Source organism: Macrosteles quadrilineatus, unplaced genomic scaffold (assembly GCF_028750875.1).
Source record: "Macrosteles quadrilineatus isolate MER2022 unplaced genomic scaffold, UCM_ALF_1.0 Scaffold_7__1_contigs__length_78375512, whole genome shotgun sequence".
Classification (NCBI taxonomy): domain Eukaryota; kingdom Metazoa; phylum Arthropoda; class Insecta; order Hemiptera; family Cicadellidae; genus Macrosteles; species Macrosteles quadrilineatus.
The window spans coordinates 44,867,088-44,981,755 of record NW_026542600.1 but is presented as its reverse complement, the minus strand read 5'-3'; the positions used below and the strand labels follow the sequence as shown (position 1 = coordinate 44,981,755).

Below are 114,668 nucleotides of genomic sequence, written 5' to 3'. Positions count from 1 at the left end.
ACAATGGATTCTCCTGATCCTGCTGTTGCTGCACCGTACCTGAAACTCCTATGCGCAGCATAGGATAAATGCCAGGGCTCTTCTCTGGCAGGGCTAGGAGTTTCCACCGACCTTTTCCTCTTAGGCCTGTTGATAAACCCCTTAATTTTTCTATTTGCGGCTTTAGTAAGTCACGTTCCCCAGTCTCCTTCCTCTCTTTCTTCTCACACTGGTGGGTAGGGATGGCCGTGGTGGTCCATTTTCCTTCTCTGAAACTGATACAATCTCTTGGGTCTTCATATTCAGTTCCCCTGTTTCCACCTCCGAGACAGAGCCCACGATACACACCCTCAAGTCACAGTCACACTAGCTGTCACAGTCTTGTGCCCTTCTCGTATGTACAGCTCACTTTGTTTTATTGGAGATCTAGCTGTGAGTGAGCTCCTAGTAAAAGCCTCCACATTCTCCTGTTTTACAGCTTTTCCTGAAGGATTGTTTTGTCTGCTTCGCAAATTACGCAGGACTTGGAAAGTTAGGGCCAAATTGTATTCCATTTTATTACTTTATAATTTTAGCTGATCTAATACAAATACACTATTATATATTAATGTATAACAAAAAGCTAAAATATTATTTAACCACAAAACAGCTAGGCCTAACCGTACAAACACATGGGTATTTACAGTGTAGAAATAAAATTAACTAAATAAAAACTAACTATGAATAACTGTTTGGATATATCTATAAAATAGAACGTAATATATGATATTGACACAGACATGTAATGACGGGGGGAGAGCGCCTAGATGAGGATCCTTCTGGAGCAACCTGTCTCACAGACTCTGACTGTCACAGATATGCTCTGTGTCAGCTAGCCCATGGCTGCCGTTGTCAGGTAAATCATCAATTAAATCAATCAAATCCGCACAAAAATAGCTTTCTTGATTCTTTCATACATCCATTTAAATTAATTTTCAAAAGATCTTATGTAATTTATGTTTTAACTTCCAACTTCTTACAAGAAATAAAAGTTATCACAGGCCCTGTGGCATATCTTGGGTAGATCTTCAAGTTCAGCCCTTTAATGTAAGAGATCTACTTTTATCCACTTAATTGGGTGTTTTGTTGTTGCTAGCCTAGTATGTCCATCTTGGACTTTGGTGCAAGAGAGGTACAGGTTTGGTCCCCTCCCCAGTATATCCATAATGCTACGAAGGGTAAAGACTGCTTTCCCTTAAAACCGATTTTGATTATTTCATTCTAAATGACACTGGTGTGGACAGTAAATAACAGTAGTAGTACATGTATATGGATTTATATACTGTTTATAGCCTCAACCTAAAGCTTACAGTGGGTTTCAAACCGAGTGCGAGATTTGACTGTGTGTTTTCAGGCCTACATTTTTAAGCTCAAACACTCGCTCCCCTTTCTCCCAATAACAAAAGCTTCTCTATGAAGAATTTAATTGACATTCTTTGGTAGGGCATAGATAGAAGTAGGCTCTTAATAGTACTCGTAAAGTCAAACAGTCAAAATAGCTGAATGCAAGATGAAATTAAATTACCAGTTAGTTAAGTTGATTTAAATTCTGTGTAGTGTGGCCCTCGCCCCACAGTTTGTCCATAGCGTTTCTTTCCTTCCTTTCTATATCCCATCCACTTCCTTTCTGGTCTAGTGTAACCGAAAATGATACTTAACAGCTTCTCTGATTGAATGTACTCACTGTTATCTCTGCAGGTGTGGGGAGAGTGTGTGTTGGTCCGTGTGGCAGGACAGCCATGCCACAGTAGTAGTCAGTGTGCCGTGGGACTCGTATGCGGCGACGGGTCTAGCCGAGCTCGCAGCCGATGTGTTCCCAGCACTCATCTCGAAGACCTTCCAAGGTTTGCAGACCTACCAGAGCCTGATGTCGGAACCCATCCTGACATTCCAGCAACCTATGGAGGTAAAATAACCATGAGCAGGCATTTACTATCAAAACCTATTTATTTGGGAGGAATTGAATAAACTTAAGTAGTAAATTGCATGAAAATACATAGATTTTTAAAATTCCAGAAATTTATAGAATAAACTAATAAAATTTTCGTAACCAACAAACTAATACAATGGTGACTGGAAAAAAATTAAATTTATTTAAATCTGGTTAAAAGAGAATTTTATTATTAACTGTTATACAGGGTGGAAAAAAAATCCCAGGACGATTAAATGTTTAAAAGTAATAAATGTAGAGCTTCATAGCTTGGTACACAGTTACTGGGTATTGGAATCATTTTAACACATTATTCAGTGATGTGCTACTTCTTCTGGGATACGGCCCGCAATGAGTCAGAAGAAATTTAAGCATAGGTCGATATGCACATCAAATTAAAGGTCTTTGTTAGTAAAATACAATGCTGCAAACCCGAACTCAAACAGAAAATCGAGTCCAAAATGGCAGTTATTCAAAGATGATATACGCAATATGATATACGCTATCTACTCAGGGCGCACGCTAGACGTCGGAAGAAAATCAAAAACGTTTGCATAGGTTGATATGCACATCAAAAGGGCTTTTTATTAGTAGAATATGATGCCACATATTTGAGCTAAAAAAAACTGATAAAAAATGGCAGTCTTTCAAATATTTAAAATGGCAGATTAAAGAAATCTTTGAATGGCTGCCATTTTGACTCCGTTGTCCGGTTGAGTTCAAATTTGCAGCATTGCATTCTACTAGTAAAGGCCTTTAGTTTGATGTGCATATAAACCTATGCTTACATCTAAGATTATCTTCTGACTTCTAGCGGTCCGTCCCCCGGAGGAGGAAGCGCATCACTGAATAATGTGTAAAATTATTTTAATGCCCAGTAAATGTGCACCGAGTTTTGAAGCTCTAAATTTATTACTTTTTGGAATATTTAACCGCCCCGGGACTTTTTTCCACCCTGTATTGATTTAAACATTAGTTTTCCCTTTTGATAAAATTAATAAACTAAAGAAAAGTCAATACCCCCGCCGCAGCAAACCTGCCGACTAAGCGAATTTCCATTTGTCTGAATTGATTTTCAGTTAAATATATTTTAATAACATTAGGTTTAACGAGTACCTAGGTTTGCTGCTACAACGAAACTAATAAAGTGTGTTTTTGAGTAAAATATTGATAGCTTAGTACAAAATAAATAAATTTGCCAAGTTTGATCAAAATATATTCATAAACAAGCAAACTACAACATTTGACAATATTCTCCATAAGAATAACATGGGAATTTTAAATTTACAATTTTTTAAATTTTCTCCGTTACTAATAATCGAACAAAAATACTTTTATATACTAAATTATTTGTTTTTTTAAGCTCTTTAAAAAGGTCTAAAGAGAAATTGGGAAATTTTGTGTTTTGAGGGTCAAAAGTGAGAAAAACCAATTTTTACCCCATAAAACCCCCCGTAAAGCCCCGTTCCCATGGTCCGATCGTGCTGGTTCGCGAACTCATTCAAGTTTATCCCGCTTTACACCTTTAAACCAAATTTCATCAAAATCGGACAAAAATTACTCAAGTTATCGCGTTCACGGACGTATATATATATATATATATATATATATAAGTCTATACAGGGTGAGTTTTAATTGTCCCCCCCCCCAACTTTTTTCTACATTTTTTCAAATATCAATCCCAGACCACTTCCAAACATTGTTGGGTAGTAAGTACTTCATTTTGACAAGGTGGCCATTTCCGGCCGCCATCTTGGATCCGCCATATTGGATGCAAAATTTTTTTTTCAAATGTAAAGGTGGGGTTGTGACCCATTATTGCGAACTACATTTTTACCCTGATTACAATGCCGCAAACCGTTTAAAAAAATCTTGATTCATTCTAAAGTTATGAGGGCTTTTTAAAACTTTATTTTTAGCCCATTTTAACATTGTGCATTTACAAACTAAGACCATAATCTCAAAATAGTGCTAGATAAAGATAAGTATACACTACCAGTAATTGTCGACCTATTTTCACTTGGTTATGACTGATGTATTTTTTCCGGCCGCCATCTTGGATCCGCCATTTTGAAATGTGATAAATTATTTTAAAAATGAAGGGGGTGTTGTGACCCATCATTTCGAATTACTTTTTTAAGCTGAAGACAATGCCGCAACCCATTTTTTGTTATCAAGTTTTATTTATGAAATATTGAAATTTTTTTGTTAAAAATGTCAATATTTCAAAATCAAAAAATGAAAATGAAAAACGGATCATGGAATTAAGTTCAGCTTAAAAAAGTAGTTCGAAATGATGGGTCACAATGCCCCCTTCATATTTAAAATAATTTATCACATTTCAAAATGGCGGATCCAAGATGGCGGCCGAAAAAAAATACATCAGTCATAACCAAGTGAAAATAGGTCGACAATTACTGGTAGTGTATACTTATCTTTATCTAGCACTATTTTGAGATTATGGTCTTAGTTTGTAAATGCACAATGTTAAAATGGGCTAAAAATAAAGTTTTAAAAAGCCCTCATAACTTTAGAATGAATCAAGATTTTTTTAAACGGTTTGCGGCATTGTAATCAGGGTAAAAATGTAGTTCGAAATAATGGGTCACAACCCCACCTTTACATTTGAAAAAAAAATTTTGCATCCAATATGGCGGATCCAAGATGGCGGCCGGAAATGGCCACCTTGTCAAAATGAAGTACTTACTACCCAACAATGTTTGGAAGTGGTCTGGGATTGATATTTGAAAAAATGTAGAAAAAAGTTGGGGGGGGGGACAATTAAAACTCACCCTGTATATATATATATATATATATATATACATATATAAAAATTTGAACGAATAGTGTTTTTGGCCTCTGGGGACATCAAAATGAAAAAGTAAATCGGTCCCGGGTCTAGGTCTTACCGTGCCACCTACGGTAATAGCTACTTCCCTATAGGGAAATTCGCTAATAAGGGTGCATTTAAGTCATATACAGTTCTGTATCATTTAAAGTCTGTGGAAAACAATAATAAAGGGTTTTCAAACTGAGTAATGTGTTATGGCTTATAAAATAATTTTGCTAAAAATTTCAGAGTTTTGAAATGTTTATCAGGTAAAAACTTGGTATTTCCTGGATTTAGTATGGATTGGATACCAAAACAAAAAATGTTCACAAAGCTTGTAGCTAAAACTTGCATACTATGCATGATTATATTTTCCAATTTTAAGTGTCCTATCACAAGGTTCTATCTCACCAGCCATCTCTATGAGCTACAGGTTATCATTCAGAAAATTCCTTTTTCCTTACATGCTTATTGCAACAAAAACACAAATATGCATATTTGTATACATTATTAATCTTAAAAAGTGTTCTTTTTTGGTGACATGATTTTTAAAACACAAGGATGATATTACTGTTTGTGGCAGGACCGCTGTTGGTAGCCTCCATAAGCATCTCTCTGGTGATCCTCTGTTTGATACTGGCGGCGTGGTGTCGTCTCACTGCCCCAACTAACCTCCATCAGTTCCAACCTCGCTCAGATGCAGATCTCAACTCATCCTCAAGTGTCCTTATTGGCATGAATCACATACAGCCTTGTTACTCATCAACACACATGTTTGTCCAGCCTCACCACTCTAAGGAGCACCAGTAGTCAACTTCAGCTTTCAAATTATTTATAATTTTAGTTAGATTATTTCCCAACTCCCCCAGCTTTAAATGTTTTGTATGGTGAAATGATAACAATAAATTAGTTAAAATAATGTTTACCGATTAACAAAAAAAAGTTAAATACAGCTTGAGAAAAGTACCAATAAAGAGATATAAATTCAAAACAGTATTATTAAATGCGACTCTTGATAGAAAATCTGTTCTAATGAGAGTGTGCTATTGCATTTCCGATAGCAGATTAAAAACAAAAATATTCATAAGTCATTTTATAGCCCCAGGATTGTATGATCTGACAAATAAAGACTAAAACTTATCTTGTCAGACAATCCTTGACATGTTGTGTGTGATAAAAAACTCGCTACTTATGTTTCGGCAATTGTTTAAAACTGCCACTATCATTTAAACCCAAACACGTTAATGTAATAAAAAAAGAATATCACATACTGTACATGTATATTGCCATGAATTTGTCTTCATGTCAAGCATAGTTAGACGTGGTGTGTTTCGGCCATTATTGAAAAATGCATATTGAGGGTAGAGTGGTAAACATAGTCAGAGTAAGCTGAACAAAAACTACATCAGCTTAGCTAAATCATTTTAAGTAATCCAACAAAGAGATATTTAGGTTCTTTACTAGGAATTTGTGATTAATTTGTAAAAAGCTCTAAATATGAGAAGTTGGTTTACATTGATGTTTAACTATTTTTTAGGTGATACACAACTGTTATGAATCAATGAATTGTGTCTGATTTACTTTGCACTTTCTTCTATAGTCCTCGCCACCCTAACTTGAGGCAGCCCAAGGCCGCAGCCATATCTATTGTGGCCTTGGGCTGCCTCAAGTTAGGGTGGCGAGGACTATAATGTGTGAATAAGCTAGGTACCAATTTCTTACAAATTTATTTACTAGAAATTAGCTATCTCCTTAACAATCATGCAATAAAATAGTTAATTGCCTTTGAATGCACCATTTATGATAGATGCACAGCTTTATGAAAAGAAAAAGAATATAAGTTACATCTAAAACACATAACCTTTGTGGAGAAACACTTGGTTTTGTGGGGTAAACACACAGCTGTTAAACAAATGATGGGTCTTTCTATCAAAATGTTGGATGTTTTTAATCATCAGGGGTTAAGGGAATAAATCAATTAGATAATTATTACGCGTTTGTTTGTTAAATAGTTTATTTATACATTGGGTATACTCAATTAAATCTTTCATATCTTATAATACTGTTGTATAAAGGAGTTTTAGTTTTAGTTTGATAACTATACAATGTTTTACATTATACAGTATAAAGTGTAATTAATTAATAGTATAATTTAAAACTATTGATGGTTGTGCCTAGCATTTATATAATAAACATACAGTAGACTCCTTCTAGTCCAACCAACTAGGAACAGGACTAACTAAACCTAATCTTTTTGTGAATCTTGAAATTTGTAAAATGGTATAGTTGATCCCCAATAAACGCAGAGCTAACAGTAGACCAATCTTAATAAAGCTGTACTGTGCCTTCAATTGGAGTCATATTTACCCTGTGCCAGTATGGCATTACTCCAATCAGAACCGTTAGTGGTGAAAGTGTGAAAGAAAGCAATTCTTGTCATATGCAACACACTTGTGCCTAAATTACATATTTTTGGTTGACTGGACCATCCAGTTTCCGAACAGATCGAAGCCGTACTAGAGCGAGTCTACTGAAAATACCAATTTTATTCACTGGCTTTTAGAGCTGTCACTTAATATGTAAAAAAATATAATGTTAGATCTAGGACACAAATAAATAAGGGTTATTTTCTCTGTGAATCTATGAAAATTAAAATAAGCACAAAGAGTCGGCCTGTGGTAGAGCAAAGATTTTGAAGTATGTGATGGTAGGCCGACTACGTAATGGATAAAGTGGAATTATTCATCCACAATCCAGTTCAGAGCTCTAGAAGCTAGAAGCAAATGAACCATTTTCACAACTTACTTTTACTTGGATGATTTTGAGAAGAAATATATTTATAAGTTACAGTATAGACATGTTAAAGGTAACTTAACTTTTAGTGAGTGCTCAAACTTTCAAGAATAAGTTTTTGACATTGTTTATCTTATCACTTGGTTGATCGATAGTCTGCCAGAAACATATCTCCGAGAGTTGGCTTTGATAAATTAAGGTTATTTTTATTTTGTAGTTACATTATGATCTGTGTTTTGCTCAAAACTACACTCCTAGTAAACAGTTTAGTGAATTTTGCTCACACGGATGAAAAAATAAATTTATAAAAGAATATAGAATTGTGTAAGCTCTGTAATTATTTACAATTCATCATGCCGTACTTATCATGCAAACTAATGTCGATTGAAGTTTACTTTTGGTGATGGTAACAGACATTCTTAAGGCATTATTAAATAATAAATAATCCAAAGAAAATGCAATAGGCCTATAGGGTTCTTATATGGGAGGTAAATAAGGAACATATGTAATGAGTAGATGAATAAGGCAGTAAATTACTTTGCAGTCAGGAAGCTTAAGATAGTAAAGTTAGAAGGAAGGAGACCATAGTGGCAGACCCTATTTTGAGTCGTCAGACTTTTTGAACAAAGATAACTTTTTGACATAGAGTATTAGAATAGTGTTAGATTGGTTTTTTTATACTGAATATTTTCAAAGCTATGGGGCTTATTTGTACTGTGTCTTAACAACTGTCTTCCATTGGAAGAATAAACCTTTAAGCGCTACTGAAACCTAATCCTTGAGAAAGATCATTTGGAAGAGTTGCACAAGAAAATTTCACTTTCAGCAAATTTTCCAGTAATAGGCTATTCTATTACCATAGGTCTCATGGTAAGACTGGACAAGGGATCAATTACTTTTTTGTTTTGATGTCCCCAGAGGCCAAAAACACCATCTGTTCACACAGAGTAACTCATTAGCACAATAACTCGAGTAAAAATCATTTGATTTTTTATTAAATTAGTAAATATAAAAGACCCATGTTTATTCTACTGTAACAAGTTTGCAAACCAGCATGATTCGAGCATGGGAACAGGGTTTAGTGGGAAGGTATATATGGGGTGAAAATTGGTACTTCTCATTTTTGACTCTCAACACATAAAATTTCATAATTTATCTCTAAACAATTTGATGAGCTTAAAGAACAAATAATTTAGTACTGTACCTATATTGAAGTGTTTTTTGTACTATGGCTATGGAGAAAATTCAAGAAATTGTAAATTTAAAATTATGGAGGATAAGTTAACTGTTATTATTTGCTTGTTTTTGGATATATTTTGATCAAACTTAGCAAATTTATTTATTTTATACTAAGCTATTATTATTTTACTAAATACACACTTTACTGTATTATTACCCTCCCTTTAACCGCAAAACTAGGTTTTCAATAAAACTAATGTTATTCTAATAAATGTATGTAAATGAAAATCTAACCAAGCAAATGGAAATTCGCTTCGTCTGCAGGTTTGCTGCGGCGGGGGTATTATTTTAGTTTTATAATTTGTTTTACCTTGAAAATATTCCATGCCTAAAAATCTGGGAGCTTTTTCATATTCTAAATGACTGGACTATTTAGCAGTAGGTCTATATACGAGGCAAGTTCGGAAAGTAAGTTCCGTTCTGAAATAAAAGAATAACGAATACATATACAGGAAAGAAATTTATTGTCAAAAACGTCCCAGCCAAAGCCCTGAAGAAGTGTCTTCGACCCATTTGCGGTGTGTGGTCGAGCATTGTCATGAATGAAAACCGCTCTTTCATGACCATTCCTTTGGCGCTTATTCTGTATTGCGCGACGTAATTTCCTGAGTGTCTCGCAATAAACATCTTTATTGATTGTTTGGCCTCACAGCAAAAAATCAATTACAAAATGCCTTTTCAGTCCCAGAAAACTGTGCAAATGACCTTTCGAAGTGTAAAAATTTGATTTGGTTTGATTTTTGCCATGGACGTAGCGTGCCTCCATTCCATTGATTGACGCTTGGTTTTAGGGATATCAAAAGCAACCCAAGTTTCGTCTACTATCTAGTTTCGTGACTATCTGCGATAAAAATGTATTGCCATTCTTGTCATAACAAGTCAAGAAATCAAGTGCACTGCCCATTCGGCAGTTTTTTTCCTGTTCAGAAAGGGTTTAAGGCACTTAACGTGTGCAAAATTTACGAAAGTCAAGTTTTTCAGTAACAATCTCGTAAATTACTGTTCGTGCAACTTGTGGAAATTCACGTGCAAGAGCACTTATCGTAAGCTTAGGGTTTTCTGTAACCTTTCTCATCGTCTGCACTAATCAGTTCATCGTTTACCACAGATTAACCTCATACCACTTTGTTCCTCATCATGCACTGTATCTCGCCCTTCCTTGAACAGTCGAACTCATCTTCTCACCATTGAACCACTCATTACATTGTCCCCATTACCTCACAGATTTGTCTGTGAATGTCAATTGGTTCAACATTTTTTGCATTAAGAAAACGAATACCTAACCTATCGAAATTCACAATCGGTGGGATTCTTAATTAACACAGCCATTACGAAAAAGCGCTACGAAGTGTACAACAATAGCGAGTTCAAAATGGCGTCATTACCTTTCGGTTGACACAGAGTAACTACTGTGCATGTGCTAAACTGCGATCGCAGCGCTACCCCGGAGATTAGGGGAAACGGAACTTACTTTCTGAACGTACCTCGTAGATGTATCTGTTTCTTGCTATTCTTACTGGCACAGCTCTGTAAATATTTAAATTTTTTAATTGTTTCAAACAAGTTTTGAAATTATAGAAAATAAATATGGTTGATTATTTTACATGGTGTATTTAATGAAAAACCAACAAACTCATTTTTTTTTTTTTTTTTTTTTATAAGGGAGAGGAGGTAAAAATGCTTTTACGCACACAGGTAGCCAGCCTGTAGTGTGAGACTCCTGAGCTTGTCAGACTACTCACTAAAAAACCCCCTCAACTCTGTTGGACACAGACCTGGGATTGTTTGTCACATTACTTCAGGTCAGGTCAACGTGTGACCTAAGCCCTCAGGGCTCGCGCCGTTTCTGGCATTCAATTTCTTTATGACCTAGACCGCATCTCGGTCAAGCTCTAGCTTCTTTGTGCGGAGAATATCCTGGACGAAATGTGACATACAGGTCCAATTGTCCTCACCCTCCGTCATCATCGGAATGACCGTGTCCACCAACAACTGCCCTACATGTTGTTCAGCCTCCAGGCGGGAACCTTCCCAACGCTGGCAGCGGAAGAAGGTGTGCTCCGCGTCGTCGGGAGTGCCTGGGCAGTAGATGCAATCGGGTGACACGGCTTTGCCCATCCTGAACAGGTACGACCGAAAAAACCCGTGACCTGTCAGAAACTGGGTAAGGTAATAGTCCACCTCACCATACCGTCGGTCAACCCATGGTTGGACTTGCTGAATCAGTCTCCTGGTCCAGCGTCCCCGCGACTCCTGTTCCCAGCTCTCCTGCCAGAGCTGGTAGGTGCGGTTGCGCTCCTCCATTTTTGCATGGTCCTCTCCACGCCGCTGATAAATCGCTTTCCTCTCCGCCGCCAAAAGTTTGACGGGGATTACTCCAGCAACCACCAAGATGGCAGGTTCAGACACTGTTCGGTAGGCGGATGTTACCCTGAGTGCTGCCTGACGCTGCACTCTGGCAAGCCGCATCCTATACACCTCCTTATTGAGCGCGTCTGCCCACACCTCCGCACCATACAGGAGCACAGACTGAACTGTAGACATCAACAGCCTTCTGCGACTGGAACGAGGACCTCCGACATTGGCCATTAACCGGCTAAGAGAAGAGATCACCTTAGCGGCCTTGTCCGCCGTTCGGAATATCTGGTCCCGCCAGCTAAGCTTAGAGTCCACCATGACACCAAGATACTTGGCGGCACGAACGGACTGGACTTCGACGTCCCCCACCCTCAACGGCACAATGGTGTCAATCCGCTTTTTGGTCAGAATCACGATCTCAGTTTTGTTCAGCGCGAGTGAGAGACCGTGATCTGCCATCCATGCGTTTATAGTTCGCATGACTCGGTTTAATTTTAGCTGGGCCAGCTCAACACTACGAGCAGCTATTAAAGCTGCAATGTCATCTGCGTACCCAACTAAAACGGTTTCTTCAGGCATTTCAGACCTAAGGAGGCTGTCGTAGGCAACGTTCCAGAGGTCCGGGCCGAGTATGGAACCTTGGGCAGCACCAGAAGTGACACTCATCGTCCGCGGGCCTTCTGTAGTATCATAAATGAGGAGGCGGAACCGGAGGTAATCCTCTATAATGCGCATGAGGTATGCCGGGACGTGGAAGTTGTTCTCCAGAGCGTCCAGCATATCGCACCATCTTGCAGAATTAAATGTGTTTCGCACATCGAGTGTAACAAGCAGCACAACCCTACGAGAGTAGTGATTAAAATCCTCAGCTCTCATCACGGCTTGCTTCACCTCCTCAATAGCGTCGACCGTTGATCGCCCCTTCCTGAAGCCGTATTGGCGAGGGCTCAGGTCCCCCGCAGCAACCACGGCTGAATTCAGTCGGGAACGGATCAACTTCTCTAGAACTTTCCCAGCCGTATCCAACATGCAAAGGGGTCTGTAAGAGGACGGCAATTCTGGGTCTCCTTTCCCCTTCCCTACGAGCACGAGCCTAGCTTTTTTCCAGCACAACGGAAATACCCCCTCTGCTAGGCAGGCGTTGTACATGCTCAGAAGAATCAGGGGATTGATTGAAAAAACCTTCTTAAGAGCCTCGCCAGGTACCCCATCAGGTCCAGGAGCCTTGTTGTTTTTTAGGGATAAAACGGCAGTCTCCAGCTCCTCATGAGTGAAGAGTGGGACATCGTCCATCATCTCAAACTCACGCAGTGGGCGCAGAATATGATCCGGAAAAAGGGATTTGACGACCCTCTCCATAGCGGCCCCCTCCATGACGGAAGGTGGAGAGCGAGTGGTGAGTTTTTGGGTTACTAGTTTGTAACCCAGGCCCCACGGGTCGGAATCGACATCATCCCTTAGTGTTTTCCAGCAATTGTGTTTGCTCCGGTTGATGGCCCGGCGGAGAGACTTCCTCGCCACCTTGTAGCTCTCCAGCTTACGGCGTCTATCCAAGGGTGCCCTGGCCCTGGTAGCGAGTCGTCTAGCTCTCAAAGCAGCTCGGCGCAAATCCGCGATCTCTGCAGTCCACCAGTATACGGGTCTCCTATCGCAACGGAGTCTCTTGCGGGGCATTGACTCATCACAAGCCGAGGCAATCAGCCCCATCATCGATGTAACTATAGCCTCTGCATGAGCCATGCCAGGTGCGGCAGGCACCGCTGGCACTCCCCGCAGGATGGCCTCGGTGAATTTAGCCACACCCAGTTTTTTGGTGTTCCACCGAACGGGCACTTCCCGAGATGCAGCAACTTGTCTCGGGATGCGATCTAAGACATTGAAAATAATGTATTGATGGTCGCTGGCCGTATAATCCTCCAAGACTCTCCAGGCTGTGATCCTTGGCAGAAGAGACTCAGATGCGAGGGTTATGTCTGGGATCGTTCCCCTCATCCCGGGTCGCCGGAACGTTGGCGTGTTGCCCTCGTTGATTACAACGAGTCCGGCCCTGGCAGCAAAGTCCAGGATGTACTTCCCCCGGGAATTAGTGAGGGTCAGTCCCCACTCGACGGCCCTAGCATTGAAATCACCAGCCACGACTACATGCCCTGTGGTGTCCTGCACGCTCTCTTCCAAGCGGTCTATCTTCTCGCGGAAGTCATGGATAGCCTCGTTAGGGGTGAGGTAGACACTGTAATAGGTGACGTCCTTGCACCGAACCCAAACAAATCCACGGCCCTTTCCATGACCCCGCACTTGCACTTGAGCTGTATTACGCACCCAGAAAGCAGCAGTACCAAGACTATCGGGGAACCAAAAGGTTGGGACCCTATTCCGGTACTGGTACTGCTCGCTGACCAAGAGCGCGTCGACACCGTGTTCGAGGGCAAGCTGACTGAGAAGCGCGTCAGCTGTCTTGGATCACCCAAGATTACATTGGAGTATTCTTATTTTCGTGGGTGGGCTTTTGCTTGCTGAAGCGCAGTTTTAAAAGCGCTGCACTGCCCAGACCCAGCTATATGTTTGGTGTTTTTGTCCGCGAGCCCATTTTCCTTACAAAGAAAGCAAGATTCGACTTGGCAGTCCCTACGAGCGTGACCCACCCTTCCGCACCGGAGGCAGTGCTTGCCTCGGTCGGGCCCCTTGCAATTTCGGGAGGAATGACCGAAACCGAGGCACCTAAAACACCTGGTTACTTCCACCCTCTGTCTGAGCCTGCAGTTGACCCAACCGACCCTCAAATGCTGGAGTGCCAACACCTTACTAGCGTGTGCGTCTGCCATTTCGGCGACCGCCATCCGCTGCTGGTTTCTATTTGGTTTTGTGAGCCACACCCTAAGAACAGCCGATGTTCCGGCAAGCTCGGGGACTGCTTCCTTTAGGGCCTCAACCACCTCACTCTCTGTCGACACACCATCTATGCCTCGAACCTCAACTGACGTTTTAGGCTCGAGTGCACGGACGATGCCCTGGCCTTCCACGGCTGCCTTTAGTTCAGCAGCAAAAGCGGATTTGTCCTTTGACTTACCCAGTTCAAGGAGGACGTCCCTGCCCCGGGTTTGCCTAATCGACCGCACAACCGTATCGGTCTGCTCCGGCTTAGCTTTAGCCTTTATTATACCCAAGACTTCAGCGAATGATCTCCCCCCTGAGGGCTTAACCAAGATTTCCTCCGTCCTGGGCTTTTTTGGCCGCGACCTTTTAAGAGCGGGGGCCAAACCGGGCCCAATTTGGGCAACGTTTGTCGTTTGTGCCTTTACCGCCACATTTTTCTTGGAGGTGACCTCCGCCCGCCTCTGCTGCCTCTTCTCCTTTCGGGTAAGACGCTTTTCCCATGCAGCCCCAGATGGTGTCTCAACAACTGATCCCTTACGGGAGCTTCCCCTAAGAGGGGTCACGGGTTGCTGAGGTTTTAGACGCTTACCAACAAACTCATAAAAATGTTGTACATGACATAGGTAAAACTTTTATCAATTATTCCCTCCATTGAAACTGTTAATTATACTAACTGTTTTAACTGTAAATGTGCCTTTTGGCTAATGTTATCATTTATCTAGATTGCCAGAAAAACAAGGAAAAGGAACCTTAAATAATTTATAAAAAAAATAAGATGCCTAGAAAAGTGTTCTTTAAAGCGGGATCTAAATTAATATTTACCAAACAGTTATTTTATGTGCAGTTATTTAAGTAAAACGTTTAAATAACAGTTATTTAAGTAACGGTTATTTAATTTAATGTGCAGTTTTAAAGATGAGTCATGGTAAGACAATTTTAGAGAACCGTATGATCAATGCAATATGTTTGCTCTCAGAATGCAAGGAATAAGTGATTTGTTAAGATTTGAAATTGCCAATTAATGCCAGAATCTGCTTTATACTAGAACTAGTGTACATGTTGCTCGATTCGCAAAGAAGTAAAGGAGTTATTTAAATACAAATAACTTATTTAAGAACAAATATAAGTCATAAATTCCGATGAGTTTAAAAGAGTCAACTCAAAGATCACGTAACTAATGATAATACTCACAATGTAGTTAACAGTTCAATATAATTTACATTTCTTGTAAATATTTTATCATTTTTCAAAAGCTGATCTGGCTTTTAGTGTATTCTAGAAATGTTTCCCACTTATAGCCGTAATAGGTTGTCCATGTTGGTCTTTGTCAATGATAATGTAGTCTGATTTTCTGCAAAACCTCTCCGTCACAATTTTACAATTAACATATGTTCTTCTTCTCACTTTTAATTTCTGCTGGAGTTTCATAACAATGTTTGTTTCCCATGTTAATATTATGGAGAAATAAGAAACTTTAAAGGGCCCCAGGGTCTCTAACTCTCTAATTATTTCCCTGAAAAGAAAGTTTTCTGCACAACTTCACGTTACGCAATTTCCAATGACACCAAAAACATGTCAATCGGTTCAGTAGTTTCGGAGGAGTAACTGTCACAAAATACCTGCTTGCGTATTAAATAAGTATAGATAGATGTTCACATACAATTATGCTGCATAAAGTAAAAATAATGTAAAAAAAATATTTTTAAATATTAAAATATTCATCTGGTTTATGACTAGCATGGGTTGAGAAAACTATGTTAAAAGACAATTCTAGGGGACTTGGGATCATGGCAGATTTTATTATCCATATAGAGTTCCGATATTGCAAACCATGTTACAGTAGATTCTCGCTCATCAGGACTAATGTGGCGGACGTCCGGTCCGGATTATGAAAAATCCGGACTATCGAGAGTCGAGCAAATACAGTGCTGTATATAGCCGTTTTTTTAATTTTTTTTTTTTATTCCAGGTCCACAGTATTGATAGCCGGGCAAATGAAGTTCAACTGGTAATAATTTTTATAGCCATGTTTTCTGAGTTTTTGATTATCCGAGGTAGTCTTGGTCCTGTTTAGCTCGGATAATCCGACTTCTACTGTACTGTGCCGCTAAAAAAATCACGATTGCCAATCCGGACTAGTGGGAGTCCAGACAAGGCCGATCCAGATGAGCGAGAGTCTACTGTTTTAAAAAAATCTGCCCAAAAATTTACTGTATTTTCAATAACTTTTCTTGGAATTGGAAGGAGATGGCCACAGTAGGTCAAGGAGTACATTTGAGAGCAATCAATAACTTCTTTATTTCACCTTTTTCAAAACTTAAATTTCTTATGTACGAGGCATGTTTTTTAAGTAAGTACTGTTTTTAAATTTCTCCGTTTCAGCGCTGCGATTGGCATTTTCGACATTTGCGTTGTATATGGGCATCTATTGGTAAGCCCTAGCCGGAAATTCGAGAAAAATCGGCCATGTTTACATCCGGTTTTTGAGCATTCAAAATGGTGCCGCCAATTGAGACTGCCGCCAACTGTGAAATGCGCGCTGTAATTAGATTTTTAAGTGCTAAAGGTGTGAAAGACATTGAAAATCATCAACAGATTAGTGACATGTATGGTGAGAACATCATGAGTGACATAATGGTACGCATGTGGGTAAGGTCATTTAAATATGGCCCCACCAACGTTCATGATGAGTAACGCACTTGGCGGCGTCATTACTGTCTTGTACCCAGTGCGTTGCTCATCATGAATGTTGGTGGGGCCGCTTTTAAATGCCCTTACCTACTTGCGTACCATTCCGTTACTGATAATGTTCTCGCCATATATTTCACTAATCTTTCGATGATTTTCAGTGGCTTTCACGCCTTTAGCACTTAAAAATCTAATTTCAGCGCACACTTCACAGTCGGCGGCAGTCTCAATTGGCGGCACTGTTTTGAATGCTCAAAACCAGATCTAAACACGGCCTATTGTTGTCGAATTTCCTGCTAGGGCTTGCCAATAGATGCACATATACAGCGCAAATGTCTAAAAAGCCAATCGCAGCGCTGGAACGGAGAAATTTAAAAACGGTACTTACTTAAAAAAACATGCCTCGTATACAAGCTACTTCTTGCTACTTGCTAAATTTGATGTTTAGTCTCAGTCTTTGATTAAAAATAAAATAAAACTGCAAGCTTGGTGAAATAAACCCATTGCCAAACTCTCAAAACTGACATACAGTAAAGTGCACAGTGAATGTGTGTGTGAAACACAGGTAGTATTGAGTAAACTTGGTTGGCTGGGAAGGGCAAAAGTAAACTGTGGAGTAAAAATATACAGTACCTGTAATATATATATCATTGACAAATATATGATATTACTGTATCTGAGCTGAAGGTAGGTTAATAATAATGTTTTGGTACCTAAATTAATTCCCTATCCAGATTTTAATGAATCACCACAACGAGAACTTATGTTACAATGTTATTACTGATGCTTCGGTACCAACAGTGTAATCTGACAGTGATGGTTACGTCTGAGGCATTTGACAAAATGCGGGTGCAGCGACCGGGCAGAAATAAGAAGTGGCATATTCCTATTCTCCTACAAAGTTTATGTAGAGGGAAGACTGTAAAAGTAGTGCCTAGGGGTTAAGTGGTAGATATGTAAATTTGTCTCTGGGTGATGAATGGTTTTTTAATAACTTACCCTTTTTAAACAACTTTTTACTAATACTTATATTATAAAATCATCTGAACTGCCATGTGGTAGAGGCATGATTCAGCGATTCAGGGAAGCAATTTTAGATCTCAGTGACATCATAATCAACCTAATTTGCACCAACAACTTTGATCTTTTCCCAGTAAAATTAGATGGTTACTTTTATGTAACCAACATTTTTTTACAAAATGAATATGTAATAGCCTATAATCAAATTTCTATGTTTGCAACTTACTGTAAAGAGTTGTCTTAAGCTATTTACGAACAGGCCAATACTAGACTGAGTAGAAATGCAAGTTGAGATAGCTCTGCTCTGCAATCAATTGACACTGTAACAAGTCAATAAGCATGCATTATTAACGACATATGTCTATTCTGAATTCCGCTTTAAGAAACTGTGTTGGGGCCCTATTTACAGCAGGACTCAAATATGAAACAGTTTTTTACGTCAAACAAAATCATGAGCAATTTTAAGCCTGGTCAACCAATTTACCATTCCTATACATGGAACAACAGGAAAAGAATTTTAAATATCAAACATAAAATTTTAAATTAAGGGGGTGCCTGCAAAATATTTCAAGTTTACAATATGATAGTGAAACATACTGTAACAGCCATTTATGGCACAATTAATTAAATTGATTGTACATATCAATTCTTCTGTTCTAGCTCTGACTCGTTGGTTGTAGTGGATGACCCAGGTATCCGCTTCAGTCAAGTCCTAATCATATCCATCAGGGCTTAAAAACTATCCATCTTTTGATTTTGTCAAACTATTTGCACACATAGAACACGAAACACTACAAACCGACAATTAGGCCTAGATTTAATACTGAAAATGGGTTACAGGAATGATTGGCGACGGTCAGTGACAGTACACTGTCATCCACTACAAATTATGAGTCAGAGCATGGAAAATTGGATATGTTTAATATATTAATCAGTTTTAGTGGGCAAAGCCCAACTGTTACTGCTGTGCCCAACTGTTTTTGTTGTGTTTTGCAATGAACAAAAATATAATTGTAAAATGTTAAACCTTGAAAAGAATGGTAATCATATAATGAATCTGCAGAAGAGATAGCTGACTAAGAGCTACAACTATAGTATGAATAGAACACTTCCTCCTTTGACATGAATAGCCACAGGTTAGAAACTTTTAACAGATTAATAACATTGTAGATACTAGATAGTGATTGAAATAAAGCTCAAATATTCTGCAACAATGCTTTATATACAAATCTGACAAAATCAACAAGAGCACTGTAAAAGTTTACAGAAATATACAGACAGCACTAGTATTTAAACTAGTGGTGTTATGGCCATCTTATAAGTAGAAATGCAAGATTGCAGAGGTAACTTAGTAGAAAAATTATGTTATATTCTGCAGAAAACATTGTGAATTACCAGGAATTAAAGCTTTAATTGTGGAATGCTATTTTCAGAAACAAAACGTACCGTAACAAACTGAAATAATTAAATTTCAAAAATAATTCCACTGGGATTTTTTCTCACACAGTAAATACAGTATTATTATAACTTTATGATAGTGAATACTGCCGGAGAGCTTTCACAAAAACAAAATGAAGTTCATACAAATTAATGAGGTAAGCAGTTAATTTCGAACCATGTCCTCTAAAAAAAACAATCTTAGGCACTTCTAAAAACCAGAAAAGTTATCAAAATTTTCAGGAAAGAAATTATGTACAACTGTTTATTCCCAAAAGTTGTTGAAGAAAAAGAGGGTTTTAAGTTAAGAAATTAACTTATTTAAGTAAAAAAAAATAAATGATAGCTTATCGGAAAATGTATTACCTATACTAAAGACAATTTCATTATCATAAGCAGCGGCAACAATCTGAGCTTACAAATTGGTTTTAAAATAGCATTTAGGCAACAAAATATTATGTAGCACTTACAAGAACTCAATTAAGAAATGTCATATGTTTAACATTAACTAACACTTTTAAAGCATCCTTTTTCTAACTTACATTACACTAAGAGGGCAGTAACATGAGCACTTTATACTATTACACTTTGTAAAGTTGGTAACTACACCGCAATATCAACTCACACCACAACTACACAATATATACAGTTGACAGTATTATGTTACATCTGGTGTGAGGCCCTGAGTTTAAACATCAATGAATAAAAGAAAATCTAACACACTATGGGATCGTTGAAAACAGTAAAAAATTGATTGAAAATTGTAACTACTGTTGGAAAATTATTTGCAGCAATGGGTATATTTTCTAGTAGATAAAAAATTTTTGACATATAATTAAACTGTGTAATCGTGGTATAACTAGTCACATGAAATAAAATTCTTAAATCTATTTTTAAAAGGGTTTTAAAGACTATTTAAAGGGTTTAGCCTATTTAACTATTTCAGAAACATACGGGAATTCATACATCAAAAGAAAGAATCTTTCCTACAGTTACCTTACAAAGTGGGCTTCCTTGCACTGATTAGCTGCATTTACTTACTTTTGCCGCACTCATTTTCTTTTGCCTCATTAATTTTATTTTGCCGCACTTGAGTATTTCAGCCAAACAACACAAAACAGTGTGCTTTTATTAGGTTAGGAGCTTTATTATTTTAATATGTGAATGCTTGAAAATAAGTTGGCAACACTTAAAGATACTACAACTACAATCAACTGGTGCAGGGATCCCATTTTGTTGAACAATTGGATTTAACCTAACCTAAAAACGTGTTGTATAGTGTTTGAAAGACTAATTATTTCTATGATTTATAGTAACTGTAGGAAAAATATTATGTGTAACACGAGTGCAAAGTGCCTTTGCTGCACTCGAGAAACTTTCAACACTAACGTGCGTAAACATTTCTCTAATGTGCAGCAAAGTGCCATTTTGCACACTAGTTACACAAATAACTATTGATGCCATACAAGTATTCAACAGTTTGAACTGGTTAGTCATAAGTGCTTTTATACAAGTCTAAATTTTGGAAATACAAACCATATAACTGAAAAAACTAACTGAAAAAATCTCAACACATCTCAATATGATATGTGATATCAATAAATGTGTGTATATATGTGTTGTATAATAATTACATGTTATTGTGTTGTTAATATTTTTACTAACCATTCCAAAATGACAGATACATAAAAGTTATTTTGGTAAACCAGACAATACTGCAGAAATTTAGAGAGCATAATTGACATTTAAATATCAACAGTAATAGACATTGACAGAAATTACTTTCATAGTTGATAGGATAATGATAATGTATATTTTTTTCATGGGGAGTTCTCCAAATAAGTGTGAAATATTATCTGTCCAACAAATAATGATATTGGGCTTTAGAAGCTTATAAACCATACTATTTTTCAACCACCCAGAATATAAGTGACCGCAAGAATAAACATAGTGCTCAGGCATTAAATAAAGATGCACATAACATAAAGTAAAGCTATTATGCAGCTAGGCTGCAAAGGAATTCATTTGACATGCTATGCTAAGCAATATTCAATTCTTACAAAATTATGTTTAACAATTACTTTACAACCACATTGATAATCCAATCAAATATTCTCAAGCTCTGGTTTCATTAAAATAAAAAAAGCTAAGGAGGCTCATTGTATCAATTTTTACATCAATGTGTGTACATTTTAGTAATACAACTTCTTATAAGCTATTTCAATTTTAACTGGGACGGTTAATGAACCAAATGATTAGTAAAATAGTTTTTTTGTTCTCACACTTACAGATAAAAAGTACAATAATGTTTTTTGACTAAAATTTATTTTCCAAATAATTTATAGGCTACAATATCTATCAAATTCCTGATGAAACCTTTTGACATTTTATTGTTTCTATTGTCCTGGAAACGCTATCTGTGAAAGATTTACCCTACAGATTGGAGATTCGTGTATCATTTGACACCAAGCACTTTTTTCGTAGCGGCTACAATATCAGCGGGTTGGGGAAGGGCAGCAATTTCAAGGCTTTTTGTGTATGGCATGGGGATATCAGCCCCCGTCACTCGAATCACCGGGGAGTCTAAATGGTAGAACACTTCACCTGCAATTAATAAACACATTAGCGAAGTCTTCAACACCAATGTTAGGCACGCAACAGTTAAAAAAACACCATTCTGTTTCATTATCCTGGAACCTTTAACGCATCTTATAAATTTCGCTTTAATTGAAGACAAGTTGCCTGATTATGTTTAAAAACCTCCAGAGTAACGCTAATTTACAAGAAAGGTGACAAGAATGTCCCATCAAATTATTGCACAATAGCTTTGGTTCCAATTTTAAGAAAAATAATTGAATCATGTATGCTTGAACAGCATTTACAAAACACTATTTTACTGTGAATAACCTATTACTTAAAGGTCAATACGGCTTTTAGAGTCAACTGTTCAGAGGCGATCCCCGGATTTAATTTGGAAATTGTGGTATAAAATCAATAATTTGGCTATCAATGAAGACAAAACAGAATTAATTTACTTTTCACTAAAAAAATATCAACCCACTGATGCTTATAAACAGCCAAACTCTTAGGTATCCATCCTGACAAGTGACAACAGATTAAGCTGGGATAAACAAATAACAAACAACACAACTTTGTAAAAGATTGGCTAGAATTACCTGTCTCTTGAGAAAACTTAGATCATGTGTAAGTTTTAATACTTTGGTAATGACTTACTACGGTTTGTTTCACTGACAGCTGCTTTATGGTTTGCGTCTGTGGGGTGGTTCACACTTAGCTCAGAAAGCATTTGTCTGACAAAAGAAAGCGCTTAGAGCCAGGATTGCAAGATCAAGAATCCTGTATGAATCACTTTTCCAATTTAAATTTGCTTACCCTGCCATATTTGTACTTTCTTTGTGATTAAATCCATTTGAAAAACAACCCCTTAAAATGTCCCAGCTATTCTCATCCATACAACATGAAGTACAAAAATAACCTAGTCACACCTCAAATCCGACTTTCAAAATCTTTAAATAGCCATTTTTACATCCAACATATTTTCTTCAACAACTTTTTTTCAACCCACTTGTAAACAGCCTTTAAACCAATTTAAAAGAAAAATCACAGAGTTTTTAAAATCTAAAGCATTCTACACTCAGGAAGAATGTTTAAATAATGACATATAATGTTTAGAATCAAAATAGGATATTGTATATATTGAAATTTACAATTGATGTATGATACTATTTTTAAGTACTATTGTAACAATGCCTATTAAAAAATGTTATGTTTAATTGCTGCAATAAATCTTATTGAATCTTAGTTGAACCCTGAAATTAGTTTGTAGACAATGCTTGGAACCATCACAGTGTCAGTTCAGGAACGATGTTGGTATTCAGACTCATAATTCTGGCCAAGGATTAAATTACTTACACTAGGCCTATTAGTGAATAAATAGTTTTAGCTGCCATTACCTTTTTTGAGAAATGTAATTTTGAAAATGTTGATTATGACAACATCAGATTATGCAAATTGGATTACAGCAAAATTAATTTTTCACAACACAATGTAATTTTGTGATAATTGGTATATAAATACCAACACAGTGTTAATTGATAAAAGGAATTTTCTTTGTGTATACACTGGTGATTATCACATCTTTCACTAAAATCAAGTACAAAAGTAAATAAAGTGTATCTTAAGTTACAGGAGGATTTGCTGATATTAAATTTATATCCTAATTCCTAACAACCTAAATTGTAAAGCCCGACCTACAATCATTATTGTTAATAAACAAGTCAAATCCTTAAACTTACTTTCCATAATTCTAGCACAGATCTCAGATCCAATGCCAGACTGTGGCCATCCTTGTTCCACTGATATTAAATGGTTGGTCTTCATGACAGACTTGCCAACAGTCTCAATATCCAGTGGTCGCAGACTTCGTAGGTTGATCACTTCCGCTTCAATACCCTGACCCGCCAGCTCCTTGGCTGCGTCTAGTGACGTTTCCACAGCTTTGGAGTGGGCGACAATGGTAATGTGCTTTCCTACAAAATAGGGTACAACCACAATATAGTTTCACTTGCATATGTTATTTGTGGAAGTATAACTGCTTTGTGTAGTGTTTCAATTTTGTTGCTATTGATAGGCATTTTTTGTTGTATGTGTTTTTAGTAATATGTTGCATTCTGATCAATTTATTAATTCTATTTTGCCATGATGGATTTTCTTTAAGATTGTATGTTATAACTTCACCTAAGTATTTGAAATTTTCTACAATTTTGATGCAATGTTCTCCAATTTTGATTTTGTTAGCCAATGGTGGTTTTGTTAACATTATTTCAGTTTTCTCAAAAGAAATTTTTAGACCTATGCTCTGGGCTATTTCCTGAAGTGATTTTATTTGTTGCTTGGTTTCTTGGATGTTATTAGCTAGAAGAGCCAGATCGTCAGCAAATCCTAAACAGTTTAACTTTATGTCATCTTTTTTTGTTCCAACAGTAATATTTTTTGGGTTTGTTTTAAGCCATTACTATCAATTAATGATCCCAAACCATTTTATTTTTGTTTTATTTTTGGATTTTTATTTTATACTACACCAACCCCTGTCTTATTGTTCTTACACTAAGTAATTTTGGGATAACGGTGTGTTGAAGAAAAGAAAATTAAACCAGCAATGAAAAATTCTAATTAGCCATTTAAAAATTCAAACTGTTCCAAACACATTAAATAAATACAATATTGAAGGTAAATGAAGGAGTTATGAACCAATACCAAATAGAAACTTTTATTATAACTAGAGATGTGCCAGGCTGAAATTGATGATCAACCTGGATCGAGGTATTATTGTGATCATGTCCATGCGGCTATGGAGACATCTCTTTTGTTTTCTGCGATCTCTGCAAAATTCTAAATATCTTCCTTGGTCACAGATACATCATCACTGTCTTCCACGGTTGCGGCAAAAACCTGAATTTTGCTCTGCAGTAACAGACAAATCCTAAATATCACCGGCGGTCACTGGATCATCAACATAGTCTTCCATTGGATTTGTTTCTTACCCAGGAACAATACCCTAAAATATCCGACACGAATTCTGAAACACCCTGTATATTACATTGAAGCCCATAATTTTCCAAACAAAATGATATATAAAACAGTATACTTTAGAGTGTTTTTAAGTTTCTAAGATACATTTCAATAAAACCCTGTGATTGCGCAATAAATGGGCCGACATTAATGCCATTACTATGGACACTTGGAGGGCTAAGGGTTCCCACCCACACTGGAAAATGTATGACTACACCATCAGAAAAAGGTGATGGACATAAATGGCATTTTTTTAAAGAGGTTTACGGCTTCTTTTAACCTTGCATTTGACCGTCCACATAGACTACAGATCTGTGCGTGGAACGTATCCAGTAAAGCAAGGGGTGAGCAGGTACAGTACGAAGGTTGCGGCAGTGACCAGGATCCAAACCCACGACATCGCTGCCTTGGGCCCGAAGTCCGTGACGCTACCAACTGAGCCACCGACTCACCAAACATACAATACAATACATTAGAACATTAGTACAAGAGCTTTGATTTACCTGACCGTTCGATTTTCGCTTTGCCAATTGGAAGTACAAAGTCCTTGGAAAGAGCTTCATCTGACATGGGGTACTGAGCCCCATACAGAATTTCATTCTCTAGGAACACAACTGGGTCGGGATCTCTGATGGCAGCTTTCAAAAGACCCTTGCAGTCTTCAGAATTGTATGGGGAAATCACCTGTCAACAAAATGGATCCTTGTTTTATTATAAAAAAAATATCTTTAATGTCCCCATAAAAAATATTTAATCAAACCTGTGAAGGTTCTTATACCTTTGTTTTAAAGTTTATTTGTAGTGATAATAAGTTTACTTCATTTAAAAGGTGGTGCACAAACTCGACCATAAAAGTCAGCAACTTTATCCAAGTTAGTCTGAGGTGGGACGGTTACAAAGTACACTATACAGGGTAGGAAAAAAGTCCTGGGACAGTTAAATATTTCAAATACCCCTGCCGCAGCAAACCTGCAGACTAAGCGAATTTTGATTTTACTTGGGAAAATATTAAAGAGGGGGGTCTTGAATTTAATTCACCCTGTATAATTTTAAAGTAACTCATCACTTTTTAAATTAGCCTAATGGGTTGCCATGATGGTTACTAAATAACAACGTAAATTTAAACAAAACTATAATATGATTTGAATCATATTATAGCATAATAATGTTAAAAATTCAAGCCACAAACTGAACATAGTACAAAGGGGAAAAAAATTAGATGAAGACAACTGATCAAATAATACAGAGAAAGTCTTAGATTTACGTTTAAGTAGCAATTTGGAAACGACCACTGATCGAATAGGTACCGTCATAAATAAAACATACTTTCTTAACAGTATTTAACAGATTTGATTAACGTAGCTAAATAAGGTCATAAAAAATAACATTTTATCTTAAACAATTCGTCGTTGAATCACATTCATGGATCCACCTAAAAAATGGCAAACTTAAACAGGTCAACGATATAGGAAGTGATGAAGGAAGTAGTAAAGGCGAGAAGTGCGGAGTGTGTGAAACGTTTGTGGCAGTTAGATAATTGCATCTAAAATACTAAAATGCTATGGGAAGGGGACAAACAAGTCCACGACGTAGGAAGTTGTGAAGGATCCTCCTTCCAGCGTCGCTCCCAGCCGACACTTTTCGCCTACCTCAGCGGTCTGTCCAGATTGCATCGACTAGGGAGTCAAATTGCCACACACATCGACTTCTTCTCTGGATCAACTGCCTCCTTCAGAAGTCGGGTCGGCTCTGTGCTGAGCCAGATTATGTGAAAGTGAATTTACCTTGGTGGTGCCATTAATGGGCCACAAAAAGTGCAAGATTAAACAAGTGTCCTGTTTCTGCTATTGTTACTTTACATTTCTTACTGCTTATTATCTGTTTAGGCTGGTTATTGATGTTTCATATTTTTATTCACTGTTATTCATTATTGTTGTTGTTTTCTATTTATTGTTGGTTGTTATTTCCCATTTTTATCATCTCTGTTTTACACTGCCTCTCTATTCTTAATCTCCTTTCTTGTTACACATTGTGATTTCTTGTTTGTTATATCCTTTTTGTTATAAATTTCTAGTCCTATTCTGCTTGTTATTATTGTTACTCATAAGACTGATTTATTGCCTGTTTCATAATGTATTTATTATTATTGTATAAATGGTGTTTGTTTACCGTTGAAATAAATGAAATGAAAGGAAGTAGTAAAGGCTGGCAGTGCTGTGTGTGGGAACCGTTTGTGGCAGATTAATTAATGTATCTGCAATACTAAAATGCTATGGGAAGGGAGGGAAAATGGTCCACGACGTAGGAAGTGGTGAAGGAAGTAGTAAAGGCTAGCAGTGCAGAGTGTGTATTTTGTATTATATCTATACAATTTTTTTTCATTTATTGCTTTTTTAAAAACCATGAAACATGATTGCTCCGCTCAACTGGCTTTCTCTAGTTTTAATGCCAAGTAACTTTGTACCAAATTTTGTAGCTCTATCTTGATTAGTTTTTTTAAATATTTAACCGTCCTGACACTTTTTTTCCACCCTGTATTGATTGATTACTATAACCGATTTGCCGATTCAAAGCTCAGTTGCACATCTTCTTCTCTCCACACATAACAAGCAGAGGAGGGGGATGTTGCATGTCTCAATTCCAACATTTTGCTACATCTTTAACACGTTCGCTACCGCAATTGTACAACATTTTTCATTCATATAGACCAGCGACGCACAGATGCGACGGCTAGTCACATTAAAATGGACTGACGATGCATATTTGCGTCGGTGTTCCAATGTTATCAAAATACTTATATATTTGTAACCGTCTATTTGAAGGCACTGAATTCTCTGCAGTGGTCTACAGGGATGTCTGATGCACAACTGCGTCGCTTGGTCTGTGGATATGATGATTGGTGACGTCATATGATAATTGGGAACACTGTTCTTTACTTTGCTGCATCACTGTATGTATGTATGCAGTATGTATGCTGCATTATCCTATGTAGCTTGATATTTATATAAACTGTTCTTGAATAATCTGTTTTTTTTTTTACTTTCTTTCACCTCAAAACATAAACAAAAATTAACTGTCCCATATATGCGGTGTTTGGGCTATTTCAAGAAAAATATAATAATTTTCACTATTGTCTTCGCTATGGACCGGGCGTTGCAAATATGCAACATGACAAAAGGTTATCAAAAATAAAAAAATAAAAATATACACAATTGTGGCATATTAAAAAGTAAATTATCACTGTTTAACAGGTTTTCACCTGTGGTCTGTGTGTACTGTTAACCAAGTGACAGCTGGTCTATGTGAAAGACTAAATTGGATACCTCGGTCCGTGGCAATGATTGTGGCGTCGCATATATTGGTGACGTATTTAGGGAAATACTTACGTTACTTTCTGCCACAATGTGAATGGACTCCTGTGGCTGAATGGACAGGAATCCCCTCTAATTTTGAGTTTTTTGCTCATCCAAGCTTGCCATGGTGGGTTCAGTTCGGGTAATCAAGACTCTACTGTAGTAACATTTTAAATGTGCACATTTTTACTCTCTTGTTATTTTCACCAGATAGTTTATTGCTGAAGCAACCTACCTTGAGCCCTGGGCAGTGACTGTACCAGGCTCCAAAACATTGAGAATGCTGTGCACCTACCCCTGAAGCAGCACCATTAGGTCCTCGGAACACGATTGGTACGTTTACCTGTAACATTAAATTTAACCTTTAACATTACAGTACCCACAACAAAACAAACAGCAGACGTCAACTTCCCAGTTACAGCAGACAGCAAGATAGTGTTAGCTAGCCATGTGCCATAGAGCACGAAACAGAGATGACAAGCCCAAAAATAGCAGCTACGTACTTCAGAGGAAAAAATGCATAGAGTAATACTCCATAGCTCTATCTAACAAATATGTCAAAATGTTAGCACGTTTGGATTATTTATAGTGTCAGTACGATCGATTTGACTGATATTCGGACGTCAGAGTTTTTGGAACATTTTGTGAATCAAGAATCAAGAGTTTTATTGCCATTGACCTTTATTTGTAAAAGGAATATACATAGTAAAAACACATACAAAACATTCCAAAATAACAAATAAAATACAAGGTTTACAAAATACTTAGTTATAATTCAAATATGACAAGTAATATGGATCATGTAGATACACATCAAAATTCAATATCAACTTTTGTTTTAAGAAATTCATGGATACCATAGAAAGGATTGCTTATCAACCATTCACATAATTTGGATTTGAATATCTTGAAGGATACAGTTCTGGCTGATTTATTTAAAAAATGAATGCAGTTTAGTCTATGACTATTGCTACTCTTTTTAAGTCTATGAGACATCATGTCCAACTGTAGTTTATTCCTTGTATTATGAGAATGAAAATCTTGTCTTATATTAAATTCATGTCGGTTAATTTTTGTGTACTGCATAATTTTATAAATGTATAGATTAATTATTGTCATCATAGTTCTAAGCCTAATGAAAAGAGGTCTGCAGTGATCCACAGGACCCGTTCCACAAATGGTCTGAATAACTTTTTTCTGTAAAATAAGAATTTCATCTGAATAAGACGAATGCCCCCACAGCATTAGTCCATGGATATATGTGACTAAAAAAAACCAAAGTACTCCATTCTCAAATAATTAAAAGTAAAAAAAAATTTGATGTTCCAGATTAGGCAATTGGCGCGGGAAATTTTTTACATATGTTTCCTATTTGTTCTTTCCAATTTAATTTTGAATCCATACAAAAAACCAGCAATTTGACTGATTGTTTTTTAATTTCATTAGAGAGGCCTATTAAAATATTATGCGTTTTATCCTGATTACATTTAAGCTTATTCGCTGAGAACCAAACAGAAGGTAGGTTTATGGCTTCATTGGTCATTGTATTTAGAGTATGAATGCCTTTATGAGTGGCGATTAGGGTAGTATCATCTGCCTATATTACAGAGTCAATCCAAAGATTTCGAGGCAAATCATTAATACATATTAGAAATAGAAATGGTCCAAGGACTGAGCCCTGTGGAACGACAGAGACCACCTCTCTAAAGCCCGATTGCATCCTACCAACTGAAACATACTGCTTTCAATAGAATTACTTAGGAATTACTTTTAAGTAAGAATGAACAAAACCTAACTGTGCATCCTTAGTGCCATAAAATTTGAGTTTACTAAGCAAACTTTTATGAGGAACACAATCAAAAGCTTTTGTAAGGTCAAACAATGTCCGATATATCGGACGTCGGAATGGAAAGGATTAAGGTATATTTCCATCGTTCTTTTAGAAGCTGTTACTTCAATTATTCTAGTTCAAAACCTTTGTGTTTTGATCTAGTATCAATAGCTCAGACTAGCATACTGGATTTTAGCAGTTTCATTTAGCAGGGAGTGAGCTGGTCTAGAGGTATAGAGCGAATGAGGGACTTTGGTCCCTGAGGCCTTTGGTTCAAAATCCTGCCAAATCAACATTGGATTTACCTAAGTGATAATGCCGCAACTAGGGATGGACGGGTCCTTAAATTTCGGGAAATTTTCGGGAAAGAAATATTCCCGATTTTCAGGACGGGATTACATTTGATTCGGGAATTTTTCGGTACGGGATTTGATTCGATCGTCGACGATCCCGCCGACACCCCGAGTCATACCGACGATCGCGCCGTAACTGCGGAGTCACACCGACGATCATGTCGTGACCGCAAGGTCATAACGCCTAACGACGATTGGGCCGTAACCGCAGAGTCATACCGACGATCACGGCGTGACCACGAGGTCATAACGACTAAAGACGATCGCGCCGTAACCGCGAGTCATACCGACGATCGCGCCGTGACTGCAGAGTCATACCGGTGATCATGTTGTGACCGCAAGTCATACCGGTGATCATGTTGTGACCGCAAGTCATAGTGACCGCGGAGTCATACCGACGATCACGCCGTGACCGCGGAGTCATACTGAGGATCGCGCTGTGACCGCGAGTTATTTTGACAATCGCACGGTGACCACGAGTTACAAGTTTCCATACCTGTAAATTTTTACCCATTTTTAAATTTTTGTTTATAGATCAGTGTCACAAATGGTAAAAATTGATTTTGTTTGTCTTTATTGGTAACTGCAATATTCAAGACTTTCATTTAATGCACAGGAAATAATCCTGTCCCAAACTAAAAATTCAATCCCGTGTGAAAAAACAATCCCGGACTATAGCCTAGCGCTTTAGGACTGACACATAGTAGCTTGTAAAACTACTTTGTGAATTGGCTTAACATTCCCAATTTCTATAGGTTTTGTGCAAAAGCCAAATGCTAGTGGTGCATCTAGTATACACAAAAGTTTAAGTTTTCCAACAGATAATGTAGCCTACACAAAAGTAACATTTCTAATTTAAACTAGGCACACAACTGTTAACTATCAATGAAATTTATAAATTTCAGATCTTTGTTCTACTTTAAAGCATTCACATTGTTCACTTTTCCTGTTTTCTTTTATATAAATTCTCTCTCACCTACGGTAACTTAATGAAAAGGCAACAATATAGTAAATTGTTGATAAATACAAAAAATAAATTGGGTTAAAATTTAATTACTAACCTACAATTAGGATACAACGTTAATTCAAGCAAATGTTAATAAATGTTACTGTATGGGTTATCAATGCTAAAGATATCGTACAGTACAAACTCACTTTAATAATTTAAAGACTAAATTAAACTTTTTACAGCATTTTTTACACTAATTATAAAGTATAACATTAAAAGGTGACATGCAGATAATTTTCAAAATGATAAGTTTTAAGTAAAAATTTTTAAAATAAAAGGCCTAACTAAAAATTTTTAATTGGATGCCAATGACAAAATGGTTAGGCTATGTTGTTATCAAAGGGCATTCAAGGCCATGGGGTCAAGGACATAATCATATCCCCAGCCTAGCTAAATATATCTAAATATTGATAAGAATGGTTAATAAACAGGGTTCATTCCAATATTCCCTAAAAAGCTAATAGTTATTATTTTCTTTATTAATGTATTTATTTTAAATTAACCATACAATTAATGAACAAGTGCATACATATTGTTAAGGAACACAATTCTATTCAATTTAAATAAAAAAAACACTGTCATTAGTATGGCAATGTTACATGTTCAGCATCACTTATATAAATTATGAATAGTTAAATAAAGGTCAATAATGGCAGCTGTACAACTAACAAAAACTAGAGAGATCATAAAATAAACAAAGGGCTAAATGTTAATACTTTTCATGCAACAAGATTCTATTTTTACTGATTTAGCAGATAGTGGGGGGGAGTTAAAATATCTTACATTGGGCACATAAACCAACTTTATTTAACAAAATTTTCAGTTATGAAATTTCTTATTGCATTGTGAAAATAAGAAGGAAAATAAACTTACCAGTCCAGCAGACATGTAAAATGTTTTTGCTGCAGAGTTAATAACTTGATCTATGGCCTGCATCGAGAAATTGAAGGTCATGAATTCACAAATCGGTCTGAGTCCAGCCTAAAAGAATATTGATAGATTAGTTATAAAAACAAAACATGTATTTATGAAATTAATTGTAGGCAATCACATAACTCGGTGGTTAAGTAATCTATAAAATGGTATTATTAACTTCTTCCAAGTGATATGTTCTTTATATATTTTTATGTTCAGGAGTATTTTGAACAATTAAAACTTAATATCAAGTTAAGAATTTAAACGTCTTACTCAAAAAACTCATTACCATGGCAGCTCCCACAGCGATTCCTGCAAATCCAATTTCAGTGATCGGAGTATCGATGACTCGCTTGTCTCCATACTTCTTCCACAGCCCTCTTGACACCTTGTAGGCTCCGTCATACTGAGCGACCTCTTCTCCGAGTATGAAAACTCGCTCATCTCGTTCCATCTCTTCATCTAATGCCGAATTGAGGGCATCTCTCACAGTCATCTGCAAGCACAATATACAAAAATAATAGTTTACTTCACGTTCTAATTTGAAAATAGAAAGCAACCTAAAAACTGCTTGTTAAACATATTTTTTTTTAACTCTACGTCAAACTACATTACGCAATCTCTAGTGCTCAGTAGCAGTTAGTTGTTAATGCAATCAGCACAGAATTGTTCAACATCAGCTGTCTCTGCTGCTCGCAAGGCCAGTACCATCAACACCCTTTCACCGTGTATCAGCCAGCGGCCAGCGGCCATCATAGCGGTTTCTTCCCAATTAGCTTAGGATTATATTACAATACTGTTCAAAGTTGCTCAATATTTATCACCCATCCAGCAGACAACACGTTTTGTGCATTAACACATGTGTTGTTCAGGAAGTTTCTCTAAGAGTTCAGTTGGATAAATGTAGGACAGTAGCCTACCATTTGGCCATCATAGCAGCAGGGACAACCGATGTAAAATATATACAAGGGACTGTCAGCTTATATTTAGTATATTTTTAATGTTTAGGTTATGGATATAGATTAACCACATTATAATAACTATTTATGACACAAACAGCGGGTCGACCAAACGACTGAGACAACCTAATAATAGTGTTCAGATCACAAAGGGTAAACTAATCTCTTATTTCAATCCCTTAAAGGTAATGGGATGAGGGTATTAATTAAAAACTTTCTCCTGGTTCGGAAGACATCTTATTTGTCTTAAGATGGATTTCCAGGATTCTAAATCATCACACTACTTGATCTCGCTGAGAAAAGACATTAGTGAATGGCTGACTTAAATCCAGGCAGTAAAGACCAAAGATCTACCGCCTAATCATACGATATGGCAAGTACTCATTTTACTTTTTATTTCAGACCTATTATTGCCTTGCTAATGTAACATTTTTATTTTTTTGTTTCTGCCATACATAAAACTTTTGCTGGATTAATTTTTCGGCATGAGTAAACCAACCCGCAACATTAATTCAGGGGTTTTCATGCATTCTCTAGAGCTATTGTGGAGGAATTTTCACCCACAGATATTGAATTGTGATGACCAATTGACAAGCTGTTAATCTCTCTTTTAGTATAAACAACAAAATTCTTTATATGCCGTAACTTTCTAAACTTGTAAGCTAGTTAGCTTGTTAGCTAGCTAGGGGTACTGACATTTTTCAATAAAAAATCCAATGCAGTTACAAAATTGGCTTTTTTGATATCTCTTATAACTTTCAAATAAAACAGCTAGAACGCTTACATTGAAACTTTTCTCCTGCTGACATTTCCCAACTTTAACCATTATTATCTTTAAAATGGTTAGGTTTGTGAAAAAAAGAAAAAAAAAACACACGAGTAAAGGTGTCTTAACATGTTCACTGCTGAAAACCTTTACACAGGCGCTCCTAAACTGCGCGGCACGCTAACTTAATCAGCGATCGCTATTGGCATGGAAATATTTCAGTAAGTCGAATCACAAAAGAGCAGTGGTGATTGTTCTGTGTTACCCCGAAAGTGGACGTAGTTCACTAAAACACCCAAAGGTAGCAGCACTGCCTCGATCAATAACCAGAGTCTTTATGGCTCGAATAGAGAAAATCCCCGAAAACGGGTCAAAAGCATTGCCAGACGGGATTTTACGGGAATGTTTAGTACCAACCTACACCAAAATAAAGCTCGCATTCTATGCTACAGGTTGGCAACAATTATAACGTTCCCCGGCAATGGCTGAGCTCACATTGAAGCAAAGTTTATGGCATTGGTGAAGGACGTGATTTCCCGCCCCGCACCAGTGGCGCCGGTCCCGCGGGGCGAGAATTCCCACCCCTCGCACATAACGTGTTAATATTACATTTTCTACCAGAATATATAGTAAAAAAATTTTATTCTATTTTATTTTTCTTATCTGTATTAAAATACAGGGTTCTATAAGAAAAATAAAATTTTGCAGCCATATTGTAAAAATGGCAGCTAAAATAATCTTTTAAACTCAACCAAAATGTTCCAAGTAAAATAAAAAATCCAAGGCAGTTACAATTTAAAATTTGTTGATATCTCTTATAATTTTTGAATAAAAAAGCCGGTACACTTATATAAATCACCCCGTATAGAAATAGATTGTGAATGTTTTTATTTAAAGTGAAATATTTACTTTTATCATGTTTAAACAACCATCACTACCGACAGCGCCTCAAAGCCCAAAAACTGTATGCTGTTTTAATTAAATCTCTGTAATGTTTGACGCCTATTCTATACTCTATGTTCAAGAATAAAGTATTCTGATTCTGATTCTTTAAAGTCTGTTTTGAAATCTCCATGAGCTTAACATGTAGAATTGTTTTGTTAATTGATTTTTTGACTATTCTCATTCTTAAATGTTTTTTTGATGGTTTCACAATTTAAATAAGGGAAGACTAAATTCTGTTACATTGTTATAAGAAAAGCACAAGAATGATGTTGGTTGAAACTAAGTTAACCTATTTTTTAATGATCTAACAGACGAAAGTGAGTTGATAACATTGATAAGAAAGGTTGTAGAATTGCCTTGGTCCAAGGTCAATAATGTCTGCATCCACACACCCTGGGATGAGAAATAAGATTTAATGACATTTATTTAAATACCTCATAAAAATTGTATATAATGAATTAAGAATTTATTAAATATACTATATATGCCTAATAATACTAACTTAATATAGTCATTTAATATATGTTAGGTTGTCACTTTCAGAAGAGAAATTAGAATAAACATAACATATTTCAAGTAAAATTTGCTCAATTAGATTACTTTTTTTAAATAGCCTAGTTAAAATGTCAAATGCGACCCAGGCAACTATGTTTTTGTGTGGTTTTAGTAGCAATTATGAGTATTGCTTTGTTAAGCCTATGTACAGTTATTTTTTAAACAACTTAATAATAAAATACAAAAACTCAACTTTTAAAAATAATAAGTGTTGGTACATTTAATTGTGAATAACATAAAAAAAGTATCATATCAAGATTTCGACCCAGTAGTGCCACCATGTGTAATGTAGGCTGTGAAAATAGATTAACTATAGGGGTGAGCATCAGTAACCGATCCTATCAACACATCAATGTTTTTATATCGAAGTTCAGTGTTTTTTACATTGATATTAGGTTACCGATGTTTTTGGCCTACTATCGAAATATCTATGTGTTTTTACGTGACTAAATTGTATTGGTTTTACTGTAATTCAAATTGCAACGCTGGTCAATAGAATGTTTGTATAATTTTAGCTGATGAAAGCTTATTGAATCCAAAAACATCACAAACTGGACTAGATTTAGACTAGAATGAGAGTGAAATAACTCATTCTAGCTCGGAGGCATTGCTGAGGTGCTAGTTCTAAATGCTGCAAAAACAGGGTTGCCACCATAGTGGGACCAAAAAAATTCAAGCAGAATTCATGGTTTTCATTGGTAAATAAAAAAAGTCATGGTTGATGCGCTCCTATAATTTCAACACAAATATAAGTTGGGACCGCGTCTCGTTGTCCCTCCGTCTCGTTGTCCCTCCGTCTACTTGTACCTCGAGGCCTAGGGACAACTAGTCGTAGGTACAACTAGACGGAGGGACAAGTAGACGGTGGCTCACCCGACTAGTTGTACCTGCAGATTTTTAGGAGGTACAACTAGACGTAGGTACAAGTAGACGTAGGTACAACTAGACGTGTATCCCACCGACAAGTAGTATCACCTAGCTTGTACGGATGCGACCAGTTGTCCCTACGACTAGTAGTCCCTACGACTAGTAGTCTCTACGACTAGTGGTCCCTCCGTCTAGTAGTCCCTACGTCTAGTTGTACCTACGCGTATTTTGCGTCCTTATAGTCTAGTTGTATCTATCCTTCAATTCGTTACCCTGTTTAATTGATTACTGCACGAGTACTTTTTAATAATACCCTTAATTAAATCAGGAACTGCAGTGTTCCGAGTCGATTGAGTATGATTGGCAAATATTTTTCACCGCAATACGTTGTTTTAGTAGTTTTACAGACGTTAATTGGAGGCTGAAAGCTACGCATTGCTGTCCAGGGTCGAAATGGCAGCTATAGTTGTGATTAAAATTTCCCAGCCCTAGTACCGAAAATCGCTTATTTAATTAAAACATTTATATATATCATTACATATACAAGCAGTATATCCCTAATGAATTGCAATAGACCGCTGCCCAGCAATTATGTATTACTATTTTTGCTGATTCCTTTAAATATTTTTTCACATAACCTTAAAGTATTTGCATTGATTAGTGTGCATATCTTATAGTTTACAATGGATTTCCCAGTGATCAATGAACAATGAAGTGTACAATGAAGTTGAGGTCCAGCGGTTGAAAACTCGACAAAAACTATGCAATGTACTACACATACTTCTCCATTTAACATACACTGTAAATAATAAATGTGATTGGAATATGTTCCATTTGTTTTGATTTTACTTTCATAATTAGTTGTTATTTCGTCACCAGCATAGCAACCCGTTAAACCCATGTTAGTTTTAAACATTTGTAATTCTTTTTTTATGTCTTTTTAGCCTATTTTAATTTATAAAGGCATTCTGTAGATCGACAGGAAAATACATTTCCACCGATATGCGGATATTTTCTGTGTGATGTTCACGAGCTGATAAAAAGGTTGTAAAGAAACATGCTTGCCTACATTATTGATATATTTTCTCAGTTTTGTATAGTTTGGTGAAAAACAGCAATCGTACCACGGACCGATTTCATCTTCGTCTCGAACTTAAAAATGATCCCGAGCTGAAAAAAGTCATTTTCGGCCCCAGGTACGAAATATACTCTTAAACTATCGTAGGATCGGTGAATACTAAACTCTATCTTGGAATTGCATACACTCGCTCCTATCTTTAAGTTTACGTTGTTGCCATACAATAAATGTATAAATAAACACAAAAATTCACAAGTTTTGTTGTAAGTACCTATATCATGTATAAATAAAAACATACAATAGCATCATGTGTAAGTGTATTCTGTAAAACTTTAAACAAATATTAGTAAAATAGTTTTCAGGTAAACTATTGTTGAATGAATTAGTTTTAAGTTGTTAAATTAACCTCGACCCGTGCTATATTTTTAATGGAGTTTGTCCGGAAAAATACCATGGTAAAATTAAATCAAATAAATAAAATCAAAAGCAATTCATAACAAAAGAATAATAGATACAGAATGAACGTAATTTCTGAAAATCGACAGAGCCTACATATGCGAAGCCTGTGCGTGGGGACCAAGTTGACTCAATAATTGGCAATTTGTCATAGTCTTGTAACATAATTAACTACCACTACTATAATTATCAATACATTTTCAAAGGAGAAACAAACGTCCGATTATTTCTAGGCAGCCACAACAGATAACTTTAGAAAACTACGTTATAAGAATTAGAACAACTCAAAAATTAAATTGTTAACATGATTTGTTTAGCCTAACGAAGAAAATCATGAAAACCAAATTTAACTCCCATAAGAAAAACATGGGGAGCAATTTCGTTTACGTATAAGCCGAGTGAGATAATAGAAAAATATACGCCGATGCTTGATGGCAAATCTGTGCGTGCATACCTTTAATTTGAGACCTCAATAATAAAAATGGTCGGGTAGCAGAGCCAAACGAATAACCCATTTTCTTAAATTTATAAGATTATTTAATTATTTATTTATTTTAATTATTTATTTATTTTACTTGACTGTTAATACCAAAGCAAAAGCTTCAACTTCGTATGCGTCCGGATTACGAATAAACCTAAAACAATCTTACACCAATTTACCAATAAGTTTAATAAACCAAAATTGCACATACTCCGGACAGATTTCTTATAAAGAGATGCTATGACAATATGATCAAATCTCTATTTAATATAGTTTAGGTTGTGTATTGATTAGTCAGGACATTGATTGAATAAATAAATATTTAAACAGTATATATATATACTAAAACATAAATACAGCTTAAAACAAACATATAAAACATAAATGTAAAACATAAAACATAAATGTACAGTACATAAATAGCCTAATTGTTACAATAAATTAACAATGATCATTTGTTAAATTAATCAGTTCAATGTTATTTATATAATTCGACCATAAAGATAGGCGAATGTCTCTCGTGTTTATTAGGACAATAACACGATATACCTTATTGTTGATTCAGGAACACGCCATGAACAGCTATTTCTGAGAAAGGTGAACGAAATACCTGTTGTAAAATGCAGCTAAAGACATCTGCTACAACGTATTTGACGTATTGTTTAATATAAGCAAAACCATATAGATTCAGTACTTGGAAAGGCAAAGGAAATATTTTGTAAACAGCGTACAGAATGTCCCGTTAATCCCCACACGTTACTCAGAATGGACTTCATTTGCAAATTCTTAGAGTTTCCTTTCACAACAATCCATTCCAGTTATTGGGGTGTTGGGTCAGCGGGGACGCGGAAAGGTCGCCCCCGGAAACATCACCCCCCTACGTCATATTGACGTCAGAGACCGGGGGGTGATGTTTCCGGCCGCGGACACTCAATTTCATGCACTCGTCGATATGACGAGTTATTTTAGAGTTTGCGTATTAATTAGATAAATATATTCACTTATCATATACAATTACCAGATTTTCTAATTAGAATTGATGTTAACCGGATATGTTAACCCCGATCGTTTTCAAAATGCACACCCCGGAAAAATCCCCCCCTGCCATGATCTCCCCCGGTATACCTGCTGTAGGGCTTGGGCTCGTGACTCGAGCCAGCTATTGTTCACAAGGGTAGAGACTGTCCCATATTACCACCGCTCGACTGAACTCGCAAGAATGGGAAGGATTTGGCATTATTACGCAAATGTTGTGGATGTTAAGATAAATACAAATTAACACTTTGATATTGTGCTTTCTCTAGACATTTCCCCTTAATTTTATACATCAAATGATGTATAAATTACTTATAGTTTTTTCCGTCAACGTATAAAATGTATTTGAAACACGTGGAAATGAAATAAAATGTTTATAGTAATAGTGACAATTAAGTAAGGAATCAACTCGTATTAATATGACCATGCTTCAACCACTCAACATCATAATACAGTCAGTACACACTTGACAAACATATTTTCACATTTCCTATTTCTTAAATTGTAAACATTGAGCAATAAATGCTGTATATAATTTTATACATTTAAATAATTGTCTGGATTTTATGGTAAAAAATAAATGCATTGAGAATATTCCTGATTTGATATTGGTGAAGGACTCTTTCCCGTAAAAAGAATTTAGAAAGTAAATATTGGTTAGTTTCTTCGGTAATAAACAGGAAAAAGCTCACACTGTTTACGTTTGCGTTGACAGAGAAGCAAGCAACAGTGTCACATTCACTTTATTTTATGATTTCTCACTGCTGATATTAAATAACTAAATTGACATTGAAGTAGTACAGTTATTCCATGAACGGTCGCCCATTGTTTTGAAAGTTACACATTTAAGTCTACCTGTAGTTCGCAGAATATTAATACGTATAACTTAAAAATTTGCAAGAGAACATAATCCTAAGTATAGTACGGTATCCACTATTCTCAGAGTATTAATTTATGGAATTCGTCTGTAATTTGCAGACTATTAATTCGTGGAGTACAACTGTATTTATAGCGGGAAGTATTTTTTGTAAAATAGCTTAGACTTCCCCACTTCAGGTATCCCTCCCAAGGATACCTGAGCCAAATACGTTTGTTTAACATGGTCAAGGAAAAGTTTAGTTAGTTATTTACTAAAGTAAGTTTCATCTTTTTAACATAATTCATAATTATCAGTGTTATCTAGCCTATGTACTTAATTAATTTGGAAGGGGTTAATTTGTGAACAGAACGCCTCATTGAGTTTTAAACAGATTTTGAAAATGTTAATGTAATTTGTAAAAAAGTATACTCTGAAGTTGCACTAACAATAAAATCATCTCAAAATATGGTAGGGGATTTTCCTCAGTGTTTTCTAGAGACCTGCTACACCGGTTCACATTTTTATAACCCTCGAAATTTTGGTATATCGATATAGACTACACACATTCTACAAACATGACATAACTTTCATGGCATAAACTTATAGGCCTACTTACACAGATTTGATTTCAGACAAATCTTGAAGTATTAAGAGAATGTATAGTTCAAATCTACAGATTTCCTGAATACGAAGATCCGTTACGGTAGGAAAAAACAACATTTAAAATTGAAACAGTATGCGGGCAAACACCGACGATCAATATTTAAGTAACTACTTGTAACATAAAAACGTCAATGACAGTTTGAAACCAGCTGTTAGTTAAAACAGCACTGGAACGACTTTAAATTATTAACGTCGGCTGCTAGACTAAAAAAAATTAAACTAAAAAATGAAATCATGGCATTGACATTCCCTTCCTTAGAAAATTATATTTATTTCAACACAAAAATCACGAAATCGCAAAAGTGGTTGATTCAGAATCCTGAAATAAAAAAAAAACTCTGTCACGTTTAAAAATATAATATATCACAATTAATTGCACACTCTAGTGGAAATCGATGAAACCCACCCATATGAATTCTTGCTTATCCGTTTACTTTTCCACTCTTTGCGTTTTTGTACATGCCAAGTCAAGTCTTAAAACATTACATTTAAAATAATTGTATTAAATCTTCCATAAATTACAAGAAACAGTGACTCATCCATTTTCCCCGATTCCGAATATTTGTGCGCAATCTTGGCGACTTATGTTCAGTCTCCAGCATTTTGGAGGTGTTCGCAATTCAGACACACCCGTTCCCATAGTCCGATTATGCTGGTTCAGGAACTCGTTCTAATAAACTTAGGCTTACACGTTTGTAACAAATCTCATCAAACTCGCAGCGTTGTTGCCCGAGTTACCGCGCTCACGGTCACATATACAGGGTGTATTTATAAAGTCCCGCATGGGCTTAATATTTTCAAAACGGCAATAAATAAATCAATAAGATTTGGTACATAAACACCACACCTAGAAACAACGTTTTAAAGACTGTCAATTTTCTGTCATATAATGGGGACATCCCGCAAGGAGTCAGAAGGAAATCTAAATAAGAGCCTAGGTTGATATTTACAGATAACCGTAGGCATATTCTACAACTTAGTAAAACGTTATTTTTTGTATTAAATCCATTTTTCATTTAGGACACAAATGATTTTTCTTTATGCATTCTTTATTTGTTGTGCTCTTGGTCTTTAATGTTTACCAGGTTTTTAATGACTTTTTTGTTGCCAAAAACAATTTAAAGAAAATATATTTAATTATTTACTTACATTATTTTTTACGTAGTTAAAATGACTAAGTATTTGATTTGATAATTCGAAATATTATCAACATATTTTTCAACCTTTTCCCATATAAGAAGGTGTCCAAACACTACCAAATAGGTAAAGGTACTACAGTAGCAAAATGTGTATTTATAAGAAGAAATAAAAATAAGAATAAGAAACGAAACACACAAATTTAAAGTGCGTAACACAAAAAAAATTATCCTTATGCTTTTTTCTTCTTTTTGTGCTCTTGATTTTGAATTCGATATATTTTATTGTTTTAAATTATATTGTAAATGAAGTTTGTACCGGTACTGTATAAATTCCTTGACACTTTGTAGAATATTAAATTGTTATTCAGTTATATTTTTGTATTTTCTTTCCATAATTAAAATGTATAGGCCTAATAGACGATTTAGTACTCATTGTGTGTATTTATTTCTCAATTTAAGTACCTGTCTTCCAAACTTTGTTACAAAATCCTAAATTTGTGTTAGCGAATTTCCCCTATAGGGAATAAGCTATTACCGTAGTACTCATGGTAAGACCTGGACCCGGGACCGATTTACTTTTTCGTTTTGAGGTCCCTAGATGCCAAAAACAACATCCGTTCAAATTCATAAATTTGATGAAATTTGGTACAAGCGTGTAAACCTACGTTTATTCGAGCGAGTTCGCGAACCAGCATGATCGAACCAAGGGAACGGGGGTTTATGGGGGGTTTTATGGGGTAAAAATTGGGTTTTCCCATTTTTGACACTAAAAACTTAAAATTTAGCAATTTCTTTATAAAACATTTTGTAGAGCTTAAAAACAAATAATTTAGTATATTGAAGCGTTAATTATGCGCCTAATGGTTACGGAGAAAATTCCAAAATTCTGTAAATTTAAAATTTTCATGTTATACTTAGAATAAGTAAACTGTTGTAGTTTACTTGTTTATACACATATTTTAATAAAATTTGGAAAATGCATTCATTTCATAGGCCTACTAAACTATTATCATTTTATAAAAAAAAAACACCTTTTTACCCTCCCTGTTGCAGCAAACCTAAGTACTCGTTAAACTTTGATGGTTTAAAACTGGACCCAGCTGTTCCTGATCATTGGGCTTTAAATAAATGGTCCTGGCTAATGAAACAGCTAATCTTAGTCAGTAACAAAGCTACACAGATCATCTCACACCATTCTACACTCACATTTGGGTTAAAATACGCACCTAGGTGGCGTCCCCATATCAATTGATATTGATATTGATATATATTGAACTAATGTTATTTAAATAGGGAATAAATGTGATATTTTTACAGAGACATTTTAGCGTAAATCCAATCAGGCAAGTGGAAATTCGCTTAGTCTGCAGGTTTGCTGTGTCGGGGGTATTTTTAATTATAATTGGCACTTTGTGATACATTAATTGGAGTATATACGAATGTTACTATCGTTTAAGCGATGTAATACAAGTTTACAGCTCAACATTTCAAATTTTGATTACATATTAAAAAATTGAACTCACGTATATTTTCCCCTTAGTAATTATGAAACATAATTTTGCAAACTTCAGTAGCAAAAAGGTTTTCTAAACATATACATCTTATAACAAAACTAATTTATTGGTATATCAACACTGATTGCAAGTCCTCTTCTCGATTTAAAGTGATTTTGATATTTTATTATACTTTCATTATATTTTGACTCTATTCCAGTGATATGAAACTAGCCTAGGCTGTTTCTGAATTAAGGCACTTTTTGGCATAACCTTTAGAATAGTAACATTTACATATTTGTAATTACTAACAGTTAGTTATTTCGATAAGTTTAAGGAATTAATCCCCTAAAAGATATTATTATGTTTATTCTTATTTAATAATCTGTTTCTAATTTTCAAATTATTAATTAAATCGGGGCCAAACCTAAAGCAATGCGATTCATTTTTAATACATTTAGAAATTATTCTATTTTTAACAAATGTGTTGCTTAACAATTACCATAGGGTGTAAGGTAAGTTTACTGATGTTGATAAGTATAACTACCATTTAATGCAACAGAAAAAATGTATACTTTACGGATTATCGTTGGTTATGAATTAAGTATAAAAGAATCATTTTTTAAAGTCAATCTTTGCTCGCATTATTTAGTTGTCTTAGAAGTTCATACACATCTAAATCTACTGATTGATATTCCACCACAGCGTCTGCAATTTTCTTCTGTGGAAAAGCTGTTGTCCAAGCGACAATAATAATAAACGAGCGGCCGACCCTCAGAAAAATGGACTGAGGAGGACGGGCAGCAGGTAGGCTGCCGAGCAGCCCAGCCCTACTAGGGGTAGCGTTTCAGGGGGGGACGATTCCGGGGTGTACATAGGGGATGCCTTGCCGGGGAAGACCTTTCCGTTTCTACTTGTTTGAATTAAAATTAATAACATAATTAGTTCATATCAACTAGATTTTGATAAATTACTTGTCAAGCCCTTGGGGGGGGGACGATTCCGGTCGTGGACATAGATTTTATACCGGCTGGTTGTCTGGTTTCGTGACGTCACGTTTAGCCTGGGGGGTGATGTTTCCGGGGGCGACCATTCCGGCGACCCGGGTCAGCCCTCTATCGCGTAGTTGCGAGAAAGTGATTGGCCTCCAATCAACCTAAATATTGTTTTGATTTTACGTAGTACTGTTGTAGTTGCTAAAAAAAAACTCTTTCACTCACAGTATTAAACATTTTCAAAAAAATGTTGATTATATCAAACTGTTATGAACAGTGTGATTTTTTTATTAATAACATAAGCTTTTAGTTGAGTATTTTAAACTCCTTGAATGACAAAAGTTTTAATGTAAAACAGATCTATAATCTGATGTACGCTGCCCAACAAAGACGTTATTTATTTATTAGTTTTGAAATAATTCCTGGTAATACACATAGCTTAAAAATTAGTCGATTTCGAGAAACAGGTACACTACATTATAGTGCAAACAAAACGTAAATAACACTTAGATTTTCAATCCATTACTGATTTTATACTGATTTTAAGTCTAAATCTACACAGGCAACGTAACTTATGAAATACTCTTAGTTTATGAAGGCTTGGTATAAAAAGTCTTGTAAAGTGCCATTCTTGTGTGTTCTCTGGTTAGGAAACTAGCCTTAATATTTAGTTGTTTATGATATAAGCGGTCTGATTCATACCTACAGTGTATTCAGGTTTTGGACTGGCTAGGCCTATATACAAATATGCATGAGTGTTCGATGTCATCATGAGCGTTGGAATGTTTACCTAAAAAAAATGTCGTAGTAGAGGGTGATAGTGTAAATCATAGCTGTTCCCTGGTCCATCGGCCGGTGCCTCGAGGGATAATGACCGACGGACTAGGGATAGAGCTGATAACTCATCCGGTCATGTGAACATCGATATATTAACTAATACTATTTAATAGTAACTAGGTGAAACTGGTCGAAATCGACGGTTACTTTCAAGGATTACGTTAATTCACCTAACTGCGTTAAATTGGATAAAATATAGGCTACATATTTTGAGCATTTAGCATTGTTTAAAGAATAATAAGTGTAAAAACAATATTGATATTAATTGCGTTAGTCGCCAAACTCGGTTGATCATTCAATGAATAAAATATTCCCCTTACCGTACGTCATCGGAGTTATTATTAGTATGTCATCTGGTATCTCTTCCTTTTGAAGAACCTTTAAATAGTATTAAAATCGTATTGGTGGATCTTTTGTAGTTAAACACTTCCGTGATTTCATCAGTGTAATATGATTTTATTTGAAAAGAAAACTTTTTTTGGGAAGACATATTCAAAGGGAGGTATATCCGTTACAGTGTAAGTTTGATTTTTCCTTCGTCACGTCGCGTCAGTTCATATCTTACTTCTGTGCCAACGAATGCACCCTCTAGCTTACTTTTGAGAAATTTATTTTGAGGTTACTGTTGAAGCTGGAATTTCTTGACATGGAGGATGTCAGTTAGTTGTCTCAGCCTTATCAATAACATAAAGTTGTCAATATAATCTCTCTACGGAATGTTAGGTGTAGTGTAATACTTGAAGTGAAGTTGGATTTTATTTTTGAACTGTTAGGGGCCTCCTATTTCATACGGCCTTTTGACTTTATTGGCAGCAAATAATGCAAATGACATAGCAATGGGACATTTCCAAAAACAAAAAATACTGTAGATTGGCTGTTACGTATACATTGACGTTTAAATATTGTTTATCAACGTATTTTATAAAGAATTATGTGATCTAGTTTAAATGGAATATGACCTTTCTGTCATGACAGTAGCTGCATAAATAGTATTTTCTCTCTGTACCATATCTTACAGCCAACATGTCGTGTTATTTTCAATAATGTTACCAACCCAGTGCGCCAAAGTTCGTAATATAGGCAGGTGCAAATAATTTGTCAAGATAGGTACCATTTTAGGCAATGTTTCTATGTTTGGATTTTATTGGACATGATAAGAGCAGATATTTGTACATAAATATTCGATATGTGTAGAATAATATGATAAAATGTAGGCAAAAGTGGTGAAAAAGGCGGACACCATCCAGTACAATAGATATAAGATAGTTCAATAAGAAATAATTTATGAATTGCTGTGATAAAAGGATTTTGCACTGATTTCGTAATGGAATGTTGCATTGCAAAACATGGCTGAAAAATAAGAAAATCAATTTTAAAATAAGAAAATAACATTAACTCCGTTGTTTGAAATACAATTTAAAAATAAACAGCTGTTTCATTAAAAAGTATGATTCACATGGCCAAAATGTAAACATTTCTGTGGAGGGATCTTTAAAGGCTTCTAGGGCAGAGTCCTAAGGGATTTTGCTTAGTTTTTCTTTTTATAACTCATCTACAGACCAATACATACCTTTCTTTGGACACCTCTACCAAGTGGTGTCGCGAAGTTTGCGTACAGCGAAATTTGCGTACAGCTGGAATTTAGCGAAGACTGCGTACGACCCGCCAGGTTGATGTTTGACGAGGGTGAGACAAGGCCTGACCCTTGTGTCAGTGGAATTTGACAAGCGAAGTTTGCGTACACCAACAAGAACCACGGCTAGGTGTTGACTATTTGACTAACATTTGACTAAAGCAACCAATCAGTTCTCACTGATTAAATAAAACTTACTAACTATATTAAGTAGTAATAAAAATATACCGCTTTTAAATTACTATCTAGATAAATAAATGTATATGTAACTTGGTCTTATGTGATTGTTGGATGTAACAGCCGCTCATACACTAGACAGAATTGTCACGTATGGAAATAGTACAGGTAAAATTATACTAAAAAACCAGTAGAAAACATAAAAATTAGTCCATTCATGAAACTTGCAGGAAACGTAGTAATTACCATTAGGTTTTGAAATCTGAAGAGTCCCTAGTGATTGTGGGGGTGGAAGTACCATTTTATGGGGGTTAAAGTTTATGGGGGTAGTGATTTTGAGAAAATTTTTATTTATGGGATCCAAGCAAGTGAGGTGTCGTTTTTTATGTTTCTTAGGATGCAGAATCGAAAAAGAACAAAATAAAAGCAATACAACTGACGGTTTATTAGAAAAAGACTAATTTATTAATGAAAAACTAAATATGACAAATTAATTAAGGTAAAATAATTCAGTTAATATCAATTACTGTATTACAAAATTGACTATGAGTCTGTGTCAAATGTTAAAGTTGTGAGGAAAATTAACCAAGAAACTGGTAGTTTCGCCTCTTTAACCACCACGTGTCATATTGTTCATCAGCTACTGATGCATCATCACCATCCATGGAATGGTCAGGGTCTCTAACTCGTTCTTCTCCATCGTCGTCTTGACTGAACACTGACAGCTAAGTATGGGTAGCAAAAATATTTAAGTTCTGGCGGTGATCCTGCAACTTAGGGTGAAGATAATATATAAGACCAAGAATGTAAAACCGCTCGGACCCCAATTTTTAAGGACCTTGGTCGCCCGTAATGACGTCATCAATATGGCGCTCGTAAGAGGATGCTGGGTCGCTATGAATTAATAAATGCCTGAACCGATTTTAATGAAATTTGGCTTACAAGTGCTTGAATACGATATCTAATCCCAGTTTGGCAATAGTCGAGTTTGATTAGGCCATTTCAAAATGCGGCCGTTAATCACTAAAATAGTTAAAAATCTTTTAGTGTTTTGTTTTATCAACTCTCTCCAGAAATCTGCAGCAATCTTCATTTTCCTTGCAATGACAGGTTGTGATGCCGTTTCTGCATTTCATGGAATAGGCAAAATACCCCCACCGCAGCAAACCTGCAGATTAAGTGAGTTTCCATTTGCCTGATTTGATTTTCAATTAAATCTATTTCAATAACCTAAAGTTTAATTAGTGTTAACTAGGTTGTCTGCTACGTGGAGGGTAATAAAGTGTGGTTTTAAATTAAAATATGAATAGGTTAAAATGAATAAATTGTCCAAGTTTTATTAAAATATAACGATGAACTAGGAAAATATTCAATCATGGTATTCAAAATGTCATAGAGAGAAATTAGAAAATTTTACGTTTAGAGGGGCAAACATGAGAAAACCCAATTTTTACCCCATAAATCCCCCAGTAAACCCTGTTCTCATGGTTCGATCATGCTGGTTCGCAAACTCGTTCGAGTAAACGTAGGTTTACACGTTTTTACCAAATTTCGTCAACATTGGGTAATTTTTGCTTGAGTTATCGTGCTAACGTTCTTTAAAACGTACACGTCTACAGTCATTAACGCTGTTAAAGTTTGATGTTATGTCATATAGAAAAGTACAAAAAATCTTTAGATTGATTTTAACGAGTTCGCAATCCAGCAAGATCAGACGACCATGGGAACGGGGTTTTTGGGGGGATTTATGAGGTCAAAATTGGGTTTTGTCATGATTAACCCTCTACACATAAGATTTTCCAACTTCTCTCTAAACAATTTTGGATACCATGATGATTTTGAATACCTTAAAACCCAATAATTTTGTTTATTGAAGTGTTTTTGTACAAATATTGGTTACCTACCGAGAAAATTAAAAAATTGTAAAAATTATCATTCTCATTTTATTCTTATGGAGAATAAGTAAACTGTTGTAGTTTGCTCGTTTAAGGATATATTTTGATAAAAATTGGTAAATTTATTTATTTTGACCTTCGCTATTATTATTTTAATAAAAAAAACACACTTTATTATGGTCTCCGTAGCAGCAAACTTAGGTACTAATTAAACTCAATTAAAATATATTTAATTGAAAATCAAATCAGGCAAATGGACACTCACTTAATCTGCAGGTTTGCTGCAGTGGGGGCATTTTGCCTATTCCAGGAAATACAGAGACGGCATCACGACCTATGATTGCAAGAAAAATGAAAGATTGCTGCAGATTTCTGGAGAGAGTTGATAAAACAAAATACTAAACAGTTTTTAATTATTTTAGTGATTAACGGCTGCCATTTTGAAATGACCTAATCAAACTCGACCATTGACAAACTGGGATTATATATCGTATTCAAGCACTTGTAAGCCAAATTTAATTAAAATCGGTTTAGGCGTTTTGGTATTACAGTATAACCAATTCATAGCGACCCAGCACCCTCTTACGAGCGCCATATTGATGACGTCATTACGGGTGACCAAGGTCCTTAAAAATTGGGGTCCGAGCGGTTTTACATTCTTGGTCTTATATATTATCTTCACCCTAAGTCGCAGGATCTGCTACCCATACTCACTTAGCTGTCAGTGTCAAGTCAAGACGACGATGGAGAAGAACGAGTTAGAGAGAGACCCTCACCATTCCATGGATGGTGATGATGCATCAGTAGCTGATGAACAATATGACACGTGGTGGTTAAAGAGGCGAAACTACCAGTTTCTTGGTTAATTTTCCTCGCAACTTTAACATGCGACACAGACTCGTGGTCAGTTTTGTAATAATTGATATTAACTGGATTATTTTACCTTAATTAATTTGTCATATTTAGTTTTTCACTAAAAAATTAGTCTTTTTCTAATAAACTGTTGGTTGTATTGCTTTTATTATGTTCTTTTTCGATTCTGCATCCTAAGAAACATAGAAAACGATACCTCACTTGCTTGGATCCCATAAATAAAAGTTTTCTCAAAATCACTACCCCCATAAACTTTAACCCCCCTAAAATGGTACTTCCACCCCCACAATCACTAGGGACTCTTCAGATTTCAAAACCTAATGGTAATTACTACGTTTCCTGCAAGTTTCATGAATGGACAAATTTTTATGTTTTCTTAGGTGAGTTTTACCTGTACTAAAATGTATAAGCGGTCTTTCGGCCTTGACGGTTTTATTCATATTTACAGTTCTGATTATGTAAATACTTAGCGGCTACTATTACAATTAACGTTATTAGTAATCTACAATAGTACAGTTTCTAAATTAAAACTATTTACATTAGTCAGTTCTTTTGGTCTTAACAAACTTAGTTAAATATAGTTACTACCCAAGTTTGTGGAGGTATAATATCGCTTTAAACACGGAGCTATGTCTCTATTGTAATGATACCGGTATTGTTTGCGTATTCTTTCGATCCTTTGGTCCAGCATAAGATAGCGACCAGAAATCATATCGTAGCCAAAATAAAGTGTCTCCTAAAACTAATAATGTTTAATGGTAGCTCAACGTTATTATCTGAAGCAACATTGATTGAAACCCAGATTTGTGTATGTTAAAAATAGTATTTATATGTTACTATAACTTTTACAGTTAAAGATATTTAACAAGGGATTGCGACGTTGTATTCCGCGTTGGCTGGTTACTACATTTAGCTATGTAAAACAGGTTAGTTAAACCTTCAAACCTAACAGAATTGAGCGATAAATAATTAATTGTAATTAAGAAACTGTAAATATTGTACAATACTAATAACGTTGATGTAAATAGTGGCCGCTAAGAATGTACATGGTAAGAACAGCATATAGGAATACAACTGAAAAGACCAAAAGGCCGCTTCATACATTTCCAGACTTGAATTTGGCTTAAGTAAAATTTGTCTAGTAATGTATGAGCGACTGTTACATCTACACTCTATCTATTCTATCTATATATTAATTACGTAAGCCGATTCTTTGCGTCAAAATTGTGGTGAGAGACTGGGAAATCGTAGAACGACGGGAGAGGGCTCAAATTAAAGGTCTTGACCCCGTGACGGCGGGAAAAATAGTGAAATGTTAACACAAAATTAGATATAACGTAAAATATTCTCCATAAGAATAGCATTGGAAGTCATTTGCTGCTGATTTTTGTTTACTTCAATACAGCTGATTGTGATTTATCATCCAGCCAGTAAGCAATATGTTACTTCATTTTTGTTGTTTTTTCCTCCCACAATATCTAAATTATTACTAGAGGTTAAAATACCTTATAATACGTCAGTGTGACTTTTTGATCACACTGACGGATTATAAGGTATTTTAACCTCTAGTAATAATTAAATATATTACCTTTGGACTACTTATTTGCCAGCCAATTCTGCAATGTAGCCTACTGTACACAATATAAAACCACGAATAACCTTACTTATAATAATTCAGACTTTTTAGTTAGTCTTACAATGTTGAAATCATTATTTAACTGTGCAATTTACAAACTTGTGTATTTTTTGTAAATTAGTTAAACACGTGATAAGTAGTAGAATCATCGGAGATGGCTCAAATCAAAGGAATTTAACTTAGAATAGCTGAAAAAATAATGAAGTTTTTTCTTATAACTTGAAGGTTATTTTTGTGTTGAAGGAATGTTTAACATGAAATAACCACATTGACTAAAAAATAAATGATTCAGGATTTAATGGAAAACTTTTGCTTTGTTTTAATTTCAAAACATATGTTCAAGATTTATTCAATTTTTTATATTTTATTTTACCAATTTTAATTTTAGATTAATTTATTGTGGTGTTTAATCAATTATTGTATAAAGGGATAAACCTCAACGGCCACTCTTGGAAATCAACCTGGGAATAAAGATGAAATAGGTTCGTTCAGGACAGGCAATATTTGTTCATTAATCATCAAGTAAGTACTATGACAAGTTCCAATGGGCGGAAACACATAATTTTTTAGAGGAGATTTTAACCAGGTACTGCAAAAAAGGTTCAAATAATATAGCCCAGCATGTACGGTGGTAAAGGAAGCATCCATATATAACAGTAAAACCTAGAGGTAGTTTCCGTTTCTTAAAACCAACCAAAAATATGCATGTCGAAGATTCTGATGAAAAGTAATTAATTGTTTTTTAACTGGGTAATGGAAACCTAACCAGTCGCAAAATAGTTAGGAATCAGCCGTTGAATAGACCCCTTTTTGATAGAATATTTAAAATCAATCGCACCTTTAGGAGGAATACCACCACATAATCTTACACTAGGCTAATAGTAGTTTTTATGTTGATCAGAAACAAATCTAGCGATACGTTTGGTCAATGGGATGCTTTTACTTTACACTAATTTTGTTAAACCTTTCCAAAAGGAGCATAAACGTAGAAATAATAACTTCGTAGGGATGCTAATTTAGCGGTTTTGACCAAGAACTAAGCTTATCTCAACACACCTTTATTTGCCTTTTCATTTTTGACGAAGACGATTTCCAATCTTTCAATCAGGGAAGCCTTTTTATCATCATTATCATCAAACACAAGACCAAAGCTACCTTAGTAAACCAATATTTATTCACAAACATGTTTGCTGCCTTTAGTAGTAGAGTTAAACCTCTGGAGTAATATAAATTATTTATTAAAAATAACGTCAACAAAAGCAAAGAAAGACTAATAACAAACTGTTTTTGTACAAAATATATATTGTACTGGGATTTCTAACCTGACATAGATAATTTGATTCTGAGTTTGTTTAAATATTATAATAATTTGTTTTGTATTTTAGCTTTTTAGGGACTTTTTAGGGACTGGTTCGGTTATGCGCAATATTATATGCCTATTTAGTTTTCAAACCAGCTTTGTTGAATTGTGAATGTGTATACTATATACTAATGTGTATTTGGAATACGCTATATTTATTTTTTTAATCTAATTTATTTTTATAAGATATACCTTTACATTACTTTTCCTTATTATGTGACTTATTTTTATATGTGTTGTCAATGTTTAGACCTAGAATTCATAGTGATGTTTGATCTCGGCTTGACTTAGGAGTATGCACAATGTTTTAATATTTCAACACCAGTTACTAACTATAACCAGGCCCTTAGTAATATTATTTAAATGAAACACTTTGTTTGTTAAGGATATGTAATTTGGCTGACAACTAACTGCACTCACGGTCAAAGGAATTTACAAGGGTTGGAAGGGTAGCCCGCCTAAAGCCATTTGGAACTGCACTCACGGTCAAAAATCGGTCTTTCACGGCTGAACGCTTCGCTAGCCCCTTAGTCATCTGTTTATTCCGTCCTCTGTCTTACTTTATCCAATACTTATATTTAATACACGTTTTAGTGTCTGTCCCAATAAATACAACAATAACTAACCTAACCTAACCTAACCTAACCTTTACAAAAGAAGCTTCGTTATAATAAGAATATAGCCTATCATGTTATCGTAAATACTATGCTAGAATTTTCTGTGCACATATATATGTGTATTTTTTACAATGTCAGTAGTAAGTTTATTTTTTGACGTTTAGATTAATTTAATCAAAACTTTTCAATATATTTCAACTAATTTAATAAGTTTTAATCAATTCAATCATGGTGTTGCACAATGTGATATAGGCTAATTAAAAACTGACCGTGAGTGCAGTTCCAGTACCTCCAGAAAGGCTCAAAGTGACCGTGAGTGCAGTTCCGTAGTTGGATTAGGACCAGGGACTGACCGTGAGTGCAGTTCCAGCCCTCCCGTCTGCTGTGTCTTTTAAATCGAAATTTGGTGGGGTTTGGTGGTCAGATGATAAAAGTGTTGTGTATAAACCTAAGAAGTAGAGTTTAAGTGGAAAAAACAATGATAGCAGATCTTGACAAGAAATAAGGAAAACCAAAGTGTAATATGGAAAAGGACTGACCAAGGGACACAAGTACGTTGTTGTCAAGAACAGGGGTTTCTCAATGAGCTGCAGACAAGCCAAATTTTCCTGGCTTTTGTAGCAAGTTGTTTATAATAAATTGTTGTAAGATTGTATGATTTTTAAAGAAATAAAATTAATCTCTTAAACCGGTGACAAGTTGAAGGGGAGATACAACTAGCCGCAGGTACAACTATACGTAGGTACAAGTAGGCGTAGGTACAACTAGTCGTAGGTACAAGTAGTCGTAGGTACAAGTAGTCGTAGGTACAAGTAGTCGTAGGTACAAGTAGTCGTAGGTACAAGTAGACGCAGACGTATGAGGTACAAGTAGACGGTGACGTTCCCGACTAGTTGTACCTGTAGATTTTTAAGAGGTACAACTAGACGTAGAGACAACTAGACGTAGAGACAACTAGACGTCCGCACCATCGTCAAGTTGTCTCTACAGCTTTGGACGGGGTACAACTAGACGCCTGTCACCAAAATGCAGCAGGTACAACTAGACGCCGGTACAAGTAGACATCGCCCCTATAAGTTTTGCTTATTTCAGAAAGGTACGTTTAAGAGGCAAGTTTCTTTGTGTGTTAGTGTCAAACAACTTTTCATATATAAAATACTACTATTTGTATGATTTATATATATACTTTTAAAACAAAATTAAAAATACAACAGGCCGAACCCGGGCTATTCCAAATGAAATATTGGAGAAGAATAAAAATAACTCAATCATTTCACACATATAAAACAAAATCCCCCTCACCCGGCCAAGGAAATCCTGTTTCATGCTGGGGCGTGAAACATCCTGTATTATTCTGGTTGATATGAAATAATATACTAAAATTAGATTGATTTTAAAAATTGGTTTTTTGAACCACATTCAGGCCTTGAGAAGACTAAGCTGACATCCAGCATCTGACCTCAAAAATTATCTAAGCAATTGTTTCTGATCGTTCTCTTCGCGTTCGTTATGTTCGTACAATCGTACTGATTTTAAATATGATTTATTTTATATATGGCAAATTTAATGGTATTGGTTGACTAACCCATCACAAAAGACGAACAGATGACTTAATTCATGTTTTCCAAAAATTCATTCATAATTCAAGCTTTTCAAGGTTTTCATGGCTGGTGGCAACCCTAAAAAAAAAATAATTTGTGATAAATTTTAGAGGGAGCACTCCTGCTCCTGCATAGTCAGTCATCAATCTGCTACTGCAAGCTCTCTATTATTTTAGTCTTTCAAATGTGAAAGGGAAACTGTCAATCTACAATTTCTAGTAGATAAAATAAAACATTGCTTATTATTAATGTTTTTTTACCTAAAAACATTGATGTTTTCGTGACGATGTTATCAGTGCATCGATGGTTGATACCGATGTTACCGTCAAAGAGAAAAAGCCTACTTTGAAATACAAGTTGAAACAACAACAAACAAAAACTTAACTATAGGACAAACTTAACTAAAGCTAAAACGAAATTACTTTGAAAATAAAATACAGAAATAAGCCAACGTACAATACACAGAATGGCAGTTGATAAATTCTTAAGTTGGGAAAGGAAAGGGAAAAAGAAATAAAAATATTACTTTGAAAGAGGGAAATTGTAGCTTAAGTGATCCTAAAACTATTGCTAAACATGTTCAACAAATATTTTACTAATGTTGGTCAGGATGTCAGTAGGACCTCCCCTTGAAAGACGACCTAGAAACTGAGTCAAATTACCAGCCCATTTCTCTCCTACCAGTAACATCAAAAGTTTATGAAAAAGTGGTTAATTGTTGGTTATTAAATCATTTAGAAGAATTTAAACTATTAAATAATAAATACTCAGCATGGACTCAGACCTGGAAAATCTGTAACTACAGCAACAGTGTCATTCATTGAATCTATACTTGAATCGGTTGATAAAGGGGAGTTCACAACTGGAATTTTCATGGACCTAACTAAGGCATTTGATTGTATCAACCAATCCCAATTGACATAGAAATTACTCATTTTAGGGGTTTCAAAAAATTGATAAAATGGTTTTAATCATACTTAAATAATCGTGATCAGTTTCTAAAAATCATACATAATAATGATAACAGAATTGCAAAATTTTCTTCTGAAACTGAAAAAGTTAAATGGGGTGAACCCCAGGGGTCAATCCTTTTCCCCCTGTTGTTTTTATGTTATATTAATGATGCTGGTGATGCACTCACATGTTTACCTCTGAACCTGAAATACAGTGCATGAAGCTACTAGACCTAACCTAACTGGGGTACAGAGGTGCCCATCCCCCCCCAAACCCAGAGGCGCAATCCTCAATTTATGCTGCCGTCTATTTAAACCTACCCTCCCCTCACCAATTTATCTGACACTTTTCCCTTTACCTCATAAAACAAGCATTTAAAGTATTTAGTAAACTTGAGGTACGAAAAACAAACTTGCTGATAATCAAAATTAAATGTTTAATATGAAACGTCATTTAACAATACATCAATATAAATCTAACTAATGGACGAATTAGAAGTTTTTCAATTTACAATTCAGAATCTGTATTGTCAGCCAATATGTGTGCTCAGTATTGCAATAGACAACGTCTTCAAAACGTACAACAATATAGGCCTACTCGGTGAATACTCTACTCCAACACAGTACTGTAACTGTACAATATATTAGGTGGCGTTAATTTTGACAGGGCTTAACAATTCAAACAGCTTTAAGTGCATTAATAATACTTTGGCAAAAAGTATATTGTTTCAAAATTATAGGCAGCGTCACGAAATAAGACAGACTGTTGCTCGCCACTCCCAGGCTGCCTTCTACAAAAATCGCCGGGCAAAATACCCACAGTATCTCTTAATAATTGCCACCAGTACAAAAGGTTTTTGTGACGAAGTAATCTTATAATTAATTTTGATAGCCCCAGGATTGCCTTTTATGACTATAATGGTAGAAACGCATCTTGTCAGACAATCCGTTTGTACACAAAACACGAAACGATAACAGATAGGCCTATCAATTCACGCGTGTATATATTGCCGCGGGCAGGACTGGAAATAAACTGAATCAGGTAATGACGGAAAGACGTGGTCTCTGGATTGGTGTTTGTGTTATCAAAAGCGGAAATTGGACTAATTCTAGTGACGGAGGAGAGTGTTGAAAATATAATGGAATTCATGATTTTTTCATTCAAAATTATTGACAATAATAACCAATTTATATGCTGGATGGTCTCGACATTCTACATTACTGCAGAAAAGGAAATTTATTAAATACTTTTAGGAGTTTGAAATATACATAAAACTATTGGCAGCACAACATTTTTTATTGAAAACACTCAATTAATTATGAATCCCATTATATTTTCAATACTCTTCTCAGTCACTACAATAGTCCAATATCAGCTGTTGAAAACGCAGACGACAATCCAGAGACCACGTCGGTCTGTCATAACCTGAACCTGATTCAGTTGACTTTACTTACTTCCAGTCCTGCCGACGGCAATGTACGAATTGACAGGCCTATCCATCTGTAATCGTTTCGTGTTTTGTATTAAATGTTTGTCGTATTCTGATGGCACCTCCAGAAGTGGATCTTTTTTAAATCCTGACGATGGTGGAGTTACAGAATCACCAAAACATATGTAGCAAGTAAAATTCAACACTGGTATATTAAGGATTGTCTGGCAAGGTCCGTTTTTACCATTCTTAGAAGCTATCTTAATTACGAACGGCAAAATGTTGTTGGTGGCGATAGTGAGCTACTTAGAAACACTCTTTCGGGCTGCTTATACAAAATTATACATTCATTATGACAGCTAGCAAAAAAATATCCCCCCCCAAAAATTCCTGTGGCGCAAATGCGCCACAGTACCCCCCCTCTGGGCACCCCTGCTGGGGTAGGTATAGGCACTTGCATAGACAATATAACGGTTTCTATTCACTCTTCTCGAATTGTATCTGCTTTTGTTGAACACATGTTGGTATCAGATCATGACAGCGTTGTTTTTCAGTGCAAGTTCGAATCTACTTCTGTTCAAGACATTACAAAGCAGAATAAATACTCAAAAAATTTTAAAAAAGTTACAAGATCAATTGATGATATTAACAGTATTTATTTTGGGCTACTGCTTAGCAAAGTTAATTGGTTGGTATTATATTCTTTGTGTACTCTAGATGATAAGTTTTATTACTTTTTAAATGTATTCTTAGGAATAGTGGACACTGCATTTCCAATTAAAATTTGTACAATGTTAAATAGTAGGCCTAGGAAACCCAGATGGTATACTGAAGAATTGAGTTCACTCAAAAAACAGTGTCTGTTCATTTATGAATTATTCAAGAATACAGGAGAAGCATATTTGAAAGATTCTTACAAAAAGCTTAAAGCAAGGTACCAAAAAGAGGTTAGGTCAGCTAAGTTGTCTTATAATTGTGAAAGGGTCATCAAAGCCAAGGACAAACCTAAGGCAATTTGGTCTGTGGTTAAAGAGAGCTTAAATAAAAATGATTTACCTATAATTGTTAAGGAAAAAGATTATCTCTCTTGCGATGGTTTTAATGACTTTTTTATTAGTAATGTTAGTGCCATTGCTCATGATATACCTCAATCAAAACATACAATAGATTATTACCTAAACAAATTGTGTAACAATAAGTTGTATAATAGGCCAAGCAATGAGTCATCAAAGTTTTCATTTCAATGTGTGTCTGTTGAAAATGTGCACAATGCAATCAATTCTCTAAGTAGTAGTGAAAGTCTAGATGTATATAACCTCAACTCTCGTATTATGAAGCTCGCTTCACCTTTTATCGCTGAAGTATTATGTTATCTGTTAAATCTGTGTATTGTGTTTTCTGTCGTACCTCAATGTCTTAAACTTTCTAAGGTTATTCCATTGTTTAAAAAGGGCTCCAAATCTGATTATGCCAACTATCGTCCGATAACAATCGTACCAGTGATCTCAAAGGTTTTAGAAATAGTGCTAAACAAGCAGGTATTGTATTACTTTGAGGACAATTCATTGTTCACCCCCAAACAATATGGTTTTAGGCCTAAGCGTGGAACGAAAGAAGCCATTGTTAATTTTATGAAAGAAAGTACTTTCAATGTAGACAGTAAGAAAAAGGTTATTAACAGCTTTTATGATATGTCCAAGGCCTTTGATACTATAAACCATGATGTTTTGGCTAGAAAACTTGAGTTCTACGGTTTTGATAATCAGTCAGTTAGGTTAGTTATGTCATACTTGTCAGACAGATATCAATATGTATTTTTTAATGGTAGTTCCTCTCAGTATTTAAAGGTTGACACAGGTGTTCCTCAAGGTTCAATTTTTGGTCCAACTATGTTTATAATATATGTTAATGATTTACCAGTAGCTTTAAGTAATGTTTGTGTATTGCCATACATGTACGCTGATGACCTTGCAGTTCAGATAAGTTGCTCAAATGATAATTTAGCGAATCAGATTCTCAATAATATCAACATGACTGTTGAGGACTGGACGGCTGCAAATTTTCTATGTCTCAACAAGAAGAAAACTCAAATCCTCAAATTTAACCTAAGTTCTTGTTCTCACTACACACCTGAAGAGGTTAAATTTCTAGGTATAGTTCTGCAACCTAACATTAAATGGAATAATCATGTTGTCAGTGTGTGCAAAAAAGTGTGTAAAGGTATTTTTATGATTAGACGTCTCAGGTTGATTGTTGATTTTGATGTTCTGATGTCAATATACTTTGCTCACATTCAGAGTCACCTATCGTATGGAATTGTAGTGTGGGGATGTGACAGCAGCGTTAAAAAATTACTGATTTTGCAGAAGAAAGCTTTAAGAATCATTTGTAAAGTAAAAAGAAAAACTCACTGTAAACCTTTGTTTAGAAAACTTGGTGTGTTAACTGTACCTTCATTATACTTACTGGATTCTTTGTTGTACATTAAAGAAAATCTTAATAATATTCCTGCCAATAATTCAGTACATTCATACTTTACCAGACAGAGCCATTTTATCAGAATTCACCAATGTAATTATCAGACTACCATTAAATCTACTTTTGAATTAGGTAAGAAAATCTTTAATTTGCTGCCACATAATGTAAAATGCTTAGATGATAAGAAATTCAAAGTGCATTTGAAATCTCTTTTGATAGAATTAAGTGTGTATGATGTTGACGAATTTATTGCTTATTTAAGGTGTCCAGTTTTGTAAATAGAAATTTATTGTAAAATATGACGATGCCATACGTATGTTTTGTATGTTTTACGGCAATAAATGATTTGATTTGATTTGATTTGATTTGATATGATTATAATGTCCGGCTTTGTAGTGCAAGGCCAACATCAAAAACCAACGTCAAGAAATTAGAGGACATCAGAAAAAGACAAATACTTTCCATTACCGTTCTCATTCAGTCATCAATCTTGGAATTCCAAATTATCTTGCGAAGAATTTTAGATTTTTGAATGGAAGAGGCGCAAGGGATAGCCTACCCGCTCTGGCTTGTCCACGCTTCGCATTCCTCACCACCGAACAACTGTTTATAATAAATCATTTTTAGCAACAGAGTGCCGCCTATGGAACTCCATACCTTTTCCCATCAAATCCATAGAAAACCGGTCCTGACTGATGGTGGCGCTGAAAGAATATTACCTTGACCGTGGCTTGGCGGGAGGGATGGTGGGCGTTAGGCCTAGATGCAGCAGAGGGTGTATGTGTGTGTGACTGTATGTTAAGGAAGATGAATAAATTTATGCTATTTTATTACTAGTTATGTTACAAACTTTTATTGTATTTTTGTTGTTATTATTAGTTTTTTAGAGGTTAACTGTAAGATAGGACCATGAGGTCCTAAGCTTAGTGATGTGACGAGTCGAGTACTTGACTCGTTAAGTATCAAGTCCACTGAAGTATCGAGTTCACTGAAGTATCGAGTCGACTCACTACCAAATCGGCGATACTCGAATATTATTACTCGTGAACTAAAGCTTACTAGATCCGCCGCTACGAGTCCATAGCGCTTGGGTTGGGTGCATTTAATACACATCTACTCGAGTCGAGACTCAATGTTGTTCCAGATTTTGCCACTACGAGTTGACAGCCCTTGTGTGCTTGACAGTTCGGAATAACACACTGTTGTCTGTTCAAAATATTAATTTATAGGTAGTTTCAAAACTATCCGCTACGAGTACATAGCACTCGAGTAAATGGCTTACTTGAGTCAAGATACTGTTTGTTATTAAATCGTTTTCGTTAATCCAACAAAGTTTTATAATAACCAATAAAATCCATGATTAGGCCTACTCAATGTGAGATGAATAACCGATCTCAATCTCATCTTAAATCTACACAGACTGACTGAGTATAAAATGAGTCCGGTCCAAGTCTGTCTGACATCTGACTCGAGTAAAGGGACTCGTCACAAGACAAGATGACTTTCCAGAATTTGCAGCTACGAGTCAAGAGAGCTTCGGTGCCATACAGGTAAGAATCGAGTCCAGTATTTGAGTACCGACTCGAGTAGTTGCGGTATCGAGTCAAATTGACTCAAGTCGGGAAAGTACTCGACTCGTCACATCACTACCTAAGTTCGCCTCAATAAAGAAGGATTTTCATTCAATCATTCAACCTTAGGCAGTGGTGTAGTCAGGGCCGCTTTAATAGGGTTTAGGTTTGTTGGGGACACAAGGAGTAAAATTCCCCCACAAGGTAGGTGTAGGGGAAGCTACATGCAAACCAAAGACCTGGCTGTAGTAGGGCAGGAACGCTTCAATAACTTATAGCCTATTAATAGCTGACACTTGATTTTTCCAAACCATAACTCAACAATATAGCTATGAATGAGTTAATTTTTTTAATTTTAATAAGTTACAATTTAAAAAAATACAGTTCTACAATTCTTTTATGCAGGTGGAGATAATATGAATGTCTTCTGCAGTCACAGTGAAATTGAGAAAATCTCCCATGGTCACCGCAAATTGGTCACACCTTCAATACCCCACTCCCAGTCATGGAGATATCACCATGGTACTCGGCTGAAGCAGCAAAGTCTACATGAAACAACTCCCATGATTGTGGTGAAACTGTGAAAAGTTCTCAAGTCGCAGAAAAATCTTGAGAACTTTTCACAGTTTCACCACAATCATGGGAATTTTTCACGGTAATCAGTAAATATCCCGTATTCACAGTGAAATTATAACTTAAGCTTCTAAGTTTAGTCTTAGAAAACCTGTAAATATCTACTGTGGTCGTGGAGACATCATCATTGTCTTCCACAATCATGTTGAAATTGCGAACGATACCAAAGTTGATCAGTTCTCAGATGATGGTAGGCGTTCCATAAACGTTGATTTCGCTAAAGCCTTTGACAAGGTCAGCCATAGCTACCTTCTTGCCAAGTTGCAGGGTTATGGAATTGTTGGGAATCTGTGGCAGTGGTTCGGTAGTTACTTACAGAATCGGACTTTAGCTGTAAAATATGGCTCTAACGTGTCAGCTTCCTTTATTGCCACGTCAGGTGTTCTTCAAGGCTCACTGCTAGGACCACTCTTATTTGTGCTGTTCATCAACGACATTGGTAAAAACTTGAGCGTTAGATATTCATTGTTTGCTGATGATGTCAAGCTATACCAGACAATAAGAACAGATGATGACTTTCGTTTGCTGCAGGCTTCGCTCCACCAACTCTCCAATTGGTGTGATTCAAACCTGATGGAAATAAATCCTTCCAAATCCAAGCACATTACTTTTCATAGAACAAAATCTCCAATTGCCAAGGACCTGTACTTGGGTGGTGATCTCATTGAAAGGTGCAATATTGTGAGAGATCTTGGTGTGTATATGGATTCCTCTCTGAACTTCAGTACTCACATTGATGGTATTTGTTTAAGAGCATCAAGAATGATGGGTTTGGTCTTTAGGCTGGGAAAATTCGGCCTCAACACCCGGACTATGACATTGTTATACAAGTCATTAGTTAGACCGATCCTGGAATATGCTTCCTCGATATTGTCTCCATATCAGCTTGGACAAATTGATAAGCTTCAGTCAATACAGAGAAGATTCATAAGAATACTGGGAGTGAAGAATGGCTATGCCTACAGAGAGGTTCCTATTGCCGAGCTCGAAATCAACCTAAGTTTACCGTCTCTGTCTTCTAGACGCCTGATTGCTGATTTGGTATTTCTCTATAAGCTGATAAATGGAGTTACTGATTGCCCCTACCTGCTTCATCTGGTCAACTTCAGGACCCCTTCACCTACCAGAGCACAATGCCTTTTTGAGCTGAAACTCAGAAGCACTAACTAACTTCGTCATAGTCCTATTCCTAGAATGCTGAGAGCTGGTAACGAGGTCTGCAATCTGGTGGATTTCTTCTCGGACTCCTTGGGTACGTTTAGACGCTCAGTCCTCTACTTGGAGCAGTGATAGATGGAAAGTCTTCTTCAAGTACAGTACGAAGTGGCTGGGTCCGTTGGTGGTGGAATTGAGCTTCTGTGTAGTGCTGGGTGTTTGGTGGCTGCGTTAAAGGGCCACATCTAAGTGTTTGTGTTTTTTTTTTTTTAGTGGGGGCATGGTCTCCTCACTTTTCATAGTTTTCTTTCAATATAATGTAGTGTGTTTGTTATCTTTTGGTAGCTGCGTTAAAGGGCTACACCAGTGTCTGTGAGGGCATGGTCTCCTCACTTTTCCTCCAAACACACTTCTTCTACTTATTATTGGTGCCATCTGTTCTGCTACTGTATTTTTAATAATGTAATGTACCAGGCAATTAATGCTGTAAATAATTATGTTATCTTTGAGTATCCTCTTTATTATCTGTTGCTATTGTATTGAATAATTATCAATGTTTTTTTGTAGTGCTTGCTTATTAAACTTGTAAATTACCTGTAAATACTTGTAAATAATGATTGATTCACAACCAAAAGTTACAAGTGCTGATACAGTCATGTTATTGTTATGTAATTTCCAATTTTCTATTTATATTTGTTGCTACTGCATTGAATATTATATTGTTATGGTTGTTCTGCTATGCATTTTAGAATTGTAAATTGTTATTCTTGTTATTGTTATTGTTTATTATTGTTATTGTTATTGTATTATTATCTTGATGTAGACAAATTTGTAAAATTGGTTTAACCGTAGGAAATAAATGAAATGAAATGAAATGTAAAATTTATGACTGACCAACTTACACCACTGCCTGAAGGAGATGAAATATGTGCCGTCCTGCTCTAGAATATGCATTTCAGATAGAGTGCACTGTTGACAATTACAGCAATTGTAGACAGATACAAAAAAACCCCTGTACTTTTGGTTTGGACCTTAACATCGATGAGCACGTTATTGAGTACCGGTGAAAAACTATTACAACTATGGGAAAAGGCAATAGTAGGCCTAACTTACTTAATTTAAGCCTTTCAGCTAATGGACCTACTGATTTATTTACAGAGTTTACTTATTTTATTTTCTAAATAGGCCTATTTTTTTTTGTGTGTTTTGGTGATTCAGGTTTGTACTTTGATCATTCACGGTCAAAATTTTCTAGTGAAAGGATTAATTCATACATAACATTCATCAATCTTACAAGGGCAAATGTGACATAGCCTAGTAATTCCAAGATAAACACTTGACACATAGATACCTGTTGTGCACATGTTGCTCTAGAAGTGGAGAACCCACGTCTAGAGAAAAGTTCAACGGTTTTCTGAAACAAACCAAGCAGTTAGGTTATGAGTTATTAAAAAGGTTCTGCCAAAAAATAACAAAATACATCAAATAACCAACCTTCAACATCCTCGATGAACTGAAAGGTGCCATTGCATTAAACAGAAAGACCAACAGCTCACTTCATTCTGCTATTCATTCAGTGGAACCAATCTAGTAGAATAAAATTAAATGAGGTATAATGGTTCAAATTGCATATGACCATTGAATATGTATACGAGAACTTACTTACTTGCATACTTGAAGTTTCCGTCCATGCTCCAGAAGCAGGAATTGTACAGGTCAATAGAACCAATAAAAACTAGCTTAATACCCCCACCGCAGCAAACCGGGTCTGGTTGATTGATAATCAAGCAGTCTGCATTGATTATCAATTAATTTAAATAACATTAGGCTTAACGAGTATCTAGGTTTGCTGCTACAAGGAAACTATTAAAGGGTGGATTTCTTAAGAGCCAGTCACTGATTTTTTTTTAAATAATTTTTGTGGATACTTATTTACATTAATATACCTTATATTATAAGCTTTCTTACACATAACAACATGGATATTTAAAGATTTGCTCAAACGGAGGTGCTGGATGGTAACTTATTTTATCTCTACCACCGAGTATTGCAGGGATGTACATCTTCATTCAGGACCATGACTGGTAGTTTGTTTTTAAAGAATAAATAACAAGTTCTAAGATATAAAGGTTAATAGCAGTAAAAACCTTTAATTTAATAAAAATAGGCATACAATGTTCAAGATCAGCTGAACCATCAATAATTCTAACAGCTTTTTTTTATGTAATATTAACACTTCAATCTTCAATTCTTGAATAATAATTAAAAGCAAAATAAACCATTCGGATATATTCTGGAGTTAAACAGTGTTTCAAACACCCCAATAAGAAAACAACTCTAGAAAGTCTGTATTCCAAGTAAAGCTGTTGGTCAACACATACACCTAAAAACTTTAGTATTGACAGCTGTTTCTATAGCTAAAGATTCATGGTCATAAGGCCTCAAAGAGAATACTATAATTATTTTCAGTTTTATTTTTATTTAAGAGATATAGCCATTAGCTCTATAACTAAACCAAGATGAAGCTTCTTCTATAGAGTTATTTACCAAATTACTTAAATGCAGCAAGTTACTGGAAGTGTTAACAAATGTCGTGTCATCAGCGTAAATAAGGGTTCTACATCGCACATTATGAGATAAATCATTAATACTTAAAAATAACAGAGGGCCCAAAACAGATCATTGGGGAACACCATATTTCAAGTAAACCTCTTGAGACTAAACACCATCAATATACACAACTTGTCTCCTATCCTTTAGGTAAAGATTCGAAAAGTTGCAAGGCAGCGCCCCCGGAACCAAAATGGCTGCCATTTAAAATTTTGTTTCTTAAATAACTCAAAACCGTTAATTTTACCAACATTTTACAATAACTTTTTTAAGGCAATTTAATTACAAATCAAGAGACTTCTTACTTTTTTAGATTGGACGAAAATTAACTGAAATATGACAGTTTTAGTAATACGTGACCTCTGGAGGTCACGTTGTAGTGCATGCCGAGGCATGCGGCTAAAGTCTGCTACAACAATGCAACGGTCTTCGTTCGCTTTGCAAGTTATTTTTAAGCGATTTTAGATTATTTCAAACTAAAATATTACATAATCCCAAATGTGCCTTTTTTTATCAATTATTATCTATTATTATGATGGCTTAAAAATTGTACACCTTTTTACTATCTTTAAAATTCACACAAAACACCCAAAAACTTTTTATATCAGCTGTGGTGAAAGTCAACGTACTTGTTGACAAATCAAATCAAATAATTAAATATTTACATTTTATTGCTGACAAACTTATTAGGTAATTTTATTGTTTAAACATGGCGAATAACTTTAATCTAGAGGCAATTTTTATACTTTTTTACTCTGGGAATTTTTTCTGTGAACCTACTCGTTTAGGAGCTACAGCCTACTTTGAAGAATAAGCTTTCTGTGTCATTATGGCCATTGGCTATTTTTCCAAAGTTTAACACGCTGTAGCTCATAGAGGGCTGTATGTTCACGGTAATTTAATAACCAAATATTAAATAATTTGTTTTATTTGTTATTATACAAATTGTTATTACAGGTTTTAGAATTACATACTAATATACCAATTTTTAAAATGATTACATCTTTAATAACGTAATATAAAATTATCATTTAACCTTTGGGCCATTTTCTTAAAAATAGATTTGGTGTATCTCGTTAAGACTGACAGTAAAATGCCACTGGCACTTAGAAAAAAATCCACAGTTGCATGCGAAAGGGTGGCATATTTAGGACTTGCCCCCCACCCCCCTAGAAAAATGTGTAGTTGATGCCCTGCTCTTATTGGCTGGGTAGTTACGATGTAAAGTGTATTGCAGTATTGCAGTTACGTGCGGCTCCCAACGTTGGAGTTGTATTCTTATTAATTTCAGTCTTTAGTCATTATAGTTTTAAAAATGTATAGTCCATACAATGTGAAGATTTTTATAGAGAAATGCTTAGGTTTAAAATCACTTATCAGTTATCACTCAATGATTAAAATAAAGGGATGCTAGCTAAACAAGCTATTTGATAGTAGTACCCAAGGTAGTACAGTTTTGAAACTAAAAAAATGTAAAAAAGAATAAAAAGCTATCCGTATTGCGAATGGATCAGTTAAAGACCCTAAAATTAAGGTATATTCAATCTGTGGTCACTTTAATATGATAAGAACGATGCTGTGAGTATAAAAATTTACATCTGTTTTTTTCACCGTATTTTATACATTTCCTACAATAATGCCTCGATATAAAAATTTTCGTTTTTAGCTCTCTACACGACAGCTTTAATTCAAATTATACATAATTGTGTTTATAGTGCAAACATTTGAAAAATTAGTTCATCACCAATTTCAAACCCACACGCACATATGAATAATTTGAACGAATTGTGTTTTTTTACCTCTGTATACATCAAATTAAATCGGTCCGTATTTAAGGTATTGTCATGCCACCTACGTTTATTCCCTATCGGGAAACTCACTAATAATAAATTTAACTATATCATAAAAATACAAATACTGATACAACACTAATGAAATAATAATACAATAAATATTAATAATATAATAAATTGGTGTGTATTATACAATTTATTATAATCTATTCACATAGATAGCAGTACAGTAATAACTAGGATTTGTATAAATAAATACTGTAGCCAAATTCAATGGGTTATTATGGTTAAATGTTTATTTTTTTATGGTTGAATCATTAGAATTAGATAAAATATTTATTTTATTACATAGTTACCTTTCTATACAGTTATTAAAATATCAAATTTCAACATCTGTAATGTTGGTAGCAGGGATGATTCTTTATTCTAACTAACGAAAAATGTATGCGATTTGGTCACTCTTTGACAACAATTAATTATTGTTTTTTTTCTTCAAATGTTTAAGGGTTGTTAAGAATTTGGTGAGTTCGTTCGTAGTGTTTTATTGTAACAATAATTTAAAAAGTGTATTTAAACTCCATTGTATTTGTCAAGATCAATCACTGGATTGAATAATACTATCTATTTACTGAGGTAAGCTTTTCTTTTAACGTGCGTCCTAGACCTCAAATTTATAACCTGTTGATTTCCATCATCAAAGCTATGACTTCATAACTATTTTAAAATTCTGCTCATTGATTGAGTTCAAGTAGGCCTATTACCAATTACTGATCGTTGTTAAACAATTTACCAGTTCTTAGCTTGATGTCTCTACATGCTTGTAGGCTATAAAGAGTTGAAACAAGGTCGAATATGTGTTCTATATAATCTAAAGGCTCCCTAATCCAAATAACTGTCAGTTAAGCCTAGGTTAGGCCTATGATAAGGCCTACTAACTGTCAAAGTAGGAGACTCTCTACTTAAACTGAAAAGGCCTTGTTCTCGATTTTAACACTAATTTTTATGAGTTAAGTTACAATACTGTAACAATACAATACAGTAGACTTCCTACCTTTATGTAGCCTATTGTATTGAATGTAGACCATTGTCCATTTATGCCTAGTTTTAATTAATGTGGAGCTAGGTTATAAGTTTTATACACTGAATGACAATTTATCAGGTTTTAGACTATAAGTACCTAGGGTAGGGATGAGCATCGATAAGTTAGTCGATGTGTTTGAAACATCGATGTTTTTACATCGATGGTGGAGTACCGATGTTTTTGTTATATCGACGTTTTCGTCGAACATAGATGTTTATGGCCAATTATTGAAATATCGATGTTTTCATGGCAACTGAATTGTATTAGTTTTCGGTTAATTGGCTATTGAAGTACAGAAAGCAGACAAAAAACATCGATTAGGCCTAGGCCTAACAAGTGGCGGCGATAAGAGCCCGCGGGCCACCCCCGCAAGTTTGTTCACCGGGCCCCCTCCCAATAATCTTAAATTATTTAAAAAATATATCACATGTATTACCGCCTAAACTTGCACTTTAGCTTGGTACGGCATCTCCCGAGGCGTCATCATCGTCTTCCATGATCGCGGTAAAATGAACTATGACATCATCAGATAAAAACATTATCGTCTCCCGCGTTCACGGCCCAATCCCTAATATCTCCCGCCCCGCGACCCGTGGTGACGGGGAAATAATTTTTTTCCGCAATCGCGGCAAAATCCTAATTATATCTCGCTCGCAGGAAAACGTCAATGACGTCTTCCGCAATCCGGCAAAATATTGAATGTCTCCTGCGGCCGCGGAGACATCCTCATCGTCACCCGCTGGGAAATGTTCTCGTCGACATCCGCGATCTCGGCAAAAACGTAGGCCTGATCTTTCAATTTTGTGAGCGTGATCCTTGCGGACATAAAAGCTTTAAGGGTGCGCTCTACCCGTCTGGCGCGCGCAAATGTAAGGGTTTTAGTTCTTCCTGATTGTAGCCCCAATTGTGAACCGATTTAAAAGATCTTGGTGTCATATTTTCCGTCAAATGTTATTGTAGGTTTCCCGTTTTTTTAAATTTTGATAATTTAAAAAATTTTGGGCTCAAAGGTTGGTGAAAAATGTTAAAAGAGGCGTTCTTTATCATGAGTTTTAATACATAAAAATAATTTTTAGAGAAAAAATAAAAAACGGGAGACGTGCAATAGATTCTTAAAAACAAGAACCTGGAATTAGTTTACTAAAAAGTTGAATGATAACTATGTAATCACGCAGACTCGAAAGGCTTGCAAGCGCTCTTCAAGGCGCCGTGCAGTGGCGCGGCCATGCGGCCAACGGCTCAACCTGTCGTCGGCTCTCCCACCACAGCCATCGATCGATATTTCCCCTCCTCTCGGTTGATTCTATTCTATCTTTGCGTCGTCGCCGTTTTTACGCATACTAGTGTCCCTGCTGCTCGAATTCGAGCAATTGCTATATATACAGGCGTTATTTTAATACAAATAACAGTCATAATTTCTGATTACTTTAAAAGATTCTACTCAAAGATTATAACATTTTTAAGATGTACATAAGAGATAGATAGAATCAACATTTCTTATAAATATCTTATCACTTTTCAAAAGCTGATCTTGTTTCTTCTTAACAATATTTCTATTTCTTCACCTTGGTGGTGTTATATAACTTTCCTATGTTTCCATAGTTGAAAATCGGCTCGTTCAATGATTACTAAGAAATGCAGCACAGTGTTGTTAACTCATTTTTCTTTTTCAGTATATCAGGAGTAATGTAAATCAGCTCTCTCGCTTTTTTCCATTGTAATATTTATGCAAACCCAAATTCAAATAGTGAATATTTCATTTCATACTATTAAATTAGCAAAATTATTGACGGTTTACAATTTACATAGGTTTTTCTTCTCATTTTTAATTTCTGACAACAGCTGGAGTTTTATAAAAATTTTTTGTTTCCCATGCTAATCTTATGGAGAAATACAAAACTTTAAAGGGTACCAGGGCCTCACTCTCTAATTATTTCCCTAAAAAGAAAGTTTCCTGCACAACTTCACGTTAGGCTCTTTCCAATGACACCAGAAACATGTAAATCGGTTCAGTAGTTTCGGAGGAGTAATTGTCACAAAAAACCTGCTTGCGTATTAAATAAGTAAATAGATGAGTATACTGTCCTCTTTGTAAACAGTTATACTCAGCCAACGCAACTTGCTTGCACAGATTCAGCTTTAAAACTTTACCAAAATATAAGTTTGTTTATTATCGTCGGGTATGAGATTGTTCTAATAACAACCATAATAAAGAGTTTTTTTTAGAAAACCAGTACCATAGATAAAACATACGTGTTGATTAGTCTATGCCAGTACTCAATAGTACTGTTTTATTAAAACAGCATTTTTAAATTTTTGTAATTAACCCCTCCAAGTTGGGGACTTGAATCTGATACCTCAAATGTTCTAGCTAGACTATTGACCACTCAGCCATTCAACTTCAAGTTAAAAACCACTACAAGTCATAACTCGGGTCTACAAATAAAATACCCTGTCGCAGCAAAACTATTCACAAAGCAAATTTCAACTTGTATGATTAAAGTATTTTTACTAAAACGAGGTGTAAGCCCGTCCTACGTACGGGAGTAGTCAGTTAAAACGGTTTAGGCCTATAATTCAGAACAGCTAGTTTACACGTATAAAGAAAATTTTTATTGCAGCCTACAGTAGAATGAGTAATTATCAATTGAGAAGAGTATAGGCCTAGTTAATGATATCACCTTCCATCGCATACCTACCTCTTCCATAATCAATATTACCACAATACAATTACTCATACTATACACAATTTCCAGTAGGTCTGAGTTGAAACTCCCTAAAATAAAACGAAAACATCCAATAAAATTCACAGTACACATAATTATAACGTTGGTGTCCTGACATCATTAAACGATTCGTCCACACACATCCTTTATGTCAATTTCACTGCACCAATTGCTAAATAAATAAGTTTAAACAACGAAAAGTAAACACAACAACATATTAGTTTGTTTTGTAAACAGCTGAGTCAAAAAAAAGAATATTCATTTGAACAAAAGAACTGGTCACATGTTGAAGGAATTTAAAAAGTAAAAACGCTAGTAAAGCTAGTGACGTAATTAATTGTCTATGTTTATTATCTATCCCGTTATCAGTTCCAATATCCTTGATAATTATACCACCCTCATTGAATCAATGTACATCGTAATTCCCCATATTCATTTATTTAAACTATAAAAAATTCAGCGCCTCCAAATGTAACCACAACTAAACACACGCCAAACAACTTTTTTAGATTTCATAAAAGGATGTTTAGTCTAATTGCAGTATCCTAGGTCAATGATGACGTTGTGTTCAATTTATGGCATTCATCTGTATATCTTTGGATAACACCCGTCTGAGGTTGTGGTGGTAATTAAAAATCGTATTCCTGAGGATTCTTGATCTCCATCTTTATGACATCAATATTTCCGGGCCTAATCCAAACAAAGTTCAAGCATTCAAAAACATTGATTGTAAACAAAAAGCTGCCAAGACGAATTAAAACATGTAAAAATTGTGATTTTCCTACCCTTTCCAAAAAAGATGAGCAGTAAAATAAGTTGCAAATCTTTTTCATTTAACTCGTGTACAGATCCTCGACTTGTACACATCGATGGTGTTACTTTTCTCGGTGGTCCACTAATCTTACCTATTTCTAATAATCAATGACAAAATCAGAGTAAATAACCTCATAGTTCTAATAGGGCATTCTTATTTAACCAGCTGTTAGTTAAAACAAATTATATTGCTCTAAAACAAATCGAATATTACAAAGATTGCTTTAAAAAATAATTTGAACATCCTAGTATTTTACTATGTATATTAAATTAATCTGTCATCCTCTTACAAAAGAATTGAACGTATCAATGATTAGCATTACACATAGTATAAATAAGTCAACCCTCAGTATGTCTTTACATTTTTATCCATGTTTTTATCCAAATGCTGAATTTGTGACACAAAAGCTGAATGTTTACAGCTGTTATGTTAAGCAAATTATTTTATGCCAAAAGCTAGTTTAGAATCTTAGCGTCGGCTGCTAGACTTTTTAAAAATTAAAACTTAATTTCTAAAAAACTGGGACCCTAAACTAAAATTATGGCTTCGACATTCCCTAGTTCTCAAAATTATCTTTCTTTCAACACAAAAAACATGAAAATCCGTCGAGTGGTTGATTCAGAATCGTGAAATAAAAAAACACTGTTTCGTTTTAATATTATAGATAGATACTTCCAGAAATAAAACAAACTTATTCCTATTTAAATAACATTAGATTTAACGAGTGCTTAGGTGTGCTGCTACGGGGAAGGTAAAAAGTGTTTCTTGACCATACGTCAGTATACTGAAATTAATGAATTTGCCAAATTTTATCAACATACAGTGTATCCATAAACAAGTAAATTAAAACGGTTTTAATTTTCTCCATAAGAATAACATGGTAATGTTTAACAACACTTTTTTCAATTTTTTTGTGAGATACCGACTGATTCTGTGCCCATTACGGTGTAGCTACAGATGGAATAGAGTTAAATAATAATGAAAATCTTAAACATCAACAAAAGAAAATAAATAATTATAACAGTTGATTAAAAAAAAACTTAAGATTACTATAATTCAATGTAGTGATACTTTACAAAGTATAACTAAAGTATTTTATTTTTATTCAATAATGACAAACAAGACTCAATATTTAGGAATGTTTTACTTTTTACTGTATAAGCTTATGGGAGCGATAGCGAACGTCACGTTGCTGCCAGTGAGTGTCGGTGGCAGGGCATGATGGAGGTTTGAGCAGAAGCAAAAGATATGCGGACGCGCAAATAACAACCTGGTTGCGCTTGCGCGTGTGTGCGTCGGGAGCTCCGCAGGGCACTGCACTGCCTAGCGGGGAGCGGCAGTCAACTCGCGAACCTCCTAGCTCCTCCCACCCCTTCCCCTCCAACTGGGTTGAACCGACACGGCGCAGTCTGGCGGACACTTCGAACATCGTTCTGAGATTTCCGAGCTGAGGTAGAGCCCACCCTTAATTTTAATTGGGAATTATTGTACCGAGAAAATCGGCTTGAGCTTGATTTTCTGACTTTTTGCTTGATCTCTCCAAGCTTATACCCTACATACAGCCTCTGCTCGTCTCGAAAATCTACATTATATAAAAATCAACAGTTTCCAAAGCAAACCGATTTTGAACCACTCTGATTTGGCCCGAGGCCTATAAGTAAGTAAATTTGTTTACCTGACTCGAAGTAAACAAATCTAAAGTGCGAAGTAAACAAATCTAAAGTGAAGCCTCTTACATGCCTTACTATTAAGCCTCTTAATAGTAAGAAATGAAGTGAAATGAAAATCCTTCTTTAGGGTCAATGAAAGAATGGAATTATTTATTATCTAGTGCATCAGGCACCTAGGTTAATTCGCCGATTTGATCGTAAAAAATTGTCAAGTTCATTAAGTTAAATCAGCGTTGAGGGCCCTCTCTGGTTTACCCCACCGGGGCCTAGGAGGATTAACATTAATGTTTTATCCTCCTAGGCCGGGGACACGTTGGTTCTAAATACGGCCCTATTATAAATAGCCCCTTCACGCAGTCCATGAGGACTGTTGATGCAACCTACATGACTGATGACTATTCTTTTACTTAGGTTGGTAGAGAGTTTATATCGATCGGCCAAATAATAGTGTCAGTTAAGCTGTTGTAAACTACTTGTCCTAGTGCTCTTACTGGGCTTAACAAATTTTCGGCATGAAAAAACGTATGGTAATTTTCATAAATATTGTTATGATAGGGGGCCCGTGTGGCTGAGCCTGTCACACAATTGCGGGCCCGTGTCTCGGTAAAATTTCCGGAAAAATCCCGGTCAGGGCTCACGGGCCCCAATAGTGCGGGCCCGCTGTCGCGGCCACTGGGCCTAACATCGATGTTTTTGCGTCGATGTTATCACATTGATGGTTGACCTATCGATGCTCATCCCTAACCTAGGGCACAAAACATAGGCCTATGTTACTTACCAGATCTTTGTTTAGGTCTGTTGTTTTTTAAAACTAAACTTAATAGCATAGGCCTATAGCCTATCACTAATCTCGTATAGGCGTACAAACTTTTAAATACTAGACTAAACTTATTTGTGCCCCTACAATTGGTGAGGGGTAATTAGGCTACTGTCACAATTGGCAAATTAAACTTAAATGCTGCGATAAAGGGGATTTAAAAACATCCATTTTAGACAGCCCTAAGCTAACCTGAACCTTTAAGTTAAAATCTTGAAAATAAAAACAAAATAAAATCAGACCGCCAGCAACAGCAGAACAAATTCATTTGTGAGCGTTTTCAAGTTGCGGCGACATAAGAAATATAACTTTTGCTATCTTACTAATGATAACTTAAGTACCTTACGGCTATCGGCCTATTTAGAGACAATTCGTCCTGCCACACCCAGTTTTATCACTGTTTATCTCGTTTAGTTTTGTTTTGACAGTAGTACTGTGCTGTTCACACAGATATTTCCTTAAAAAAGGCAAACCTGCATTGATCTCTATGGGATATAGGTAGGCCTAACCCAAAAAAATAGAAACAGTAAACTTAGCCTATCTTATGATGCAATATGAACCTGACACCTCATGTCCTTTTTCAAACTTCTTAGTAAGTTCACAAAGATAGATTCTTCCCTCGAAGGGCGTTCCAGATGTACGTTGAAGTCGCCACACACAATCAGTCTTGAGTTGAGCTTACTAAGGTAGTCGAGACACAAATCAAGCTGTGTAATAAATGTTTCAAAGGGACCATCAGGTGACCTATACACGGACAGCAAGGTTGTCGAGATGTCAACTACTTCCACAGCGGTTGCCTCAAAAGCAAGTTCAATGCAAAAAATGTTCAAATCAATATATTTACAAGTAAAATTGGATGCTGCATAGATAGCCACACCACCATTTCTATGGTCCTCACGGAAATAAGCACTAACTTGTCGTAGGGAAGCTAAGTTCATATAGTAAGTTGATTCTTCAGCGTTCAACCAATGCTCCGAGATACACAGAATGTCACAGTTGTTTTCCTCCACAAAGAGGGACAAGAGCTCAGCTTTAGTTCTAAGACATTGAACGTTTAAAGCAGCTATATTTACAGTCACTGGTTTTATAACAGGCTTATTTACACTAACAGGCTTTTTAGCACCAACTTGCAATGGCCTAGGCGTAGTCGCTGGCAGGTTTAGGTTAGGCCTAATTGAGATGTTGGATTGGGGAGTAGGCCTAGATGAACCTAAAACCACAGTCTCCTTTACCACTATTTCACCACAGTTCGATAAAAGGTTCTGCCTAAAAAAGAAGACTTTTCACTATTTTCACGCCTGGATGGAAGGTAGGCTCTTACTAATATTCCAGCAGGCCATAGGTTTGGGTCACGGATTTTGGAATCAAGGTCCGCAGGAACACACACTTTAAATGATTTGTAGTCTTTAAATCGGGTCTTGAGCTAATAACACTCACTGTCGGTTATGCCATTGTCGTTTAGCGGGCAAGAAAGCGCTTCGCTTGAAGCGTTGGAACTGACTCTAGAGACAAAGAACAGGGATTTTCTGCGAGCTGCTTTCAGTTTATTTAAGACACCACTTCCAACTATGACGTCATTGTATTTTGATTTTGACTTGCTGGTGTGAACATCGGTGTTGTTTGACTTGGTTTTAAGGACATCAGAATAGCTTTTCGGTCATTTGGAAATATTCTATGCTTTACTTGTGTTGAGATAAGAGGTAGGCTACTATTTTCGTTTAAAAATTGGGATGGTGAAGATTTCAGTATCAGCCCCTCGTCCGTTCTCTTTGTGGAAACACTGTGAGTACACAATCTAGGTTCACTTACAATGTCCAGAATTTCCCCGTCTTCTATTTCTTCGATCATCAAGATCTTCAACAGTTTGTTTTTAACACTCATAATGAGAGCATTAAATAGGCCTAGCCATAATGAGAGCTTTAAATAGCCTACATTACATTTTAACACAGTCAGCAACCAACTGTTGAACTTAATAGAGGCGTTCTTGGGCAATGGGTTGTAAAGCAATCCCTTGGCGTTCCCCGTTCTGCGATGATCTTTTCAGACGTGTCTTGAACAGTGCATCTTTATTAATAAAATTCCCAAATCCTCTCCAACTTACTTATGTCTAGAATTGGACCTGGTTTCAGTATGTCTAGTACTGGATCAACATCCAGTATTGACAAAAGTCTCGTACCCCTCTAAGGTAAAAAAGTTGAGATTTAGACAATCCTTATTTATGTTAGATGTGTTTTCACAGTTAGGACTACTGACGATTAATTTAAAATGTATTAATACTTAAGCCTACAGAGCTTAGGCCTACCGGTACCAAAAAAGTTGTCTAATTCCTAATAATTTACTTATTACAGGCCTACTCATAGACCAACATGACCCCTTTCAAATGGCTGTTAATTGTTCTTGGTCAAGTTCTGCAGAATTAATTTAGACATATCCATCAATCACTTTTGGTCTGGCCTACATTCTGATATCAGTATTAAAAACACACATGTTTTAGAAACTCTTGTATAAAAGTGAAAAATGTAGGCCAGTGGTTTCCAAACTGTAGGTAGCTACCCACCAGTAAGTTGTGAGAGCAATTTAAAACAGTAGCCTATTCTCAATTGAACAGTGATACATAGGCTAAACATTATTAGCTTCAAATTTGTTAAAAACCTGAATGTTTGGAAAAACCATTATTTCTGTTTTTGCGGCTCCGGTATTAATTAATTATTACTACAGTAGAGTCCCGCAAACTCGGCACTCGATGACCCGGCAGTCTGGATAACTCGGCCATCACCTGGCTCATAAAATTAGTGATTTTTTTAGTCCGAGTTAAACATGGGCTCAAGTCAAATAATTCGCAACTCGTACTAAGGATTTTTTGTACAATATCTGATGACTTAATACTGACTTGTAATATAAATATAAATAAATAAGGCGGCTAAAAGGAATAAAAATTGTATTGTTCTTATTTTTAACCCTAGTTCCCGATAACCCGGCATTTCACAAACTCGGCACCCTTCCAGTCCACATTACGCCGAGTTTGCAGGACTCTACTGTATTGAAATAATTTGAAATTGTGGGTCGTGAGAAAAACCAGGTTTGTCCACAGATTAACAGTTTATATTGAAAAATCAGGTGGGTCTGCAGATTATAGTAGGTAACTGCTGATAAAGACCATCTTTGATATTAGTTTGATGAAATGTGAATGGTCAGTCCCAAAACTGTTAAATTACCTATTCGAGTAAACTTAGCATGGTTTTATATCGTTTGAAATAATAATTCTTACATGATTTGTTTATTTGTTTCAGGACCCAATGGTGTTAACATGGCTAATCAACAGAAACCAAAGTCAGGAAGTTTTGTAAGTATTACGAACCATGTTTAATCACATTAAAACTCGATAAGGTATTAAAAAACCTTCAGTTCAATTTCTCTCGGCCGAAGTCTGATTAAGTCACAGTTGAAAATAAATAAAAAAAACCTAACTGTTGGGTGTTTTTAGTATGGGGTGGGTTGAATGTCAGGTGACTCAACCATGCATGACGTGTTTATCCAGTTGAATTCCCCCCCCCCCAAAAAAAAAAAAAAATACGGTACTCCTGTTTCTTTCTATCCACACCTAAATGTATTCAATTTTAAACAGTAGTTAGGATTTAAAATAATATGTAGATACATTCAGTTATTATTATTTATGTAATTATAATTGTTCATAATATTAAAAAAACACCAATCCCTATCACTATTGAGCTGGTATTTGTTGTTATCAGCACTTTCAAAGTATAACTATCTTGGTAAGTTAGAAGCATAAAATTGCTGTAACGAAAGCACAATAAAGCTGTGTTACTTCTATTGTTTGTTTATCAGACTGAATTTACTACTCGTAACTGTAATGGTAGGTTTAATGTAATCTTTGTTGATTGTTTCTAAGCCTAAGAACAATATTCATAGTGTTTACAAAATTAATTCTCAATGTTGTAAGCCACATAGCATATGATATTATTAAATGTTAGTAAATATATCTTAGAGGACTAGAAAACTTATTAAAAAACAAATTTCCTTTAAAAAAGCAAGTTATTCATTGAAAAAAACAGTAAAAAAAGATAATCAAAGAAATAATTGTTGAAATCTTACGACTGGTTTTAGCACTTTTTAATTAATCTAACACAATCCCTAATCTTTTTTAAATATAAGAATCTGAAATCTTCTTTTTCTATAGGAAATTCTTTTGATCTACTGATTAGACTAGTTAAATATTTTTATTTTGTATGTTGATTTTTGTGGGTGCCCTTGACCTATTATAAAAATTAAGAGTAGGTAGCTCAAAGGAACCTGCCTATAGTACCGTACTCATTGTAATATTTGTTTTGGTGAGAATGCTGTAGATTAATGGTAATATTTTCAAACGGTGTGCTCAAAAACAGATATTGATGAGGTTTTTCACCCACAGTTCGACACTTTCTTGGGTCGCAAGAAGCCAGGTTCAGCTAGGGCTGGAGGACAACTCTCCCGTCCTCATTCTGACTCCGATTTCAATGAGTTGGACGAACAAGTTGAGTCCATCGAGCATCTGGATGAGGATGCTCTCAACGAAAGGTTCGAGAGGATGCTGGTATGTATGGTTATAATTTAATTTGTTGATAAAATCCAATTCGTTAACAATCCTTGTTTGCCTGTTGAATAAAGATTTTTTGTCATTACAATACAAAGACCATTTTATGACATCTTTAAATAACGTCCAATGTGTATAAACCTGCATATAAAAAACTTATAAAGGAACCTTGGAATTGGCTCGTAAATCAACCAGTGACCTCAATCAAGGAACATTATGATCTAAAGAGATAATGGAAAACCAAAGAAACTACCTAAATAATTATTGTAAAGCAAGAACAATTTTCCTCATTGTAGTATGAATAGCTTCCGGATTGCAAAAAATAACTAATAATAATGGTTTAAATACCTGATTCTGGCAGGTTTAGACTCAACTCCCGCATTAATAACACCTCGTCCGATCGACGTGTTTACGATTTTATTTTATCGGCCGTATGAGTGTGCACGCTATGTGTTTGTGTTCGTCTATGTGTATATGTCTAAAAATGTTTTCATTACAAGTATTATATCTGTGGTTGATTTGGTTGGTTTCTGGGAGGTCGTTTCGTTTTTAGCTGAATGAATTTAGTTTAGTGATTCCAAAATGTACAATCCTGTTAGGGTGTGGATTTTTAAATTTCGAAAAAGGTTTTTGCATGAAGTACGTGGAATACGGATAATGCGTTTTTGTAACCTGAACATTGATTTGACTCCGTTAGCCTGAGATAAGATTATACCTTAGGTACCTCAATACTGATTCTACATAAGCATGATAAACCATTTTCAGAGTTTCATTAGGAACACAGTCCCATAAGTGCAGAAATACAATTGACATGGATCTAAGTTTATCTTTTAATTGATTCAGATGTACATCCCATTTAAGTGATTCATCTATGTAAACACCTAGAAATTTATGAGACGTTGCCAATTTAAGGGATTCAATTTTATTACCATTGATCCTGACAGACAATTTTATTGTTTGCCTTTTTTCAAGATTAAGTTTTAATCCATTGTTCAAGAACCAACCCTCCATGCTATGAACCACATTTTCAACCATACCACATTATTATTTTTTATCAAGGCTGTAGTATCATTCGCAAAAAGAATTAGTTCCTGATCAATAGCTTTAGGGATGTCATTAATGTAAATTAGAAAGAACAATTGGTAACCGGGGCTCGGGTAACCGGGAGAGTACTTTCTTCAGCACAAATTACTGAATACAGGTGTAGCAATACTGCACAACATTTAGCTATAATTACACTCGGTGATATAAAGTGTTTTAATTTAAACCTTTAATAAATGTAAGATACAGATATATTTTTCTTCATTTTTAGGACGACAGAAACTTGACTGAAGAAATGAAGGAGCCTCTACGTAAGCAAGTTCTTCAGAACAAGAAAAGCATGTTAATCAACCACTACCGAGGTTCTGCCAATGTGAGTACTTTCAGCAAATTTACTTATTACCCTAAATATTTAACTTCTCCAAAAATATATTTCCTTCCATTGAATCAAACAATTTAATATCGACTTGCTACATTTTTACGCTATGACTATTGGATCCCAAGATCCCTATGACACAAGATATTCTTACGAATATACTAATTTATGTAGATCGCATGTTCATGGATGAATATATCCCTATAGGCCTATAATTTGTCATATTCCTTCTAACCCAAGTAGGCCTACTCATTGAGTATAGTAGGCTTATTATTTAAGTGGAGTGGGCCTAAGTATAAGTTTATTTTTATTTTGAAACCATTTACGTGTATACCAATTCTTTAAGGCAGTTTGAAACTCTTAAATATGCGTGTTTGCTTTTTACTGTATTCTCCCTTTAATGTGTAATCAGTGAATGTAATCAATTTTGTAAAATTGAAAATTACATAGGCCTAAGCGGTTTCAAATTTCAAACATTTAAATTTTACAGTTGTCGATTATGATATTAAACTGAGTTGTTAGTCCAATTTAAAACTTCTATGTATACTAAGTAATTTATTACGGTACTTTAGGTGCCAAGTTACAAAATCACTGAATACTGTTGCGTACTCAATGCTTTATTTATGTTTGTTTGTAAAGCCAACATTGATGTCTAACGATAAAATTGTACTTCAACTTAGTGTTTGTTTCTTTTTCAGGAAAATAGATCAAAATTCGACAAACCTAACGAATACATTCAGTACCTGGATCAGCCGGATCTAAGCATCAACAAAATCCACAACTGCTTGGAGTCCCTAAGGATTGCACTGACCAATAATCCGCTCAGCTGGCTTGAGGAGTTCGGAACTGAGGGGCTCAAGAAAGTCTTGTCCACGCTCAACCTTTGTTACCGCAAGTCAGTTGATTTGTTTTTATATATCCTTTTAGTTTTTTACACTTTGTGTATTTAGGCTTGTTTTTCATAATTTGTACAAGCCCCAAAGATTAAGTATTCATATAACCATGTCGGTTTCATAATTTTTTCTCTTATGTTATGCAACAAAAAGTTATCACCCCAAAGTTTAGTACCTAGTTATCTGTGTGACTCCTAGATTGCACATTTCAGGTACAGATACATAGTTTGATGTTAATGATGGTTTGGTGATATGACCTTGGGTACCTATGAGGGGAAGAGATTAAAACAAGTGGCTAAAACTTGCTTTTCTTGATTACCACAAAGTAAGTAGTTTGTAATACATATTTTTTGGCCTCAGTAAAGAAACTGTATTATTAGCCTATGCCATTAATTGAGATTACTATGTTACTTGAAGAATATCTCCTACCTCTACTTAATAAACAAGCAAGTAACAACCTCTGTGTTTTTTAGTGACTACAAATATGACAAGATCCAATGTGAATGCCTCAAGTGCCTGCGAGCTATAATGAACAACACTGCCGGGATGAAGCAAGTTTTCAGTCAGAAGGAAGCCCTCACGATTGTAGCTCAGTCTCTAGATGCCAACAAGTCAGCGGTGATGTTGGAGGCTGTACGAGTGTTGGCGGCCGTGTGTTTGGTGCCTCCCGACGGACATGAGCGGGTACTAGAAGCTATCACCATGAGCGGAGAGATGAGAAGACAAACCAACCGCTTCCAGCCCATTGTTGATGCTTTGATCAAGGGCAATGTTCAGCTAAGGGTAAGCAATAAACATACAGTACACAGCTTAATGTAACAGTATACAGTCAAAACAACATTTTTATGGAAGACACTAAAGTCTTTACAACATTTTATTCAACTTGGTGTGTTCCATGTTTTGGTACACATTCACATTTTTATAAAATTATGAATTGTTTTATTATGAGGTCATATCTAACCCTTTGAACTCTGTGAATTGACACTAATTTATTTATGCCTATTTTCCATCATGATGATAACATTATCGTTTTGTGTTCATAAGATTTTGAAAACAAATCAACAACACACACACACCATAAGGATAAGAAAAAGTAACAAAATGCCTGAGATTTTATGTCCAGTCCATCCCTTTCAATTTCCACCAGAGCCATCCACTCATTTATCACACTTGCAAAACTAATAACATTTGGTCAACCAATAGTCCAACTGTAGCAGTTCTATACTAGACCCCCAGGTTATAGCTTATTGCCGTTTTTTTTAAATATTGAATTTTATTGGTTTTTATCAATGTGTTCACTATTACCAAAGTGTTATGCAATGTAACTGGAACGTCTATATTTGTTTATTTGTTAACATTTTTGGGTTTATTGTGTCTCAGTAAAAGCCATTAGCATATTGTACAGAATATATGAGGTACATTTGCACAGTATTGTTCAAATTTTGATTTTATATTCCTATGTTCAGATTGTGTGCCTGCAATTCATCAACGCCATTGTCACCACTCCAGATGGCCCCGATGAGTTGGAATTCCGCCTTCATTTGAGAAATGAAATCATGAGGGCAGGCCTTATGGACATTTTGGATGTAAGTAACTTTTCTCTAAATGTTTCTTATTTTATGTAGGTACTTGTAAGATTTATTCGTCAAAGAATTTAAGGTTAGAATTAAATGACAGAAAATAATTTTTATCCCTCAATAGTTTGTTAGCAAGTAGGCTAATGAAAATTACTGATAAAATATCAAATGAAATAACTCAAACTGTAACATGTATGTAAGGGCTATGTGGTAAACGTGTATCGTCATATTATTTACACTATTGTGAAGATGGTTAGTTGATGTACTCATGGACTTCTCCTAATAGTTTCTTCTGGTGGGCTTTGATACTTGAATCAACTTCAACAAACTTTACTAGACCTTTATCATGAGTGATGATAAGCCTATTCAATAAATTTTGGTTTGCTGATTTTTATAATTCAGATATTGGATATTGATTGTCTTATGTTTTGAATTTTTACTAAAGCTTATATTTCATATGATGTCGGTCAAATTAGTTTGTCTAAATGTTTATATAGATATTTGGTTTTCAAATTCAGTTAAATGGTCCTTACCATGAATTTGAAACTAGATAGTGTGTGATTCTTTCACCACCCTTTACTTAAATCGTGATTTGAATTTTCAAAAATAATGTATTTTTGATTTAAATGATTTTAATCTACTTGTATTTTAAACATCTTATATCTGAGTTTCTAATTAAAATAAAATCCTTGTTTACTTTCAGACTTTAGAGAAAGAAACTGAGCAGGGAGGGGATGAACAGTTGGGTGTCCAGTTAAAAGTATTCATAGATCACAAAGAGGAAGACTACTACGAACTTCTACAGAGGTTTGACAACGTGCGGCTTGATGTTGATGATGTCAACGATTGCTTCGAGGTTGTCAAAAACCTTGTGATGGACTCCCCAGCCGAACCATACTTGCTGTCTATTCTACAACACTTGCTCTTCATAAGAGATGATGCACTCATTAGGTTAGATTGTTTTTTTTTTATAAATTAATAAGTAGGTATTTTAGTATATGCCTTTGTGCTGTTTTGCATCATTAACATGTTTGCGTTGCATATATGCGACACCACGGCCATTGCCACAGACATACAATTCAATTACACATAGACCGGCTGTCCCTTAGTTAGTACACCCAGACCACGGGCGAAAACCTGTTAAACAGTGACCATTTACTTTGTAATACGCTGCAGTCGTGTTTGTAAATAATATATTCTTGTTTTTTTTTTTTTTTTTTATAACCTATTTTAATGTCGCATATTTGCAACGCCTTGTATAAAGCACAGAAAACAGTTAACATTTTTTTTTTAAATAGACCAAACGCCGCATGTATGTAACAGTTTATTTTTGTTTATGTTTTTAGGTTAAAGTAAGTAAGAAAAAAATTGATTTTTCAAGAAAAATGGATTTTTTAAGAACATTTTATAATTGAACAAATATAAAAGCTACATAGCATAAAGCAGCATACATACAGCATACAGACATATAGTGATGCATCAAAGTAAAAAACAGTTCCAACTATCACACGACGTCACCAATCACCATATCCACAGACCAAGCGACGCAGTTGTGGGACAGACATCCCTGTAGACCACTGCAGAAAATTCAGGGCTTTTAAATAGCTGTTACAAAGATATAAGCGTTTTGATTACATTAGGACATCTACGCAAATATGCAGCGTCATTCTATTTTAATGTGACTAGCTGTCGCATGACGACAGTCCATGGGTAGAAACCGGCTGTCGCATATGTGCGTCGCTGGTCCATATGAATGAAAAATTTTGTACTATTGCGGTAGCGAACGTGTTAAGTCTATTAAATTACTCTTAAATTTTATCTCAAAACCTTTTTGATCATGTGCCTTACTCCTTTGTTTGACGTTCATTATTGGTGATGGTGACTTAATGTTGTTCAAAGGTTTATTGCGGACATTTTCCATCACGATGGTAAAAAACAATACACAACGTTTCGGGATCTGGAATCTGATCCCTTCCTCAGGTGAAAAAAACTTAACTAACACATTACAACTAACAATACACAAACACCCAACCTATGTTGGAATACACTACAGAAAGTAGCAGTCAAAAATTATGAACTATATAGCAGTCAAGTCATGATACAACATGCAAATAATATCCAATCACAAAACACGAAGTCTATAACATTTTCTAAATCGATAACCTCTACAGAGGAGAGACTCGTGTAAAAATGCTTTCCGGGTGTGGGGATTGCTCACTGTACCCTGTCTCTACGTCTTGGATGTGGCCATGTACTGTAAGTATGAATGCTCACTAGTGCAGGGCCGAGATGTCCATGATTATGATACTAGGGGCAGAGACAATTACCGAACTCAACAACATAGAAGTGTAGCGTTTGAGTGTTTGCCTTCGCAGATTGGCATCACAATCCTCAACAAACTCCCTGTTGGCATCAATCAAGCTGAAACAAAAAACAAATTCAAATCTCGGCTAAAACGCCTTTTGGTGTCCAATGTGCTGTACTCTGTTGACGATTTCATGAACAACCGCTAGATATCTAAATTTTAGGAAATGTCGCAAAAATAAATTCAAGCACTGGTGTTTAGTAAATAGAAATTTAGTTTCAATTTTATTGTTTAATAACACTTATTGTGACAAAATGCAAGATTTAACATGGATTTTTTCACAAACATTATTTATTGACGTACTTATCAATGTACTTTGTTGACTGCAATATAAGAATTATTATTATTATTATAAAAGGTGTAAGGTAAACAGCTCACACAATGGAACACTAATCGCACAGTTCGCAATGACTCCTCCAGTGAGACTGAGTGTTTTTTTTTTACTTCTACTCTCTGTAGTGTACTCCAACTTAGGTTGGGCGTTTGTGTATTGTTAGTTGTAGTGTGTTAGTTAAGTTTTTTTTTCACCTGAGGACGGGATCAGATTCCAAATCAAAACCCTTGTGTATTGTTTTTTACCATCGTGATGGAAAATGTCCGCAATAAACCTCTGAACAACATGTGCCTTATATTGTTAAGTTGTTTAGGCAGGTTAAAAAGTTATTATGTTTAGTACAGGAGCCAGTAAATTTTTTTATTTTTTTTTTCTAGGTTTGTTAATTTTTTTGTACAACCTTATGTGAATACCGACTTTTCATTTAAATTGATTTAAACTAATGTGAATATCAAAATTTTTTTTATTACCAATTAAAATTTTTTCAGGCCGGCCTACTACAAGCTGATAGAAGAGTGTGTATCACAAATAGTTCTTCACCGGGGTGGATGTGATCCAGATTTTACCATGACACGAAGATTCAACATCGATGTTCAACCTCTCATTGACAATCTAGTCGGTATGTTACATTCAAATACAACATTTATATCAGTAACTTACTGCCAACAAAAATAACAAGTAATGTTATTGTAGACTTTCATATAGTATAATTTTTATTTTACCTCTGATTTATCTCTTTGAGCAAATCCTTGACGTCTGCTCTTTTATTTTATGTTTATTTGTTTAAATGTCCCTCCAAAATCTAATATGAAATTCTTACTTTTAATACTCTTCTGTTATAGAAAAATCCAGAGGCGAATCAGAGAGACGTTTAGAAGAGATGGAGCGGAAACTTGAAGAAGCATTGTTGATGAGGCAAGAAGCTGAGGCCAAGCAAGTTTTGGCTGAGAAAGCTCTTCAAGATTACATGGCTGGTGGTGGAGATATGGGCAAGGTAAGTTTTGTGACACAGGAAAAGTATTGAAAGCACATCCCGCCAACTCTATTAGAGTGTTTGTTGCTCGTAACCAACAGAAATGCAGCTAGATGGTTTTGAGAATCCATGTATGTTGTATGTAGACTGAGTTGTTTTGTGATGTCAACTTTTTTGATTGACACTACCAACAACAGCTGTTCACCTAATTTAATAGTTTACTTGGAGAAATCTCCTTCCACTGGAATTTGTCTTGTTTCAGACGAGTATTAGTTCTTTCTAGGTAATCTGTAGGAGTCGCAGGGCTGTTACTCAGGCAGGATGTACCTTAAAAAACAAAACAGAACAGATAACAGTGTATCAGGACTAAACATTCAAATTGAAATGTTTATATTTAAAGACTCTATTGTCACAGTCTTATCAAATCTGAACCACTCATTTTATCTCACTTATCTAATAAAGCAATTCATATTTTTTGATTTATATCATGATTGAAATGATATGTTATTTTAATAAAACCATTGTTTTTTTATGTATATTAATATTTTTGTTTAATTTGCCTTGTTGTTTCCAGGGAAGTCTTCCTCCTCCACCCCCTGGTCTGACTCTGGGTCCAAGACCTCCCCCACCTCCTCCAATGCCTGGTGGAGGTGGACCGCCACCCCCTCCTCCACCACCTTTTCCTAATGCCAGAGGTCCTCCACCCCCACCTATGCCAGGGATGGGACCTCCACCACCTCCTCCACCACCTGGTATGGGACCACCACCTCCCCCGATGATGGGTGGGTTCATGGCACCCCCACGCATCAATGACCCTGATGTCCTTCCACACGGGTTGAAGCCTAAGAAGAAATGGCAAATAGAAGGGTTGAAGAGAGCCAACTGGAATACTGTGCGTATATTTATTTAACCCATTAAGGAAGTAGTATACTTGATTCCAAACAGCCCTTCAGGAGGCAGTTAAAATCAGCTGTTTTGCAGGCCATTGGTAAAACTTTTGTAAAACAGTTATTAATAGTGATAAACTAATAATTTTTTTTATTTTGTAAAAAAATTTCTGTTCTTTAAGAAAAGTATATAGTTATTGAGCATATGAAAAAATAAAATTGTATAAAAAAAATCATATTAAAAATAAAAAATAAAAATTTTAAATTTCAAAAGCAAAGTGAAATAAAAATTATTTTGAACCGTATAAACCATCAAAACTATATATTTTCTGAAACTTCATTTTATTTTTTATGTGGAAACAAAAAATTACCCTTATATCTATAAAAATAAACATGCAATAAAAAGTTTTGTGATTACTTACAATTCCGCATTTTGATGCGATTTCAGCAACATTTTGTTCGTCATGGAAAATTACATTGAAATAAAACTTATAAAAACTGGGTTCATTATTGCAGTCACTAAGTTCTATTTACACTATATACATGTTCAACTACAGGATTTTAGTAGTTTAGCTTGGTGTGAAATGCCACAAAACATTTCTCAAGATGCAGCGGAACTTTACACCGTTCGTACATCCATGCAGTCTCAGACCTCTTCTTGTTTGCTGTACATACTTTACAAGCTCTTGTTGGATGAAGTTTATTTTCTGTGGGTGGGACCTTCATAGGAAAATGTGCCCACTGCTTTGACTGAAGGCGCAATGGGGACGGATTAATTGGGGCTTTTCCAGGCGACGTCTTGGCTGGAATCGTAACTGAGGTCAAAATCTGTTCGACTAGGTTTAGTCAAAAGTCAGTGAAATGCATCTTTTTTATCTTTTTGATTTTCTTGAAAATGCAGAATGCATTGTAGAATGTAGAGTGTCATATCAAGAAGATAAAAAAAATCTTATAGGCCTTCACAGTTCTCCTCATTATAGGAAAGGTCAACAAGACCTGATCCTGTCGATCTACGACCAACATACCTTGGTTATAGTCGATGACACATTTAGGTTTTTTTATTTCTACTTGTTGGTCTCCTTCATTCACAATTTTGGATACTTCCATATCAATGTCTTCGTGTACAGTTGATATCATATGTACATGTTTGCGATAGCTCCATTTCACAGCAAGGACGCCCCGACCAGATCGTTTGATCGCTTCCCCCTTTGGCAGCTCAACATGCTTGAATACTTGTGGCATACATCTCCTTATCAATAAAGCAGTACCCACAGCATGTGTATCCTTTTCAATAAGCTTAGTATACAGGAGGGGGGAGGAATACCAATTATCAAGGTAGACAACATACCCCATTCCCCAAAAAGGCTGCAGCAAATCAAGTGTGACAGCTTCACTAGCCAATGTGTCGTCAACTTTGTCATCCCCAACATATATTTTGAATGTGCAGCAGTACTCAGAGGAAGACTCACATACTTTATAAATTTTAACTCCGAATCGGGCCCTTTTCATGGGATTAAATTGGATTATACCGAGCCTGCTTCTCATTTTTAGAAGGGTTTCATCTAGGGCGATATTTCTTTCAGGTTCAAGCATGTGTAGAAACTTGGTCTCCAAATATCTTATAACGGGTCTCAGTTTTTTCAACTTATCATTCTGGATGTCACTTTCAGTGTTTTCATCGTAAAAATGAAGAAATCGAGATATGATTGTGAATCTCTCAAATGACATTGTGTTGGTAAATATAGGTGTCTCTAATATTTGTCTGTGGGACCAATAGTGTTTGAGTTCTGGCTTCTTCACCTGACCCATATTCACATAGAGCGCAAAATACACTTTTAGCTCATCCCTAGTAACATCTACCCACTTTTTATCAGTCTTCAACATCTTCCTACCAGGGGTTCCCAACAGTTTTCTAGCGTAGTCATTGGTTTCTGTAACTACCATATCCCAGAATTCATTCCCCACAAACTGCATAAATGTATCTAATTCTGTTGGGTTCTCACCTAAGCTACGTAGTGTGTGTACATTTATTCCAGGTACACCGCGGAATTCAATTTGTTTAGGGGCATTTTTTACATCTAACCAAGGCCAATCGCTATCAACGATCTTTGGTTTCTTACCTTTACCTTTTTTGGGGTTTTTTGAAGTTTTTTTATTGTTGGGCCTACATTTGCCCTTTTGGGGTGTTTTTGATTTCTTAGGCCTACCAGGTTTTTGTTTTTTGGTAACCAGAGAATTGTTTGTAGGTTTAATTTTTTTGTTAGGTTTTTCCGAATTTGGAAGCTTTATTTTCCTTTTACTAGATACATTTTTTGTAGTAGGCCTATTAGCCTCAATATTAGGAACAGAAGTACTACTACAAGGCATAAACATAGGCATAGGCTCCATAGTACTAGTGCTAGGCCTAGGCTCCATAGTAGAAGTGCTAGGCCTGGGCTCCATACCAGTGCTTGTACTTGGAACCATATCCACTTCATTAGTAGGATTATTATTAGTTAGGCCTACCTTACTGTTCTCATACTGATCAAACTCCTCTTCAAGTTCATCAAATAATCTCGGTGATAGCCGAGATTTGTAATTAGAAGCACTAGGCCTAAATTCAAGGAAGTCCACAGGCCGTTCATTTTTGTCACTGTGATGAACGATTATGTCCACAACACTTTCGTCACTGCACGTTTCAGAGTCGAACTCATAATCACTGTCTAAATACTGATCTACCTCAGAAGAATGTAAATTTTCACGATCCATAATCAAAACATAACCAAAACAAACACTCGGTAAACGGTGGGCGGTTTTGACTGCCGTCAAACGTCAATACGAACAGATGACGCTTTACAATAATTGAAATAAGAAATCAACAGGATGGCCAACAGACCAAAACAATATGTTATTCGTCAGTTCAGACATTCGCGAAGGACATGGCAACACCATATGTCGGAAAAACTTAGAACTACGTCAATAATTACGACGCAACGCACACATCGAGTCGGACTTGTGTGTGGGCGTCCAGTCCACCCGGGGTGGCATCGAGTCAGACTCGTGTGTCTTCCTCAATGGGTTAAATACATGTTATTTTGGGTATTTACTAAAAACAAAACCATTTAAATCGTTTTAATACCATTATCAAGAAATTTATTGGTGAATTTCAATTTCAGATAAAACCACAGAAACTGTCTGAAAAATCGTTCTGGGTAAAAGTTCAGGAAGAAAAACTAGCATCACCAGACATTCTAGACGGATTAACAGCGAAATTCTCTTCAAAACCTCCTGTCAGGAAGGTTGATGATGTGATTGACAAGTAAGTGTAGCCGAGAGCCTAAAGCCAATGAATAGCAGTATCCAACTGAAATACTAAACCATTGTTCTACTTATTGATTTTATTAAGCTAGATTCAGATTTAAACAAAATGCTACTTGAACTATAACTTATTGAGAAGTGTCTTTTATTCTACCGCCTCACTCATCATCACTTTACAGATAATTGAAAAGCATCTGAAAAAAATGAAAACAATATATGTAGCATCAGTATTTTGTTTGTTAATCATTCTTAACAATTTGTTAAAAGTTTTCAATATTTTCTCTGAAAATAAAAACATCCAAAGGACACGCAACATCAACACGCTCCTGTATTGCGAGTATTGCAGAGACCTTCTGAAGGTGTTTTTTAACTGTGTACATCTCAAAAATCGGTAAAATCTGTTTATCGGGTACCTAATTCGTTTATTCATTATGACCCTGGTCCCGCCTATACTGGATATAAAAGGTTTTGCCGTATCTGTTTTTTTATCATACAGTTACTTGTGCTGTGTATGTTACAGTTTCACATTAAAGATGTCTTGTTTTATTTTATATTTTCGTATTTAAGATTTTCATAACCATTCAAGTTCCTGTAGGCTTTTGTTATTTTGTACACTATTTTTGTATCAAACAATAATTAGTTTTATACTTAAAAAACTGTGGGGATCCACCTTATTGTGTTTTTATTTTATCCTGTTGAGTGTTAGCTTGGCATCATTTAATAATACTGTATTTAAAGTTTTCCAAGACAATTTAAGATGTGTTAAGCATGTTTTGAGTTATTGTTCTCCATAATAACACTGCCTTAACATTTTCCATCAAAGTACCAATTATTGATCATTTTGTATTCACTATGCATTGTTATCAAAACATATACTTTACAAATCTTTGACTTCCTAATGTGGTACCACACCGTAACCCTAACCTCAAAATCTAAAAAACCTCCATGTTATCCGAGATTCTCAATAACCCAGATAGTCTATATCCGAACAACCTCAGATAATCAAGAGTGTTCAAAGCGAATATTCAAAGGATGATTCAAAGTTTTATTTTAAAAACCAACTCTTAGAACAACAACTCAGTTTTTATTTCTTAACTATCTTTGGAAATAATAAAAATATTCTGAAGTTAGAATATTTGATGATATTAGGATTAGGAGGAATATTAGAGATGTGTTGCTAGCCTAGTGGTTAGTGTCTCGGACTTAAGTGTGGGAGGGAGAGGTTCAATTGATAGAAGCATCAGTTAACACACAATCACATATGTTTTAATATTGGTTTTAACAAATTGTGTATGTGATTTTTTTAGAGGTGGTACATTGAAAAAAGTTAAAGCCTTGAAAGTATTAGAAGCCAAAGCTGCTCAAAACCTGTCCATTGTTCTTGGTGGAAGTTTAAAATACCTCAATTATGCAGTAAGTATACATTAGTTAAAATATCAGTAAGAAAAGTTACTAGATTGTAAATAGATAAGCTAGTTACCAGCAGGGTGTCCACCGGTCACTGAAATCACGGAAGTCACAAAATTCACTGATTTGAATAGAGAGTTACGGAGGCAGGCAACCAGCTCAAAATCGTTACGGCACAAAATATTGTACCTATGCCCAACTATCCCATGTTCAAGTCACTGAAAAGTATTTTCCTTTTGGTACTAAAGATCGTGTGTTTTAATGTCGTGTCCACCCTAAAGTCACTGAAATTTATTGATCAACTGGTTCCATGTTACCGTCATAAATCATGTAGTTTTTAAGAGTTAAGTATATTTTTAAGACATTTTGCCCCATTGTAAAACCTCCTGTTTTCTTAGTTCTGCTGATGAATATATTTATGAATTTTCTTATTTCATAAATATATTTTTGGCAGTCCCAAATGGAACAAGCATTTGTTACATGTTCTGTAAAATGCCATTTTCAACATACATTGAAATATGAGTCCTGGCCCAACTGAAACTGAACCAGGTTATGTACATAGTAAATGCCTGGATGACTGATCATGGTCTGTGACTGGCTTTGCTAACTGCCTCAAGCACTTCTTGTCAGGTCACAGGTACTTTAAGTTGTACCTGCATTTAATGACCAATTCATAATCACCCAATTGTGTTTACTGCCAGGGATTCCTGACGACACAGGAGACACGCTTTTTGCTGTTTACATTTAAATTTACTCTGCCAGTAGACCATTCAATATCTTTGGGTGCTGTCCGGTTGGTTGAGGAGAACTGAGACTGCTGGTCGCTTTTCATTCAGAACATTTTCCACCTAGTCAAAAAGAAAGACCTAGATCAGTCTAGGTCTTTTAAGAAAGAAACGGCTTGGCACAGCGTGATGCAAACTTGGCCTAGTTCTAAAGAAGTGCGTAAATTGTTCCCAGGCTTGTGTTCATAGAGTAGAAGAAGTTTTTAGTAGGTAATCAATATTGGTTTTTAACGTGTTGAAATTCCACACTACAGCCTGGCTACTTGTGTGCGTATATACATTCTCTCGCCTCTCCCTAATACTCAACGCTCAACAGTTATACCTATTGTACCAAATTTCGCCAACTTTTGTAACCTATACTGATCTCAAAATAGTGACATCAACAGAATCCACACCATTATAATTCTGTTGTAATCATCTCAAGATAGTTTTTGCTATAATGATAAGTATTGACTGATAATTTAAATGTACCTGGCACTTTTTAGGCTGTCAAGAAATTAATCTTACAATGTGATACAACAATCCTATCAGACAGTGTGTTAGAACAACTTATCACCTACCTGCCGCCTCCTGATCAACTAAAAAGATTATCTGAACTAAACTGTGATGCTGATGAGCTAACAGAAGCTGAACACTTCGCTGTTACGGTAAGAATTCAACCACATTAAGTCAAAATATAACAATTGATGATTAATGATATTTATCTGTGCTGTGCTCAGATTCAAAATACCCCCGCTGCAGCAAACCTGCAGACTAAGCGAATTTCAATTTGCCTGATTGGATTTACACTAAAATGCCTCCTTAAAAATAACACATTTATTCCCTATTTAAATAGAATTATTTTAACGAGTACTTAGGTTTGCTGCAACAGGGAGGGTAAAAAAGTGTTTTTGTTATAAAATGTTAATAGTTAACTAAGAAATTAATGTATTTTCCAAATTCAATCAAAACATGTTCATAAACAAGCAAACTACAACAGTTGACTTATTCTCCATAAGAAAAACATGGGAATTTTAAATTTAAATTTTTTTGGAATTTTCTCCATAACCGTTAGGCGCACAATAATGCTTCAATATACTAAATTATTTGTTTTTTTAATCTCTACAAAATGGTTTGGGAAAAACCTATTTTTACCCCATAAAACCCCCCATAAGCCCATGTTCCCATAGCCTGATCATGCTGGTTCGCAAACTCGTTCGAATAAATGTAGGTTTACACGTTCATACTAAATTTCTTCAAAGTCGGATAATTTTTTCTCGAGTTATCGCGCTAACGGACACATATAATATATATACAGTAGAACTTCTTTAATCCGAACCCCCGTAATCCGAACGTCCACTAATCCGAACCCCTCATTGCTGTACTCTATACACAGTACAGCAGTTCTTTATTGTATACTGTATTTAATTTACAGTACCTGTTTATTCACCATGTTTACTATTGTGTTAATTAAACACTGTATTTTACTTTATAAAACATTTTTTCACTTTTACCAAAATAATGTTGATCAATTTAAAAAAAAACAACAATATGTTCTGTAATCCGAACTGTTCAATAGTCCGAACTACCCCTGGTCCTAATTAGTTCGGATTAAAGAGGTTCTACTGTATATATGAATTTGAACGGATGGTGTTTTTGGTCTCTAGGGACCTCAAAACGAAAAATGTAAATCGGTCCCGGGTCCAGGTCTTACAATGAGTACTACGGTAATAGCTTATTCCCTACATGGTAAATTCGCTAAAATGTTTTTGTCCTTACGCTTGATGAAAACTGACACATGCAAAAGTATTTCAAACAAATGTGAATTTGTGAATGTAACAGTAACATATAAAAGGCTAACATAGTTACCTAAGGTACATGTGATAGTGAAAGGTTACCTTAATGGTTCTCTCCTTGACTAGCACTCGTACTTAAAATATGTATTTGACCAATCTGAATAATCTCTTAAAATATAAATTAACATAGCATGGTATCCCTGAATGATTTGTTTGGTTTATGTAAGCGAAGCAAAAATAATACTTTTAACTATGCTTTTTTCAGCTGGCTGAAATTAAAAGACTGCTTCCAAGGCTGAAATCGATGAGGTTTCGTCTTCATTACACTGAAATAGTTCAAGATATTAAACCTGTAAGTTAACAAGTTTGTTTTATTGGTTCTCCATTTGCATAATTTCACTGATGGGGTGAAACTTATGTGAAACGTATGTGAAACTTATGCTGTGTACATACATATTTTATTGATGTAAGCAATGTTTGTTAGTATCTACTTTTGGATTTCTTAAGTTTTTTTCTTCAGCCATACACTTGGTTATATCTGATAAGTTCAAACGTTTATATTTTCCTTTCCCAATCAAACATTTTAAACAGTATCTGCTTGTGCATCAAATGTCTAACAAAATGTTTGAAAGGGAAGTTGAAATCAATATTTCTTAGGGTATTTGTTTAAAATTCACGCTCACAGTTAATTATAATTAGTCAAAATTAATTTGGGAAAAGGTTTCCTCTGTTTGAGTAAATAATAGATTTCCATTTAAAATAGTAAAACATCTACTGTTACTTCTAAAACTAAAAGTATTATATTAATATTTTTTTCAGGACATTGTCGCAGCAACAGCAGCTTGTGAAGAAGTCAAACAAAGCAGAAAGTTTGCTCAAATGTTGGAGCTCGTTTTATTGTTAGGAAATATTATGAACAGTGGATCAAGAAACGGTCAAGCTTTTGGTTTTGAAATTAGTTATTTACCTAAGGTAATTTTTTAGATTCCTAAACAAGCTAGACTGTGGTTTATCTCAAAACAAAACTTAAATAAATTCTTTGAAAATAAATCTCATGTCTCTGCTCTAAAATTCCGCTGGTAAAATCATGACACAGGTTTAAAGTCCTTTATGTTATCAACTTATATTTTCATTGTTGTTACTAGAAATTAGTGCCGATACAAAAATATATCGATTCTCAATACTGATACCTGAAAAATCAATTCTCAACACTGATAATGGTATTTTTTAACAAATTTTTTGTATGGATTGGATATACTACACCAACCCCTAGGCTCTTCCTTAAAATAATTTTGGAGAGGGGGTGTTTTTCAGGCAAAGAAAAAATTAATGCAGCAATGAAAAACTCTAACCAGCAAATTTAGGATTTATCACTTCAAAACGCACTAAACCGCAGTCCCCAAAACTTATCAACGTCTTCCGCGTTCACAGTCAAATATTGAATTTTGTACCGCAGTGATTTGGACATTATTATAATTTTCCACAATTACGCAGAGTTATGAACATGTCCCACGATCATTTGAACATCATCATTGTCTTCTGCTAATACGGCAAAATTCTGATCATCTCCCGCAACTGTGTAGACATCACCATAGTCTCCCGCAGTTGTGTGGACATCTTCATCGTCTTATGCAATTGCGGCGAAATTCTGAACATCTTCCGCGGTCGTGTAGACATTATCACCATCTTCCACAATCGCTGCAAAATTCTAATCAACTCCCACAACCATGTAGACACATCTTTGTCTCCTGCGGTCACAGAAACGTCATCGTCATCATGCACTACATTGTGGCAAAAGCAGTCATTTTTCGCCTGTCGATCTTCACTGTTGTGTAAGGTATCGGTCTCGGCTTTGACTTTTCACAATCGATTCTCGATAGTTAACACCATTACCGCTATGTATTGATGTTATGCTACCAAATGGTTATTTGGAGCATTTCTACTTGTTTATCATTTTTTTTTTATAACAGCAATCTATTATTTTTGATGTTATGTTACCAAATTTTTATTTGGAGCATTTCTACTTGTTTATCTTTTTTTTTAATAACAGCAATCTATTATTTTTCTTAACCGTATGTGTGCACCAGAATCATTTCACTTAGCAAACTTGAAATGTTGAAGAATATTTAAGTAATAACTAATAATTGTATTGTTTTTTGCAGTTATCAAGTACAAAAGACATAGAGAACAAGACAACTCTTCTTCATTACCTTGCTGATACTGTGGAACGAAAGTTTCCAGAATTGATGACTTTCGCAGACGACCTGCCGCACATCGATAGAGCCGCCCGAGTCTCTACGGCTGATATACAAAAGACATTACGCCAAATGGAGAGCAACGTTAAAAACCTTGAGACTGATCTCAACAACAATAAAGTCCCACAAAATGAAGATGATCTCTTCACCAAAGTCATGGGCGTATCCTTTAATTTCATTCGATCGTGTATATACAACCTGTTTTCAAGGTTTTTCATAAGATGTTACACGAGTTAATTATTTACTGTTTTTATTGAACAGTTAAATTTGTGTCCATAAGAGTTGATTCATAAAAATTTTAAATGTTAAATTTTTCTTGTGATTCTACTCTTAGAAAGCAACATTTAATTATTTCAGTTTTCTCTGTACTTTTCATTTCTTTTGAAAAAAAAGGAAAACATTTTTTATTAATGCGATAAGCCTTTAATTGTTATCCAATATGAAATTTTGCCATGTAAAATTAAGTTTTTTAATATAAAAGGACAAAAAAAAGTACTATACATGTACCGGTATTTACATTTACATTTATAGCTGTAGTTAAAAATTACTTTAATATGTTTATTATTGTCATAAGTGCCATCCAGTGATTACATTTAAAATTTTCCTTAACACATTTCCAGAGCTTTGTTGTTGAAGCAAAACAACAGTGTGCTTTACTAATGAATATGTTCCAAAACATGGAGACTCTCTACAAAGATTTATCAGAATACTATGTATTTGACAACCAGAAGTACAGTCTGAACGAATTCTTTACCGACCTTAAGATGTTCAAAGATGACTTCTATGTAAGTAGTCTGTATTCTGACTCTTAAGTTTATCAATATAAAGTATTTTGTTACCCTAAAATATTTTTTTTTAAAGTCAGGATTAGTGATGTGCGGATCCAAGAAAATGTCGGTACCGGATCCGGATCTTGATACGTTTTTTTCTTTTTTCAAGGGCGGGTTTTTTAAATAATTCATATGGCTAGGCAATGTCAAAGACTAACTGTGTCCATATACAGGACTATCTGTGTCCATGTACAGGACTATCTTCGGTAGTTTTGTATATGGATTTTTTCGTGTAACTTGTAAAACAACCTTGTTACAAGCTGAAGTACGATTATAAATGAATCAATTATTTATATTTGTGCAATAACATATCAATAGAATGCATAGAAAATAATTTTAAAACAACAACAATAGAGCTCATAAATGAACTTCTACTTCTGCGAAAAATAAGTAAGTGAGCATATGTTTATTTATCTAAAAATTAATTATATTAATCCCTATTGATAAGTAATATTGCATAATATTTGGCTAAAATTACTTAATATTTGCATCTATTCGTTATTTAGGTTGCAATTACAATATAAAGTAGGTATAGAGATTTATTCTACAAATTTAAATTTTATTTCCTACCTTTTCACCTTTAGTTTTGTAAGTTTATTACCATTTTTCTTAGTTGGTGTGGTTTTTGTAACAGTGGGCATACACAGGGTCGTCCCGGCGCCCGGAGCAAATGTGGTCGTGGCCCCCCCCCCCAAGTAATAGTTGCATTCGCATATTTTAATATTTTGTTAATACGGGATGGACGGGATTACAATACAATACAATACAGTACAAATCATCTTTATTCATCTTAAAAACTCTCAGAAAATATGTTTGCATAATGATTTGCAGTGCTAAACAATAACAAACTATTGTTTTCAATTTAGTAAAATTTTTAACAAAATATAGAAATTATGTTTTGGTAAACAACTTGGCAAAAAATAGAAGGCCACAATAATGTGATGCATTAGTTTAAAAAAAGATAAAATTACCTTGAGACACTATGACACATTTAAAGATGACTTTACTCACTAGGGAATAAAGGCACGTGGATGCATTACAAGTGGCGTTTATCCAATCACATATAAGCGACCAACTTGCTCAGAGGACTTGTATTTATTATTTCTAGAAAGATTACTGAGATAAAAAAATAAAAATAATTCTAATAGTTAAGGTTCTTACAGCAGTGATAAATTCATTACATTTACAAACTTAAAATGGAATACACTCTTTTAGTTATTCTAATCAGCAAAATTAAGTAAACTTCCAGATTACATATATATTTATTGCAACCAGTCCACGTTTACATTTAAGATTCATGCTCAATTCACACAAGATCAGTCAATAAGTACCTACTTAGGTCTGCTACCACAAGATAGACTCAAAACTACTGCTTTTTATTATTACAATATATTACCTATTAATATGAGGAAACCACCTAGGTGCGTATTTTATCCAACCCAAATATGAGTGAAGAATGAGTGTACAATGAAGTGTGATGATCCATGTAGCTTTGTTACTGACTAAGATCAGTTGGTTTTTCCATGATACAATATTTAGAGCATGCTGATAATTGATGCATTAAATTTTTTATGTTTGGAAATAAAATGACTTATTTTCAAAGCAACATTCTTTGATGATCAAAACTAGTGTCTTCAGGCCAGCACCAAAAATAACGACTTTAGGTCCAGTGGATTCACCAATTTTTAACACGTAGTCAGCAACTTTTATATTCTGTATTTAATTAAAGCATTCTAAAGTGGAATTCACATCAAACATAAAAAGATTTATTTGTTTACTATGTTGTGGTCTAATATTTAAGTGTTCTCGGAACAATGTATTTTTATATTTAATTTGTTAACATAGTGTTTATTTAAAAACATAGTTCTAAAACTATAGTTTAGAATTCTGGGCAAAGGTAGAACAGTCATGAAATTTTGATTTATTTAATCAAGTTCTTTACTAGGCATATATATTAACTAGACATGCGATCTGATTTATGAAGCTATCAATAGGCAAGGATATGAACTGTACCACCGTGCTATCAATACTAGTGATGGTCGGATCCGGATATCGGACTACCGGATCCGAGCTAGAACCGGCACCCGATCGGATCCAAAAAATTCCAGATCTTGAGCTGGATCCGGTTTTGATGGATCCGATTTTTTCCGATTTTTTTACTAACAAAAAGCTGTCTGTATCCATGTACAAGACCAATTTTTTTACTAACACAAAGCTGTCTGTATCCATGTACAAGACCGATATTTTTACTAACACAAAGCTGTCTGTATCCATGTACAAGACTATCTGTGACTGTGTACAAGAAGACTAATGTCAATGTCACAGTACTGTGTATTACGACGTCAATTATTGTCTTTGTAAACTACTTCTCTTTAAATAAAACTCTGCTTTTAACAAAAATAATTCCTTGTATTTTCACTGACAAAATCACAAACTGAATACATTACAACAAGTAAACAAACATTATAAAAACAATAAACCATATGTTATAATTTACTTAAAAACCTTTTGTTCATTTGCAGACTAAATAAAAAATTATTTCAATATTCCCCCTTTTTGTTTAGGCTGAAAATCACAAACAAACACTAATCTTACTACACAGTATTTTAAAACGTCCAGGTTTCAGAGGTTTTGTTAGTATGTCAGCTATTTGATTCTCTGACGATACTCTTGTAACTTTTATAGTTCCATCAAGTACTTTCTCACGAACAAAAAAAAGTCTCACTTCAATGTGCTTTGTTCTTTTATGAAACTCTGAGGAGATGATATGAAACTGAAAGGATTTTTCGATAAACGAACAGCTGTCTCATTATCAACATAAATAATGGGTTTCTCATTCATGGTTGTCAACCTTTTGAATATTCTATAATGCCTTACTGCTTCTCTAGTTGCTTCACTAGCTGCAACTATCTCTGCTTCTGTTGTTGATATGGCAATGGATGATTGTTTTTTGACTCAGCCAAGTGACTGGTCCTCCCGCATAGAAGCTGATTACACCTGTAGTTGACCTAGTTGCCATATCACCTACAAAATCAGCATCACTATATACGGTTAACTTTTTATTCTCAGGCTGCTTGTCATATTTTATTCTATAGTCCATTGTACCTTTTAAATTTGTTTCACCATATCCCAGTGCTCAGAAGTATGACAGTCCAAGAATCTCGAAACATATGAAATAGCAAATGCTATATCAGGTCTAGTTCCACAACATACATACATTAATGCTCCAACAGCTTGCCTATAAGGAGCCTTCGTTGCCTCTGCCTTTAGTTCAACTTCTTTTCCTATCTGTAAATTTTCCAAACCAATTAGAGTTCTTCCAGGGTTACAATCGTACATGTTGAATTTCTCTAACAGTCTCTTAGTGTAGCCTGCTTGACTAAGAGTAATTGAACCATCTTGTTCCTTCAAAATTTCAAGTCCCAAGAAGTGTGAAGCATTCATGGTTTTGATCTTGTATTCCTTACCTACCATTTCGAAAAAAAAACATCTATTTCAGATTCCGAGGTAGCAGCTACTAAACCATCATCAACATATAAAATAACTATGACTTTTCCTTCACTCCCATTCTTATGAAAAAGGCATGGATCTTCTGTGCTACTATTAAAACCATTTTCTTTTAGACAGTTGCTAAATTTTTCATTCCAACAACGCGGCGCTTGTTTCAACCCATATAAACTTTTCTTCAACTTACAGTATTGACCAGACCCATCTTCAAAACCCTCTGGCTGTTTTATGTAAATTTCTTCTTCCAAATCACCATAAAGAAATGCAGTTGTGACATCAAATTGTTTTATAAACATGTTCTCGTTTGCTGCAATGCTTAACACTGATCTCACTGTCCCCATTCTAGCTACTGGACTAAAAATTTCATTAAAATCTTCACCTTCCTTTTGGTTAAATCCTTTAGCTACAAGTCTGGCTTTGAACCGATCCACCGAACCATCTGCATGTAATTTTATCTTATATACCCATTTACACGGCAACACCGATTTTCCTTCAGGTAAGTCTGTCAATTCCCAAACATCTCTTTCTTTCAAATGAGTCGATTTCATCTTGAATAGCACTTTTCCAATCAGAAGCATCAGAACTTGTAATTGCTTCTGTGAATGATTTTGGAGTAATATGATCCGAGCACATTACCTCTGCTAGTGCTACATAATCAGACAGTTTTGGTGGTTGTTTGATAGTACTCCTGTCCCTTAGATTAATAGAATAATCTTTTCGCGGTAACTCATTTTCTTCCCCAAAAGACTGATCCGACTTCTGCTTGATCTGAGAAGTTGAGCTGTCAACGTCTTTAATCTCTTCAGTGTGAGAACTTTTGTCACATGAGTTCCTTTCTTGATTGGAACAATTATCAATACCACGAGTGATTAGAGGAATCTCTTCAAAAACCACATCTCTTGATCTAATAAGCTTTTCATTTTTACCCCAAATCCTGTAGCCATTATCTTCAAACCCAATTAGAACTCCTTCCACAGCTTTTGAAGAGTCCATCTTCCTTCTGTTCTCTTTGGGTACATGTACAAAACATTTGCAACCAACTATTCTCAACTGATTAATGTTTGGCTTCTTCCCATACCACAATTCATATGGTGACATCTCTTTTATCGTTGTTGGACCCGTTCTATTCAGAATGTAAACAGCTGTTGTGACTAACTCTGCCCACAGATTTTGAGGCATAGCTTCATGCTGTGAGTGGAACATACATCTAGCCATTTCTACTATTGTCCTGTTGTCAGGTTCACTTGAACCATTTTGTTGTGGTGTGTAAGGCATTGTGAATACTTGCCTTATACCTTTTTGATGAAATATGTTACTCACCTCCTTATTCTTAAATTCACCTCCATTGTCACAAGAAAATTGCTTTACAACATGCCCTGCAGCTTCAACTTCGGCCAAAAATCTTTTGATAGCTGAGGCAACATCAGATTTTTCTTTAATACAATAGATATACCTAAATCGTGAAAAATCATCTTTAAACAATACAAAATACTTCGACCTTGATATGATGGAACTTGGAAAGGACCACACACATCAGAACGTATGATTTCTCCAGGTACGCTGGGACGATGTCTTTCCCCGAAAGGCAGTCTATGCAGTTTCCCATTCATACATCCTTGACAAATCCTATCGTCCAATCCAACCGAGACACCTAAATTTTGCTGAATTACTTCACTAACATGTTTCTTGTTCTGATGCCCAAATCTTTCATGATACAACTGAAGCAAGTTGGATTTATTCGTGCCTACAGAATATACCTCATTACAAACACGTTTAAATTTTAAGTTTAATTTAAATATGGCACCATGCATCTCCCGGTAACCTCTCACAATCTCTTGTCCATTTACATAGAATTTACATTGATTTTTGTTGGACTCGAAAAAGCTATTAGAGTTCTTATCATGAGCAGATAACACTGAAAAAAGGTTTTTCCTAACATTTGGTACGTACCAAACATTCGCCAGTGTAAAATTTCTTGTAACTCCCATGATGGTTGACTCACAAGTCACAAGCTATGTCACCCTTACCAATTGCCTCTAATACTTGTCCTCCAGCACCAAGAATACCATGAGGCTCTGTAAACTTTTCAAACCTTAGGAAACTTTGCCCCATATTAGTAACATAATTAGTTGCACCATTGTCAACAAACCAATCTTCACAGTTTTTCGAATGATTCAAAGATTTTTCTGAGAGCAAAAGACATTGATCATCTTCGACTGTATCAAAGTTTGAAATTTCTGTTGACTTACTAAACACCCTCTTTTCTTGTTTTCTACAATGTCTTGCTATGTGTCCAATTTCATTGCAGTTATAACAGATCAATTTCCTGTTGCCATCGGCTTTTCTTTGGTATCCCCTTGAACCCAAAGTTTCCACGGCAGGGGCTTCTTTTTTGTCATTTTTCTTATGATATCCTCTTGATACCAAAGCTTCCACTTCAGTATCTTCTTTTTCTTTTAAAGTTCTCTCAAAGGCACACAACTGCTCCGTTAAGTTTTCAATGTTCTTTTCGTGCTTGGACAGCAAAACCCAACTGGATCTAAAATTCAAATAATTATCGGGCAAAGTCCCTAATACCTTACAGATGAGCAAAAAATCAGGCAAAGCAGTGATATGTTCATTCACAAGTTCTTTTTGCATATCATACCATATCTGTTTTAATTTACTCAGATGAGTAGATATATCATCACTTTCAAATTTCTTATGCTGAAAGAACTGCAGACCAAGATCATTTATTTTGTCTTCTGATCTCTCTTCAAAAATCTTACGAAGTTCAGCCCATACCTCTCTTGCTGTTTGGAATCGTAAAACCTTTTCTAGATTAGCATCACTTAAGTTGGTTGTTATGATAATCAGAGCTGTACCATCTAACTTGTTATATTGAGCTAAATCTTCTTCATATTTTCGTTTTACTGCTACCGATGCTTCAGGCGGTACGATTAGGGGCTTGGTGATTTCCCCTTCAACAACTTCCAATGCATCAGGTACAGTTCTTAACAATGCCTTTATTTTGTACTTCCATGCAGTCCAATTCTTCTTGCTTTCCAAAGGTGAAATTTTTATCTTAGTAATATCCATTTTCTTTACAAACAAATTTAATACATCATAAGATAAAGTGTGTCTGGGTCCATAACCATTGTCTTTGTAAACTACTTCTCTTTAAATAAAACTCTGCTTTTAACAAAAATAATTTCTTGTATTTTCACTGACAAAATCACAAACTGAATACATTACAACAAGTAAACAAACATTATAAAAACAATAAACCATATGTTATAATTTACTTAAAAACCTTTTGTTCATTTGCAGACTAAATAAAAAATTATTTCAATATCAATGACCTCTATGGTTAGGCAATGTTACAGTACTGTATATTGGCGACGTCAATAATCTCTATGGTTAGGCAATGTCACAGTACTGTATATTACGAGGTCAATAACCTCTATGGTTAGGCAATGTCATACTGTATATTACGAGGTCAATAACCTCTATGGTTAGGCAATGTTACAGTACTGTATATTACAACGTCAATAATCTCTATGGTTAGTTAATGTCACAGTACTGTATATTACCACTTCAATAATCTCTATGGTTAGTCAATGTCACAGTACTGTATATTACGACGTCAATAATCTCTATGGTCAGGCAATGTCACAGTACTGTATATAACAACGTCATCCCTACCTTCGATCTTGAGTATGCTATATCGTGGTCGTGGTTTTTGAGTGCAGCATCCAATTTATTTATGCCTGGATCATTCCACCCCTTGCTTATCTCTTCCTTTAATTCGTTCCAGGTCCACAGTACTGATAGCCGGGTATGTGAAATTCTACAGGTAAAATACCCTGTGTCTGTGTACAAGAAGATTTTCTGTGTACATTCAGAGTGAATAAAAACACAGTATAGTCTTCTTGTACACAGACACAGGGTATTTTACCTGTATAACTTCACATACCCGGCTATCAGTACTGTGGACCTGGAACGAATTTAAGGAAGAGATTAACAAGATGTGATCCAGGCATAAATAAATTGGATGCTGCATGCACAAACCATGATATAGCATTCTCAAGATCGAACTATTGTAAAATATACTCAGATATCCTTTTGGTGGTCGTGCAAACTTAGCACATTAGTTTCATTTTAAGATTTTGAAAAGTTTTAGGGTCCCCAAAAAATGAGGGACTATGGGCTCAACTGGAGATTACTCTATATATAAGATATATTAACCTTTAAACATTACCAATTTAATTTTAAACAGTATGATTTAAATTGGCATTCTGTCAATTACGTTTTTTTAACCCGCCCTTATGACAGTGTGTATCTAGATCCGGATCCGAAATTTTCAAGATCCAGATCCGGATCCGGTACCGAAATTTTCTTGGATCCCCCCATCACTAATCAATACCAAGCTACACCGGAGACCAGTAACAGAGCCCCCGAGAAGGAAATCGATAAAAATACAGATGTTCTCATACACCTTGAAAATATACCTATCGAGCAGTGAAAGAAAAATCTTTCGTTTTCTAAAATTTGTTGACGATTATTTGTTCATTGATCATGTGTGGATATGACGTATAGATAATTTTTCTAATTTAGTCTAGTAAACATTTTTGTCTAGTGGCAACACTAGTAACAGTCTTCCAACTGCGATCTTTTTTACAATACAACTGTTAACGAGGTTATAATATAGGCTAAGGGTTTATGTGCAAGACTAAATGGGGATTTTTTCAGTTTATCAAACTAACTTTGTGTTAGATTTTTCGAATAAAATGTTCATTGAAATTTTTAAGATAAAATGCTCTATCAAACTGAGTATAGTTGAACATCATCCACATACACTAGGCCTAAAAAAACGAATATTAAGTTGTCTGGACAAATGCTGCGTTCAGCTTCTATCGTGCAGAGACTAAACAGACAAATAGAAAAGACAATAGCCAAGAAATGGTGCTGGAAGAAATTTCTACTTGTTCTCTGTTGTACGATGATGCTCATCAATGGCTCTTTCCTGTTTTAGCAAGCCCACAAACAGAATGTACTGGCAAGAGAGGCGGAGGAGAAGTCTAGACGTGCGAGGGAAGCTAGAGAGAAGGATGAGATGGACAGGGCTATGAGAGCCGAGAGGAAGAGGGCGTTGGTTGATATGACTAAGGACGGTAACCAGGAGGGTGTTATGGACAGTCTCCTGGAGGCTTTGCAAACTGGCTCAGCCTTCAGTAGAGATCAGCGCCGCAAACGGCAACAAAGGCCTAGGGTGGATGGTGGTAAGTTACTTATAATTTCTTTATATTTTTATAACCAAATTAATGTATTTTTATTTATATTAAAGGAAAAGCAATAGGCCTAGGCCTACTACATATTTTGGTGGACCTATGCTCAAAAACTATTCCTTCTTCCATGGAAAAATATTATTGGAAAATGTTCCAAAACTATAAATTGGAACATATTTTGGTACATTATGGAAATTACTATTTAATGTTCCAAAACTTAAAAGTATATTACAATAGGGCTTACAGTTACTTTTTTTGGCCCAAGCTTAATTGTAACAACTGAGGCGAAGCAGAAATCAAGAAATGAGGGAGGGCCTAAAAGAATTTTTTCCCCTTTGCTATGAACTACAGGGTGATACAAGGGAGACGGGCGGTTTTCATCTGCGTAGTACTGAGAGTGCGGTGGTGGGAGGTGGTCGTAGTGGGTATAGTTCTGCTCTACACAAGACACCGTGTCATATACTCAGTCACTATGGAACAGTGGGGCTTGTAACATTGATTGTTTGGCTATGGCAGTTTAATGAGAGGTGGTGACAGCTACACAGCGATTGTTTCGTGCATGGGTTAATGTCGGTCGACATTGAGCTGTTCCAAGCCATAACATAATCCTCAGATGGGTGACAAATTTCAGATTGACTGGAAACATACTGGATTCAAACTTTGTCCAACAGATTTATGATTAACTCGTAGCTCACTAGCATAACGTCTAGCTGACCGTCTTGGGCTTCTGACTACCTCTTCCTTTACCCTTTCAACATTTTCTGGTGTCGTTACAAAGCGTTTTGGGCCAGGATGCTTCTTATCCAGTATGTTTCCAGTCAATCTGAAATTTTTCACCCATCTGTGGATTGTGTTACAGCTCGGAACAGGTCAATGTTGACCGACATTAAGTCGTGCACAAAACAATCGCTGTGTAGCTGTAATAGACACACCACTTCTCATTCAATTCAATTTATTCATCACAAAAAACTCACATTACAGAGGCTGAATATCAGCAATGGATATGTGACATGTCAGTACAAATCATGCATTATAAATAGTTTACACGTAATAAATATATATAAATATTAAGGTTACAGTTGACAGGATAAAAATGAATTCATATCATAAGAACAAAGTGCAATCAATTTTTGTAAAAGTGTCTTTTTAATTATTAAAGCTCAAAGACTGGTCTGTGAAATAAAAGAACAATTTGTTGTAGACTTGTATGCATTGATAATAAGGTCCCATTGTGAATCAAAGCTAATCTGTGGCTTGAAATTTCCAAAAGTTGTATATGTGTAGTTTAATAATTATGAGTTATTTACAGTTTTCAAATATACAAAGGTTGTTTTTAATTAAAAGTGCCAACTGTAAAATATAAAAAGCAGGAAGGGTCAAAAGTTTGAATTTTTTTTAACTGGATCTACATGATTTTCTTGAGCTGGTGCCTGCAATGACTCTGATGGCATTTTTTTATTGTTTAAAGATATATTGAAATATAAAAGATGTTGTTTAAACTGCCATAGTTAAAGTCCATCTCACAATCAATGTTGCAAGACCCACTGTTCCATAGTGACTGAGTATGTGAAATGGCATCTTGTGTAGAACAGAACTATGCCCACCACGGCCACCTCCCACCACCGCAATCTCAGTACTACCACTATGTGCGGTACTACGCAGATGAAGACCATCCGTCTCCCGTGTGTCATCCTGTATATTGTTTGCCATACTGCCCCATTCTTTAAGCTGTACATTGTTTGCCTTTATAAATCAGACCCCAAAATGGTTTACTTCTTGTTTTGATATCATATATCATTTATCTTGTGGAGCTGTCACTGTTATTTTGATGCAATATTTATTGCTTTACTGACGTAATAATAAAATCATATGTGATTATCACATTCTTTTATATTTCAATTTGTCTAAATGTTGATAAAGAGGCAAATCTTTAAATAAATATACAATATAACACAATAATTTTAAACACAAATGCTTGTTTATAATGATACAGAAATATATTAATTTATTGAGGTTCTTTTCTTTGACAAAACCAGCAGACAAATTTTATAGTTGTGATAATGTACAGAGCTGAAGTCCTCAACACCAGCTGATTTTTTTTGCATAGAAATAAAAAAAAACTACTGTATTTTAGCCCAGCCACATATTATATTGAAAATGTATATTCTTTATAATCCATTATGTTTTATAATAATCTTACATATAATATTTGTGATTTTTTTTTTCTCAGGAAATACCTCATGCTCCATGATCCCTGAAGTTCCCTATAGGTTAAGGGTTTGCACTTTCCTGAAATTCCCTATGTTCAAAAAGGTTTGCACATTTACAGGATAAAGTATTGGTAAAATGTTAGTTGCTAAAGACTTAGACGTTTTTAAGAGTCTTCTTCACCCCTGCAAAAACACTAAAAACTTGCCTAAGCTAAGAAGTCTCTCCCTCCTGATGGAATTTTTAAAGATCTAATGTTGAAACTTTTTCCCCTACAGATTAATGTTGGTTCGAGGGCCTGATATAACCATAAAAATTTATTGTATATGTAGGAAAAAATCTTTAAAGTAACGTAAATTGAGTTACTTTTAAACATTGATTAAACACTTTTTTTCATTTCAAATTTGTTGAGGTATTAAGAGGTCTAATATAACTATTCAACTACATTGTTATGTTACAAAGTTTCAAGAAAATCTGTTCAAAAACAGCGTCCGAAACGGGGTAAAAAATTGAAATGTCGGAGGCTACTGCGCTACGTACTAGCCTTTTACAAAACTTGGCTCAAGTGGTAGATGAGTCACCAACGTGTCGTTTTAGTAGTCGTGTGTTTACGATGTTTTCAGAATGGCACGCATAATGACCCCGCGCTACCCGCCCATCCTCAACACCTTCCCCCCAAGGCCTATATCCCCAAAACACAACTACACCGAGGGTGATGAAGACTCTTTAAGAGTAAATTTACTATCAATTACCATTGCATTAAGTTTTGTTTCTTACTATTTGATCTAATTTTGAATCCCTGTCATTAAAAATTTTTCCTATAATAATCTTTTGTTCCTAGATGTAAAACCTTTCGAAGTATTCAATCGGAGATCACGATATTGTTAAATTTTAAAATCTTGGTTGGTGATCTAAGGCAAGTTTAAATTTGTTGTCTGTTGTTGTGACAGTGTTGTTTGTAATTTCATACTTTGTACTACCAAGAATGTCTTTTTATGTTGCCAAATAAAAATGCACCAGCGGTTTGTTTACTCATTGTTTGCAATCTTAGAAACTTTTTTTTTTTTGTTACTGGTATTCATGAAATTTGATGTGGATTGTTTTACGCTTGATAAACTGGCGAATAGTACAACCACCTACCACTTACTTGGAAACAGCTTTTGCAAACATACAATTTTACTTTGCGGTGTATACATTTTTCATTAATTACTTCCCAATTAATATATTCCTTTACTAACATTACCCTGCATGTTTTTGAGTGTGCACTCGTTATTGTTATTATTTTTAACAGATAAATAGGGCAGGACAGGTATAAAAGTTAATGTATTTTTGTATTAAATATGAAACTGAGACATGACTTTAGAAACTTTGATCCATAATATCCATTTTATCCTCATTAAATAATGCCCTAGGACTAAAGCTTGATGGCTTCCAAAGTGCTTGAAACCTCCTCACTCAAGTAGTCCTACCTATAGCTCTATATTTTTTTACCTACATTTTTAACTTTTGTTGTTTTCATATTAATAACACCTTTAAAGCGTACTGATAATTAATATTTTTGATTCAGCCGAACGAAGAGCTCAGTTAAATCGAAGCCGTTCCCGAACAGGCTTGGTCAGCAGAGAACTAAGTTCGTAAGTATATTCATGAGCAATTACAACATTTTATTAAATGCATAGGCCCTAATATGTCTTAAAAATTTTTAAATGTCAGGTAATCTTAACTTTATTGTTAGATAAAAGGAAACTTAATTTTGAAGTATACTAAAATATTGTTGACCAAAAGTAACAGTAGGCCTATATTAACCCTTCCTAGACGGGTGACGGATGTTATAGATGTTGCAGATGGTAAGTGTATATTCTGTAGACAGCCTGGTTGGTCCCCAGATCTGGTACAGTAACCAGATGGTTCTTGCTTCTATGACACTGCAGAAGCGCTTTGACTATGAACGTTGGCTATATCGCGCTTCTCAGTGCTAAAGCTTTAATTTGTTTATGTGCACCATGTTCACTTTTTATATGCACATCTTTCTAAAATACAAATATTGTTCAAATTTATTGCTTAATGTTATATTTTTACTTTCAATATTAAATCCTTGATTCTGAACCTGTTGGTTATATTTTGTAAAGGGTTGCGGATATATCCACAATTTATCAGTACCAAGGTTCTGCTTTGTACCTGCACCATTTTTGGTGGTAAAAAAATTATTGTTGCACTAAGAGGTCATTTTTCATGTTTATTTAAAATGGAAATGTATAATAAAAATGCCAGAAAATATTTTTTTCCAGTTTCCAAATTTTTGCTCGTCTAGGAAGGTTTATCCTTGTTAAAATTCTACAAGTTCATTTAGTCATGCATTTATTTCTTGTTACATAACAAATATTTAAGTTGGATTTTCACAACTTTATTTATATATCATTTTTCAGGGAACTTATTGGATCCGCGTAGCTAAAGCAATACAGTTTGGACTCTTAACCGAAGAATAATGTTGCAACTGTCAGTTTTTTGTTTCTAGAAATTTTATCTTAGTTTTTAGAAAGGGATATTTTCTTCAATGAAGAATACCCTAGCATTTATTTCATTTAATATTTTTAATTTTGTTCAATGTTCATTATTTTCTTTGGCATAGAAGAGTGTAATGTTCTAAATATAAGCAAAGCTTGCAAATGTTTACAAGCTAAAACATTTACAGCAGAGCTTAATTAATGAAAGTGAATTTTAAGCTCAAAACTCAGTAAAAATATTAGAAACTAAATTATCAGAACCAATCCACAGTTAATATTTTTTAGTATTGATAATCTAAACGAACCTAACTCATTACAAAACATGTGTTTACTTTTTTAAAGCCAAAATTCATACTTTTTTCTCAATTTGGCTTTTTTGAAAATTTCCTTTGCTTGGTTAAATAATGTTTACTCATGAATTTTTGTTATGTGAAGTATTTTTATTTTATTTATCTTAACAAGTTGACTTAAGTTTTATTTTTCTCACTACATAAATAGATTTAATATAAAGAGATGATTAGTTACCAAAAGCTCTGCTGTGTTTGTTAATCGTTTTGCTGTACTGAAAGATGAGAAATAATAGTGTTGGCATCTAATGTTTACATATCCCATCGTTTTTTAGGTACAGTTAAGATCTCTTTGTTAAACAAATAATAGCCTAAGTTTTGAATCAGGTCCACACTATGAATAAAATTGTTACTGTATGCTTCTAATTTCATATATCGTAATTGTAGTGCACTATTGTTCTGGAAGGTGCTAAATTTTCAGAAAACATACCTACTCAATGAATAGTGTTTGTTGTGCTATGGCAATTGTTCTTACTATTCAAGCTTTGTGCAGTTAGTTCCATAGAAGTGTTTTACTATGAATTATTCTTGATAGCATTCTGTTTTTTCTAATAGCTTTAAGGTTTCAATTTGTTAAATTAATATGGTTTATTTATTGTAATATTGTTTGGATTTCTTGTTTCCTTTAGTTCTTGTAGCATTGAGCTTAGCTTGTAATTTTCTAGCTTGTTGCTATTAAGAACCAAGGTTGTGATTTTGTAATAAACCAAAGTGTTTAATTTGTTATAAATACAATGTCAATTCAATTGCTGTGTGTATTATCATTTACAATTAGTTAATATTTAACCGTTACATAATTTTACTATCTATAGTTTAATTCCAAATTCAAACCACCTTGAATATGTACGCTTAATAATGAGTTAATGATACCTTATTAATTTTTATAGCTTTGGAAATTTACATTTTATTTTGTATTATTTTACAATTTCAAATTTGAATTTTTAATATTTTAGTAAACTACTATTAGGCTCCATGTAAAGGATTAGTTTAATTAAGTAAATTCACTAATTTGAATGGATATAAATGTATATTATAAACCATCTTTAACCCTGGAATGGTGTCTTTCGGTCTGTGAGTCCGATGACGTAATATTTTCAAGTTCATGCCCCCCCCCCCCCCCCGCTAGGGTGCTGGACTTGTGTCTCCTGCTACCCTCCTACCTCGACTCAGTGTACCACCAGACACGAGGGCGTAATTTTAAGGTTACAGATTCGTCTGCGATTGTGTACTTCGGTTCCCTACACCAAATACACTTAAGGTGTGATTGGTCAACCAGACTGAAGACATCTAAAATGAAAAATAGTACTATACATAATGTAATACTATGTATAATACTATAATGTAAAATTACATAGTAGCATTGACTAGTCAAAGATATTAGTAATCATTTTATAGTTTATATCTTGTATTTGCATAGTTATTTACATCAAATATTTTTTTAATACGACGGTCTCGCAGTCTAAAGACAGCAAAGGTGTAGGCTAATCAAAGTCGTCATTACTTTATGGGTAAAAAAAGCATTGTTTGAAGTATCATTTAAACGTTAAAAATAGACGGAATTGATGGTTTATGTTTTTTTTTTTTTTTTTTTTTTTACATTAACTAGTCCATAAACTTTCATAACGTATCAGTAAAGGCTTTAATAATTAAAAAACAGTTTTTTCAGAAAGGTTTTACTTGATCAACTTTTGATAAATGTATAATACGTTCTACTAAATGTGCTTTACTACTAAATGTACTAAATGTGTGATAAAAATCAAGCCACCATCACTAGGGTTAAAGTTGAACATGATTACCATATTTTCTTTGGTAACAGAGCAATAAGTCTCTTAATGCATTTACGATTCATTCCTGTTTAGCAAAAGTTGGTAGATTTTTGGCCAACCAATCGTTTTAACAGCTGCAAATTCACCACCGAATAATCTTATTACTTTAAAACATGGGTGGACCTTTCCTTGCATTTCAATTCAGTACTGGTTTAGAGGTGATTTGAATTTGTGTATCATACAATACAACTGATTTGTGTTAGAGCTTTACCTTTTTCTTCCTCATGAAAAAAAAGTTCAATAATATTTCTCTTTATAATGGAACAAATATTTTAATACAATCAATAATTTATCCATGCACATTGTTTGTATGCTCAATACTGTATGACCATTCCATGTCTCTTCCACAATAATGCCACGGTGACTTTTATTTTTTATCTACTGATTTTTTTTGTTTTTTTTACTCAGTGGATTTGTAGACTTCCATATAATGGCTACAATACGGAAATGGTTTGTGAATCTAATTTTAAAACACAGTTTCAGCTGTAGTTGTTTTGACATTCAAACTATCAGGTAAACGCTCCCACTTTTGGAAAAAAATCTATTGAATACAAAATGTTCAATCAACTAAACCTTCTCCATTTGGGCATATCAACTGTTCATCAGATATTGAAACTAAAATACCAATCAGATATTAAAACTAAGTACTTAATAGCTCAAGAGAGTTAAAAAAGGAAATGGTTCACCTAAAAATCAATCGTTATTGTTACATGAATGGTACACATGTAACTC

The 114,668-nt window shown here is 35.2% G+C and overlaps 3 protein-coding genes across 5 annotated transcripts; 2 read left to right on the top strand and 1 right to left on the bottom strand.

Annotated features, from left to right (window-relative positions):
- The first annotated feature begins 763 nt into the window (after positions 1-763).
- LOC128998944 (uncharacterized) lies at positions 764-5,684 on the top strand. Its single transcript, XM_054425300.1, has 3 exons — positions 764-874; positions 1,717-1,924; positions 5,362-5,684. Exons 1-3 carry the CDS (start codon positions 764-766, stop codon positions 5,586-5,588), a joined length of 546 nt encoding a protein of 181 aa, XP_054281275.1. The 3' UTR covers positions 5,589-5,684.
- Positions 5,685-18,953: 13,269 nt separating this feature from the next.
- LOC128997875 (pyruvate dehydrogenase E1 component subunit beta, mitochondrial-like) lies at positions 18,954-64,947 on the bottom strand. Its single transcript, XM_054423652.1, has 8 exons — positions 64,875-64,947; positions 64,732-64,794; positions 32,530-32,736; positions 32,199-32,306; positions 28,368-28,475; positions 25,283-25,463; positions 23,504-23,737; positions 18,954-21,791 (listed from the first exon to the last, which is right to left on the bottom strand). Exons 1-8 carry the CDS (start codon positions 64,905-64,907, stop codon positions 21,643-21,645), a joined length of 1,083 nt encoding a protein of 360 aa, XP_054279627.1. The 5' UTR covers positions 64,908-64,947; the 3' UTR covers positions 18,954-21,642.
- A 3,334-nt stretch (positions 64,948-68,281) lies between these two features.
- LOC128997909 (protein diaphanous) lies at positions 68,282-112,979 on the top strand. Of its 3 annotated transcripts, none has more exons than XR_008491167.1 (22): positions 68,282-68,416; positions 78,182-78,234; positions 79,321-79,482; positions 80,795-80,896; positions 81,598-81,794; positions 82,266-82,575; positions 83,259-83,378; positions 84,073-84,320; positions 86,557-86,687; positions 86,911-87,062; positions 87,616-87,933; positions 91,084-91,226; positions 92,533-92,638; positions 93,903-94,064; positions 95,458-95,544; positions 96,012-96,164; positions 97,355-97,609; positions 98,068-98,232; positions 106,799-107,045; positions 110,101-110,175; positions 110,827-110,893; positions 111,686-112,979. XR_008491167.1 is itself a non-coding variant. In XM_054423731.1 (22 exons), exons 2-21 carry the CDS (start codon positions 78,199-78,201, stop codon positions 110,845-110,847), a joined length of 3,198 nt encoding a protein of 1,065 aa, XP_054279706.1. In that variant the 5' UTR covers positions 68,282-68,416; positions 78,182-78,198; the 3' UTR covers positions 110,848-110,893; positions 111,686-112,979. The 3 variants fall into 3 exon arrangements, 2 of the variants coding, with proteins under 2 accessions (XP_054279706.1, XP_054279707.1); XM_054423731.1 differs by lacking the exon at positions 110,101-110,175 and adding an exon at positions 109,282-109,364; XM_054423732.1 differs by lacking the exon at positions 110,101-110,175.
- The last annotated feature ends 1,689 nt before the right edge of the window (positions 112,980-114,668 follow it).

Excerpts from the sequence above, each read along its gene's own strand:
- LOC128998944 (XM_054425300.1), top strand. The coding sequence starts at position 764 with ATGACGGGGGGAGAGCGCCTAGATGAGGATCCTTCTGGAGCAACCTGT. Across the intron at positions 875-1,716 it reads CCCATGGCTGCCGTTGTCAG|GTGTGGGGAGAGTGTGTGTT; the intron begins GTAAATCATCAA and ends TTATCTCTGCAG. Across the intron at positions 1,925-5,361 it reads CATTCCAGCAACCTATGGAG|GACCGCTGTTGGTAGCCTCC; the intron begins GTAAAATAACCA and ends TGTTTGTGGCAG.
- LOC128997875 (XM_054423652.1), bottom strand. The coding sequence starts at position 64,907 with ATGGCACCTTTCAGTTCATCGAGGATGTTGAAG. Across the intron at positions 32,737-64,731 it reads GAGCAACATGTGCACAACAG|ATGACTGTGAGAGATGCCCT; the intron begins GTATCTATGTGT and ends TTGTGCTTGCAG. Across the intron at positions 21,792-23,503 it reads CTGTGCTAGAATTATGGAAA|GTGAAGTGTTCTACCATTTA; the intron begins GTAAGTTTAAGG and ends TATTAATTGCAG.
- LOC128997909 (XM_054423731.1), top strand. The coding sequence starts at position 78,199 with ATGGCTAATCAACAGAAACCAAAGTCAGGAAGTTTT. Across the intron at positions 91,227-92,532 it reads GTTGATGATGTGATTGACAA|AGGTGGTACATTGAAAAAAG; the intron begins GTAAGTGTAGCC and ends TGATTTTTTTAG. Across the intron at positions 98,233-106,798 it reads TGTTCAAAGATGACTTCTAT|CAAGCCCACAAACAGAATGT; the intron begins GTAAGTAGTCTG and ends TTCCTGTTTTAG.